The sequence below is a fragment of the Micropterus salmoides genome, unplaced genomic scaffold, assembly GCF_014851395.1.
Source record: "Micropterus salmoides isolate LMB-PRFRI ecotype aquatic unplaced genomic scaffold, ASM1485139v1 Ms_hic_scaffold_17, whole genome shotgun sequence".
In the NCBI taxonomy this organism is placed as follows: Eukaryota; Metazoa; Chordata; class Actinopteri; order Centrarchiformes; family Centrarchidae; genus Micropterus; species Micropterus salmoides.
The window spans coordinates 17272931-17413520 of record NW_024040817.1 but is presented as its reverse complement, the minus strand read 5'-3'; the positions used below and the strand labels follow the sequence as shown (position 1 = coordinate 17413520).

General features: G+C 40.1%; 13 protein-coding genes across 19 annotated transcripts in view; 9 read left to right on the top strand and 4 right to left on the bottom strand.

Moving 5' to 3' along the window:
* The window catches only part of pard6gb (par-6 family cell polarity regulator gamma b), a 33392-nt gene extending 2391 nt beyond the window's left edge, over nt 1-31001 (top strand). Inside the window, exons 2-3 of the mRNA XM_038725151.1 lie at nt 2817-3039; nt 29399-31001. Coding sequence (XP_038581079.1) covers nt 2817-3039; nt 29399-30474 — 1299 coding nt within the window. The 3' untranslated portion in view covers nt 30475-31001. The remainder of the gene's footprint in view (nt 1-2816; nt 3040-29398) is intronic.
* Nucleotides 31002-32874: 1873 nt separating this feature from the next.
* Nucleotides 32875-36933, top strand: bloc1s4 (biogenesis of lysosomal organelles complex-1, subunit 4, cappuccino). Its single transcript, XM_038725900.1, has 5 exons — nt 32875-33244; nt 34304-34375; nt 34481-34582; nt 35436-35570; nt 35844-36933. The coding sequence occupies exons 1-5, from the start codon at nt 32927-32929 to the stop codon at nt 35940-35942; spliced, it is 726 nt and encodes a 241-aa protein (XP_038581828.1). The 5' UTR covers nt 32875-32926; the 3' UTR covers nt 35943-36933.
* Nucleotides 36934-37226: 293 nt separating this feature from the next.
* Nucleotides 37227-42998, top strand: LOC119908146 (nuclear transport factor 2-like). Its single transcript, XM_038725901.1, has 5 exons — nt 37227-37346; nt 38555-38675; nt 38872-38943; nt 39118-39216; nt 42688-42998. The coding sequence occupies exons 2-5, from the start codon at nt 38571-38573 to the stop codon at nt 42802-42804; spliced, it is 393 nt and encodes a 130-aa protein (XP_038581829.1). The 5' UTR covers nt 37227-37346; nt 38555-38570; the 3' UTR covers nt 42805-42998.
* Nucleotides 42999-43238: 240 nt separating this feature from the next.
* rrm2b (ribonucleotide reductase M2 b) lies at nt 43239-47592 on the top strand. The gene is made up of 9 exons (XM_038725899.1): nt 43239-43396; nt 43979-44143; nt 44506-44622; nt 44864-44997; nt 45486-45580; nt 45683-45816; nt 46303-46407; nt 46590-46703; nt 46941-47592. The coding sequence occupies exons 1-9, from the start codon at nt 43355-43357 to the stop codon at nt 47091-47093; spliced, it is 1059 nt and encodes a 352-aa protein (XP_038581827.1). The 5' UTR covers nt 43239-43354; the 3' UTR covers nt 47094-47592.
* A 91-nt stretch (nt 47593-47683) lies between these two features.
* mtdha (metadherin a) lies at nt 47684-58929 on the top strand. 3 transcript variants are annotated; one of them, XM_038725896.1, is made up of 12 exons: nt 47684-48261; nt 48927-49016; nt 49221-49332; nt 49672-49839; nt 50051-50101; nt 50406-50579; nt 51035-51112; nt 51198-51269; nt 52098-52225; nt 52751-52876; nt 52987-53086; nt 56608-58929. In XM_038725896.1, exons 1-12 carry the CDS (start codon nt 47914-47916, stop codon nt 56673-56675), a joined length of 1515 nt encoding a protein of 504 aa, XP_038581824.1. In that variant the 5' UTR covers nt 47684-47913; the 3' UTR covers nt 56676-58929. The 3 variants fall into 3 exon arrangements, with proteins under 3 accessions (XP_038581824.1, XP_038581823.1, XP_038581825.1); XM_038725895.1 differs by having other exon boundaries at nt 47691-48261; nt 51032-51112; XM_038725897.1 differs by having other exon boundaries at nt 47693-48261; nt 51032-51112; nt 52751-52861.
* Nucleotides 58930-62941: 4012 nt separating this feature from the next.
* Nucleotides 62942-76053, top strand: laptm4b (lysosomal protein transmembrane 4 beta). Of its 2 annotated transcripts, XM_038724598.1 has the most exons (8): nt 62942-63211; nt 64333-64450; nt 66535-66608; nt 66705-66827; nt 67131-67229; nt 69031-69126; nt 69413-69443; nt 73902-76053. In XM_038724598.1, exons 1-8 carry the CDS (start codon nt 63119-63121, stop codon nt 74024-74026), a joined length of 759 nt encoding a protein of 252 aa, XP_038580526.1. In that variant the 5' UTR covers nt 62942-63118; the 3' UTR covers nt 74027-76053. The 2 variants fall into 2 exon arrangements, with proteins under 2 accessions (XP_038580526.1, XP_038580527.1); XM_038724599.1 differs by lacking the exon at nt 69413-69443.
* Nucleotides 76054-80778: 4725 nt separating this feature from the next.
* On the bottom strand, nt 80779-82841 carry rpl30 (ribosomal protein L30). The gene is made up of 5 exons (XM_038724600.1): nt 82736-82841; nt 82572-82620; nt 81998-82143; nt 81327-81457; nt 80779-80888 (listed from the first exon to the last, which is right to left on the bottom strand). Exons 2-5 carry the CDS (start codon nt 82590-82592, stop codon nt 80836-80838), a joined length of 351 nt encoding a protein of 116 aa, XP_038580528.1. The 5' UTR covers nt 82593-82620; nt 82736-82841; the 3' UTR covers nt 80779-80835.
* Nucleotides 82842-83965: 1124 nt separating this feature from the next.
* si:dkey-284p5.3 (uncharacterized protein LOC557830 homolog) lies at nt 83966-90928 on the top strand. Its single transcript, XM_038724817.1, has 4 exons — nt 83966-84345; nt 87614-87886; nt 90089-90142; nt 90237-90928. The coding sequence occupies exons 1-4, from the start codon at nt 84255-84257 to the stop codon at nt 90248-90250; spliced, it is 432 nt and encodes a 143-aa protein (XP_038580745.1). The 5' UTR covers nt 83966-84254; the 3' UTR covers nt 90251-90928.
* Nucleotides 90929-91022: 94 nt separating this feature from the next.
* On the bottom strand, nt 91023-97893 carry rida (reactive intermediate imine deaminase A homolog). Of its 2 annotated transcripts, none has more exons than XM_038724814.1 (6): nt 97737-97893; nt 96350-96455; nt 95372-95426; nt 95187-95255; nt 91777-91832; nt 91023-91510 (listed from the first exon to the last, which is right to left on the bottom strand). In XM_038724814.1, the coding sequence occupies exons 1-6, from the start codon at nt 97799-97801 to the stop codon at nt 91454-91456; spliced, it is 408 nt and encodes a 135-aa protein (XP_038580742.1). In that variant the 5' UTR covers nt 97802-97893; the 3' UTR covers nt 91023-91453. The 2 variants fall into 2 exon arrangements, with proteins under 2 accessions (XP_038580742.1, XP_038580743.1); XM_038724815.1 differs by lacking the exon at nt 97737-97893 and adding an exon at nt 97455-97612.
* Nucleotides 97894-98101: 208 nt separating this feature from the next.
* stk3 (serine/threonine kinase 3 (STE20 homolog, yeast)) lies at nt 98102-105672 on the bottom strand. The gene is made up of 11 exons (XM_038724813.1): nt 105493-105672; nt 104205-104285; nt 103882-104010; nt 103528-103642; nt 102846-103010; nt 102532-102699; nt 102208-102345; nt 101673-101798; nt 101355-101559; nt 100962-101155; nt 98102-100760 (listed from the first exon to the last, which is right to left on the bottom strand). The coding sequence occupies exons 1-11, from the start codon at nt 105513-105515 to the stop codon at nt 100602-100604; spliced, it is 1503 nt and encodes a 500-aa protein (XP_038580741.1). The 5' UTR covers nt 105516-105672; the 3' UTR covers nt 98102-100601.
* Nucleotides 105673-105873: 201 nt separating this feature from the next.
* On the top strand, nt 105874-107952 carry polr2k (RNA polymerase II, I and III subunit K). The gene is made up of 4 exons (XM_038724818.1): nt 105874-105955; nt 106207-106275; nt 107283-107375; nt 107710-107952. The coding sequence occupies exons 2-4, from the start codon at nt 106215-106217 to the stop codon at nt 107730-107732; spliced, it is 177 nt and encodes a 58-aa protein (XP_038580746.1). The 5' UTR covers nt 105874-105955; nt 106207-106214; the 3' UTR covers nt 107733-107952.
* A 3274-nt stretch (nt 107953-111226) lies between these two features.
* Nucleotides 111227-122718, top strand: spag1a (sperm associated antigen 1a). Of its 3 annotated transcripts, XR_005445080.1 has the most exons (9): nt 111229-111781; nt 113365-113464; nt 114365-114517; nt 115521-115678; nt 118231-118372; nt 119597-119723; nt 119864-120001; nt 120740-120954; nt 121719-122718. XR_005445080.1 is itself a non-coding variant. In XM_038724811.1 (8 exons), exons 1-8 carry the CDS (start codon nt 111436-111438, stop codon nt 120743-120745), a joined length of 1170 nt encoding a protein of 389 aa, XP_038580739.1. In that variant the 5' UTR covers nt 111229-111435; the 3' UTR covers nt 120746-122718. The 3 variants fall into 3 exon arrangements, 2 of the variants coding, with proteins under 2 accessions (XP_038580740.1, XP_038580739.1); XM_038724811.1 differs by having other exon boundaries at nt 120740-122718; XM_038724812.1 differs by lacking the exon at nt 114365-114517 and having other exon boundaries at nt 111227-111781; nt 120740-122718.
* Nucleotides 122719-123094: 376 nt separating this feature from the next.
* Nucleotides 123095-135357, bottom strand: rnf19a (ring finger protein 19A, RBR E3 ubiquitin protein ligase). Its single transcript, XM_038724810.1, has 9 exons — nt 134514-135357; nt 130257-130465; nt 129945-130089; nt 129120-129282; nt 128841-128955; nt 128366-128524; nt 126847-127066; nt 126479-126622; nt 123095-126168 (listed from the first exon to the last, which is right to left on the bottom strand). Exons 1-9 carry the CDS (start codon nt 135110-135112, stop codon nt 125358-125360), a joined length of 2565 nt encoding a protein of 854 aa, XP_038580738.1. The 5' UTR covers nt 135113-135357; the 3' UTR covers nt 123095-125357.
* Between the last annotated feature and the right edge of the window lie 5233 nt (nt 135358-140590).

Below are 140590 nucleotides of genomic sequence, written 5' to 3'. Positions count from 1 at the left end.
GACCTGGATGACTGAGAATCTTCAGCCATAAGAGCTTGTTAGTTGAGTGAACAGCTCTTCCATATAGCCTTACATGTCCCGTTAACGATTTCTGTATCAAACCCAGATTTTGTAAACATGTTTTGGTCTTAAAGAAAATGTTACCAAACAGTAATTGAAGTTAAGCATAGGGGTGATATTGGTGTGTTTGTAGTCTGTGTAGTTGGTTGGTGCATGGCATGTGCCTTGGTTCTCACTGGTTAGCGTTTGGTTCTTCTCAGGGGAAACTGTTCGAGTGATAAGCTTATCAGAGATAACACTGGAGGTGTCTGGCTGCCTGACACAGAGCCTTGGCCAGGAGCTGGTTTCACTCACTTAAAGCTCTTATCAGAGATGGAGAGAGTGCGTAGGGATAGAGGGGGTTGGGTGGGATTTTGTAATCTGCCGTTACTTTTATTTGTCCTGATTTTAAAAGCTTTTATTTTCAACATCATCAGCATATTCTTAGTTTGAGGCTGGAGTCATTTTGCAGATCATATTGCGTATATATTTATTAATATTCTAAAAATGCCTAGAACTTGAACGCGATTTCTCAGGTGCATTGTCCCTAACTTACTATTATTATTATTATTAGGTGAGGTCAGTGCTGGCGAATGACAGAAGTCAGTTGTCTTCCATTTTCTCCAATGTGTCAGAGTTTAGTGTCTCCAGACATGTTTCAACCTGTTGACATCACTTTGCGCTGATACGCCAGGAGGACAGGTGATGTCACGTTTGTAGTGATGTATTCTTAGGTTTGGGTTTAGTGTTAAGGCCCGTGATTAATCATATCTTGTTCGGACTTGTTTGTACCAGAGGGCCGAGTTCTCCTTGTAAAAACAGATTGTTCCAACTGATCACGAAGCACGGTGCCAAGGGGACGTTCAGATTCAGAGCAGTGACTGGAGCTCACTGACAATTAATTTATGTGTAGGTTTCACTTTCCTAAATGTTAAGGACACCTTCTGAATACTGACAAACCTGTTTTAGTCAACATCTTGTGATGTAGGTTGAGTTTTATTACACGTGTGCCTCTGCACTCATTGAATCTGGTAGCAAACTACACACCCGCCTGGCATCCGCCTAGTCCCCTAACATGCCTCCTCTTAAATTCATAAGTCATCTTCTAATTACAGAGCTGGTTAATGTATCCCCTGCTCTTTTTCTCCCCTCCCAGTCAGAATACTTTTCTTCTATAAGCAGTTTTCCCCTCCCTCCCTCCCTCCATGATCATCTCTCCACTCTTCTGTTCTCCTCTGCTTTTAGCGTCCCTCCGCTGTGAGCTGATGATTATAGTAACAAAAAGCGCCTTAAGTCTACAAATTACCTCTGTGATTCAGACACCAGTGCTACTGCAATTGTCTGTTGTTGTGGTTTATTGAGCTGTGCTTTTGTGCCTCAGTTGTATATCTCCTCTTCAAGTTCATTCTTGTCTATGAGTCACATGATGACCCCATCGTGACCCACAGCTGTGCTCTCATTGGCTGGTTTGGTGACCTAGCCGGCACGATTGTCTGTGCTGTTGTGCATAAACTGTGTGTGGGAGGCGGGCCTGTCTGCCACTGTCATTTATATATGCTGAGTTGGCTCACTCCTCTACCTTATCGTTCTATTGTATTGCATCCCCCTTGCCTTTTCCTGCTGTTTTCTTGTTCAAAGTCACATGTGATGTGCAACTGACTATTGTTGTAATGATATGATCCTGGTGTGTAGTAAAACAAAGCTGCTGGGATTCCACCAGGAAATTGTTAAGCTGAGGTGGTTAGCCATCCAGATCCTGATGCATCTCGTCTTCGTCTGATCATAGTGGATGATTACCTACAACAACAGAATTTTGGGATTGGATTGGCACATTCACTTTCTTTTAAGTAGTTTGATGAAGTGATTGAAAACTGAATCCACTCCAATGTCTGTACACCAAATATGAAGCTGTAGCAGCCAGTTAGCTTAAATACTGAAAAGGGGGGGCTGGCAGCTAGACTGGCTCTATCAGAGGTAACCTCTGAAGATCACTAATTATCTAATGAATTATCTATGGCTGCTTAGCTTAGCATAGCAACAGCTGAATTGGCTTTAGTTTTATACTACTTTAAACCAACAATATATTATGTGTTTTAATTAGTGAGCTTGGAAGTTCTCATTTTGTTAGCTTTGGACAGAGACAGGCTTGCTGTTACCAGTCTTTGTGTCCTACAATTACAGTATAGACAAGAGTGGTACTGAGCTTCTCATCTAACCCCTACGGGGAAAAAGAAAATAAACATGCATCCAAAAAATGTCAAACTATTCCTGTTGATATGTGGCATTTGCCATCTGAAAAGTACGCCTGATCTTTTTCCCTGAAGGTTAATGTTTCATTTCATAATAGCATACAGTTTTTTTTGTTTTGTTTTGTTTTTATTGTTAGCAGTGGTATTTAAGTTGAGGTGGCCCACCTCTGCTATAAAACACTGCAGGAAACACTGATTGAAAAGTCTTTCATATAGAGAGACGGTAATTTAATAAGTTAATGCCTCCTTCAATCTAGTGGTGAGCTGCAATATTAATCATTTTAGCTCTGTTTTTCTGTAAATACATTTTGCTTAGAAACTGCTTCCCCTGCTCCACATTTTACATAAGGTCATGACCACAACTGTGACCGAGCTCAGCAGACGTCCTCTCTGTTCTTTTTATGTGTCCCAGTTAGATGGTTTAGATAAGTGCATGAGGTTGGACATCCTGGTTTCCTCTTCCTGATGTGTGTCTTAGGGACTGTCCTTTTAATGGCTTCTCTCTTTTGATCTTCCTTTTCTCTGCAGTATGGGGCAGAATTTCGTCGGTTCTCGGTGGACCGGGTCAAACCCGGAAAGTTTGAGGAGTTTTACAAGCTCATCCTGCACATTCACCGCATCGCCAATATGGAGGTGATGATCGGCTATGCTGATATCCATGGTGACTTGCTGCCAATCAACAACGACGACAACTTCTGCAAGGCGGTGTCAACAGCTCATCCACTGCTCAGGATCTTCATACAGAGACAAGGTGGGTTGTTTAGAAAGTTTTTTGCTTCCTTTTTCTTACATTTATTACAGTCCTTTTCTCCAAAATCCAAATCCTAAACATTCTCTCTTAAAACTGGTTGCTAATTTAAATCAGCATTGAATGGATAATGGCTTTTCAAATATCCTGCAACTTTTAAACCAATAAAATAATCATCTTTTGCAATAACTGGGTATTGGGCTGCAATTATTGTGCTGATTCAAATTAAGTTCCCCACAGAATATTTCCTCATCCAATTATGTGTTGTCCCGCTTGAGGCCTTTTTGTTTACTCCATGCAAGGCTTTCTGTGTGTGTCTGAATGTGTATTTTTGTGTTTCCTGTCCTCTCATTGGCTGGATCTGTCTCAGTCTGTGTCTGTCTGCCTGGCTAAGTCCTGTGTCTTATCCAGAGGAAGGGCTCGCAGGCAGATGATCTCTCTGTCTCTCACACACACACACACAGATGCACGCGCACACATACACACAGGCTGGTGCCTGGGCAACCCATAGAAATCAGGTCATTGAGCAAAGCCAGTATCCCGGCATGCCAGACATTACTGAGAGACAAAAGATCTGCATGAAAAGAGAGACTCCTTACTGAACGCCCCCCGTTTGTGTGTGCGTGCATGTGAGTGTGTATTTGCTCAAACACAACACCACGGTACCCTGAATGGGAACCAGTCCTAGTCTCTCCTAGTCTCTCTCAATCTCTCTCTCATTGATCCCTACTCTGGAGTGGGTCTTGACTGCCTGCCAACGAGCATACGAATGAATCTATCACGATTCACATCTATTCATACCCACAATCCTTCTTGGAATGTGCCTCTCTCAGTTTTGTAATGAACATGTACACTCCAGGGTATTGTTTTAATTGTTGTCCTGTGGTTCAAATACAAAAGCTAGCCACAGTGCGGTGAATTATCTTGTCAGAGATTTCCAGCAAAAAGTAGGGTTTGGATATTCAAGAGGCCCCACCAGACTCCTCCATTGTGTGATTCACTGTCTTGAGAGCTCAAATTTCTGGAGCTGAATTAACTCATTGTGCTTATAAGACATCCGCCAAAGATGTAAACAGTGAGAGTTTGGATTGTTAATTAGCTTTTTAGGATAGGTTTACTTTTTTATTATCTTTAAACGATTAATTTTTTTTGCCTTGGATAGTGACCGGTAGAGGCAGATAGGGGGAGAGAGACAGGGACATGACATGCAACAAAGGTCACTAGCTGGAATCAAACTAGCAACGGTTACATACCATGTGGCATGTGCTGTAACTATTCGGTTATCAAGGCGCTCCTTATCTGTGAACTTTTTAAAACACTTTCATATTTCTGTGTCTTTTAAATGGCATCATGGCTTTCTGCAAAGACAGCAGGCCTTTTTAAGTTTCTAAAAGGTTTTCTCTGCCCCCTCATAAAAGCAGCCATTTGCTTGTCAGTTCAACAAAAACATCAGATACATGTGATATCTAACATTTTATTTTTTAGGCGTGGTAACTTTGACCTTGCACTCTTAACTAACTTTAGGTCGCTTGCAAGGTTTCCCCGAGAAACTTGCAGAGTTGGTAAGCCACCACAATTGTGTAATCTCGGTTTGTGATATTTTTTCTTAGTACACGATGGCTTTTTTATAATATTTGCAGAGGTTTAGAGATTATTTTAAGTGAGCACCATAAAATATTGCAGGAAACCTTGATCTTGTAATGTCTGTAAACTACAAATTTAGGCATAATTTAACACATTGCTAACTCATGTTAGATAATGGCATAATTCGCTACTGACACATGGTTCACACCCATAGATGCAAGGATTCTGCTTCTGGCCTTTGTCCGATGTCTTTTACATCCAGCTAGGATGTCCCTGTTTCATGAGATGGGTTGTGTACCACGCATGAGTTTGTCTTTACCTTTTGTTACATCCCTTTTCTGCCACAGTTTCCTTCTACTCTCTGGAATACCTGATACAAAATGCCATAAAACACCAGAGAAACAGATCCCTGTTGAAGGACAGTTGTGGCGGCTCTTACAAAGGGCTTATGTTGTGGTGTTGTGGCATAAACACAGCGCTAACATGGTGTCCTGTAGGGGAATGTGTACTGTTGTGACTGATGCTGAACCAGTCTGGGCATCTTAAACCTCACTGCAGTCTATTGTTAGTCACTAGACAAAGAGGTGTGTGTATGACACTGGGTACCTCATGTATCAGAAGATCCATGCACTTGGAATGGTACTTGCTCGAGAAAGTATGTGTGCAGTAATGACTGTATCAGTCAGTGCCAGCCTCTTGGTACAGGTCACCATGTGTCTTCCCCATCCCAGTCAGCGGGACCACCCCAGATGAGAGACTTCACAGACATATAAAGACACTGACTCAGCCCTCAGTTGCAGTAGGTACATTCTGTAAAGTAAGTTAAACTGGACTGGTCTTTCATATGGATATGGGTGTGGAAAGAAAAAGAGAAACTAATTTAATTGGACTGCTTTACTATTTTTGTCTAAAGGCAATAACATTTAAGATGATCTCAAATGGTGGAATAAAATTGTTTCAAAATAAGCTGCCACATAGAACAAGATGTCCAAAAAAACAAGTTCATGGATACATTGTTCAGTACAGGTTGTTAAAGGAGTTTGAGATTAAGGCACAATGAAAGAAGGGAGGGGAAAGGGAGGAAATCAAAGAAACTAGGAGAAGAGGTATCTCAAAGTTTCAATAAGAGTGGGAGGAAGTTGGGGAGAGAGAGAGAGGAAGTGTGCAGTGTTTTACTCTTTTGGGCTGCTTGACTAATACCTTTGGTCTTTTGTATTTAATTTCTCCATAAATAGACCCTCCTTTCCACCCCGTGTGTGTGTGTGTGTCTCTCTCTTTTATCTACCTGACACCCCCTCTTCCGGTCTTAGATTGCCATTGTTGGTGACTTGAGCACGTGCAGCAGTTGTTTGGGGATACAGCAATAATCCTGCTGATGATACGTTGTTACTCTGTGTGGAGAATGGTGGCAGCTTGTTGACTTCACATACAGAATAGAGGCTTACACTCTGTGGTTGATTCCCAACAATAAAGCAAATCCATTGCAGGGCCACACACTCGCACCTATGGATAATTTACCTAGGCCGTCTTTGGACGGTGGGAGTAACCAACGCAGACCCGAAAGGCTGGGGCAATCGGGGTTTGAACCCGCGACAGTCTTGCTGTGAGGCGACGGTGCTACCCACTGTTCTACCCACTGTCCCACCATGTGGCCCTTTTTCTTTCCATTCGTTTTTTAAAATAATTTTAATATCAAAGAGAGAGAGATAAGAGATGATCTTCTAAAGGAGTGCTATTTTCCTGCTACGTAGCAAGTGTTTTGTCAGCAATGTAAATCTTAGTATGTGCAATGAGCTGTAGTATTTGGAGATATTTCATTTTAGCGGCGTACACTCCATTACAATGCACAATGATGATTTGTTGTCTTCAAAAACAGATAAGTGCCCCCAGTAGAAAGGAGCCTTTCTGTTAAATTGTTTACATGATGGGCTGGGCGATATGGCCAAAAATGTTAAAAATTCATACCATTCGATATCGAGAATTGTCAACGACAAATGTTTTCCTCAAATGAAATATCTTGATAGAAAAAAATTTATTGACTATGTATTGAACATTGGTTATATTGTTAAATTATGTTGCTATAATTGGCATTGTTTTATTGCCCAGCCCTATGATGAAGTACAGTCTATTTGTAATGTAATTACACAAAACAAATGGAGAGAAAACTCAACTTGGATCACTCGGAGCTTGGACGCATTAAGAGATTTGCGAGTAAAGAGGAATTGAGTGAACCGGCTCTGTAGGTGGAGGTAGACTCCTTCTCGGGTCGACTGTGTGGGCGTGTGATGTGTAGTGGTTCAGTCATGTGTGGTCAACTGATGATTGAAGTTGGATTGGGGTCACATTGAAATTGCTGTGTAGGTTTCTACATGGTCGTACAGGGGAGGGGGCAATTAGGATGTTATGACTCCAGCACCGTCATGTTGACTCAGCTTTTGGTTTCCTGTTTAACACATTTGGTTCCAAGTTCAGAAGCGTGTTGAATGTACTCAGCTAGACATTTTGTCAAAAGGTTTATTGTATGTTTGATTATCTAGGGGAAGCTACAGGAAGTACTAACTATCCATTCATATCCTGACTCTTGTGCAAAATGATGCAAATTATGACATAGATATGGTCTAGGCAAAGCTCACGGATTTCCACATTTCACCAGGGTCAAATAATGTGTACTATCTTTGTTAGTACTGAAAAACATTAAAGTATATCTTATTTGTTCACACAAATCCATTTTAGAGTAGAGTATGATCTGTGAATGAAGGCTGTTTAATGTGCTGAAAGGCTTTTGGAGCTGGCAGCCTGACACGACCTAGCAGGCGTTGGTGCATACTAATTTCCCACACTACAGTAATGACTGTAGTAATCTTGATAATAGTCTTTATTGATAACTTATGCACAGTGGAGGACAAGTAGGGTTCAAATAAGGATATGTATATTAAATGTTGATTTAAATTTTTACCTGTAATTAAAACTAATGGTAGACCAAAAAAAGAAACATTCTTGAGCCAAGCAAAACACAGGCCTGTTTTTGAAAGCTCTATCTTAGGGGGGAAATGGACTTGTTTTTGCAGACAGTGCCATTGGCCTGCACACAGACTAAACTTTCAACAAAGAGAAGAGACCCCTGTTTGGCAAAGGGCTAAGAGTTTAAATAAATAGAGCAGACGAGGTAGGCCAAGGTCGATTCTGTATGGCTTCATATCTAGCATGCTGAGCACCGGGGTTTACAGCTCCAGCAACGCGACTGCTCTCCACACACCTGTGAAAACTAGAGGGCCAGATATCAACATCAGCCAAACTAAAGAGAGATGTGGCACCACAGCACTAATAAAAATTTTTTTAAAAAGCCAGAATGTAACAGCAGCTGCGCCAGTTAAAGCTGACATCCAGACCAGTGCTGTTTCTCAACAACTTGGACCGCACAGTTGTTTGGAGATCAAAGAAACGCTAGCATTATTTCTATGGCTGCCCTGACTGTCTGCACTTTGCTGGCTTTCCACAAGTCGCTCGTTTTTTCTTTTTTGCATCAGTTAAACAAAAACGGTTGTTTACAGAACAAAGATTGGCAGGCTGTGAATAGAGAGGTGTCATTTACACTCAGAGTACAACAGGAAAACAAATGCAGCATGTTGAAACTGAAAAGTTAATTGATTGATTCAATGTATGAGTTATCACTCTAAGAAGGTGTTTGTTCACTGGAAACTGTTGACAATCAGGCATGACTTTTCATTTCTACTAAGTAGTGACGTTCTTTTATTCTAGAGCAAGGGTTATAAAAGTCATCACAGACCATGTATCTTGGGGTATCAGGTGTGTACAGAGATAAAGGCTTGACCTTAAACAGACCCAACCTGAACCGACCTGACCTTTCCAACTATGGAGTCATACTGGCTAGGAGCAGGAGCTCTGGTCAGGCATCAGTCGCACTCGACCCACTGATAACCTAATCTGCAGTTTTCCATAGAATTTGGTTGTTAATGATTCAGTCTGTTGTTTCATTGTTAAAATTAGAAATAATCAGACTCTTGTCAAAGAGATAAAAAAATAAGGAAATGAACTGTCATGAAAGTCTGTGAAACAAACTCCTGAATGCCTGAAATGGTTACAGTTCAAATGTTGAAATGGAGAGGACATCCGTTGGGCTTGTTTGTTGATTTTGTCTGGTTTTCTGGTTTTGCTTAAATTAAACATCTTATTTCCTCTCTCAAAGAATAAAATTGCAAGCAGACATCTAATTTCTCAAATTCTCATACTAAAAGCTTGAATTCTTAAAGGTACAATCTGTAAGATATGGCCAGAACTTTAAAACACACACAATTAACTAACATGATGGTCTATGTATTGTGTTGTAGAGATCCACTGAAGTTAGCATGCTAACCGGCCAGCCCTGCCCCACTCTGTGTTGTAATACCACTTTGTACCTGGGGTAGCTTTGTAGCTGGGAGCTATGTTACACAACACCTTTTATGAATTAAATTTTCTTTCACATCTGTTAAGACCTAATATGTGATATGCTGCCCCCCATTTTTGACAGTTTTATCATCCCACCATTATTTTTATTTATTTGTTGTATTCCTATTAGGGATGCACCAGTTCAACTTAAACTGATACTCCTGTGGTACCGGGGCTGTCTGTATCTCACTTGAGATCATTTTTATGTAAGGTTACATTTGGCCAGGGAATTTTTGCGGCATTAAAATCAGAGTGTGGAGTCCGCTGTAGCTGAATGAATGTAACTGAAACACTCAATAAATACAGAATTCTTTAATGACAAAGAAACTGGAGTGGTTGCCCAATCTGCTTAATAAGGTGCCACTACCAAATCAATGTATCAGATCGGTGCATCTGCAATTCCTATCCTTCCATAAAGCAGCTTTTTTAGAACCACAGATCCCTGTTGTGTTCCTGTCTCAGTCTGTGTGCTGTTGTAGTGCCCGACTGCAGGGACACTGTCATTACATCAGGCCACTCTCACGCCCTTACCAAAGGGCCTCTGAGAACGCGCATGTGTGTTGTGTGTACTTTTGTCCACAATGCTCTGTCACTAGATGGGATAGTGCGGCAGATGTGTCAGCATGCCAGTGCTCAGTCATGGAAGCTGTAGGTTAAAGCTTTGACCCCACAGTATTTGATCCATGTTGACAAGGGGAAGAGCCACCTCTGTAATTGGCACGGCTCTTTATGCTAGTCAGACTTCCCAGAGCTGATTTAGTCTCCGGACACTGGATTAGAATAGATCTCTTGATTAGGATCTATAATTGAGAATTTATTAATACCGCTATGCAGCCTTTTCCCTTGTTGCTCATTTGCATTATGTGTGCCGTTCGGGTATAAACTTGCATGCCAGCCAGCGATGGGCAGAAAGCATCCTTTTCTGCATTCCAGCAGATCTATTTTGGTCATATAAAGGCACTGCCTTATTGCGTTGCCTTTAGGGTGCTTTTGTGACTCCCTTTACAGAACACCAGAGTCATTAGGAGTGAATCTGAGTTTGGTCTGTTATGCCAGTGCTTCCGCTACATCTAGTCTTTGTGCTTGTTACCAGAGAGCAGCCTCAGGCGGTACACCGAAGAAGCTGTTTGAGTGAAAGGGATCGCTATGAAACAACAGGCCTGCACAGTACCTATGGCTCCTAGAAGGAAAAGAAGACAGCATCTGTCAGTTATGACCCGTCTCTCCTTTTTCCCTCTCCCTTGTGCTTTTGTTTTCTTTGTTACATCCCCACCCTGCTATGATTTCCCTTTTTCCTGAGCTCAGTGGTGGAAGTGTGCATTTCCTGTCAGACGGCTGGTAACAAAACAGTGCAACTCGTCCCTCTGATCATCTTGGTCCACGTTCAGGAATGCTGGATTAGGTAGCTGCTCAGACTGAGCTCAGGCATGATTCAGTTGTCAAGGGCAAAGGGGGAGAAAACCACGGCAGACAATCGGGAGTCAGCCTGACAGTAAGAAAGAGAGACAGGCGGAGGGAGGACTGGACAGGTTGGGTCCACCTCCATCCTGTGGTCTGGCTGTTATGCTCATGTTGCAATCTGAGCCAGCAGAAATCGGGAGTTTTCTGGGGAAGAGGGGAAGCCCGTGCAGGCAGAGGTGGCACATTCAAATGTGATGTATCAGAACAAAAGCCCTTTTTATTAGAGCTTTTTGTAAGCTTTAGAAAGACACTTAGATGACACATCTGGGTCACATTCAGAGAACAGAAGCAAGGGGAAAATGTGCTGCCTTTGAAAATGCCTCATCTCAGGCAAGTGAGGTGTTTAAGGCCTCGTCAGTGTCGGAAATTCTTCCCGCTGTGTGTGTCACCATGCATCTCCACGCCATACCAAATAAATCCCTGTTTCTACAGGGAAAGGTTTCTGTGTCATAAAACCTTTTTAGGTAGTGTGTGTGGGCTTCTCAATAAAACCTGTGTGTGGCCTTTTCTCTGCGTGTCTTCAGACAATGCCAGCCATAGTTAATGTGTGTTGGAGACGCCTGGTGCCTGCCAGGAGCAGGACAGAGCAGCAACAGCCATGTCCGATGGGGAGCTGCCTCTCTTTGTGCCTATAACTGCAAACCAGCTTGGAAGATGCTGTAAATCACGTCAGCCGGCACAAAAAGGGACAAACATGTGCATGAGTGCGCAAAAACACAAATCTACACCCATGCGATAAACATGCAGACCGAGACGAGCCTGCACTCGCATCTAATTTGTACTTGTATTATGTGTTTGTGAGCAAGTTATTTTAGGATTAAAGTGTTTTGCTTTTAGTGTAACAAAGTCTTGCAGAAGATGCACACGTTATTGCTTTCAGACTACCACGTGCACATGTTCATGCGCATCACAAATTGCAGCTGACAAACATAGTCCTCCCTTTTCTCTGTTGTTGAGGCGTAGGAGGGGAGGTCCTGTGTTTTAATTAAACTTGTAAGGGCTGTTGTGTTTGGCAAAACTATATTGGTGTTTGTGTTTCCTAAGTCCCTGCTTTCATTTTGGTTTACGACCCCACTTTGAACTGCGTCCCAGCTCCCCCACAATGGAGTTTCTAGACATTGTGGCACAGAAGTGTCTGTGGCAGGGCACTCCTCCTATCATCCATTGGTCACTTTTGATGAGCATTTCATGGATTGATTTTCACTTTTTTCAAACCCAGAGTCAACAGTGTTCCTCTTTTTGGGTTTGTGTGATCATGAATGATCAAAATTAAATAGAAATAGAAAATTCATCCTCCTTCTAACAAACAAAATTTTCAGCAACTCGGTGGCTGAGCTGAAATTGACCTCATCCTGCATCTAAAAAAGTCCAGGCTGATAGATATAACCGGTCCTTCAGGGACAAACAAACAACTTCCTAAGCCACCACCAAGGCCACTCCTCAGCAGCATGAACTTTCAAAAGAGAGAAAACAAGCTTGAAATACTTCCGTGACTTATTTCTTTCCCTTGGTTTATGGCTTGAAAGTGGAATGAGATCCTGTCACATGTTACTTGAATTTCCAACTATTTGTGGGTTTTTGTTCATTGTTTAAGTGGTTGTTTTGTTTGTCGTCGTAGTAATAATAATGATGATGATGAGGGGCATGGTCTTAACTTGATAGAATAAACCAGTAATTCTAACACAACTGTTGATCTACACAATGTAATAGGATTTTACTTTATTTATTAGCTATTTTATGGAATATTACATTAATGGTAATTAATTCAATGAATCTAAACAGAAAAATCAATTCTAAAACACTACTTTAAAAAGAGCTTTTTGGACCATATTTGTTGTATGATTTGTAAATAATCATTTATTACTGACAAGTCAGCTGCTTCATCATATAACATCAACGTCATCGAATTGATATTTTGGGGAAAACTTTATTTATATGTTTCTGGCCACTGTCATATTTGTCCATTTAGTATAAGGCTACAGCCAGTAGCCCCTTAGCTTAGCATAAAAACTTTAAAACAGGTCAACGGCTAGCTTGAATTGGTTTTTGTACACATTAAACAAATAAGATATAACATGTTAATTAGTGAGCTTAGTAGCTGGTAGGTGGCCTGCAGACAGAGGCAGGCTAGCTGTTTACTCCCTGTTTCAAGTCCTCATGCTAAGCTAAGCTAACCATTCCCTGACCCTACATCTACTGTATAGACATGAGAGCAGTATCAACGTCTGATCAAACGCTCAGCCAGAAAGCATATAAGCATATTTCGTAAAATGTTTAACTATCTTGAAATACAAATACCTTATTTTATTTATTTATTTATTTTTGCGTCTCCAGTAATTCTTGGCCCTTTTTTGTATGGTGGTAAATTTGACTAATTTTCAGATAACAGACCATCCAATATCTCAACTTCAACATCATGTTTTGCTACAGTCCCCCAATAGAAATGATTTTCTGAACCAACATTTTGCATTGAGAAACCAATCGCAGAAGAAGCAGAGAAACCAGTTTTATCATAGTCATCCTAATAAAGTTTAATGTTCTCTTACATCTATGTCTGCTCAAATGCTGTTGGAGCAGCTTAACCTAATTCTGCAAAATGCAATGTTTCTTGACAGAGTTTGGAGTTCAACAAACCCATTTAATCAGAAAAGATCTACTGTAATGCATTAAACATCACAGAAAAATGGTATATAACAATTTTGGGATGGATATTCCTACATAAAAGGACGAGACAATACTGAGTTTGCAGTGGAAAATTCCCAGGCCAAGTTTAGAACCAAGCCATGAGCGAAGTGAGGGAAGAGGGTGAAGATTTGGGGTTAGGGAGAGCGGGGAATGTGGACGCTGGGTGGATGTTAGTGGGTTTTTGAGGGAGGAGTTGCTGGTTTGTGCAGAGACAGCTTGCTGTGAGACTGCTCACTGCAGTTCCTCCTTAATTACAGCTCTACTGGAGGACAAGGCCAGGCATGCTATGTGTGTAACAGAAAAATTCACACATACATATGTAGTCGACACAAGTGCAAGCTTGAGCAAAGGATTTGTGTCCTTTTGAGCAAATCCTAGTTTAACTCACATTATCAAAGCACTGTTTAAACACAGATAACCAGACTGATAAGATATGTACGATCCCACTATCGATCACAGATTTTCCACCATATGAAGTATTTTTGATCTGTGCAAGGGGGACTATCTCCACCTGGGATACAGTTTGAAATCTTTAAGCAGCTCTAATCTTTTGATCAACAGAACTACATCTATTTCCACTCTACGCATGAGAGATGACCTATAGGTTTCTGACCTAAAGCAAGTTGAGAAGTGCTTGGTAGCTAGCACAACATCAACCTTACATTGCTTTTGCAAAGGGTTATTTTGGGAGTCCATAATTACAAAGGAGGGACTGACTTTGGGTCTCAACAGTTCACCCGCAGCAAGCACACTCACCACTGGCAAGGTTAGCTTCAGAGCCACCCAGCTTTACTGTAGGTTAACGGTGCCTTGGCCACAAACAGGTTTGTGCTCTAGCCTAAGGTTTAGTTAACAAACAAATACAGTATCTTACAAAAGTGAGTACACCCCTCACATTTTTGTAAATATTTGATATCTGTTTATGTGACAACACTGAAGAAATTACACTTTGCTACAATGTAAAGTAGTAAGTGTACAGTTTGTATAACAATGTAAATTTGCTCTCCCCTCAAAATAACACATCACACAGCCGTTAATCTCTAAACTGCTGGCAACAAAAGCGAGTACACCCCTAAGTGAAAATGTCCAAATTGGGCCCAAAGTGTCATCATGTTGTGTGACCACCATTATTTTTCAGCACTGCCATAACACTCTTGGGCATGGAGTTCACCAGAGCTTCACAGGTTGCCACTGGAGTCCTCCTTCATGACGACATCACGAGCTAGTGGATGTTAAAGACCTTGCGCTCCTCCACCTTCCGTTTGAGGATGCCCCACAGATGCTCAATAGGGCTTAGGTCTGGAGACATGCTTGGCCAGTCCATCACCTTTTACCCTCAGCTTCTTTAGCAAAGCAGTGGTCGTCTTGGAGGTGTGTTTGGGGTCGTTATCATGTTGGAATACTGCCCTGCGGCCCAGTCTCCAAGGGGAGGGGATCATGCTCTGCTTCAGTATGTCACAGTACATGTTGGCATTCATGATTCCCTCAATGAGCTGTAGTTCCCCAGTGCCGCCAGCACTCAGCACGCAGCCCCAGACCATGAAACTCCCACCGCCATGCTTGACTGTCGGCAAGACACACCTGTCTTTGTACTCCTCACCTGGTTGCTGCCACACATACTTGACACCATCTGAACCAAATAAGTTTATCTTGGTCTCATCAGACCACAGGACATGGTTCCAGTAATTCATGTCCTTAGTCTGCTTGTCTTCAGCTTGTTTGCGGGCTTTCTTGTGCATAATCTTTAGAAGAGACTTCCTTCTGGGACGACAGCCATGCAGACCAATTTGATGCAGTGTGCGGCATGTGGTCTGAGCACTGACAGGCTGACCCCTGACCCCTTCAACCTCTGCAGCAATGCTGGCAGCACTCATACATCTGTTTCCCAAAGACAACCTCTGGATATGATGCTGAGCATGTGCACTCAACTTCTTTGGTCGACCATGGCGAGGCCTGTTCTGAGTGGAACCTGTCCTGTTGAACCACTGCGTGGTCTTGGCCACTTTGCTGCAGCTTAGTTTCAGGGTCTTCTTATATCCTAGGCCATCTTTATGTAGAGCAACAATTCTTTTTTTTTTTTTCATATCCACAGAGAGTTCTTTGCCATAAGGTGCCATGTTGAACTTCCAGTGACCAGTATGAGGGAGTGTGAGAGTGATAACACCAAATGTAACCCACCTGCTCCCCATTCACACCTGAGACCTTGTAACACTAACAAGTCACACGACACCAGGGAGGGAAAACTGCTAATTGGGACTAATTTGAACATTTTCATTTAGGGGTCATTAGGGGTACTCACTTTTGTTGGCTGCGGCTTAGACATTAATGGCTGTGTCATGTGTTAGTTTGAGGGGACAGCATATTTATACAGTTATACAACCTGTAGACTCACTACTTTGTGAAATGTCACTTTTATCACACACACACACACACACACACACACTCACTCTCCTTGTCCCTTGAAACCAGACTGATGTGCAAGACGACGTTGCATGTGATGTCATTTATTTCCGCCATTTCATGACCCTAGTTAGAAGTTCAGTCTCTGAGGCAAAAAGCAGCCAGAAAAAATCCATATAACATGAAAGCCTGTGCAAACATGGCTGTATGGAGTGTGTGCAAGTGCACTGTTACGAACCCTTGTGTCATTTTGCATGTGTGGACACTAGTGCGTCTGTCTAAGTCAAGGTCCATGTTTTATTATTTTTATACGTTTCTTCATATCTGATCCCTAAATTTGGGGAGACTCATATTTATGTGCAAACTACATGTGTGTAACATTCACAAACATGATTACATGAAATGCTGGATGTTGAAGCTCTTTCAGACTGTCTTTCCTTTAGCATGATAAAAGCGTGTTTGTGTCGGTCAGTAGACGGTAGTAAAGTGTTTTTTTTGTTGTTGTTTTAATAGTCTGTTCCGGTCTGCTGAGAGGGAGTTGACTGTTTCTTTAGGATTGTTTACTTTTCTGGTATCCCCTTGTGGCCAAGCCACACTGACTAAATAAGAAGCCATTTTGTTGTTGTTTAAGGAAGACGAGGGGGGTTGTGTGTGTTATTTATAATTTATTCCGTTATTTGCAATACATTTTTTGTCTTTTTTTTTTTTCCAGTATATTTTACTAGTTTATGCTTTATGGCATTATTCATTTTGTGTGGACTTGCACACAAGTGCGTGTGTACGTATATAGGTCATGAGGCTAAAACAATGAGACAAGCTGCCATCCCCATCACCAGTGTGACAATTGTTCAGCCACAATGTGCACTGGAGTGATTTGATTGGCTAGAAAGGAGCCAGAAGTATTTATGATTGGCTATCACAAATCACCAGAGCTGGCAATGAGCTTGACAGTAGTCATTGCAAACATAATTTAACAAAGTAAATCTCTACGAGGATCTGAAGCACACGTCTTATCTATGGTTTGTCCATGGTGTAATTGAGTTTCTGCAAAGACTGTTCAGTCACTGGATATTTGGTTGGATGTTTTGCTTTGTTTTACTCTACCCAGTCAATCAGTTGAATAATTTAAAACAACACTTTTTTGCAGCTGCATTTTTTTCTGATACTCTTGATTAATACAATAGTTTTATATACAGTATGCAAGAGTTATGCATCTTTATGTTTCTCAAAATAGGTGTTGGAGTGAAAAAAGTGAGTAGAACCCCCCTGTTGCATACCTTTTTAGACATAGTCACTTAAAGTTGAGTTGTCTGGTTTACTGTTTTTCAGTGAGCCCAGTTTGCAGCATTTACAGCATTTGTGCATTCAGCATGAAAACATGAACCTTTAAAAAAATAAATAAAAAACCTAAAGCCTTGTTTTACAGCAAAATATGCTATATTGACTCCTGAACCCACTCACAGATGTCTGGCAGGAATAGACACACGATGAGAAGATGCGGCCCCTTCTCCCATCCACCCCCCCCCCCCCCCCCCCCTTCTCCAGGCATGTGGGCCACGAGTTGGTGGTTGAATCAGGCCAACTCAGCAGTTCAGGATGGGAGAGGAAGGAAAAGAATGGAGGAGGGGAGGAATGAGCCCTGACTCCTATCCTGATATGAATTGTGTCCTAGAGACTCCCTGAAACAATGGGCACTGACAGCTCATGTGGAAATACTCCCACAGACAGTTTTGATCTTTTGATCGTGTGTGTGTATGTGTGTGTGTGTGTGTGTGTGAGAGAGAGAGAGAGACAGAGAGAGAGAGACAGAGAGAGATAAGAGAACATAGTGATTTGGCTGCAGAGACTAGATGAAGTACAAACCACAAATTGAGTCAGTGGAGCAAAGCAGGAGCAGGAAGAACCAAGGGGATGTGTCACCACTCACAGGAAGGCTTCTTTTATGCTGCGTGGTTGTGCAAGAGAGGGTGTTGGTGCTTCAGGTGCAGGGGAGGATGGGACTGAGGCTTGTCCAAGCTTGCAGAGGATTTGTCCAATCGCACCCAGATAATGGGTGCCCTCATCTGGCAGCCAGGAAGGGGCTCTTCACTGACTCTTGTTAATGACTGAATAGAGGTCAGCAAGGGGCTTGAGTTTATGGCAGTGTCCAGTACATACCAGAGAAAGTCTCATGCTGAATCCCCTTAAGAATGGTGATGTCCAACTGGATCAACAACATACGTGGACAAGCAGCCAAAACTATCATATTGATTGGTTGAAAAACAAGGCACACTTGACTGCCAAAGCTTCTCAATAGAAAAGGTGTGTGTGTGTGTGTGTGTGTGACTGTGCATTTGTCTGCTTGGATAAGGATATAAAATTATCTATTCAGATAACATTTTCTCTGGCCACTTATGAATCGAGTTGTAACGTGATGTGGATTGTTTTTCTTGCCCACAGTGTGAATGAGATGAATGTCTCTAGAGGCAGCTTCATAACAAAGGATCACTTTTCCTGTAGGTTGATCTAAGACATTATCAGCAAGGCGTCCACTGTGAGACAGCTATCTTGCCCTTTCTCAGTCTCTTTCTGTTTTCCCATAAGCCAGTAGTTTACCAGGACCCAAATCAAAATCGGCTCCGAGGCCATGTGCTGGGTTGTCACTCTTTCCACCTGTTTACAGAAGGAAATTTGTCAATTTTCAAGTCTGCATGTGAGTTTCCTTGCACAATTGTCTCATTTCCTTACCTGTCTGCTTGACCATAATCCTCCCAGTCTGCTTGTTGTCTGTCACCTGCAGCCGATAAAGATTAGAAAGTGACTTAAGATCTGATCTGTGCCAAAGGGTTGAGGTTACAAATTAGGACAGTAGTAGAGGTCTTCCTGAGTTCACTTGTGGTTTTGAGGAACTGAGATCCAATCCACTTATACCAAATTTAATCAGGTCGGGTCTCGTTATATTGCTGCAGGTTTTGGGTCTGTGTGTAATATGTCTAATACCAGAGTGGATCTGAATAGATCAGAGCGTAATCAGTGTCAGATTGGATCACGTGGTATGTAATAATCTCAGCAGGAGAAAATATTTCAGGAGGTCAGTAAGGCTACATTTAAAAATAACACTAAGCAATCACCCTAAATGACAGTTCATTATTGGAATTTAATTCACAGATATTAATGATGGTTAGAAAATTGCCGTCTTCTGGTTTAGAAGGTGAAAACTTTTGCGAATTTAATCTTTGAAGCATATTAGCAAATTCTTTTTGGAATTAGTTAGTTTCTGTGACATTTGTTTTTAGGACATTATCATATAGATTGTTGCTGGTTGATCTTGTCTGTCTAAGTGGGTTAACTGCATTTTGCATTGAGTCTTAATTATTCTCAGCTCTGTCCAGATAGTTTGCTTGTGCTTGGGTAGCCTTTAGAAAAGGTCACGTTTTTTAAAAAAAACATGCATGTTGGGTTCAGGTTACGTTTTCCACAGGACTGGTTAGACAGCAGTTTGGATGGATGGTTGATGGACACAAAACAGGCATCGCATGCAGACCAGAAAACCCCAAAAGTCAACCGATGTGTCGTTTTTAAGTTTATTACTTATGATATTGCCAAAAGTCTAGCAAGTGCAACAACACAATACATAGCAATACAACTTAATAGTCCAACAGAAAGAATGCCAGCTCGGCGTCTGTCATACTTTTTATCTTGCCAACTTCCGGCAGCCTCTTGCTTGGTCACTCTCTTTTTCTCTTCCTGGCATCCTCTGTCAACGTTGTCTTCGGTCTCCTGGCAGCCTCTGTCATGATATGCTGAATACCAAGCTAGCTTCTTCCAAAGAATTTACATTGTATATTATACTTTTTGCTTCTTCTTATAGCTAGCTTGCTGAAGAGTTTTGTTGGTGTGATGTGGTGCTATAAAGCATTAAGTTGTCCTCGCGATAGATTTTCCGTACTGGAGTGGCAATTGCAGAGAAATCAGTGTACCCTCAAAATGATATTGAAGCTGTTCATTTAAAATAAAAGCACTAAATAATTAAGTTAAATACACATACCAAGATATACAGTATGTTATTGCAAGTCTCAGTGGTTTAATTCAATTAAGTTGGGTTATACTGTATAGTTAATGTTATAGTTCACCTACTCCTCTGCAGCAACCACTGCATTGACTTTGACTTTATATGTGGGTTTACTCGAAAATAACACGACTCAACAGTAACATTGGACAGGTTTATTAATTTTTTGGACAGTTAAACTATCTCAACAAGCTGTTGCAAATGAGCCATATTCCCCTTTTCCCACTCCTGAAGTAAGCCCAATATTCACACAGGACTCTTCATTAAGCAATGTGAAGCAAATCCAATTGAAAGCTAATCATTTTTTAGCCTTGGGCTCATTAAACATTATTTAGTGGTCCAAGAGGCTGAAGTCTGCTAAACTTGGTTTTGGTTTGTGAGTGTGGGAGAGGAATTGAGTTTATACAGCAATCTTTACGTCAGTCATAGTATCTCTTTAAATCTATTGTGGTAGAGTATTGGCTGTGTATAAGAGATATAGACAGAAAGATTGGATATTGGGGAAACAGTATCCCATCTTTTCTCTTAGTTTAGAGTAATTCTGTTGTCTCTCTGTCCCTCTCTCTCACACATACACACTCCACTTAATCATGCATGTGGACTCTCACAAACAGAAGGCCAGACAGGTGGCAAGGACACAAATCCAAGTCTGCTGCTGTGACTTGTGTCACCAGAGCACTGCTGGAATCTATTTCCCCTCATAAGTTCTTTGCCAAAAAGCCTGTAAAATATATTATTTGTCACATGGTTGCAGGACTTGCACTTGAGTCTGACTCGTCATTGTTCTCTTTTGAAATGCATAATCTGTCCACTGCGTATAGCTCAGTATATGTTTTTTTAAGTAACAGCTCGAAAGATTTCCATTGACTTTGTATTCCACAGTGACATGTATTTATATCTTCACGTGGGTAGTAAGCAGAGAAGGCAGCCCGGGTACCTGTGGACCAGATGGCAGTGGAGACTTTGCGGCGCTTAAATCAGCAGCATGTGTTTTCTTGGTTGGAAACATGCATATGATCAGCAGAGAGGCAGCTGGATTAATACCAGAAGCAGTAGTTAGTTATATTCAAGAGAAAGAAGGAGGGAGGAAGGAAAAGAAGGTTAGTGAAGCCTCAATAGCACTCTTTTTTTTTCTTTTTTTTTTTTTCCTGAAGGAGGTATTGGAGATCGTACCTTTTTTGAAAGTAACTTGGAGGAATGCAAGACCTGTCTACTCAATCGCTCTCTACCTCCCTCTTTGATGTTCCTCCCTCCCCTTCCCTGCTATATGTCAGCCCCCTGCACACACATACACAAACACAGGTTAATCTCCTTAAGTACGCGCACACACTCTCCCACCCCCTTCTCTTGGTCTTAACCTTTGTTCCCCTTGTGACTTGGCCCAACATCTGCGTACGTATTAATAAAGTTAGGGGGTGTTAGTGTGTGTGTGTTAGTGTGTGTGTGTGTGTGATTTGGTGAGTGATACCTGCAGTGAATCTTAAACCTGTGACTCCCTCCCCACCCCACCACACAGGCCAGGCCAGAATGGAGCAGACAAGGCAGCTCCATTTAACTTGTCCCAGATGTGCAGCCTGGCCCCTGTGTGCCACGATAACTGCTAGTGAAATGAGTGGAGAAATGGAGGGGGGTGCGTGCAAAGTGCTACCCAGCACATATATGCAAGCAAAACTTCTAGTCTGGTTTCATCAGGAGCAAAAACTCCTGTTTACCTTTTTCACCTTATTTTCTGGCAGACCTGATTCTTGTTTGATTGTTCTTTCTTTTTTTCCCCTTCCTTCTTTTATCTACGGGAAGCATGAAACAATACAAATGCACACTCTTTGAAGTGTAATAAGTTAACATGACAGTCCAGACTCGAGGCACTTTTTTGTTACTGTCTGTTTCTGTAACTAGCAAGTTAATGGAGTTTACTTAAAGGTGATTGCAGTCATGCTTGTGTGTATGTACGCACTAGTGTGTGTGCATACTCTCCTGTATGCAGTGGTGGAAGAGGTGTAGAAATCCTATAGGTTGAAGTAGTAATACGACAATGTAAAATATACTCTATTACAGGTGAAAGTTCTGCATTCAAAAATGTATTTAAATAAAACAAAGTAAGGATAATCACCTATTTTATATGACTTTAACAAGTCTAATCTAGAACAATGAATCATATTTTATAAACTGATGTTTTGTATGTAAACTTTATACTTTGTAAGGTAATTAGTTCACAGCTGTCAATAGCTGTCAGATAAATGTAAAGTTGTACTCAAGCAAGTTCCCTAAGTAAATATTCACAGTTACTTTCATTCTTTTCTAAGCACCTAGCATAACACAGCATGCACAAGATCACAGAAACTTCCAGTAAGTTCCTAACCAAACCTTCAGTGCAGCTGTCGATTATAACCATGTAGGTTTATCAAGCTTCTCCAAATTTCCACCCAGGCCAGGCCTCAACCACCCCTGCAAGAATGTGAAATATGTTTGCATGTTTAAAAAAAGTCTTCTTATTCTGTCTGGATTCTTTTTTTCCATGTTAGTGTTAGCTGAACGTCTTGGCAGCAGCCAACCCCAAAACACACAGATAGACTTCCCGGCCCTCTCCAATGAGGAAGAGACAAGATTGTTTTGGTTAATTCCTTACATTTATGGGTATGTAGTAGTAGTAGTAGTAGTAGAGTATTTACATGAGAGATGAATGTGGAAATTTGCTTTACAGCTAATTTCGCTGTATTTGGATGCGTTGTATGAAACCACTGGAGAGTCATGAAAACCAGCTCTTTCTGGCCCCCACGCTGTGAGGAGAAAGCAATTCAAAGCCCTCTCCATTTCATTCAGTCATGTCTTTTTTAATGCAAACACGACAGAAAATGCAAATGTGACTAAAGGAAAATGTTTCAGCGGATGTTACTGTACTGCATTGTACCGGGCTGTCTTGTTTTGTCCTGCATTGCTGTGCTCTGTCATGTGCTGTTTCATCCCGTTCTGCTTTATGCCATTTTCCTGGTGGGTTTGAAAGTGAGGAGCTTCCAGCTGTGTGAGCATGTGCGTGTCTGTCTGTCTGTCTATCTGTGGGGCCCAGGAATGAAGCCCACTGCCACAGCATCCAGTGACCTAATGCAAAAGGCAGCAGGGTCCAGCACTATTCACTATTCTCTCTGTGTGCCTCGTCTCGTCTCTCTGCAGTGATTATAGTCTCTCCTGTCACTAAGCACTTTGTCACGCTTGGCCAAAAACGATGATGGGGGCTGGGGGGTTGTTGGAATGTCCCTTGCATAGATGGACTGTAGCTGGATACGCTATTAACAGAGCAACAGGCTGTTACCAACTGTCGTTTTAGCATATAGTAGTAAACTAATGAATATACTGTATGTCATGGCTGTCCTGTGAAAACTGTCTCCAAAATGTAAACTTTTCATAAGCTAAGCAAAACACGTTTGTGACAATGCATTTTCGTTAAATGTGTTTTTAAGTAGTTTATTAAGCTTAAGAAGTAGGAAAATCATCTCAAACCATAAAGGAAGTCTTAAGACTTTATAAGGAATAGTCGGACATTTTGGGACATTTCCCATTTTTGCTTAGCACAAAGAATGGAAACGGGGAAAGAGCTAGCTAGGCTCTGTCCATAGGTAACAAAGTAGGCCAACCAGCAACTCTGAAGCTGAAAGATTTACTCATTTCAAGTCTTTATGTTAAGCGAAGCTAACTTGGTGCTCGCTGTAAATATGTACCATACAGATTCTCTGCATAAAGGCTAATATACGAATTTGCCAAAATGTCACTGTTCCATCAGAAACATTCTAAATCCCCAAATTTGTAGATAATTGATATTAATTGGATATCGAAAATATTGTACTCTGTACTCAAGATACTAAATCTAGTATGTAGCATTGGAATTTCATGTACCATATATCTCAGTACCCAACTGTAATGTGTTCTTTCTATGGTCTGGTGTTGGCACAGTTGTTGGCTATAATGCTTCTTTTTAAAATAAGAAATGATTAAAAGCCAGTCTTCTTATAAACAATATAGCTATTGAATAGTAATGAAACAAACTACATATTCTTTTGTGAAATTTTCTTACAGCTGCTTTGACAGAGCTGCTGATTGGAGCTTTTTATAAAGATGGACAGTGTTGCTCCATTTACTGCCCACAAAGAAAGCACAAAGATTTCCATTCATACAGACAAACATGTTAATGTGTGGTGACATGCAGGCACTGTGCATTCACACATGCTAACACTGTACACACAACACTGAGAAATCATGAAAAATTATTATAAATTCTGGCTCTGGTTCCAGCGGCATATTGTGTTTTTCTGAGCTTTCTAACGTTCTCTTTGCCAACACATGTATACCAAAAGAACTTTCACAAAGCCCTGTGTGAAATATCACACATGAAGCCAGCCAAAAACACCCCTTCGAACATTATTAGTCTGAACTTCAGCTTAGTCATTGGGGTGCCGCGAGGGGAACCAAAAGCATACCAGTCGTGTTGTGGTGTTGCATATTCACTTGTGTAAAGCCAGGAGCTGATGTTTGCGTTCATATTAGTCTAGCTTTCCACGCCAATGCTTAGAGCAGCATACTCAAACACAATATCCTCCTACCATTTGTGTCGTCTTACCCACATTCCATCACACGTAAAGCAAGCTAAAGCACAAAAAGGATTTTAAAACAAGTCAAATTAGAAGCGTGATTTTGTTTTGGTTCATTTCCATCATCTCTTCAGTCTCTGTTTACAGTTTTGTCGAGTCAGTATTGAGTGTTAGAAGACCTGCCAGGAACAAGTGTGCAGAGAGGCCCTAATGGTTGGTCATAAAACTCTTTAGATTCCTGTCTTTTATGGGAGATGGTGGAAAAGCAGTGGGACTTTAAAGGGCCTTCTCTTCACAGCCTTGGTTAACTAGAGGTGGGCTTCAGTGGAACAAAGACTATTTTTCCTCCTTTTCCTTTGCTTTGAAAGCACAAGAACAGCATGAGGCATTCAATAGCAACTGAGAACCAGATATAAACTAGTTAGCTGGCTTCTAATCGGTCTAGTTTTTCCCCTCCCCAGCAATATTACAAACAAAACGCATATACTTCAGAATTAATGATTGTCAGGTAGTTTTCAGTTTTCATTTAAGTTGGCACTGAGTAATGCTGTGAAAAAGATTAGCAATATCCCAGTGATGGATCATATTACTTAAACAGCATCACGAAAAGCTTGAAAAAGCCAGTTGCTTTGCTTCTAAAGCACACATCTGTCTTGAGAAGTTATGCAGGTCTTCAACCTTTTCGGGGATATCTCCAACTACATTTACCACCACATTCCTTGAGTGTCATGCACACACATGCAGACTCATGCGTACACCCACACACATCAGCAGACTGTAGAAGTCCCCCAAAAGCCATGTTTCCACCTCTGTCCCCTGACATTGTGTGGGTTATGGGTGAGAGCAACGTTAGGTGGTATTGTCTGTCACCATGGGATTTTAGCACCGGTATTCCTAAATGAAACACCTTTTCGGTATCACTTTATGCCAGTGTTCCAATACAGGATTTATGTTCACAATGCTGGAAAACACGGCGATGTGGAAATCCAAATCTTCCTTCTTTATCCACCAAGCTGTGTGGGAGCTCTCATACTGATACTCATTACCACAGATGTTTAATGTTTATTTAAGTAACTGAATGCTTTTTCCACCACTGTCAGCATTTAGCCTTGCTATTAGCTGTATTTCTGGTGGAATTCCCTGACCTTACGTTTGGGACAAACTGTAGTTTAGGGTAAATGCAAACAGCTGGTAGGTGTGTGTGTGTGTGTGTGTGTGTGTGTGTGTGTGTGTGTGTGTGTGTGTGTGTGTGTGTGTGTGTGTGTGTGTGTTCTATATTGTCATTTTATATTCCGTACTCGGATAAGTATACATTTACATTTGATAGTAAATAACATAGTGGACGTTTTGAGTAGAGCTAATTGAAACACCAAGCTTTTCTGATAGACTTTGATCTGAGGTGCTGTTTAGCCTGCAAATGCCTGGCAGTGAACCGATGGTCTTTGATTAACGGGTTCACGTTGGCTTACCCATGATGCTTCAGTATAGCAGGGATTAGGTTTGTCAGGAGTTGTTACGATAACCTCTGTGTGATCGGCTGGAACGTACTCACTTAGATTAGCTCTGCGCCAGAATCTGTGTTGAGTAAGAACTAGAAAAGCTTTGACACCTGATGGTTCATAATTACTTCTCTGAAGTAATCTGTGACCTTTTTATGAAATTGGACTGGTAATTTTCTTGCATTATATTAGACTGCAATTATATGCAACTCCACAGTACAAAGTCAATTTTTTCAGGTTTGATTAAAACGCTGCATAGGAGAATTTGTGTGCGTGTTTTATAGTAGAGTTTTTTTCTCTCACATTAGCAGAGTTAACTTTACAATGGAAAAACCCTTTTTAGGTTTGAACACTGGTCCTGAATATAATACCCCAGGCCTGCAGACCGAGACACAGAGTTTTGCTGCCACAGTCTAGTTCTATGACTCGACATTTTGATTTGTTGGGCTTGTCCAAGTACTGTAATGCTGTGATGCTCCAGCGGTTTTAGTAACCAGGGGAGTATGCTGGGGCTTCAGCGGTGCTTTTGATGGAAGGCATCGTACACTTAATGGCCACAACTAACAATTATTTTCAATCGATTATTTTTTCAGTTAGTTTGGTGAAAAATGCTGTGTTTTGTCCAACCACCAGTCCAAAACCTAAAGAGATTTAACTGACTACCATTAAAGACAAAGCAAAGTAACTAATGTTCATATTTGAGAAACTGGAACCAGAAAATAAGTGGCATCAATGATTGGGGGGGGGGGGGTAGTTGCAGACTAATTTTCTTTTAGCAATTCTTTAAATTTAATATACTTTATTTTCCAGCTCAAGTGCACTTAAAGGTTATACGTGTAGTATTTCTGCTTTCCTGAAACATAAAATTACTTCAGGGTTTGCGGAATGTGAGTGGCAACTCAACCTGCTTCACCTGCGGCGGATTTTGTTCTGGTTTTATGCCATCTTACTTACTTTCATGCGCTGCATCCACATTATCCCACAAACAATGTGACATTACTGGATGTTTGGTAAATAAATAGGTAAGCCTATATGTAGTATGAGACTTTAATGGACTGTTAATGGTAGGTGGACAGGCAGCCATGGTTTGCACTGGGTTTGTGCTAGTTTTCTGTTCACTACCTTTCCACTTGAGTTGCTTGTCTTATTTCTAGAAAGAGAAATGGAAGGGATGTGCATTTTGATTTGTTTTACTTACATTGATGAACAATAAAGGACATCGGTGAATGAATTTTCATCTGTGTAATAAGCAAGTTGTCACGTTTAAACCCTGCTCAGATTAACTTCAATATTCCCTCTTCAGCTATTACCCTTGGACATTTGAAATACACTGATGTCTTTGTAGGTTTCTCTAAACAAATTACACCTACAAGGACTTGTGGCATTTTGCAGAACAGCTGTAAGACGTTACTAATAAAAAGCATAATTATAGTTTTACACACAGGATTTCTGCCCGACTAAATACACTGGTGATGTGGTGTGCCGTTCTTTTCAGACTGAGGTGAGGGTGTGGAGGGAGGAGGGTGTTTCGCCATAGACCTGTAATGAGACTCTGCAGCGATCCCCTCCAACATGGTTCCCATCAGGGAGACTTGCACTTGTGGCAGAAATTCCAGCCCTGTAGCAAATGCCTCGTCTGGATTCAATCAAAATCAGCTTCTGCCACAACATGCACAGAAAACTAAGAATACCATGCACTTTAAGGCTGATGATATTCAGAAGCTTTTGCTAAATAGGCTAATTTTAAACCAGTGAACGTAGGTAAGAGGCATTTTCAAGGCAATCTCTTTCTCTGATATAAAGCACTTTTGGCACAGCAGTTTAGCTTTAGTCTGTGAGCACTTGACAACATTATGTCATGCTGTGCCAAGAGACATCAATCTTCTATTTCACTAACGCTCATTTATCATTCTTATTTTTTCCCAATTTAGTTATCACCAATTCGCCATGTGTATTGTGGTTGGTGTCACTGCTGACACGCACAAAAGCTGCATCTCTTCTCTTGACAGTGAGGGCTTGCACCAACTTAGACTCCATTTTCCCCCCAGAGCCTTCAATTCTGAAGCTGTAGTAAAACATGCTGCGCTTAGTCAACATTCTGCTCAAGAGGAGGAGGTGGAGGGAGAAAACCTATATTAATGAGTCAGCATTGTATAGGGAGTCATATGGCAGATATCCACGCTGGTCTAAGGCTGGAGGGACGACTGGCCAGCTGGCTTTGCTTGGAGTCACTCCATATTTGTTTCAGTGTTCTGTCCTTCCCCGGTGTACTTTGAAGACGGGGCACAAAATTACAGTGTCCTCAGCCACAATAATCTCATAAAGCAGGTGTCCCAAACAGTAGGGCAAAGATGACTCATTGCTGTTGCCATGGAAGTGCAGGAGCTTATGCTCTTGCAGAGGGGCCTTCACTTCCTGTCACATCAGGCTTTGCTGTGTCCAGATTTCCTGTCTTCCTGAGAAGGGAAGATTAGAGAGCTATCCAGTTTGGGGGGTTTGTTTTTTTTGTTATAGAGCACTCTCTGTATCATTATTACTATCTAACACTGTCTTTGTCAGAACCACAACTCAATGAATTCATTTTTTTCACCCCAGAGTATATTTTTCATTCCATTCGTGCAAAGCCTCAATCCTCCCTCCTTTTTTATTTTATCTAAGCCAGTATGTGAGCATGTTTGGCAGTGGCTATGATGTTCTGAAGAAGCAACTCTCATTGTGAGGGTGATCTAGTCCTCTGAGGGTTTTCATTGTTTTATTGATTGCTCTAAATCTCTGGTTGGAAACATCATGCTTTAACTGAGATACCACACCGATCTTCCCTCACAGCTCATTCTTTCCACATTGTATTATATCCTATGCGGTCTCTTACTAGTGCAGGCAGTGGTGGACTCATAACTGTAGTCAAAGCACAATGAGTTCACATTTGAGTTCCATGTTAGTACTGAAGGATAGTACATGTATGTGCCTGTGTATCTGAATGCAGAAATGAATACTGGGAATCCCTGCAGCTGCTGCCTGGTAGCAGAAGGGTGGTTCACCTCTGTCAGCACAGGAATGTTCTGCACACTCAGCACTGTATACAAACATGCACACACACAAATCCAGTTGACATGCTCACATGTCATTTTTAATATATAGGTCGGACTCACTGTAAAAACGTTGGCTTCTTACTCATAGAGTAAACCAGCATGAACTCAGGCCTTGTTTATGGTTTCAGTAATTAGAATTGTGTTGTGTCACATATGGAATCAAATCTGTATAAATGATTAGCAGGTCTGTCAATGGAAAATTTCTTTCAAGCACATCTGCGCATAGTTTGAAAAAAAGTTGTTGAGTTTGTAAGGCAGGTGGTTTGATTTAAAGATGCAGGCAAAGACTGGAGTGTTCATACGAGATTTAAAGTTTTAAACTTTTTGTGTTGTCAGTTTCTTTTAACTTTCCAAATCCTCCTCTGTCAGTCTGTTTTGTGCCCTTTTTTTAGGTATTTTAGTTTTTCCTTTTTCCCTGTAGCTTTTAACCTCTGCGGACAAAGTACACATGCAAGACAGAATGTTTTCAACCGATGTTGCCTAAACATAAACCATGATGAAACCTGAGCACTAAACATAAAATTTCTAACACTTTCTGTTTCTCTGTCTCCCTTTATTCCTTTGCAGAAGAGGTTGACTATGCTAACTTTGGAACCAACACAATAACTCGCAGGAAGAAGGCAGTGGTCGCGCTGCGCAATAATGACGTCAACCGCAAGAGGCCACACATCCGCATAGGCATGCCCCAGGACTTCCGGCCCGTCTCCTCAATCATTGATGTGGATATCCTACCTGAATCTCACCGCCGTGTCCGGCTGTATCGTCACGGCTCAGACAAACCGCTGGGCTTTTACATCCGAGATGGAACCAGCGTGCGTGTGACACCACACGGGCTTGAGAAAGTGCCCGGCATCTTCATATCTCGGCTGGTGCCTGGAGGGTTGGCAGAGAGCACCGGGCTGTTGGCGGTTAACGATGAGGTGCTGGAGGTGAACGGCATTGAAGTGACTGCCAAGTCTTTAGATCAGGTAACTGATATGATGATTGCCAACAGCCACAACCTGATTGTGACAGTCAAGCCAGTGAACCAGCGCAATAATGTGGTCCGCAGCAGCAGGATCTCAGGGAGCTCGGGTCAGTCGTCTGACAGCAGCGGGTCAACTGGTTACCCGAGTTTGTCAGTGACTTCAGTGGGGTTGACATCCTCTGGAGCACACGGGTACCAAGACGACCTGGAGAGTGACGAGGAGACAGATATCGTCATTGAGAGCAGCCTCAAGCGGCCGTCGCAGAGGTCAAACGCTTCCCTGGCGTCCAGTGTGTCTCGCTTACAGCTACAGATACCAACAACGGCTTCAGGCCCAGCAGCACCTCCAAGCCCGCCCACACGTCCCGTGTCGGTGGTCTCCACCGCCTCTTTCCACTCTCAGCCTAGCCTCAACGGAGGGTCCCATCACCACCACCAACACAGCAGCCTCAGCTACCAGCTCCACAGAGACCTGAACCTTCAGCACAACCCGCCCCAACAAGCCCAGCACCGCCATCACCACGTACAGCCTCCGCATCATAGCAGCAACCCAGCCCTCCGCCACAGCAACGGCAGCCTGCACAAAATCCTCAGCTCCATGAAAACGGACCCACGACACAGTCTTGCACTGCCCAGGGGAGGGGTGGAGGAGGATGGCACCGTCATCACCCTATAATACTTATAAACACACACACACAGACAGAAACATCCTAACTGCTCAGAGACTAAAACTGGAACACCAGGCTGGATAAATATGAGCACAAGTATTTTGTTGGATACTAATTTTGTAACTTCTGTTTGTTTTTACCAGATAATTGCTAATGGGATGTTACAAGCGTGGAAACAAGGAAAATGTATTGTGTATATAATTCCTCTATTTTTAAAGTTGTTTTTGTCATACATCAAAAGATTTGTATGTAATAAGCATCAGAACAAATAACTGTTTTTAGGCGAGTCCACTGTATCCTAGAGTTCTGAATGTGCCTGAAGCTTAATATCTTCTGTTAGTGACCACTTTTCATTCTTATTACTGGGACCAACTTGGGGTTGCTTATGGATGTCTTTAAAGAGTAAATCTATATTTCTTATATTCTGATAAATGCTGTGTAGAGTTTGAATTTTTTTTTTATTAGTTCTTTTATGCATTGACGATTGTGATCAAATCCTTGTATCTGTTCCAATAAATTATTCTAAGTCTCACAATTTGTCAAACTAGAAGCTTGATGATGGTTCAGCACTTATGTTTATGGAAAAATAGAATAGTTTTGACTACTACTCTACACTTACAGTAAAGAAAGAGAATGCAACATTCCAAGATATTTCCAGGTCAGCTCGACTGAGTTTAACGGGGAAAACTAAATAAAACAAGTTTTGGTTTCAGCCCCTTGGAACCAAAAGTCAGTAGCTCCTTTCTTGACCCACTGCTGACAGTCAACAAAGCAAACAACCACGGCAGAGGCTGACATTCCAATTTCTTCACAAACGGCACCATCTGTAGACGAGGAATGCATAACCACAACACATGTTGTAAGGGGTGTGACTTTTTCTTGAAATTACTGGTGTTACTACCATTCTGCAGCTACAGTAAACACTGTGAAGATATTTAAACTTCAGTACCTTTAGCAACCACACTAATAACTTTCTATTCACAAATGATGAAGAATTAAGAGCATTTTTCCACGCTTGTTGGAGGCAGTAGTCAGGTTAAGGGGATATGGGTAGGACAAGTTTTATCACAATTATTTGCTCCAGACATCACAAAGTGAAGACATCTCAAGGTTTAATTCTGTTTGTTTTTTTAAGACAACCAGTCAATCATCCTCTGGCTACAGCCGTTACATTCAACATGGACATGGAGCAGAAATGCAGCTGTGTGCTGGGTCAGAGGCCCTCCAGCAGCAGCAAACTCTTTTCATCTCTCTGCTAATAAATATTTGTCTTCTGTGTTTACCTACACTGCTCAAACAGCTAACCGATCATTGACAGCCAACTCGTCTGCCTTGGCTTTAGTCTGCACCAACAAATCAGCAGATTTGAGTGTACTGGCAGACACACAATCAATCTATTCTATCAGTGCCTTCAACACTGACCATCATGGCAACCTGTAGATGAACTATAAAAGATACTATCAACAGAAGACATGCACATACAGGTCCTTCTAATTTGGAATTGTTTTAGTATTAATGTGTGAAAGAACTATGTTCCTCACCTGACAGATTTTCATCTGGCAATTTTGAGATTCAAATGTAGATTGATAAAGTCTTGTTAAAGTTTACTCTCACCCATGGGATTATTTTACCTCATGTCCAATGTATATTTTTTTTATTTAGGGGGATTCATTGCTCCATCAGATCTCAAAATTTGAACAGATAGGCTAATGCATTCTATAAGATAGTGTGTACGTTTATTAAGGTGTGTTAAGGTGTAATATACTTGTTAAACCAATGAGATAGTTTATACCTCTGTATCAGACCTGTGCAGACCACTGAAGTCCATTGCCATGCAGTAATTCAGGTTGCCATCTGCTGGCCGAGATTTCAATGACATGGTATGTCATGAAATGTACAACACAGGCAACGTACATCGGTATCACAAAATACTGACATTTACATTTTAGAATTGATAGGACAATCATTTCTCACGAAGAGTCGTTAGTGTTTGTTTTTTTAATCATCTGACACCACCACATTGCTGTGCCTTTTCTTTCCTTCCTTTAAATGTGTATTGTTTGCAGATTATTTGTTTTGGCATCTCTTTTGATAAGCTATCATGAACCTTCCCGTCTGCTCACAGGGCTTTGCTTCAAGCCATTTTTTGATGATACATCCCAATGAATGTTGAGTGTTGAATGACATGAATCACAGTGGTAGTGATTATCTTTCTGTGTTTTGTTTGCTTTAGGGTTTGGGAAAGGTGTTTTCTTTTCGCTTTGGCTTCAATTATACATTTACTGAACATTTACGGTATAGTAAAGTGACCTAGAGAGTAAAATGGTAAAGTTTTCACAGCTTTATTGAGCGCTACACTGTTTTGGCCCCTACGAGCCACCATCGGCCGTTCAGGACAACACACGTGATCCGGTCAGTTGACAAGGCAAAACACGGCAGTAGACTAGAAAGACAAGCGACATGGACCATCATCGGGTGGATAGGGTGGGCCTCCTGTCTCCCCTGGAGGAGTCCAGCGCTGAGATAAGCAGAGACAGCGGCATTGTCTCCCAGAGTGCGAGCAGTTTGTCCATGGTGAGCGAAATCCTCAGCAGCGGTACCGTGTCGCAGAGCCCCAGTTTTGGCGCAGCAGCTAACGTTATCACTCGAAGCCCGAGCGTCAACGAAGCAGCAGAGCCTGGGACGGCAGACCAGCGCTACCCGGAGCAGGACGACGAAGTCCTGAGACACACCGCCCACAGCTACTCCACCTACATAAGGGCGACAGCTGGAGATGAGGTTTGTGCTGGCGGCTCATAACGTTACACAAGTCATGTAACATACTGGAGCCTACGTAGTAACTAGCAAGGTTAACGTTAAGGTCTTTGTTTATGAAGTAACTTAGCTGCAGCGCAGCACGCACTTGTGTAATGGCTAATAAATTGACTCAACTGACAAGCAATGCAGTTGTTGACCAACGGCTTAGTAAAGTGGTTGCAAGTGATGTGATTGGTTTGAAGTCCCAAGTCAAGTCCTATAGTTTGTATGTTCGAGTCCTAAGCAAGTCACTGGTGCACAGTTGCCAAATTGAATGCCATTTCAAAAAAAAGTATCATAACAGTAAATCTGGAACAATTACATAAATAAAACAAGCCTTTAAAGGGGTACTCCATTATGTTCAGTTTACTACTCATTTAAGTGTAACGTTACTAAGTCTGTGAAAACATGAGTTCTGTAGCTCTGGAAGGAGCTTTTCAACGTTTAAAACGTACTGCCTGTATTGAGTTGGATGTGTTTCATGTTGCCTTCCATTTTTGTCGGCCACGGCCATAGACTGTATATGGCCACGGCAGTCTTCACTTTTTTTTACTTTAATCTGTAGTGTCATCAGTCCCTCCTGTTATTGCAAAATAAAGAGTCTAAAGTCATAAGTTTCATGACTCAATACTGACTTTGTTGGGTCCAAGTCATGTGATAAGACTCCACACCTCTGTTTTCTGGGTCATAAGCCCTACATTCAAATAGAAGTAATTTAAATAAAGTAAAGTATTAAATAAGTATATCTTTAAGATTTAGTTATGACGGCTGACTAACCAGATTGCTGTCATTCCTGAGTTGACACTAAGTGGATGTGCGTGATACCAGGCAATTTCTAAAGAAGCTGAACTAGCTAGCTGGCTCTGTAGGAAAACAAAGGCCCCTGTGTTTTGGCCGTGTGGTCCCTGATGACACAATTTAAAGGCATTTTATTGAATTCCAGCTGTAACTGGTGTGTGACTCCTAGGCTGGCTACACTTGATGTAGCTTTGGTTTAAAAATAGTTTTCACAGCTTTTTCTTTTAATGATTTCCCCTCTAGATCCTGTGCTTGGAGAAGAGTTTGGAAGAAATGCTGACAAGAGTAGATGAATTTGTTGGAATGCTGGATATGGTAAGCGAATGCACTGTAAAAGACCTATGTATGCACTGTCTCATTTTTATTAAATTACAGTACATGCATATTTGTCTCTCACGTCCTTTTGTGTTTTTCCTCTAGATCCGTAATGATACCTCCCAGATAGTTAATGAAAACCTACCTCAAATTCAGCAGAAGTCTGATGAAATGAGACAAATATATAGAAGAATTGATAAGTTAGAGGTAAGTGATCAGTTTAACTTTGCAAGTTTGAAAGGGTTAATGCTACTTTATACAAACTATTTAGTTTGGTGTTTTGTAATGCACTCTTGGAACCAAAGCAGACTGCAAACTACACGAATAATTCTGAAATTACGTAAAACCTATGATGTAATGTAGTGTAAACAGGGTTTGTATGCAGTTTTTATTGATAATGTGAAATATCCTCTTCACAAAAGGAGGAACCAACACTGGTTTAGCAGTGCTGTATGTTCCTGTTTTGAAATTCTAATAATGTTTCACTAATGAGGGTACAATCCAAAAGATAAACATAGGAATCGAATCGTAAGTTATTAAAGCTGTTGCTTTCATACAGAGTACAGAACTTGTTTTTTGTCTTTGTTACATTCACAAAACACTCTGCAGACTGCGATTTAGTATTCAACGGTAGTGTGTATTTATTAATTTCTGTATAATGTGTATGTGTTCATATAAATGTATTTTTGTTTTTAGGGTGTATCTATTATTTCATTATGATTTTTGATTGCCTTTCTTTGCTTTTGTTTTTAGTTTAAAGCTGACTCAGAGAGATATGCACAAAAATTCCTATGTACTTGTACTGTCTTGTGCAAATGGCAAATAAATCTAATCTTATCTAATCTTCAAGCATTTCAAACTGCTTTTCAAGTTCACTCATGTACCTACTTTTTAAAAAAAAAATAAAAAAGTTAAAGTTAAAACCTTACTGACATTGTGAAACATATATTCTTTGCCTGCATGGGCATGTTAAACCTTTAGTAATATGGTAGTGTACTGTCCTAAATGCATTTTCTCAATTTTATTAGCTTATTGCTATATTACTCTTGTGTGCCTCCAGGCCTTTGTAAAAACAGTGGGAGCCAATGTCAACGCCATGGAAGAGCAGGTCACACAGGCAGAGGGAGAACTAGGAACATTACCTGGTGCTTTCAAGAAGATCCTCCGCACAATGAGTGTCCCAGGCTTCTTAAATGTGAGAGCTCCTCTAAGTGCTTATGCATCTGTAGTTTTACATGTGCTTGGTCAGTACCTAATTATTGTGTGTTCCTATAATAACAATCATGAAATAACCAGTGAATTGTGGTGTTAAACTGTGTGTAAGTGCTGCTGAGTTCTGAGTTTAACAGAGACCCTTTTTTTTTTTTTCAAATAAACATTTAAACTCCTGCACAGCAGTTTGTTGTAATTCTACTCCAAGCAATGCTATTGGATAATTGGGATTCATTTTGTGTACGTTCACTCGCAGAAACCGGCCAGCCCGAGAAGACCAGCACCACATCAGCATCAAGAGATCCCTAGTGTGTTCCGGACAGATGATTATTTCACATCACAGCCAGAGCAGTGACATGCTGGAACATTTAACACATAACTTGGTTCTAACCTCAGAGGCCTGTTGGGTGACACTGTAGAGACAACTTGTACTGCCATCCATTGCAGGAGGATCTGTTGGTGCAGTGGCCTCAACAAAGCAATAGTAGCCTTTCTGAACAAGTCACTGGAAGTCAAGTGCAAGACATTCTGCGTTTTTGAGTGTGACTCTCCTGGCAGCAACAAGCACTGAACTGTAGCAAAATGATTTTAAAAGTGCCTAAATGGGTCTTATTTCTGTCCGTCTTGTTTTCACTAGTTAGAAAGCAATGTCAGATGTTGGGTTTGTGACAAGTCAGGAGGACAAAGTCATCACACTTGCCAATAGGACACTGTAAAGAAGGTACAGTAGGAGGACCTGTAAAGATCTTCAGATGTATTACATGAAAAATTAACCCTGCTTTTTTATAAATAACGTTCTTGTTACTGTTGTTTGTAAAGACCTGCACGCTGTTATGCATTTATCTGTATTTCTAATATTTCATCACTCTCCCCAAGCAATACTGATTTCCTCCAGTTAAGCATATAATGTCTTCCATTTCAAAATATTCACATTATTGCTAGCCTGACGTTATTGGCTATGGATTGCAGTTCCCTCGTTAATGTGGGGTTACATCTAAGATGGCATATTTTCAATAAAAGAACAGTATCGATGAGTTGTGATAGTTTCACAAGTCAGATTATCTGGTGAATCAAAGTTTGAGCCAGGGATAGAGCCGTGATTGAATTTTGTAACAATAACTGGAGGAACCTTATATCTCGTCCTTGGGAGATAACTGTACCTAGAGATGTGATGTGGCCCTTATATTACCCATCCAACAAGGTCTAATCAACAATGGTCACAGCTATGTTTCATTATTTGATCAATTATTTGCCAACGTTGTTAGAAATAAAGACGTATCATTTACATTACAATATATTTGGTTTACGTTTTTAAAATAATTATTAAAGATTTGTTTGAGACAATATTATTGCTGTATGTACGTACCATTATTATTTTTTCCCGCACTGGTTGTTAAGTTTCAGTGTACCTCCAATGAGACGATTAGTCCTGAGTTTTGTTTGTCAGGCAGCCGTTCCCTTTAGTCTGCGTACAAATCCCGCTTCCTTAACTAGGATCTGCTTTTATACTCTTTGCTAGGTTTGAGAGGCCTGAATTGTAAACCATCTTTATCGGGGAATTGCTCCTGTTGGAGATAGTCGCGGAGGAAGAACCCCTGACAGGCTTAACTCTGGGATGATTAGTATGCGGTAGTTAGCCTTCATTGGTCAGCTTGCAAGAGACGTCATAATTTCGTCACGACTCGGAGGAAGCGGGAACCCCATCAGCCTCTGATTGACTGAACTTGTCTCCACGCTGGATTCCTTGGTGATTGAAAAAGTAAGATAAAACTTACGGACACGGTAAAGTACTGTTTTGGAGTTAAGTGCTTCTCACCAATAACCTACCCAGTTGTAGTAATGCACTTTTGCCGAGATGAGTACGGTGAAAATAAAGTAGAGACAGAGATTTTAAAGCGTTTCCGGGAAAAGACATTGTGTGTGCTAACGTTAACGTTAGCCATAAATTACGTTATTGGATAACTTATGGCGGCTGTCGATGTTGGGATTAGATATCTGTTTAACCCTGGCTGAAGTAGCGAATCCCCACAAGCCCAGACTCCCTCTCTTGTAACTTCTGATGGACCTCAATCTGTTTGTAATCTCATTCGAGCCTCTTAACATTAAAATTAATGTGATTTGGGCCAGACTTACAGAAACCTTAAGTTACACCTGCGAAATGTCAAGTCACTGCTGTAATCTTTCTTATCATTGCAAACGATGGAAAACATGGACATTAGCAGCAATGAAATCCTAACTTGCTTAAAGGAGGTCAAAAGTTTTCTAGCTGTATATCCACAGAAATATCCCTTAGACTGCTGATGTTAACAGGATTAATTTGTAGTATCTGTCAAACGACCGTTTTGTTGAAGTTGTGAGTGGTCTGAATAAATCTTAAATCAGAGGGCCGCCTTCACAGAGCTCAGATCTCTTCTAGTGTTCCCATATACACGTATTTAGGAAGAGTTTCCATAGTTTTGTATTTGCTTCTTGTGTAATGGCTGTGTAAAAACTAAATTTTCCGTAAAAATGCCTTAATTTGAGTGGTTTTGCTCTTATATTTCATCCAGAAATGAAACACACAGTCGTCTTCCTGCCTTGTAAACATTAACTTTAGTAGATGTAGGGTCAGAAGAGACTGTGGGTGTTGGTGGATTATCGTTAAGTTAACCTGCAGCAGAATAGACTTGTAAATAGCTTTCAATTAAGAAATGTTTTTGTAGCTTCATCTACAGTTTTTCAGTGAAGCTGTTATAATTGTGCAATGTATAGAATGATTGGCACCTTTTTACTTAATATAAGTATTGATCTCCTTCCATTCATCCAGATACAGTCTTATAAATTATCTTTCTGGAGTTTCTTTAATTTTAAATATGTGGTGTGTGTTTAAATTACTGGGATCAGCAGAAATATGTTATGTTGGAGAATGTGTTCAGTGTACTGTAACTCTGACTGACTGCTAATGATGAGACTCTTCTCTTTTAACAGATCCAAAGGTTCACGCATGGCTTGCGAGAAAGAAATATGGCAAAAGATTGGCGAGGGCTTTGTCCAAGAATATTACAACCAGTTTGACAATACGAACAGGACGGGACTGGGTAACCTATATGTACGTTTGTTCAGTGTCCATTTAATTATTGTCTGCTTTGATAAAGTACGTAACATCAACATGTGGTGTAGACACTGACAAACCAAATTCCATCACACTTGTTTACTGTAAATACTACTGTAAATACTATGATGCGTAGCACACAAAAAAGTGCATGCATTTGATGTAAACAGACTTTTTTTTTTTTTTTTCTTAGTCCGCTGACGCCTGTTTGACATGGGAAGGATCACCTTTTCAAGGGAGAGAAGCCATTGCTGGCAAATTAGTCGTATGTATCTCTTCTTAATCAGTTTGTATTAAAAATCTATTCAGAAAATAATGTGAAAAAAGTAGGCTTTCTGAACAAAAAAGGGGCAAAGCCTTTAACTGGCAGCTTCCGGTCCAAGTGTCTTTTTTGTGTGTTATTGTACATTACATTAATACTATTGTTTCCAATCCACAGAACTTGCCTTTCAAGCGCATTAAGCACATCATCACAGAACAAGACTTCCAACCCACGATAGATAGTTGTATCCTCATCATGGTGTTCGGACAGTTACAGGTAAGCTGGTACATTTTTATTGATAGCCTTGGTTCTGCACCTGCGGCCTGTATCACAAAGCAAGTTCACCGTAGTCTGGCTCTCTTTTTAGATACCTGGCTTTGCTGAGCTTAACGTTGGCCATCGTGGATAACTGGTGTCTGGCTCTGTTAACTCTGGGTTTTGCAATCCAGCTATGAGCGTGTTCACGCGAAAGAGGCAAAGTTGTTTATTATAAGCAACATCGTCAGAACTATGAATGAAGTACTTCATACTTTCATACAACAAGTATGAAATTTGGTTAAAGGGATAGCAAAAAGTGATATTCAACAAGTTGAAATGCATACGATCACATTACTAGAATGGAGTAAGATGCTGTAGAAACACTAGCACTAATTTCCAAACATTAAAAGCAAGGTTAAGGCTATAAATGAGTATGGTAATTACATGTCTTCAGTATAGAGTGATTACATTTTGTTTTTCGTCTTGATGATGTACAAACTATTGAATCAAAAAAGGTGATGCACATAAAACAGTAAATAAAACAGTTAAAAGTAATGTAAGGCTGTCTGTGCTACCAAAGCACAGAGGAGAAGAAAATACGTTGATGTCGTAACCATCTAAGGTGGACTTACCATGAGCTATGAGATTTTAAACGATGGTATATGTTCCTGTAGAAGAAGAACACAGCTGTAAGATATCAATCCTGTTTTAAGAAACACGTTTCATTCGCAATGTAATGGAAAAGTACTACACTACCCACAATCCTAAAGTACAGTAATGTTATAAAAAACAACGTGACGTTTCTGATTGGTGGGACTCGCTATTACAATTGAAATGTTCACTGCACCCACTAATGTGCCAGCAGCTAGTGAGTTACTGCTCCCACTGAACTCGACTACGAGTGTGTTTATGGGCCAGCTTGTGGATTCTGTCAGGGCCAGTATGAAAAACAAGACATAGGGATTGTGGTGAGTTTTGCAGGCTGGCTAGTTAGGTAGCTAACATGAGTCTTCAAGAAACTACAATATGCCGGTGTGAGATTTGTCAGTGGTCAGGCTGTTTACAGGTTTTGAGTAGTGACGGCCAAATGAAGCTTTTGCAAAGCACTGAACCACTTGAGCCAATTGTTTTAAAAATGGATTGAGCTGGTTTCTTTTTTTTTTTCACAACCTCTCCACACTTGGAAAACACTCACTCACAAGGAACAGATGATACTGGCGAGCATAAAAATTGTTTTGCTAGATTACACAGATGAGGGTACACATTTTGATGATTTCGCCAGTACAGTAGTGGGTCTTCTGATCTTTGCAGCGGTGGGTCATGTACCGCTGCACCTCCACTGTAGCATCCGCTGTGGCATTCCTTGCCCTCCTTGCTTCAGAAGCATCTCTGTCCAGAGTTTCCCAAAGGTTAACATCTGAAAGACTAACATGATAATCATCAGTACATCAGTGAAAGGTTTCAATTAACTATTTATAACTTTACCTGTGGATGATGGATTTTCAACATTCTTCACTGGACGATTCATCTGCTCCTGTACTTCTCTGAGCTTCTCTTTTGCTGTTGTGCTGGTTTGTAGAATGTGACTACTTTACGTGCCTTTTGTGCGTAGGTTTTCTAGGCCAGGAGTTGCATCAAGACTTTTTCACCACTAAATTTTTAGGGAATGAGCAAAGCAAAGTGCGTGTCTGAGATTTAAACTTCTGACAGAGGCAACCATATTAGCTCCTGCATCTGTCACAATTGAGGTCATTTTGCCTTCAATGCCCCATTCCTCCTTGAGAGACCTCATTGCAGCAGTGATGTTAACAGCTGTATGAGCTTCAGGGAAAGGCAGCACTCCCAAAAGGACTGTGGCCAGCTTCACAGAGTCATTCACATAATGGCACATTACTGCTACATATGCGTCCATATTAATGGAGGTCCACATATCAGCTCACAGCCTCCACCCTCTGCATGACGGCCTTGGCCTTGGTCTTCTCCTCCTCGTATTTCTAGACCACCATGTTCTTTTGGAGCCTGTCTGGATGGAAGAGTGTATGTGGGATCAAGCAATGCCACAAACTCCTTGAAGCCACAGTGATCCACGATGGAAAAGGGCTGCGAGTCCATCACCACCATATTCACAAGAGTCTCATCTAGCTCTCGCTTCCGGTCCACTAAGACAAATTAAGACATAAAGAAATTAAAATTACTTTAATAAAAGAAAATAAGGATTTATGTGAAACTGCATATAAATTAAGTAGGCATGGCATACGGTCATATCATATTGTGTAAATGTGTCTAGGTAATAGTAATATAATAAATATATAGCCTACCTTGATTTGTGTTCCCATGGTTTTTAGCAGCTCCATGCTTGGCAGTGAAGTGCCTAATCATGGAGGAAGTATTCCCATGATACTTCAGCTTGGTTGAACAAACCAAGCACTGGACCTGTAAAGAAAACAATTTGTAAATAAAAATGCAATTTGAGTCTATAATGATATAGGCTAATGGCTACCCTAATCCTTTACATCATTTTACTGTTATGCTACTTAATATAGACCCATAGCTATAGAAGGCTACTGTACTGACAGTTACTGTTGTATAAACTTTACTTTTCATATATATTAAACAGCCAGAACACCCACCTTATCAGCAGCAATCAGATTGATTGTTCCCACATGTCAGAACGACCTCGCTTCCTGGCTGGTTCCATAATGATCCAATACAAACAACTCGACAGCACTACGACAACTCCACAAATCGTGCATTGTTTAGAGCGGTTATAAAGACTTAAGGCGCTCAAACTCAAAACTGTCTCAACCTATCACCTGTCAGAATCGACACGAGGCAGTTCCAGTTAATCACCTGATTGGACCGCCAACCAGCCAGATTATTCATTCAGGCAATGAAGCACTTGCTGCTTCGGACGTCATATGTCAAGTGATTTTTTTCGCACCAAAGCAAGCTCTGAAGCAGTGGTTCTATAGGATTATAGTTCAGGGTTTCAAAGCACTTATCGAAGCTTCAGCGTCGCACTGCCATCACTAGTTTTGAGCTGATCTTCTTAAATTAGCCCATTCATGGAGCAGGTTAAGTGAGCCAGCTTTGTGATACAGGAAAACCCAAAAGTTAAGCCCAAAGATGGCTAGCTAACTCACTAATGTAATTTGTGGTACAGGCCCCAGATACACAGATGTAAAAACATTTTTGTTTTAATCCAGTCAAACCTGGCTGTGTTTTTTTTATTTTATATTTCCTAATTTGACTCACTATTTATCAAACGTCCTGACCTGTACACCTGCTCCATCTGACTGTCATTGCTGTGTTTTCTTATACATCAAACTTCCTTGTCTCCTTAATGGTCTGACTGTCTTTGTTTTATCATGATTATTGCATGATATGGTAAAAGTGTGATATACTATGTATAGTACATTTATTTTTTTAACATTTTGTTTTCTTATCATTGTGCTCACAAATGCTTCCAAAACTTTTCTTTTGCAACAGGTAGATGATGATCCACCAATGGCCTTTCATCAAGTGTTTATGCTCAAGTCCCAAAACTGTGCATGGGCCTGCACAAATGATGTGTTCCGGTTGGGGATACACAACATACCAGTGTAGTGATCCGGATTTGTTGGCTCTCACACGTTGACATCATCCAGCTCTAAATTCTTACCATGGTCAAGCTGTCATTGAAAACACAAGGGATTTTATTACAGAGTTCCTCAATGTTTACAATACACCTATAAGCGTAGTGTTTGTAATAAATATGTCAAATTACATTGCTCTCCAATAAAAGAATTTATTAGTCTGAACTGTGTTTGTGTTCCCTTTCTTTCCCAAGTGGCTGTATTTTTTTTGTATTATTGTTTTATTTTCTCCCATGACAAACCCTGCGGTCTGATGACTGACACTGAAATGAGTAAGTATCAGCAGAGAGTGAGAGTCTCGTCATATCATAGTCATTTTCAGGAATGTGGTATTACTTTGACGTGAATGCGATTTTATAATGCTGCGTGTTGTGTGAGCAGCACTAGAGGCGCTACATCCGTCTGTGTGCTAGTTTAAATGGCTCAGCCAACAAAGCTGCATCCACAAGGTTATGGCACAGAGTACAAGCTAGATGAACCAAACTCCATGACGCCAACGGTGAATAAGGTCTTCTCAGGAAATGGATCTAATTAATCAGCAATCTGGTGTTTTTAAAGAGTCGGTAAGCAGTTTAAATACAGCTAATGTGTGAATTATATGTAACGTTAGGCGGGATGGAACGTAATGATAAAATAACCAATGTGCATTCATGGTAATGTTAGTGTGTCAACCAACCGAAAAGACAGGTGGGTGTAGATGTCAGAGCTTCGCTTTGTAAAGGCAAATTCGTAACTGTAAGTGAGGGGTTTCGTCAAACAATGTTAAATGTTACAAACTGGCCTTGTCTCATCGTGTTACGTTAATGTTTTAGCTAACTCAATTTTGGACTACGGTGTAACGTTAGACGTTTGTCGGACAGAGCACCACCGTCGACAAAATGTAGTTTAAATTGTAGAAGGAACGTGAGGAGAAAATTGCTAGGAATGGATACAACTACTATAAATAACAAAAAAAAGCTATATATTGGACATTTAAATGCAATATGTCCTTTGTTTTGGATGTTACGAGTCAATGCGCAAGCGCAGTGGGCTGTTTTGTAGTTAAAGGTACAAGACATTTGTGGACATTAGTCCAAAGCCGTAGTAAAGTACCGTACTAAATGTGAGGTGAAAATGTGTTTATTTGCCTCCTGGGCTCTTTGTAGAATGGCTTTAAAGATAAAGACCCAGACTGCCAGCATGGTTCAGAGACAGAGGAAGAACCTTTGCTCCGGGAAAACCCCAGACGGTTTGTCATCTTCCCCATTCAGTACCCCGACATCTGGAAGATGTACAAGCAGGCACAGGCATCTTTCTGGACAGTGGAGGAGGTATGTTTCAATTTTACTGTACTGAATAATTATTGTAATTTTTAGTGTTTTACCAGCTGGAAAAAAACAATAATTTCGAATATGTACATAATGTAATTTATATGTACTTTTTATAAAATGTATTTAATTGACCAGATGTATTTAGCTGAGAACACAAACTTTACAGTATCAGTCTATTTAAAGTAAATGAAATACTATTGAAGTAATACAAATGCCACACATTAAAGAAGTGATACTGATTCCTTTTCAGGTTGTTTCCCACAAAAATACCAAAGAAAACTAAACTTAAAATAAAATAAATATTCAGTGGAAAAACCCTGAACAATTTAGGAGACAGGTGTACTGTTGATGTGTCTTTTCAGGTTGATCTATCCAAAGACTTGGCACACTGGGACCGTTTGAAACCTGAGGAGAAACACTTCATCTCCCATGTTCTAGCCTTCTTTGCCGCAAGTGATGGCATCGTCAACGAGAACCTGGTGAGAGGAACCTTTCTAGCAATTGCAACAACATATTGTTTTGAGAATAAACTAACATGCATGGTGTGTTTTGAGATCATACAAAAATGGCAGCCTCACTTAAACTTCAGTCCTAGCTTTACCCTGTGTGAGTAAACGGTTTCATATTAAAGTCAGATATAGTTTCAATTTTGTTATGCTGAAGATAATACCTTTCTAAAAAAGTTGTTTTTTGTATTTGTGCAACTGTCATATCTAACAGGTGCAGAGGTTCTGCCAGGAGGTGCAGGTCCCTGAAGCACGCTCCTTCTACAGCTTCCAGATCCTTATAGAGACCGTTCATTCAGAGATGTACAGCATGCTCATCAACACTTACATCAGGGACCTGAGGGAGAGGTAATTTTTGTAAATGTATTGCAGTTTAGATGAGCTCAGTTATGTTGCATCCAATTATAAATAACTGCTACAGATTGTAATGGTTAGATGGTAAAGATTATGTGGTGCAGCCTTAGTGCCTTTGGAGCCAACGCATAACCATATACAGACAAATTCTCCCCATGTATCAAAGATTCAACAACAAACTGTAAGACTTGCACCTGTTCATCACAGGCTAAGTCGTCTACACCACTTGTCGTTATTTCTGTTGTATTCCCAGCTGCAGCAGCTTTGATGCATCTTCAGGCTAGGAAGACAACAATGTCATGGCCTCTGCATTAAGAGGTTATTAACAAAAAGTACTGGTGCATTCACTTTACTCTCTACCTACACAAGCCTTCCATTATTTTGCATCTTATGTTTGTACTTAATTTAGATATATTTGTTTGCTGAGGCTATATGTTTAGAGTTAGTAATACAAGTCATTTTTTATTCATTGTGTGTTTCAGAGACTACTTATTTAATGCCACTCAGACCATGCCTTGTGTGAAACGAAAAGCAGACTGGGCCCTCCAGTGGATAAATGACAGCAAATCCACATTTGGTAATGAGACAACACTCAGAACATCATACTGTCAATCACTCACCAAGAGGAACTTCCCATTTATAAGTGGTTAATAGGAGTTTTGACATGTTTTGCCCTTAGGGGAGCGAATTGTGGCGTTTGCAGCAGTGGAGGGCATCTTTTTCTCCGGCTCATTCGCTGCCATCTATTGGCTCAAGAAGAGAGGACTAATGCCTGGCCTTACCTACTCCAATGAGCTGATTAGCAGGGATGAGGTGAGAGGAATTAAAAAACAAAAAGACGTTGGTAACCTGTCAAAAGGACCTCAAACTTTGAGTGCAGCTGGAATAAATTACAATGATGTACAACAGGTGTGAAGTTTAGGTTAATTCAACTTGAAATGATTACTTTCTGTGACATCTTGCAGCACATGAAATAATACAACATACTGTATAAATCATTGCTCTTGCATAATACTGTTGGGAAGCTTCTATCTTGAATAATTTTTTTGTCACACCTGCATAGAGGTTTGATTGTGCAAATCATTCATATAACTCTGATGTTACTGTACTATCTTACTGTCTGCATTTGCAAATCCTCTGATGTGACGGCTGTCTTGTTCAGCTCTTCCATCCACACCTTGCTGTTTAAAAAATGTCAGATTAGCTATGGTGCTCTTCAGTCAGTTTGGGTAGTAAATATGGTCACAATGACTGAGGACTCTGTTTTTACGGTTTCATGTATATTTGTGTGTTCCTTAGGGCCTTCACTGTAACTTTGCCTGCCTGCTGTACAGCTACCTGGTGAAGAAACCATCAGAGGACCGGGTTAAAGACATAATCACCAAAGCTGTTAGCATTGAGCAGGTCAGCTACTGTTGGGGGGGGAATATGCTCAGCCCAGACTACACGTTAATTCAATCTATCTCTGCTTTTTTTTCTTACTGTTTACTTTGTCTATACTGACTCCCGCGGCAATAAATCAGTAGTACCTTGACAGGCTATTCTCTTTTGAAAGACCTTTTGTTTTATTATTTTTGGTGTCGCAGGAGTTTTTGACAGAGGCCTTGCCGGTGGATCTCATTGGAATAAACTGTTGTCTGATGAAGCAGTACATTGAGTTTGTGGCCGACCGGCTTCTCGCTGAACTCGGACTGGCCAAGGTAATTCTATTTAAATGGTCATAAAATCGATTAAAACGAAAGCCAAATTGTCATAATACATTGAACCCCTTTTAAGTGGTAGCTATTGTGTTAAAGCAGAGGACCTCTGGATTGAGGAGAATGGAAGTCTCACTATAAAAGTCACAGTCTTTGCAAAAATGATGAAAAAAAAAAAACGTGTTAATGTTAGTGTGACATTTTGGTGCTGTAACTTTTTCTCTTTCCTTTTAATCCAAGGTATACCAAGCTGAGAATCCATTTGACTTCATGGAGTCCATTTCACTAGAGGGGAAAACCAACTTCTTTGAGAAACGTGTAGCAGAGTATCAGAGATTTGGGGTTATGTCAAGCATGATGGACTGTGAATTCACTCTGGATGCAGACTTCTGACACTGAGATGACACCATGTTACATATTTGTTACATTTCACCTGTTTTATTAACAGTATAAAGTCTTGTTTCAAAGCTATTTGAGTATTACAAAGGACAAATTAATGGTTGACAGGTTAAAGCTGCACTCTTCCAGTAGACATGTCCAGCCTTTTGGCAATAGGGATTGAGAATTACACCTTGAGTTATTTAGCAGCCAATATATTGCAGTTTGCAAAGCAGAATAGGATGAACGAATGGACCTGTCAAGCCGTGCTTATAGCGATTTTTGACCTTGACATGCTACAGGGCACACATAAGACCTAAGGTTTGGTGAAAAATAAATAATTAGTCAGGTTATTATTGTAAATTATTGTTCTGTACCTCATTGGACATTAGAAGATGGTTAATATCTAGAATATATTTTATTGAGTCTGCAGTCCTGGCTGCTGGCTTATATGGTGAATTGTTTTCACATTTTATAAAGTTTTCATGTACAATAAAATGTTTCTTAAAAAATCTTTATTGTAACGTTATTTAAATTGTATTTGTCATGCATCGTACAGCCATCAGAGAGCCAACATCATTCAGCAGCCTTATTTCCAAATGTGGGAGCTTAGCTGTAAACGTGGTTTAACTTCATGATTTAGGTATGGCCAAATCCCTGAATCTAGCTAGTATTGTTGCCTGCCAAACGGTCAGGATAAAGAAGAATTTACGTACTGCGAAATGTAGTTTTACTGATATTTCTCCCAACGGTCAGATTAGATTAGCCACTCCTCCGTTAGCATACGGATGCTGGTAATGCTAGCTAACAGCTAGTCTTTTAGCGATTTGGAAAGATGGCTGGGGACTTTCAAGGTTTTGCGCTGGAAAAAGCAGAACTGCTTTCCAGCCATCTGAAGGATGTCCTGTCTTCAGGACAAGGATATGTTCAGGCTCAGTTCGGGGTGGATTTGGGTCTGAAGCCCGAGCTGTACCCGACGTGGGTTATCCTGTTTACGGCCGCGGTGGCTCTGCTGCTTTTACTCTGTCTGTCCTGGGCCGCCGTCTGTGGCGGACTGCTCGTCGGGAAAAAGCGGGGTTCCCCGGCCACCAAAGGCAGCTGTGAGCCTGATAAGGCCAATTTAACTAAAACTGCCAAACCAGAAGAACAGAAGAAGAGGAACAAAAAGAAAACGCTTGAAAAGGTACCGTAGCCAGCGTTTATGAGCTGTTGAATCACGGCGGGTCAACAAGTGCGTCTAACGTCAACGTTACTCACTGGTGTGTCTAGAAACAATGCTAAACGACAGTGTTCACTCAGTTAGCGTTAGCTACCTTTAGACGTGTCCTTTTATCAAACAAATCTGTTAAATTTAACGTTAGTTAGCTAACTAACACCTAGTCCTACACCACGGACTATCTAAATATTGGTAGCTTTACAGCTTGCTTTGTTTACACAACGCAAATTGTGTTATTTAGGGACAATTATGTGCCCCACTTAACGTTAGAAAATGACAAAAATAAACCAGTTAGCTGAATATACACTGAATCATGATGTCTTGTATAGAAAGCGATGCTAACTAGCTAACTTAGTTGTATACCAACTGACAAGCAATTAATGACAGTGCCAGCTAGCTAAAGTATTATCGTTAGCCAGATGTTGCGATAACACCTGAAGCATAAGAAACGTGTGTGCATGTAGCAATTTGATTATACATTTGTGATGTTTGCTGGGAATCTAGGTATAACGTTATTGTATTTTAAAGATTCACCTTGGGTGATCAGACTTTAGGTAAGTTTAATGTTTTCTGTACTACTGGATCATCAACGTCAAGTTGTTTATCTGATGTCTTTCTTACTCCCCCGGAAGACTCAGTCCAATGGACAACCAGTGGCTGTAGCTCAGGAGGATGTTAAAGTGACTGTCGCCAAGCTAGCCTCACAGATTAAAACCGATAAGGTATGTTTGAGAAGCCACACAAGTATTATTATGAGACAGTTTTGTTAGTGGTGAAATATTTCTAAAACCCCACTGTCTCTCCTTTTCAAACATTGCCAGAGTGGCATGTCTTCAGAAGACAGAGTTACATGATTTCCATTAGTATAACCTTTTTGTAACCTCATACATTACTTCAATATAGCTTTTATTTCTCTTTATCCACAGGTGCATGAGGTACAGGCCCCAGTGCAGGTGAAAAAGAACAAGAAGAAAACCAAAACGGATCTGAAACCAGTCCAGCATGTGTCGACAAATGATGGGAAAGAACCTGATGATGGTAAGACTCAACTGTGGTAGGGGGAAATTTCAAACTTCTGTTTTACTAAAACAACTAAAAAATCCATTTTACCCAGTACCTGGCCCTCATATTTTACAACAACTACAATACTTGATTGCTACATCAACACAGTTGATAAGAATTTGCCTCAGCACTGTATTTATTATAACCTACTTGAAATCTCTTGTTTTGATTGGTTTTGATTTTCCTGTTGTAGACCGCCTCTCGGTTAAATAATCAACCCAATTTCATCTGCAGTCAATCATCTAAAATACTTATTTTTATTGCCTTGCACACAAAAAGTCCCCTAAACATTTGATGTTGTTTTTCTGTGATTAGGTGCATGGGAGACCAAAGTCAGTAACCGAGAGAAGAAGCAGCAACGTCGGAAGGAGAAGGGCTCTGGGGACTCTGGTAGCCCAGCGGGGGGGGGGGCGCCAAAGACCAATGTGGAAGCACCTGTAGCCACAGCTCCTACCAACACCAAGAAGAAAAGAGGAAACCATGGTATTCATCCAGGAAATGTGGGGATTGGGTGTGACACTCAAAGATAGAGAAGTAATCGAAGGCTTGTGCCCAAACATTTATTTAACATTCAGTGTTTACAGGGCTCAGCATATATGTAGCACCTTGATGTTAACAGTTCACTCGTTTTAACAATTATTAGCTAGTTGTAATGCATGTTATTTAAGCATACTTTCTCCCCACATTGTTTCAGAGTCCCTGCATTCAAGATCCAGTGGGAAGGGGGATGCAGCCAGTGGAGCTGGTAAAGACAAAGCTAAATTATTATTTTGTGTGACTGAGATGGGGAAACTATTTAATAGCTTGCTTTTTCCTTTTTTCTTTATCTTTATTGTCCTGAGTGAAGTCTGCTCTGGTATCGAGATAAGATGGAGGGTAGACATAAAGGTGTCTGCCTGGGTGTAGTAACTGAACAGGCCTGTAAACGATGGTTTTGTAATCAACGATTTTAGTCTTAACTCTAAAATACAGAATTTGCTAGACTGAAGGTTGTCACTGACTGACAAAATGGCGAATCTGATTCCCTGCCTTCCCTAATATCTCCACAGTGTCCTGCAGCTGGAGAGAGGAGCCTTCAGTCAATGGTGGAGGTTGGACAGATACTACTTTGAAGATCTCAGGTGCGATGGATGCTATGGAGGGAACCAAGTGGAGTGCCATTACCACGGCTACACATTACAGAGCCCCACCTAAACGTCAGTCCTGGGCACAGGAGACACAAGGTACCACCTTGACCTGCATAGACCTTTAAATAATATTGATAGTGGAGTATAACACGGCAGAATCTACAACTCAATATGTAAACAGTGGGACAGTGAGGTTTTTTTAATGTCTTGACTCCACTCAGCACGTTGCATTTGAAATGAAACAACAATTTTGAGGGTAGCTACAGTAAAATTATATAATAATTAAAATATAATTTTATATTGCAACATACCCTGAAGGTTACAACACCCTTGTCCTCCTTGTGAAATGTCAACTGTGGAAGGTATTTCTATACTGTAACTGGGTGACAGCACACTGGTTTTAGGAAGATATGAAGGTAGTCCTTGATGACTGCATTTAGTGCCGACTCCAGTAGAACATGTGCGATGTTGACAAATCTGAGCTCCACTGTCTGTTTGCCAGAGCAACATTCCAGCCATATAATCTGTGTTTTTGTTACTCTCTCCAGCAGCATGGAGTGGCATTGATAGCCGGATAAAGGCTGACCTCAACCCTGTGTCCTTCTCCATGCTGGGACGAAACACCACAGGTTGGTTGTTGTGATTAAGTGCCAGCTTTTATGACCCACTCACTTTTTTTTTTTACCTCACTTTCCCACTACCTGTCTCTCTTAGATCCAATATCAAATTCAATTGAATTGCGGTGGCAGAGCCACCCTGATGTTGAGGATGAATGGTCTGGACTCAGTGAGTATTTCAGCACCCCATTTCATGTAACACAACCTTCTTAATAATTCTGGATCATTAAAGAGGTGGTATTATGCTCATATTTAGGTTAAAAATCCTATTTAGGGGTTGTACCAGAATAGGTTTATATGGTTTAATTTTCAAAAAACAACATTTTTTTTTCATACTGCACATTGCTGCAGCTCCTCTTTTCACTCTGTGTGTGAAGCCTTTGTTTTAGCTCTGGAGTGATGCATCTTGTCTCTAAATGATCTTTGTTGGGAGTTGCACCTGCACAGTTCCTAGTTAAGGACTACTAGCCAATCAGAAGCAGAGAAGGGCGGGTCAGCCAAAAGAAGGTAAACAGCTTCAGTTCAGCTGTAGGCTACATGGACTGGAGCAAGAGTGGTGAGTTATTAATCTGTAACAAAAGTATTTTTCATCCATAAACTTATAACTGAGCTCTGTCTCTACATCACAGTAACAACTTTATGCCCATTGACTGCCTGGAGGGTAGCTAGTGTTTGGAAGGGAGAGGAGTTGGTGTGCTGCAGCTCAGTGTTTTTCCACCGGTGTTATATGGGAACTCCACTCCACTTGGCAAACCTATTACATGCACAAAAAAGATATATAACTCAATAAAGGAGAGGGGAAAAGCCAAAAAGCATAATACCACCTCTTTAAAAAAATGTAAAAGCTGCCAGTGGTTTTGTGAGATAAAGCCTAATCGCAATCTTAAAATTAAATGCGTTTTGATTTTGTGGGATGCGAAAGTATCCATACCTCGACATGCATATCCGTTTGAATTTGTAATAATCTAACTGTGATCCTGTCTGTGAATTCTTTTAGATGGGATGGCAGCAGCGGACCCCACTTCAGACTGGAATGCCCCAGCAGAGCACTGGGGAAACTACGAAGAGCCCCCTGTGTTGGTGACACCAGCACTTCCACCAAAGGAACAGCCCATCCCCAACAAGGTTTCACCAAGTGTTTCATGCTCGGGCCATAAAAATTGTGTCCAACTCAGCCATCTGCTGGGCAGAGGTGGTATTGCTAGAAGGGAAAAAAGCAGGAGTGGCAGTGTTCAAACTTGAGCTTAAATGTTGAGTGGCTATTTTAGCAGGTGGTGACATAAATGAAAGTCTAAATTTAATAAACTGATGGTTAATTTTATATGGCAACATACCCTGAGGGTTACAACACCCTTGTCCTCCACCTCCTAATTACACCTATTGTACATTTCTAAATTATCGCTATGCAAGTCCCAAAAGTCTTTACAACATTTAAAGAAGGCTTGTTGTATACTGGAGTTTATTGCCTTGGGGGTTTTTTTTCGGCACATCATTGAGGAAGCAACACAACATTTGCCAAATCAGAAGCATCAACAACAGAACATCTTTGTTGATTCATATATTGAGGTGGTGTCCATCCCACAATGTACCTCCTGATTTCTTTCTGCCTAATTTTCAAATGATATGAATGTTTTGTGTTTGTAATGGCAGGTATCAGAGGAAGAGAAGGGCACTGAGGATCCCTCTGGTGGAGCAGCCAAATCAAAGAAGAAGAGGAAAAAGAAGAAGAAAACTGAAGAGGAAGATGCATCTGAGGCTCAGGCAAGGAGTATAAAAGTATAAAACCGTTCTATATAAAATGTTCTATTTATGTGTACATATTCACATCAGATGAATGTCTGCATTTCTCCTGTTTTGGTAATGTTATTGCATTTGTTTGATTGTAGATGACGAACACAGCTCCCCTGGTTAATACAGAACCCAAACCCCAAGAGCCTCCTGTGCTGGCTTCCAAAAAGCAGATTCCAAGCATATCCTCCACTCAAAGTAGGTTTCAACAGCTCAGATTATGAATTTGTATTCACTCACAGAGAGCAAATACATGGCCAAACAGTATAGCAGAGGTGTGGACTTTATTCACATGACTTGGACTCGAGTCAGACTCAAGTTATAAATATCATGACTTTAAACTCGACATGACAAAATCAAAGAGCAGTGTATATCGTATTTGTATTGACTGTAGGTCATTCTCCATTTTTTAGTGTTATCTGCGAGTACTACGTGAATCTGCTCCTCTTCTCTTCTCCCCACACTAGCGCACATACCTTCCCTGCACCTCTGGTCTCTCACGGCCTCTTTCTGTCTCTCTCTCCCTGTATGTGTCTCTGCTGACTTTCTCCATCAGCAGTACGTTTCATAAAGTCGCCGTGTTTAATAAACTCACCAGTGATTCAGTTTTCAAGTGCAGCACATGTGGATCAATACCGAAACTAACACCACAAAAAAAGTTATGAACAGCAGTGTTTCCCCTATATGCATTCAGCCACTACTAAAATTTCCCACGATCATTAAACTATGCGCTACAAATGTTTTCACTGCAGCACTCAGTGCTCGGCTCGCTTCCTCTCCTCGTTCTATGCAGAACATACGTGACAGATGGTTTTATAAGAGCAGCATAACTCTGAATCGAGAGGTGCTTAGCGAGTTTGATTGTCCAAGTGGCAGAAAGTGACGGTGAACACGAGCGGAGGAAAATATTCTGGCAGTAAATGTACGGTGTCTGTTACAGTGTATCAGCTTCTCAAGACCAAGAAAAGTCTGTTGTTTCCCACCTGCTGGAAAAGTGAAGCCGGTTAGCGCTAAGTTAGCTAACATCTCCCCTCCCCTTCAGACTGCGCTGCTGAGCAGGAAAGCTTCTACAGCAGCTACAGAGCTGCTATGTAACTTAACATTAGTTCAATTTGTATAAAGTAACTGTAAGCTGCATTTTATTACTGCGTGCTTGTCCAATGTTGAGAACATCAGGTACAAACTTAGACTAAACTGACGTAGCCTGCTGCTCTGTCCTGTACAGACTGATTAAATTATTTTTTGGTTTTCAGTCTGAAAAAGTGGTTTTGGACAAGAAAGGACGGAGGAGCTGAGGTTAGTAAAGCTAATTAGTGATGCAAACTAGTCCTTTTAAGCTAATGAGTAGACGTTTCTTTTTGGATTTTAATGTGCAAATAAAATGCACCTCAGAAGTGAGGAGGTTTCTCATGTTGCCTATTTTTTATGTTAATGTATACAGATAAATGTCAGAAGCTGTAAAATGAAGACACAAGGCAAACATGAACAGTCGTATATATAATGATTCTGAGGTCATATTAACAGGGCTTTCCTGCCGTTAAGGCTTAGGGGTTATGTCCAAAACATGCTATGCCATTACTGTAAAATCACTGTGGAGCAACAAATTACTTTCTCCAGATCTAAAGGTTGTAGTTCCTCCAGTAGACTGATCTTTGGGTGTTGTTTGTTTATTATCTGCTCTAACTTTTTCAACTATTTGTTCAGCGATATGGTGAAAATAATGGCCCAATATGATGTGAAATTACATATTTTTCATTGGAAAACATCAAATTTTCTTGGGGAGCACCTCCAAACCCCCGACCAACACCAAAACATTCATCTAAAGCTCACATTAAACTGGGAAAACACTGTAGTTTTAAGCTATGCTACGGTGCATCGCATGCTCATGGACACAAGAGCAATGTTGCTGAGACATGTTGTGTTGGGGTTTTATATTCAGACAAACATTTTGTTTCACCTCCGCTGCTACAACTCCATCCTAGGGGAAACACTGAAGTTTACTTGTTTTGTGAAGTGTGAGTATTTTCTCAGGGGAGGGGGTGCTGTTTGTCCTGCCCCGCTGCTGAAAAAAATCCTAGAGGAAACACTGAACAGAACCGTGGATTGGGTGAATTGTCACACCCCTAGTTTTGTCACTGTTGTTTTATGTAACTGTGTCTCCCAACAGAACACAACTGTTGTATTTCAGCACTATGTAATGTAGCTAGTTGTCATCAACTCAACTCAAGTGTTTCACCTGTCACCTGCTCTGCATCAGTTCATGTGTACACACTAGAGCCCGCCCGATATTATCAGTCGATATGAGCTAATTGCATTTAATCGTCATCGGCCGCTTATAACAGCAGATATGACTATTAAAAAAGAAACCTAGAGTAAGATCCTTCACTCATGTCATGGATGTTGGATAGTTTGCCAACCAGAGGGCGACCAGCTGCAGCTCCCCTGTTAACTACACTGTCTCACCACAAAAACCACAGAAGAAAACAATCAGCTGCCCGGAGTTTAGGTGTTGTGCCAAATTCTGCCTGCCTGCCAAGAATTGCATGCACCTCGCGGGTTATAACGGTCCGTTATGTAAAGAGGTGGATGCAAATCTCGGCAGGTAGCCAAAAACATCTGTTCTACCGAATTATGCATCCACCTCTTTAAGTCCTTTTCAGACACTTTGCTGTGCTCATTGATCAAACATGGTTATCCCCACATATATTTACTGAATGTCAAGGAATGGCACTTCTGCTAAGTGTATTAAAATATAAAAGACTGTAAACGTTCATAAAATATATACTTCGAATCATTTATCACCATTGATGAACCCCACAAAGAATATTATAGCGTTTAAAAGCAGTATTTAAAGGTGCAAGCAATTCTCGGTAGACAGGCAAAACTCAGCGTAACACCGGAACTTACACACAGCATTTAGAAACACGCAGAGTGCTGTGTGAGTGGTGAGTCAGTCTTTTGTAAAGTTAATTTCATGACTTTAATAATTACAATAAAAACAGACCCAGTCACTTCTCCTCTCCTGAAAGCATCCATGACTTGCCGTTTTTCATTGCCATCTCCCGGCTTCCTACCAGCTCACAGCAGTTTAATGTTACGGTAGTTGGGTGTTGAAAGCTAACGTACGCTGCTGGACAAACGTAACTGTACATTTATTTCAAATAGTGTGGCTGTTCTAGTGAACGGTCCACATTTGTCCCTAGTTCATCACTTCTAAATATTCTCTAAAATCATGTAACATTACAGCAGCTCACGCTGCCCGTTGCTAAATTAGCCACAAAGTTAATGCCGTGTTTATCAGTGGAGGAGCGCTAACATTAATGAGCCGCTAAACTATAGTTTCTGATGTATTCTAAATATATCTGCGAATATTTGAGTATATTTTCTGTACAGGTTAACGCTTTATTCATTAAGGTTGTGTTATGCTTTTTTTTTCACTTTTAACGCTTTTTAAAAATATGAAATGGCATTTAATTTGGTAAAGAGCACATTATGAGTTTATTAGGACTCAAAACTCATAGTTTAGGACTTGAGACTTGACTTGGGACTTGAGTCCTTAGACTTATTTGCAACTTGTAAAACAATAACTTGGTCGCACCTCTGCAGGATAGCAAACTGTTTGTTCAATCTCACTACCACTACTTCATAATTTTCTTTAAAGCACATACCATATTTTATGTTACAATTTTTTTTATTTTACCTCCTTAATCTACTTGCAGAGATATCTGAGCAGATTGCGGAGCCTCCAAAGCCCTCCCAGAAGAAAAAGGTCCGAAGGGAAACATGAAGTCACATCACAGGTCCACACACAGCATATGCAAATGATTGTTAAATGTGTCACATGCAATAATTGCCAGGTACAGAGTTTCAACGGTTTATCAGTCACACGCAGACAAAAAAAACAAGCAGTGGATATCACCTGCTTGTCTAAATATAGTGATGAAATGTGGTCCTATGGACTGGAATCTTAACTAGTTTGCACTATTTGCTACACTGCAACCAGTCTGGAGTTTCAGGGCAGGTGGACTTGGTGACAGTGCAGGTACATGTTTATGTAATTATTTTTTATGGCATCAAAAGTGTTGGGTGTTTTACCCCCTCCAAGAGTGTATGTTTATAATTGTTAACCCAAAAATACAAAACAGATTGTAGTTTTATCTTATGTAATATGAAAATTTAATTTACAAGAGAAACATACTTTTTTGCTTCCCCAGAATGGACTTTTTTTTATTGCTGCTTGTGAGGGCTGGTCTCAGATTGGGCTACATTCAGATTTGTTTCAAGTCTGACTCAGTGCAACACGCACATGCCCATAAGTACATTGAAACAGTTAAAAGGGTTTCTGTAATCTCACACACACACACCCTCCCTCCATACTGGCCATGAAGCTATCCCTCATGGAGCAACTACAGTGTAAGAAATGGGGGTACAAAAAGCCACGCTCCTCGTTTGTGCAAAAATGCATTCAGTTAAAGCAAATATGAGGCTTTAGCTAGTTTTGGCCAAATTGATGGGTATTTTCCCAAGTAATGACCTTTTTAGTAAAAACTTACCTCTTTGTGTTTCAGTGTTTTCTTGTTGAGGGTAGAGGGATACATCGTGGCAGTCACAAACCTTGACAATAAACCCTGACAATAAACCTACACATGACTGTCAGAACGAAGGTACCCATTGATTTGGCTATTCTCAGACTGGTGAAGCCTCCTATTAGTTAAGACTGCACTTTTGCACATTAAAATGCATTTTGTACCCCATTTCTTACAGTGTAGTCATTCTGTGAAGGTATCACTGCACAGTCAGTAGGACAGGAGAAATTATTACAACAACCTATAACTCTTTCAACGCACAAATTACATGTCAGTGTTGTGGTAAGATAGGTTTGGCTATATATATTTGGAGTAGCTGAAAAGTCACCTATTCATCATTTATGGATGAGATCAGATAATTTTTTTTCAAAGATGATGCTAAATTTGAAATGTGAACGGTGTAAACCGATTCTGGATTCCCACTGGGGACTCTTGGTGACAGTAGAGATACAAACCACCAGGAGGCACTGTAATGTGAAGGAAAGGAGTAGAGGCATTAGTGCTGTCAAGTGTTCTCCCTCTACTTATCATTCTGAGTGTGTCTATCTTTATTTGACTAGACTGTGTGTAGATTTTTCTACAGACTTCATTGTTGCTCCTGCACTCTATATGATTTAAAAAAAAACAACTTTTTCTTCCAGTTTCTGTGCTAGAAAAAGCCATGCCATATGTACAGATTGTAAGGGCTTTTTCCAGCTCTGTGATTGCACTGTGCAAAAGGCTGTATTAAGTTCCTTTTGATGTTGATGAATCGTTTTTTACTACCTTTTTGCAGAATATGAAATGTGTGTGGTTTGCACCTTCCAGGATTTATGAAGACAGACATAGAAATATGATATGGAGCAGCTTTAAATCCACGCAAATCCAATCGAACTTGTTTTTAACAAGACACACATACACACAATTACACATATATAAAAGGAATTAAATTCCATTGCCTTAACCTGTAGTTGTATAGAAAGTGCATTTTTTATAATTCCTATCCAATTGTAAGTTTTGATGTCAGAAATTAATTTCATCTTGCATGACTTTGATAATAGTACTTGTGTACATGAAATAAAATGAACCATCTCTTGTTTTAACTGTTAGTACTTGGTCCTGGCTTTTGAATAGCTTTTTTTAATGAGATGTTGCAGCTGTTTTGTGGGCATCCAATTTAGTGGTCAGTCTGTTTGTTGATAGACAAAGGGCCTTTAGAACACCAAGGTGTTGATCAGCTGATGTTGGTACATAGTTGTTGGTAGACCTGATAAAACTAAATGATCGGTCGCTGTGGCTTCAGTCGCCCCTTTTTCTTTGTTTAATTTTTACTGATGATTAAAGTGGAAACAATGTATTTATATACATGTCTCGCAAATCTTTATGTGAATGATTTTGTTTAATGAGGAGATACAAATGATATTTCTATGTTTGTTTGGTAAAAATTTAAAAATAAATGAGAATTGCTTGATATCACATTGGGTTTTTTGTTTGTTTCTTTCTAAGGATGACCTACTAAAACTATGGTTGGCAAAAGTGTAAAAGTAACAGCAAGGTCACTTATGTTGTCTTGAAGAACACTGTGGAGCCATTCTACCCATACAAAACAGTAAAAGTGTTGTGACTGTTTTCAGAGTGATATTATGACATATGTGGAGGTTTCTTTTCAGGCTCATCAGCTTTTCCAGTGTCTGTAGATCTTGTGCATGTCCCCCACAAGAATGAAAATAACTAAAAGACAAATATTATAGTGGGGCTTAATGATAAAATGTTTATATTTTTAAAGATGGCATTGACATTATTAGGTTTGTGTTCACAGATGCTTTGAAGCTACAGTACTTATTCTGTACAGACATGCTCCCCTCTGACTGGCTGACGAAGTCAGAGACAATTTAGAGTCACAGGAAAAAGTATGTGAACCCTTTGGAAGTACCTGGATTTCTGCATAAATTGGTCATAAAATGTGATCTGATATTTATAAATTACAACAATAGACAAACACAGTATGCTTAAACTAATACTACACAAACAATTATGTTTTCAGACAAGATTGGAGCAGCCCTGCCCTGTAAAAAAAACAAAAAAAAAAAACACCAATTTTAATTTTGCTTTTCTCATGAAGCATTGTCTGACGTGAACCATGCCTCAAACAAAAGAGCTCTCAGAAGACCTAAGAGTAAGAATTGTTGACTTGCATGAAGCTGGAAAGGGTTACAAAAGTATCTTTAAAAGCTTTGATGTTCATTAGTCCACGGTAAGAAAAATTGCCTTTAAATGGAGAAAGTTTATCGAGAAATTTTGCAGGAGAATGTAAGGCCATCTGTCTGCCAAATGAAGTTCAGCAGAAGATGGGTGATGCAACAGGACAACAACCCAAAGCACAGAAGCAAATCAACAACAGAATGGCTTCAGCAGAAGAAAATACACCGTCTGGAGTGGCCCAGTCAGAGTCCTGACCTCAACCCGATTGAGATGCTGTGGCATGACCTCAAGAGAACGATTCATACCAGACATCCCAAGAATACTGCTGAACTGAAACAGTTTCGTAAAGAGGAATGGTCCAATATTCCTCCTGACCTTTGTTCAGGTCTGATCTGCAACTGCAGGAAATGTTTGGTTGAGGTTATTGATGCGAAAGGAGGTTCAACCAGTTATTAAATCCAAGGGTTCACATACTTTTTCCCCTCTGCACTCTGAATGTTTACACAGTGTAGTATTTTTGTGACTTAGATAAAGATCACATCACATTTTATGACCAATGTATGCAGAAATCCAGGTAATTCCAAAGGGTTCACATACTTGCGACTGACTAAATGACAAAGTTAATTAATAAGTAACTAAACAGATAATAGCCAAGTATGTAAATAAATACATAAAGTTGCATAATTACTTAATTATGTTTATTATATATCTGACTAAGAAAATAATAAATAAAGGTTTTTGGTAACTAACAAATTTTGCTTTGGTTTGCGAAAAAAACAATTCGCGATTGTCTCAATTAAAATATTGAGATTACAGCTGTTATTACTAGTGGGGGGTTTTTTCAAATTTGAATGATGACATATTAAGCAGGTTCACCAGGAACTTATGAGAATCCAAAACTACACCTTCTCTAAACTGTTCAAAAATGTACTGCGTTTTCTACACATTATACTTAACCACCAGAGCCCCTTGGGTTATGAAACAAGTTATGTTTCATTGAATCACTTGTTATCCTGAAGAAACACTGGTGATTTTGTCACTTGTTACTTGTGTTTTCATGCCAAAATAACCTTAAAGTATGAATTACAGGCATATTTTGTCAGCAGAACATCACACAGCAATACTCATGGTAAATGGAGCTTTCTCCCTGTCCACTGGCATCTTGTTTTCATGTTTTCTGTCAAACTAATCCCCAATCTGTGATTAATACAATGCAGATTCACTATTTGCCATGGTGCAGATCTGTGTCAGCCGAGCCTATGGTGACTCTCCTGAGGCCAAAGCGCAGCAGCCCAGTCAATGTGGAGAGGAAATCGCATGGCACGCGTACATAGCCTAACGACCTTCGCATCATCAGTCTCTGTGTCCTTTATCTGTCAGTTCATTTAGGATTTACCATCTTTTAATCCCTCTCAAATTCTGGCTCGCTTTCCACTGACCTTCCCTTCAGAGGGGAATCACGTTTTTTTCCATTCTTCCCCACCACAGGATTGTTTTTGTGTACGTGTGCTTGTGTGAAAGGCAGATATATTAATAGTGAAGGTCACTCTCTAATGGATGGTGCTGCTGTTGCTCTAAGCCCTGCTATGGAAATCACTCGCTAATGCTGTTTTAAAAAAAGATCCATCCCAAGTCCCCGTGTCTGAAACCCACAGGCTTTACATTGTGCTATCCTGAAACAAGTCAGACGGAGTGTGACAACATTATATGACCAAACTAACAGAATTCACCCTGACGCCGGCTTTGGGATTGCATTGTTCTCCAGCAGGTCTAAGAAAAAAGATTATAAGGCTTTGTATTTCCCGGTCATTATGTCGGAGCTTTCTCTGCGCGTATATGAATACTTGTGTTTAATATTTCAAACACTCTCTGTGACTGTTAAATCTTTATGGTTGGAAAAGAAATGGACATTCAGCTTGAGATTTCCTCTTCAAATTACATTCCAGCATTTAAAGAGGTGGAAGTTTGGTCAGTATTAAGTCATGGCAGTAGAGGAAAATCCCCTAATGTGACATGATGCGGTCCACCCACCAGGGCTTAGAGCTGTGGTCACTGGCCCATCTGTCAGGCTTGATCCAGGGTGATGCGTAGGCGGAGAGACAAAGTGACATGAAATGAAGACTTGTTGCAACACTGCAATAAAACGCAGTTTAGTCTCTCCATAAATTTATTACAAGAATGGATCTATCCATATTAACTTGATGTTTGAAGAGGATGTCACTTGCTTCATTGAAAGTGTTCAAACATCTACACAGGAACCCTAGGAACCAAAAATGAGGGGCTGGGCCCCTATTAAACCCACCCATTGCTTTAGTACAGTATTCCTATTTTGGAACAATATATGACTCTGGAAGCTGGGGCCCCATGGGAGTTGCCCACTTTGCCTGGTTCATAAAGGATTGAGGTAAAATGACTGCTTCCACTTGCAGAGTTCTTAATGTTTTAAGTGCTAGTTCTATAGTGACACGCGGCTTTAACATCTGCTTTAGTTTAATCACCGGAAACGACCAAAGAAAATGTCAGGTAATGTTTTCAGGGCAGGTTCAACATTTTTCAACATTTTGCCAAAACTGTGATTTTCATGACATATGTCAAACTTGTTCTTCTTGCGGCTGTTTTGAAAAGGAGAGTCAACAACTGCACCAGAAGCTACGACTAGTTTTTTTTATTTATTGTTATGACACATTAACATACAACACTCTCGTATGGGGAACAAAAATTAGATCACTTGGTACAAATCAAAAACCAGTCTTACAAACACAGGAAATAAATGAAAATAAATGAATAAACAGAAAGGAGAATGGGGGTACCAGTTAGTAAAAAGGCTATAGAAAACAAAATAAGGTCTTATTTCGGTGCAGCAATATGGGGAGTTAAAACAATAATTGCTTGGATATATCTCTATACATCTTTCTTGCAATTATACTAGATTTGAAGCTATGACTAGTGGCTCTCAGCTAGTTTTCTTGTGACTCTTTAAAAATTGAGTGATGTCTACCTCTGACCCTGAGCCTACATTTTAGCTCAGATACATCCTAATGTATGTAGGCTATCCTTGTGAGCAGTCTGGGGCTACTTAATCTAAATCAGTAAAGTAACCATAATCATTCAGTTGCTCCCACTAATAAACTATTTGAGTTAAAGAAAGCGTCACGTAAGACTTCAAGTGGAATGTTTTGTGTGATTGTGTAAAGCATTTTGCATCCAACCCACAGCTCTTGGTCAAACGGTCAAACCTCCCCATGTCACGTGACTCCGGGATGAGCCAGATTAACCGCTCTCTGTTCGCCAGAAGTCCACTTGGCAGAAACAGGCGCACATCGTTCCAAACATACGCTGGCGGGTCTAGCACAGAGGACTTCAATTTAGTTACATATTCTATTTTTTAAGGACATTGTAGCCTCTAATAATTCAGTGTGCGCAGCATTCATGAAATAGCTTGGAATTCATAGCAGGATAAACAATGATTTCGCCGTGGGACCGGTGGTACTCGACGAGCTGCTGCCTTTGCTGCCATGTACGGACTGGCACCATTATTCTGGGAGTATGGTATATGGTAAGTCAGATTTTTCATTCGATCTCAGGCCCAAATGTCTACAAATATGGCTAAATGTGTGCACTATTAACTGATAAACACAACGTGCCATTGAGTTCTTACAGCAGCATCTGAGTTAGCCCGTGCTGTTTTTCGTTTTTTTTGTACACTCATTTTTAGATTTGCCATTTTTGAGGATGTCCTCGGGTTATAGAATAATGTTACACACTTTAAACTACATTTTTGGCTTGTTAATCGCCACCATTTATCCACAAGGCTTATATCTTGACTATATAGACGTCTATTAATCAAATATAAGCATATATAACAATATGTTTGCACAGTTTGCTGCCGTGCATGGATAATCCTTCCAAGATAATGTTGCACTTTTTTTGTTGTGCTGAAATTATAACCTCACCAGCCCAGCCCATTTGATTTGACCTACATTTGTACCGGTTAAATATAGAGTTTGCTTCTGTTTTTACCCAAGGGGTAACCTACAGTTTTAAACATAGTTCAGTAATCCTGGTAAATCCCTGACTTTTAGTAAGCGTTATCTAGATACTGACCCTACTACTAACCAAGTCGTCAAATCGAGCCAAGGCCAGAAAAAGCAACGGATTAGGTTACCTATACATAAGGTGTTACCCCAAAAGTGAAAACATACAGGAGTCAAAAACATTTGAAGATGTTGTCTTGGGGTCTAGGAACTTTTGATTGGTATTTGACTGATTATTTCCTGCCATTTTATAGATGGTTATTTTGAAAAAGAATCAATGGAGTACTTAATAATAAAAATAATAATAATTACTATTAATACTAATTAATAAATTGTGGCCCTAATTGACCTTTCATGAGGCTTCATTAGGGGTTTTGTCCAGTAGATCTATCCACACCCAGCATTTGGCCTGCATCATATCTTAAAGAATAACTAAATTCAAAAACCTTATCTTATAAGTTATCTAATCCTTTACCTCACTTATAGTCACTTTTCCATTTGAATAACTTTTGTCCCAAATCTGAGAAAAAACTCTGACCCATCTGATCACCAAACTCTGAAGGTTAATCCAAGAATGTAAAAATGGATAACTCCACTATGAAATGTAATATTAACATTGAGCTTCTTCCCCCATCCCCCACAGCTGATCAATGCAGTGGTCCTACTCATCTTGTTGTCGGCTCTCAATGACCCAGTTCAATACCGATACCACCTTACCAGCACTGAGCTGGGAACTGACATTGATGTCATGGACGATGCAAGTGAGTGCAACTAGCCCCCTCATTGTTACATATCTGACATGGTACATATTGAATTAGATGTCTTCAATGATACATGCCTGTTCTACATAAAAAAGTACAAGTTTAGACTTTTCACAGCACTGTACACATCAGACAACAACATACAATGACGGACATATATACACACTGGCCAGTTCAGCGAGGCCTATTTTTTAAGGCGGTTATGGCTGCGGGGATTAGACTTTTCCCCAAGAGGGCCCTTCTGCGCCTCAGTGCTGTTTGTACCTGCACACAGAGGGCAGTAGGGTAAGATGATGATTGAGTAGGTGTGTGATGTAGCTGGTGATAAAGAGGGCAGTGCAATAAGAGGGGGTGAATAATTCTCTGGTACAAGAAGAGGAGGAGGTGGTAGGTCTTAAAGCTTGTGGATGACTGACTGTCTTTGTTGGCTCCTTTTCTTGATGTCATGAGTGTACTGGTTGTCCAGGTTCACTCCAAGGTATTTGAAACTGTAGTTCACGATCATTTTAATATGATTTGAGTGTAAGATTTCATATAGGAGGTGTATACACAAAGCAGTTGTCTAAATTCAGAGAGAGAAATCTAATTTTCCTCCCCTCTCAGTGTTAATAATGCACTACTTTTAAAATGTAATTTAATAATTTAACATCTAATTATCTGTGTGGAGTTTGCATGTTCTCCCTGTGTCTGCGTGGGTTCTCTCTGGGTGCTCCGGCTTCCTCCCACCATCCAAAGACATGCGGCCTAAGTTGATTGGTGACCCTAAATTGTCCTTAGGTGTGCGTGTGTGCATGGTTGTTTGTCAATGTGTGGCCCTGCAATGGACTGGCGATCTGTCCAGGGTGTACCCCGCCTTTCACACGATGTCAGCTGGGATTGGCTCCAGCCCCCGCGACCCTTTTTTTTTTTCAAGTTTAACAGAAAAAATTAGACATAAAAAATAAGAAATAGAGACTAAACACCTCTCCTTTCTGCCTACCGCTTCATTCCCCAGAATGCTGCTCTCAGCATAGACATGGCTGAGTGGGCTCAGCTCCATAGAGAACAAATCAGAGTGCATGTGTATTTTCAGTGCTTCCCCCTCCAGCAGCTATCATCATCACAGTCGCCTCTGGAACACCACAGACCCTGTCGCTGGCTACTCTGATTAAAAACGACTGCTCTAATTCTCTGCCGGATTAGAGCGGCCATCTTTGACTAGCTTACCCCTCAGAGAGCGGCGTTGCTTGTGTAGCATCGGTCAAAGATTGTGAAACAGTGTCTGCATGGGTTCCATAAGAGGCACGTGTCAGTAGTGTGATCATGTGCAACAAAATCATGAAATTGAAAGTCAGATGTGTGGATGGCGTGTGTTATGAGTTGGCAATGTGTTTATATATGCATGTATTGTTTATATATATATGTGGTATGTGTGTGGCAAGGGTTATTAAGATGGAAGGGTATCATCATTTCCTGGGTCTTAACATAGTGTTAGTACAGTACTGATCAATGCTGCTGAGTGGAAGGGCACACCAACAGTCATAATGATATACAGAAGTTGCATTCAGTTTTTCAGGAGTTTATATTGTGGAAAGTCATGGAAATTGCTATGTTTCCATGCCAATAATTCGGACTACCAGCAGTGCATTGATTCCACTGTTTCACAGCCAGTACCGTTCATGAATACCAAGTTCAATAACTGTCAGTACTGCTTAGTAATCTGGGATCCTTTTTACTAAACTGCACATATGCAGATGTCCCATCTTAACTTTGTGTCAGTGGATCTCTGTTAGTTACTACGCTACACTGACAAGTGTCTCATCCGTCTGTTTTCACAGCTGTGATGTGAATGTGTGAGGGGTGTTACTTTTCAGTCAAATTTAGCACCTCTTGTGTAACAATTACCCACGTGCTGTGTTTTGTCCAAGGTAGATTGGGTGCTAAAAATAGTGAGGTTACTTAAGGTGCTTTTGTTTTGTAAAATCCATGTCCCTATAAAGACTTTTGGATTACGTCAGTGGATTCAGGGAATGTTTGCTGCTTCACTGGTAATCTAGATTATCTGTTCTCACATTGTTCTGTGCGTTTGTGCTTTCTTTCTGCAGATATCTGCATAGCCACTGCAATATCCCTACTCATGATTCTAATATGTGGGATGGCAACATATGGTGCTTACAAGGTAAATAAACAAACAATACAAATGAGATTCAAATAAGACAGCCGAACTTTTGTTCTTCCTGAGTTTCTTCATCTGTTCTCCATCTCTCCCACATAGCAACATGCCGCTTGGATCATTCCATTTTTCTGCTACCAAATCTTTGACTTTGCCCTTAACACACTGGTAGCCATTAGTGTGGTGGTCTATCCCAACACGGTGCAGGACTACCTTCAGCAGCTGGTAAGAACCATTTTTGTTCTTTAAATAATGTCAAATGGTGCAATACAAAAAGCTTGAAATCAAGGAATAGTTTGCCGCTTTTAAACAAATTTTGTGATAACAAGACAGATTCACAACTAAAGAAGCTGTGAACACAGGTCTTAGTTAGGTAGATTGGGTATCCATTTTAGACACCTTGGTTGTTTTAGAAAAGGTCAAGTTTTGTCAAATGCTGCTGTGGAAAAAAGACACTTTTCTTTCTGTGTTACATTTCTATCTATTGATTTTTGTTTCAATCTCTCTACCTCTCTCCCTCCCTTCCAGCCGGGGACATTCCCTTACAAAGAGGACATCATGTCCACCAACAACATGTGCCTAGTATTTGCAGTCCTCATCTTCATTGGCTGCATCCTCTCCTTCAAGGTAAGCCCACAGAGTCTCTGTATCACTGCAGATTCTCCCAATCTGCCTTGCTTTAGCCTTTTTGGGGCTTTGGTGATTGAATCTCCAGCATCCATTTGTATGATGTTTAAAACTGTACAACTCCATAGAAAAGGGAAGTGTCAAACACATCGCTACAGATTACACAAATTTACTGAACGTTTGTTCCCTCTAGAACTGCCTTTTTATAGATATTGCCATGTGATTAAGGCAATTAAGTCTCAAATGGTGCACATCTCATGCAGCATGAACCATATGGCATGTATAATGAATCCGCCAGTGTGAACATTCCCATTATCAATGCTCTTCGTGAGATTATCACACAGTCAGAGAGCAGCGGGTCAGGGACAACAGGAAACCAACTCCTGTCAAGCTAATTTCCCCTTAATGCATGGATGATTCTACGGGCGCAGCAATGCTCTGGGGCTCTGGGACGAGATGGGACATGAAGTTGCAGTCATCTGTACAATCAAATCAAGTTGTTTCTCCTCTAAGGTCAGACTGGCAGATATCCAAAGCCGGAGCGTAAGCCAGGGCATATAGCATAGGAAGCAGCCACCGGAAGATACACTGCTGGACTAACGGAGAGAAGAGTTATAAATGTCATATCGCCGACAGAAAGCTTTGTTGCACAAATTGAGGACGTTGAACTGTTTAAATTTCAGCATTTAAGGTCAAATATAGATGTGAGCTTGAGATCTGAACCTTGAAATGTGAAAAGCAAAATTAATAGAAGTCTATTTTTATTGATGGGCTGCATGTATTGACGATAGTTGAGTCAGTTCCCTGGAAAAGGAGCATGTCTGAAACCTCAAGGACCCATTCAGCTCTCAGCACAGAGGCAACACCTGCTAAAGTTCCTGCTGAAGCCAACATCCTCCTCTTGACTGCACTTGGCATAAATGACAGATACAACCGGGCAGGAAGAAGGGAAGCTGGGGAGAGAAGAGAGGGATGCGGCAGATGGAAAGCGAGATGTAGATGGTTGGATAAGTAAAGAGATGGACACAGTATGACATAGAAAGTATATGGGCAATATGGGAAAAACTCAGACTAAATTGGTGTTTTGAAGCCAAAGACAAAACAAACCTTAAAAAGACAAAGAAAATAAAATGCACTATTTTGTATGGTTAAAAACAATGATTTGAAGTGTTTCTGTACCACTGCTGTATTATCATCATTACTAGCATCTTGTTTTAAGGGTACAATTGTGCATACAATACAATCCTGTGGTGCCTAGTTTGGTTTAGAGTTGGTATCACAGTGAGGAGGTCAACTCAGCAGACGGTAAAGTGATTGGCTAGCAGGCAGCCTGATTTCCTTGTTGGTCGGTTGTGCTTACTGCTGGCAGAGGTACCAACTCAGCAGGCTACTCACACACATACACAATGAACCTCCTGTTCTTCTGCCAAGTCAGACAAACCTAAACCCCAGTGCTAACGTAGCCTTACTGAGGGTCAGAGATGCCGGAAGAGATGTCTTGACTAAAATGTTGTGGATGACCAAGAAGGGCGACATTGTTCAAAATGCCCACTCATAAAAGTGTCTTATATTTGTACAACTGAATTGAAGTACGGGGTATCCTGACCTGTCTCGTTGCAAAGGTAGCTGATATATCTGTCGGTATCAAGTAAAGATCTGATGCATCTCTGCCGTCATCGCCCTTAACCTTGATGAATGGGTGAGATCATAGCAAGCTGCATCAGTGATCAATGATAAAAAGTGGAGGCAATGTATGCTAAAGGTCATTCTGTGTTCTTTGTGTTCACCTCCCCTGGGACAGGCCTACCTGATTGGCTGTGTGTGGAACTGCTACAGATATGTGAGCGGCAGGGGCACCACGGAGGTCCTGGTTTATGTCACCACCAATGACACCACGGTGAGTTCTCACATCCGCCCTCAAGGACAGACTGAAAATCCTCCTCACTCTGATTATAATGTAATTGTATTTGCTCTAAATTTATTTATTTATTTTTAGGGTTTGGGCTTATAAGTTTACAGTTCATTATATTAGATGAAGATAAAGGCTATGAAAAGTTGATTTTATTACGATGGTTAGCACATTAAATTGAATACAGTGTATCAAATGCTAGATTCAACATCTGTGAGGTTTTATTGAGCTATACTGAAATATAGACTATATTTACTTTTTTATCCTATTGCAGTTCAATGAGTTGATGCCTCTAAATGTAAAAGGTAAGGATTATATATGTGTATATATATATATATATATATGAGCATGACTTGGGATTGTACAGTGGTAATATAGCTTGAATTGTGCTTGGAACAGCAGTTTAGAGCCTGAAAAATTAATAGTAATTCATTTTTAAATATAATAACCTCATCAACCTCAACCTCAGACTCGAGAAGTTAAAAGAATCTATGTAACGCAGGATGACAGGGATTTTCTCTTCAGTGTGGGACATTATTTGTCCAGTAAGAAAAATCTCATACACTGGACTTTCTACAATTACAGAAAAGTACCATGTTCACCTCATAGATTGATAAAATGTTATTGACTGTTTTATTTTAAGAAAAGAAGATCAGAGTGTTTGTATAACTTAAAACTTAAGTCTACATAAATATTTTATTTTCATATACAACAAATTCTAATAGTAAAATTTCTAATATAAAATGGGGAAATGGTCAAATGTCTTCCATTTCTAAGAGGTTCAGGTTAGTGAGGTCCTGTTAGCTATTCTGTTACTTCATAAATTATGGTAAATGTATGTCATGTAACAGTCCTTACACACGTACAGGTAAAGATGCTATGTGTAGTATTTTAACCATTCATTAATTATTGCCAAATTAGAAATGACACAAGAAAGAGAGAAATGAGAACCTGCAGTTAGTCATGTACAGGATTTGCTGAATATTAAGATAAGGAAGGCATTTATAAAAATATGTTAATTATTTGTCTTGTATTAAAATCCTACACATATCACTTTAGCGGTTGCAGATTATCAGTAGAACAGAACTGTGAAGTAAGTAATAATAATTCATAGACCCCATAGAATAGTTTACTGTGTAGTATCGTACACAGTACAATGAAAATGTCTAGGTTTAGAGTCCATGTTATCACCGTGCAGTTTACTGTATCTGGGTTGTCTGACAGTCGGTGAGGTGACATTGGTACTGTGGGTGGCAGTACATTATTAGATGCTATAGCTCATCCTGAGGTGTGACTGGCTGGCTGTGCAGAGCGTTGTCCTCCTCGGTGTTGACTCTGGGAGGGTTTCTGAGAGGCTTTAAGCATGGTCATGGTTTCCATTTGTCTGTCTGTCTGTAATCCTCCACAGTGATACATAAGACATTAATCTGTCTCACACCCGCTGTCGTCTCAATACGTAGCACTTCATCTGTCACTTTGTCCTTGTTGTTGTCGCGGCCCTGGTCCGCACCACACTGACGTTATTCAACAGACTACATGCAGGAGCTAATCCGTTAGGGTCCGATATCATACTGTCTATCATATGGCCTTTCAGCAAATATTGGATATGTGCCATTGCAGATATGATGGAGGCAATAAGTAGTTGTTGAACTTGTTATTTTTAGCACCAATAAAAATCCATAGCTGGTGTTATTCTTTATTTTAACAAATTCAGTTTTAAATTTAAATTTCAGTCTTGAGTCAATTGATTCCAACTAAAGACACAAAACAAGTCACAAATGTATAAGCAATTGTTTTTTAAAAGGCTAAATAATATTAAAAGGTGTGGTACTACAAACTGAAAAAGATAGTCAATATGCCCAGTAATATTGTATATGGAGATGACCTGTGAGTATTGATTGGTGAGGAAAGGGCAGGCAATTATCAGAGATGTATCAAATCCCCTATTTAGTGTATATGAGCTGTTACCATCAGGCAGAGAGTATAGGGTGCAAACCGGGCTTGCACATATTTGTGCTACCAGTAGCTCTGCGTGTGAGGATGCTGCTCCACCTTATTATATAATATGTAGATCACTCATGGTGATGTTGTTGTTGGTATCATAGTTGTTTGTTGGTTTGACAATTGCTGTACGGCACACGATGATTTTCCAAAAGTACTAGTTTTCACGTGACGTCACACTCCAATGAAAACGCTCCCTCCCTTGGAGGGCAAAAATACGTTAATTTCCGTTGCCTGCCAACCAGTAGGCCTATGCAAGTGATACACTGTTTGAGTTTGTTACTTTTTGCGTTGCCAAAATGCTGGATGGTTGTAATGTTATACGGATCCGATATGCCCAAAACTTGCACTTTCTTTTTCTTAAGTTCAAAGGTGATCCAAATAAAATTTGACTGCTTTGGCGGCGTCTCTACGGGGGAGTCGCGGTGTGAGCCGCTATGTTGGTCCGTTGTTTTGCCCTCCATTGTCACCGCGCATGTCATGTGACTGAAAACTATGAATACATATCTTTTTGTCAAATTCCACAAATATCTCCTCACGGTCCGCAAGCTGTCCATTCTGTGTGTGCGCTGCAGTAAAAATCTGGTGTATGTACACAGCCCTGGCTCTTTCTAAAGGTGAAATAAACACAACGCCACACAACAGTAACGTTAATCAACCCATTCCAGCCATGATTTGGTCATGATTTGGTCAGGTAACGTTAAATTTGCCCTCGGAGATTCAGCTTACTTTCTTGTTTGGCAAGACACACTGTTGTTGTGATGTTGGCTATAGTAGCAGGAGAGTGGTGAGTATTTGGTATCACTGTCTGGCCTGCTGGCCCTGGGTCCTGTCTACATGTTAGCGTCACAGTAGCAACTGAAGCAACAGTTTGCTAACCCACAACCTAGCTAACGTTAGTTGCGTTACTTGCTGTGTTGTTGTTCGCCTGATATCATGGCATTTGTCATTTCTCCAGAATCGCTCACTCCACAAGTAAACCTCTGGTCACTTTTTAGCTTAGTTGCTAAAACAGGTTTAAATTGGGATTTGTCAGAGACCCCTTTCAGCTTTATACACATTTGGTGCTTTAATAGGTTTGTACAGCACCACGACAGTGTAAGTGGGATTGACACATAATAAACTGTGCCCTCCCTCACTGATGTATTTTTAAGAGTGGAAGTCTATGGGACAGAGGAAACAGCTATATGAGACTTTAGTAACACAGGCAATACTTGTTAGCAGGATCACTTCATTGTTGTTTTTGGTCTTCTTATGGGATTTGTTAATAATAAGAAAAATATAAAATACTCTTATTGGTAAGACACAAAAATAAGCTCTATTATTTTAGCTCTATTATTTTATTCTATTATATTAGTTTAAAAATGTGTATATATTTAAAAAAAAAAAACTATATCTATATAAATCTAATATTTATTCAAATTAATTAGGAAACCAAGAATACACAAAACATGAGGCAAACACCTGAGGCAACTAGGTCAAAGTGAAGGCCACAGCACAAGTTGTGTGAATTTTAATTAGAGAAGTATTTAAATGCAACAAATATCTGTGGCACATGGTTTACACAGGTTAAAAGGACCAAATAGTAACAACATGGTCACATCACTGCATTCCCTCTCTCCACCCACTGCGCTGAATGAATAGAGTGCTCCATCTATTTTTACTATTAGAAAGCCGGCACTGTGTCTAAATGGCTTTTCACTGCCTCGAACATCAAGTACCCAGCTGCTTATCTGCCGTGCTTTTATATGAATGCCATTTAAAAAGTACAAGGGTCCCCCTCTCCTCTATTTATTGCTGTCCATCCTCCTCTCTTCTTCTGGACATGTTACATAATTGTCTGCTTGTCCGCTTCATTTCAAATCCTCCCTGTGATGTGTTCGCCGGGCCTCCCTGGCTGTTTCACTGTTTTATTCCCTCGGAGCACATTTTCTCTCTCACTCTCTCTCACTGAATTAGCGGCAGTCCTGGTTTTATAACACCATATACAGAGAAAGAGCACTGATGAGAGCGAGAGAGAAGGCAGTCTGACCTCTGAAATCAGTTGAATGAAAAAAGCAGTGTCCATGGCATGTACACTACTTTCTGCGCTACATTTTAGAGATGCAAAATCTCATATACTGCTCACTATAGAGTGAACTGCTTTATTTGTTTTCCCCACCAGATTTTCAACAGCTCTGCCTCTGATTGGCTAGTACTTGCTGCCTCCACAGGTTAAGGTCATGGTGTCTGGTTTATTAAATAATAGTGAATAAACATGCCAGTATTTTGGACACAGCTTAAAGTGAGACTTTGAAACTTGGAATAATAACTAAAACGTTGTGTGATTTTGTCATCAATTTGTATGTGAAGTTTGCTAAAATTGGCTAATATTAGCCACCGTAAGCTGGTGGTCATACCAGACAAAGCAAGGGTGCATCAGCACCTGAATATATTGAATTGAGCTATGGTGCATTTTATTGCTTATAAGTTAAACTTTTCATTTGTAAAAGGAAGAATATGTTTTTATCTTGTTTGAAAAGTTATATAGTTTCTGTAGGAGCCACCTGTAAGTCTCCCATGTGTTCTATGTTTATGATCTCATTCACATTATTCACTGCACTCGGATTGTAGGTGGTGGGCTGAAGAAAACTGAGATGCAGCTGAAAGCGCCGAAAACGTTTTATGACACATGACTCTTACAAGGCTATCGGAGTGGATTAAGATAAATCTGAGGTATGCATTTAGACTGAGCCATTTTTTGGTTTTCTGTTACATTTCAGGTGCTGCTGCCACCGTACGAGGAGGCCATTTCCATACCACCGAAGGAGCCCCCTCCCCAGTATATGGAGGCATGAGAGACGTCCTTGCTGCTGGATCCTATACCCCAAGCATCCCCCAACACTAACTGGAACATGTTGAAAAACAAGAAAAAACAAAGGCTGGTCTCAGTTTGGATTCCTGCCAACCCTAGATTACATTACCCCCCCTTCCCTGTGACGTATTTTCGTCCCCTCTCTCGTCTCCTCTGTCCTCCCCCAAGGACAGTATCGAAGCAACTTCATCCACTCCCAGCCGCCGCCACCACCAACCCTCCCCCTTGGCAAGCTGCGGTCCCCTGGCAGCGTCTAAACTCTTGCACACCCTGAACACTCTGTCCCAACATAATTTGCACTTTTCTTTGAGTGAAACGTGCATCGGTCTGGCCACCAACTGTTAACCCCCAATACTGTGAATCTCCCTCGTGGTCTTTGTCTAGAAACAAACTACCTGAAGAGAGAGCGGGACAGAGAGTGAGAAGGAGAACGACATGCACGATCAGTTATGCAAGAGCACTTTTTTTCAGAAATTGACGAAGTCCTTCATTGAATGTAAAGTCAAGGTATTTTTGTATGACTTTTTGTATAACAGTTGAAAACTGAGAGAAAATGAAGTGAATATTGAAAGGCTGTCCTGTTGTGATAAAATATAATCTGTGTGCTGACGTAGCTTGTCCTGCAGGAAATCATATTGGAAAAAGGTTCCTTGACCAATAACAACTACATCCTCCTTTTGTATCCAAGTAACACACTGTCTGTAAACCTGTAATCCATTGACTGCCAGTGAAAACCTTCACCCATTGATTTTAACCACAGTATTCCAATTTGCCCTCCTTTCCCTTTTCTGTCTATTCCAAGATCGCAAAAGTTAAGGAAGGCTGGCATTAATGTAATTATCCAGTGAAGCCCTTATCACAAACAAAAATGTTTTACACATTCTCACACTACTGATTCACCAAAAAGGCAAAACACATGCTGTAAAATCTAAAATGGGTGAGCATTAGTGTGTTTATTTCCATCGTGTGTCAGCTGCAACAGCATCGTCTATGTCTTATATTGTCTAGTTGTTTTTTTACATGGATCATGGTGTATAATCTGATCTTTTAATTAAGTTGAGCTAACTTAGCTGGACTGAGGGCATTTTCCTATAAAGATGGCATGACATGCTGTACGTGCAAGACTACAGCATGTACAAGACTGTGAGTGTGAGTGTGTGTGTGTGTGTGTGTGTGTGCGTGCGTGCGTGGGTTTGCCTGGACGTTATGATGTAACTCCTCGGTCCTTTCTATGTTGTGACATTTCATTTGCACATGCAGTGATATCATGTTGAGATATGTACTGTGCTGGTGACCTTTTTTTTTTTTTTATGAACAATGGATGGGAATCTAAAGCACTGATTTTGCTTAGCATAGTAGCACAAAATCAAGACACAGCATATAAAGCTAGTCTTTTGCCTGGAAGTATTTAGGCAAAATTTTGAGACATAATAATGAAACAAATAATATTAGATATACCTAATCCCATTTTTTTCCCAATAATTCTTAAGTAGTATTTGCTTTCAGAAGAAAAACATTAAATCAGAGTTATTATTCAGACTATGAAATAGTGCATTCTACAACTTGTTAGACGTAGAAATACATGTACCATGAAGTAGTTTTCCATTTGATACTAATACTGTAGTCGATAATGTAGTTATTTGTTGGCCCCTTCATCATTGTCCCTGTGTGAATTATACCCACTGCTTTTGCAAATCCAACAAAGCTAAAAATGAAATTGCACTTTAAAGTCAGCGTGAGCTCACTGATGTGTTTGTGTTTTATTCATCTTTACCACGGTATGCCGTAGCTAAGTGGTTCTAATAAGAGCAGCCACCTCTGGACGATACAGGCATGACACAAACAAATCCATATTTGAGATGTGTGATGTGACTGAAAAGCTGTAAGATTCTCATGTGATCGAAGGAGAAAATCAGCTGAGGACCAGACCATGGCTGACGTCTCATTTTATTAGAATCACTTCAAGACTGTTCTCCATGGCTTCCCATTCAGACACGTCCTCTTGTTGGATCTGCATGGGCTCATGTCTTCAATTCTGAATAATAAAAAGCAAAAATGAGTCCATGTCTGCTGCTGGATTTATTTATTGGGTCATTAAGCAGTTCTTTTCAGAGTACAATTTATTTGAAATTAGTATTATAGTAAGTATTTGCGAGTACACAGAATGTTGTAACTGACTTTTATGTGTATTACTGGATGTTTTTTATGTTTGATGAAAGCCCTGTCTTTAAATCACGTGGGTTGGTCCAAATGTTTGCCATAACACAGGAATGAAAATTAACTGATAATACAAGTAATCTCAAAGATAACACTTGATACAAACAGAAATATTACAATTCAAAAGCACAGATAAGACAAAATATAAAAAGAGCAATAAAATCTACTTCCTAAAATATGGTATTTTTACCTATTAGACCAATTTCCTTCTTCTTCCTTTTTCTGTTAAGTAATCCAAACTACATAATATATAATAATCTACAACCTGGACCTTTTTCTCAACTTGACATTTTGACACAGGTGTTACTAATAACCTAAATGGCTCAAGAACCCACTATACCAGGACTCTACAACTGAAGCAGCTAAATGGAATTCAGCCATCACTCATTTTATTATTTGCACTTCAGGCTTTCCAATATTAAGATGTCCTCTGTGAGAAGAGCCTATTTGGAGATATGGACCTGAGGGAAAAAACATCTTCGCGGTCAGTTAGTGTGAATAGTTTGACATTCATTATCTAAGCTGGGATTTAGGATGGTCCATATGGAGTTATGTGATTATTAGAGCAGACAGAAGTTAACATCATGCTCATCTTGTTCAAATTACAGTGTGTCTGTGTCTTGATAGCGGAGAAACACCACTCAACAAGTGAAATGCATCATAGGCTAAAGTTGAGCACAGTGGCACACCGATGGCTGACTGGATTGACTCAATGCCAAGATATTCATTCAGAAATGAGCACCTAACTTTGAATTTAGTCATAGTATGGATCACATTCTCTCTTATTCAAAGGAAATGACAAGTAGGTCTAGCGCACAGTCCAAACTAATTGTGCATTTTCTCTTCGCATACAACAGCCAGTCATTCATGACCAGATCTGACCAGGTTGTTCTAAGATTAAATTATCATAAAGTCGTCACGTTTTTAAGAATATGACTATTCAAGAAATGGGTGTCTTGCTGATGTGTGTGCGCCCTGCTGCCCTCAGGAATTCAGTATCCCTCAGTGGGGACAAACCAGCTGGCAGATCAGCAAGGACTTACGTGCCTGCCTCAAAATGGAGTTGGGCATTACAGTATGGGCTACCAGACAGACACGCTCACCTACTTTCTGCCACTGGGACAGGGCGGAGGCGGAGGCGGAGGGGGAGGGGGAGGGGGGGTGCGGAACAAACAAGTGGGTCACGTTCTGTCTCTTTTCTTACTGAAATGCTTGTTGGATGCAGATAGAGAGCTGCACAAAGACATTGGCTTAAAAAAAAAGGGGAGATATATTTGTACAAGGACACGAGCCAAAGGGAGGTTTTGCGAAATCTGTCAGCAGACTTTGTATGACCTGGGTAGCATTGAAATTCTCCTCTTAATAAATTAAAACATTTTACCCTAAAGCAGACAGGATGTGAGTAGAGTTATAGATACTTTAGAGTGATTACCCAGTAATACATCTACTAAATGGGTTCCTTAAGTATATAATACTGTTTGATGTATGTACTTTTCTGTCTGCTTATGACACTCCCCTGAGACCATGAGAGATGAGTGTATGATCAATAATGTGTGTGAGAAGCACACAGCACTCAGTAAACGACCTCTGAGGGCGCATACCACTCAGCACTTCAGTTTATGTTGCTATATTGAGAAAGGTTCAATACTGAATTTACTCTATTGACCAACATGGCCTGATAATCTATTGCCTTTTGTTTGGGATTTTTGATTGACTTGGACTTTGTTCTACATAACTGGAAATAAATTAAAGAAAGAAAGAAATCAGTCAACATAGATAAAAATAGTAAAGAAATGGACAGTAGTCCAAAATATGTAGAGTGCTGGAGGATGCTGTAAGGTCCCTCACAGGTTTGTTAATTCAAATCTTAATCTGCAACCTCTTTTGAGTATGTCCTCATTTGGTGTAGGGCAGCTCCCTGCACGTGAGCAGATCATCTGGGATGATTTCATTCAATTTAATTGAGAATGAAGAAAACGGCTTAGGGAAGCAGTGAGTTGAAAAACTGGGACAAACCACTTGATGGATGATGAACAGTTTAAATCTCTGGGTGGACTCACCGGCCCGCCTGTAAGGTCAGAGTTTCAAACTTAGACCCAAAATAGTGACATCTGATCTCGACATTTGTGGGATTAAGATATGGTATAATATCACACCTTGCCAGTTTATGATTACCTTTCAGTGATGGCATTCAGGTTTTCAGGCATTGTCGTTCTTCCTAATCATTTGATTTAGTATAAACAAACACACATATTAACCCATTATAAATGACAACATTTGATGTATTGTCAAAGGAATTTAAATCTTTTGGTGCAAAGGTAAATATCTACATTAGATGAATATGGGGCAAGATCCAAAGTTAAATGTTTTTATGTGATACTAACTCCAGTAGATTAAGCATTTGGGTTTGACAAATTGATAAGGGTACGAAAAGACGGTGCGATTTTGACACAAATTTCTTCAACTGGGTACAAAAAGTCAAATAGGTACTCCAACAATTTAGTACTGAACTCCCATGAATTTGCAAGAGACAAATTAAAGAGATGACTGAAACTGAAACAGCAGACACTGAGATTTGTTGATTTATAATCCTTATTGTGGGTCAAGCTACAAACAAATACTGGATCCTACATTACCTATGTTATAATGTGTATTGCGGTTTGATATGATATTTTCATTAGATCCCTGCCTGGTAAATACCACACCAAAACCAAACTGCTTTTCTCAGAAATGAAAACCTTTTCACCAACTGCACAGTACAGTTCATGACCAATAAATGGTGTTGATGTAAAAAAAAACAGAAAACAGTTGAGTACCCCTTTAACACCATTTTGTTTTTTCAGTTTCAGTAGAATAAGCTGCCAGTTTTGTTTCCAGTTCATTCTAGGCCTTGGAAGAACCACTTAACTCACTTGTTTTGGACCAGCTGACACAATCCCAATAAGCAGATGACTTTGTCAATTGTCATGGAACTGTTAGTATTAACTCTTTACAGTATTCTGAGCCGCATTAGGACACTCTTTTGGCTTTGAAGTTGACCATATCATTATCAAAACCTCCAGAGAAACCTTGAGTGGACCTTGAACAGATCCCGTTTTCTCAACTACAATTCAGTTATTTTTGTGGAATAAAAGTTTTCCCCTTGCTGAAAAAAACAGAGCTGCATCAGCCCCGGTTTGATATCTACACGTACTTACAGAAGAAAGGCTTAATCGGTTTTATCCACCTATGCAAGAAAACTGCCCTTCAGGAAGGCACTCAAGTCTTAAGCTGCAGCAGAGCAGATTATAGCAGCACTGTGACTTCTGTGGAAATGCACTACAACCTGTAATAAGTAATGTTTCCAATTATCCCCTTCTAAAGTTATATATGTAACAAGTCACTCAGCTCAAACATGGCTTTCAACCCATAAACGTAATGTGAACCCAGAAATGATTTCACAAACAAGAAACACTCCCAACACTGATATTTTCATAGCTGCAGTGGTTGTAACATAACTTATGCAGCCCCATATCCAAGCGTAGTACTGCATTTGAAAGATAAAACTGAAGTGAAGAATATTTGCTTGCTAAACCAGCTCCCAAAAAATATTTGAAACAAACCTTACATTCTATTACAAAGTAGTGTACAGATGGGTGCCATCATTTTCTCAAAAATATCCACATCTGTAACAAATAGTTTAACTCACTCAACTTGATGGATTTTAAAACTGACCAATAACCATTACTGGGAGAAACAAATTTGAGTCACAATTTTGACTTATAAGCCTATATTAAGTCAACTTGGCTCAAACTAAAACTACTATTGGGATTGTGACTAGTATTTTGGTTGTAGCCGTTTTTTTCCAGACCGATTAATTTGATCCAACATTATGAATTCAGATTTTGAAATTACTCAAATTGCAAATTACACCCGTTTCAAAGGTTGAACTGTACAGTAATTACATAAGCATCTGAAACAATATACAAGTTGAGACAACTCAGGTCATCGGTTTGTTTTTGATGGCTTCAAAAGGTAAACTAAATTTTAAGTCATTTTCTTTAATCTGTCGCTAAAAAACCCCAACAAAACTGCAAACCACTTTTTTTGAACACTTAACTCTCAAACACACACACGCGCGTCAGGACTTCAACATGTATTATAGATGCTGCCATTACCCTCTAAAGCCTTTAATACCTCTGAGTACTTGATTACAGTAAACAGGCTGCAGCTAATACGGTCGATGTCATCCCCAAGGTTTATGTAAATGAGAAAAAATACCACCATTACCAAAGAAACAGTAGTGCAATTTTAACATCAACACATTCTGTGTCTGTTGGGTGGGGAGTTCTTTACACAAAACCGATCCTTCGTTACACAAGCTTCTAAAGAAAAATAAGCTGCGTTTACCCAGTTATTTTTTTGCTGACATAGCATAAACTACTCTGCAGAGAAAGAGGGAAGACCTTGACACTGAAAATGTTAAATGAGGGGGTAACCTTATTTGAGTAAACTAAAGAGCACACTGGTGCTCTCTGGTGGACACTTTGCATCAACCCAAAGTCTGGAAAGGAATCCCATCAGAAATTGAATGACCAGGATGTTGACACCGATTTTATTTATAACAACAGGGTGGGGGGACAGCTCTACTGAGGTGGCTGCTGTTGATCTGGCATGCTCCTGATGATGTCAGAATCACCTGAAGAGGAAAACAATAAGTTAGTTACACAAATTACTGAACTAAAAACAGCCAATTATATCCCCTGCATAAGACAGCAACATTTAATAACCCTACAAATATATTCATAAATTAAACATTGAGAGAGTTAACAAAAGAGCGTTCATGTACTGGCTGTTCAACTAACAGCTTTCATCTAGTAAACTACAAGCCCTGAATTTGACTACTTGATGAGCAGGTCCAACAGGCACAAAAATTGCCAGGGCCAATATGCCTGCATCAATTTTTCCACCAGACTACAGTGCCTCAAGCATGTGTTGGAAACATCCCATTACCCCATTAAATATTCTGGCATGGGCCCACTCCATCATTAATCTGAATTAGCGCCAAAGAACAGGCTCAATATTTGTGAGTAGAAGACTCAATCAATTGCACCGAATACAAAAAGGTAGTACTCACCAGGGTCAATAATCGCCAGTGTGCACACCCTGTAGTATTTGCCACAGGCTGTGCCGAGCTCAATGTTGTTTCCACTGTAGTGGTGGACACCAGTCTTGGCCAGCATGGCATAGTACTCAATCTCAGATTTCCTGGACAGGGCAGAGACAGGAAAATGTGAATCAAAGCAGCAGATACAAATACAGTAAGATGGACAAGGGATCCAAAATAAAGAATACACAATCAGTTTAACCACTAGATATACTTTGGCGTAACCCACCTTGTGAACACAGTACTGATAAAACGGTTTAAAATATAGTTTTAAGTTGGTGAAAAACATCTAGATGATTTTTCCCCCAGAATCCCAAAGTTATGGGGCTAGCCAACTGAATAAGTAGTCCCAGGTATAATGAAATTTGCTGATAAAGCATCAATATTATTGGTATCATACTTTGAGGTCCTCCAACAGTAGTTGATGCCATATTCTCAATATTCCACTCTTATTAGTGGGGATGTCTGGTTGGCCCTGTTAATGGCACTGTTGTTACACAGAAGCCATATCCATATTTTTAACTCCCGACGTAACGACTTGCTTAAAACAACTGAACTTGAATGAAAAATAACTAACGTTATAATAACTAACGTTATGTTATTTCACATAAGTATAAAATGGGTTAATTCGCTTTGTATACCTGAGCGCAGGGCAGTTGTTGGCCAAGATAACGAGCTTAGCTTTTCCCTGACGGATCATCTTCTGGGACTGTTTGTAGCCCAGCACGTACTTTCCACTCTTCATCACCAGCTGGAGACGGGAGTTGATGGACTCCATGGACTTTTTCTGAACAAACATAGATGCACATACTTAAAGTTAGTGACAACAACACCAAACCGCAAAACAACAATGGGAATAATAACGTTCAGAACATCAAATATGCTGGTAAATTGGTATAAATTGTTGGCACATTTTTCTTATCACATTTACGTTGACAAACTAGCATTGACGTTAGCTGCACTGCCGGTGTTAACATTACTCATACTAGCCGACAAACAGACGAATGGGCGGCAATGAATCGAGCGACAGTCGAAACATGCGCTTTGAAATATATACAGCCGCAATAATTCAACGCAGAACTATACATGTTAAGTGCACATCATGTTTATACGGATATCTACAGTGCTGGCTAGCAGGCCCCGACAGAAACACGTGAAGCACTAGCCTCGCGCTACAGCAGCGTGTGAACTCCGGGCCGAGCCGACGCCACTCACCGTCTTCTTTGCAGCCACCATTTTTGCAGTTTAGTCCGTACCGGCCAACCTGCGGGCGAGAAGGGGGCAGGAGAAGACTGTCGTTAAGGTCTGGATAATATCAAAATGTTAAAATGAACAAATATCGGTGTTCTTTTTATGTGAAAACTCAGAGCTCGTCTTACTGTGAGTTAACTCCAATATGGCCTCGGAGAGAAAGGAAGTCCCATCGTGCACTGCGCCGCTATCTGTCGGGTGGCCTGCGCAAACGACTACTGCGCAGAATACTCACTGCTGATGGTAGAAATCTTTAAATCAACACACTAGGCGACATGGAAATATATGTAAATTACAACAAATTAACTGTAGTGTACAGCAAGCATTAACAAAACACAATATGGACAACATAGGCAAGGAAATGTTGTTTATTTAACAAATTTCACCACAACAAAACTGCATACAAGTAACATCTACAGAAGAATAAAATTAAGTAAAATACATACACATTAAGGTCCGTGTAAGTTGGCGTAGCCATTAGCCCACATTTCTCTAATAACAAGGATTTAGCTTTTTTATATCTACACATTTTACCGTTTTACACACAAAACATGCGGTTTCCTATAGGCTACAAAATAACTGATTAAACTTTACCCATGTGTTTTTAAAAGTAGTTCCCTCCAAACCAGCTACAACATTAAAATGCTGCCTATATATTATCAAAAATAACAATCTAATAAAACTCTGGTAGGCGCAGTGCTGTAGCTACCACTGTGGACGTCCTATACCTTTTTTTCTAAGGTGCAGTTTACGTTTTATAATGAAATGTCACACATAGTGGGGCTTTCTTTTCTTTAGGGAGAGGCTACATAATTATAACCTCCACTGTTCCTGGCAGAGTAGCAAAGACCATGTAGAGAAACCATATAGAGAAAGTTGGACATAGGCCTACAGTTGTTTTTTTTAAATTTAAATAAAGGAAGTATAAAAATAATTATAAATTAATAGAAAGTTATGCAGATTGGGGTGGAGGAGCTACTTGGCCTCAGTATTTCTAAACTCTATGATGCATAATGGGTCATTTTTACTTTTGATTTTTTAAGTGAATTTTGCTGTTGAGAATTTTGTTCACGTCTTTTGTGTGTACTTATGTAAGAGCAACAGCAGTACTTTCTATTGAAAAATAGTATTTCTATTGTCACTTTGGATCCCAATGCTTCTTCCACTGAACAGATTTGTTACACATTTTGTCATACTTCCCCTGGACATTACGCTGATCCAGTAGATTAACAATGAATTTAGATCTTTGCTTAAGGGAACAGTGACGGTGGAGAGGATAATGCAACGGTTCACTTCCCCCGCCCCAAGTGGTGGCCACTGCACACTGACTGAATAATGTATTTTTGTTCCTGCGCCACCCTCCAGGAAACCTAAGTTACAGTACACAACAAAAGCCCACATTTCACCTGGGGTCCCGACTGCAGAGGCTTTACTATGTTATTTTTGGATGAAGAACAGTGATGCGCAATTACGCACGGGACTAAAGGAAGACCGGCCTGTCTTTTTGTTCCGCTGTCCATAGTGTTGAGTCCTCTTCATGCAAGAGACGATATCGATGCGATACGTCATCAGTGCAGTAGTACAGCCTCTCCTCACCTCTTCTTTCTCTGAAGTTCGCCATCCAGTCCTCTATGTGCTCAGGGCAGGATGGGATGCTCCACCAGTTCCCAAACTTCAGCGGTAGACACAACGCGACCCAGTGCTAAGCCCGAGGAGAGCAACGGGGCCAGCACAACAGGTGATTTCACAAAGCTTTACACTAAGCCTATATGTTGTGTAATAAATACATTTATGAAATATGTGGAAAACACAAATAACACACGTGTTGTATATGCAGCTAAGTAGCTTTTAATGCAAGCTTAAGCTTATTTAACAAAATAATGCTGTCATGTTAATGCGATGTTGTCAACAGGGAATTGAAAGCAACGATTTCCTATCTGAAAATAAGTTTGACATGCTGTAGTTTAATCATTTCCATGTCAAATAACAGTAATATGTTTGTTGTTGTATAGTGTGAAAGCAGCAAGGCACAGAACAAGCACTGCTGGCTTTACTTTAGAGATGTTAATGGCTGTAACATATCAGCTTGCTAATGACACCACTCAGATTATGTCTATAAATGATAATTGAAATCAAATGTATGAAAGTACTTTTAATAGTTATTTTATCACAGTAGATACTATGAAAAGCCGGGGAACCTCATAGAAGGTCACATCATCCATTTAATTATACTCTAGTGAACACTGCTCTGATAAGGAGGACAGTCTACATGGAAATGGTCATCATTGTATTTCTGTGGCTACAGGATCTGATGTCTTAGGTTTTAGTGAGCCAAAGCTCCACAGTGACAGGATGGGAAAGTTTATTGTGATTATTTAACAGTGGTTTCTGTCCTCCCTGAGAGAGATAGTGAAAGCAGATTTGGTGACAGGCTACGGTTTCAATAGGAAATGGAGAAGCCACCGTGGACACTCCTTTGTTGTAGTGGGGCAGAGATGGCCCAACTGTGGTGTAAACTAGCACACGTTTCAAGGTAAAACACCAACACTAGATCTTGTGTTTGCATTTAGCAGTGTTAAGTAAGAGCAGGAACTTATAACTATGTGCTAACAGAATTAATAATTTACCTTCAGAGGCTGTCAAATGTGTACTTTTGCCAAATCTATGATGTGTACGATTACAACAAATGTGACTTTGTTTGCAGTTCTGCCTGCTTAAACATTATTTGACATGAGCTCAAAGAATATGTAGGTGAAAAACTGGTAAAATATTCACTAAGTGGGACCACCTCAGAGCAATTGTCTCTTGCTCTTTGCATTCCTAATAGGATTATATGCACACACGCTCACATAAGTGATTGTGATGAAATGTATAGACTAATATAGTGTGCTGAGAAACTGCCACTGACCCTGCAAAAGTGTGTTTAAGCTCATGACCTGCAGCTGATTTTGACCCCCCTGATCTCCCTGTAGAGGTGCAAAGCAAAAAAGAGAGTTTAAGCTAGGACTTTCCATAAAGTATATCATCATTGACAGTCATTCTCCAGGTTTATCAGCTGAATGACATTGACCAGCGAGGTGTTCCGGTTATTGTCGTCTTAGAGGTCAGATGGAAATTTTAGACTAAAGATGTTTTCTTATTTTTGCATGTGGCTTTGTCTGATGCAACTTCCCAAGAAAAAAGGAATGGTTCATTCACTTCTTATAACTTGTTGGCTGACAACTCAAAGAGTATCACTCTTAAGTCAGAATCCTTTATCTGACAAATGGGATGGGATACAAAACAGCAAGTATCTAGAAAAGATAAGATAGAACATTTATCCCAATCTTTTTTATTTTATTCTGTGTTGTATGCCATCCCATACCTAAGTAATATTGTAGAATTAACTATTGGCAGGCCTAAGAACAATGTTAACCAAGAAACATCTTGGTGCAATCTTTTTATCATGCCAAATGTTCCCATTTTGGGAAAGTCATCTCATTTATACAAATATAGAAGGTCAATGGTTAAGACTTCTCTGGTCCATGCAAATACCTGCGATGCAAATCCTTCCAGGAAAAAAAGATCTACAAAGAAGTGATAGTCACCGGTTCATGGGGCAGGGAATTGTGTGAGGTATGAGGTTGTTAATGTTTATTAACAATAATCCACACAATCATTAACCATTTGTGCTTCCAATTATGTGTCAGTGGAGGTCTCTTTTTGAGTAAAGTGAATGATATGTGGCGAGCATGATTCTTTTCACAGTTATTTCAAGGGGGAGTAGTTGAACAGGTATAATTCTGTTTCTAGTGAAGCACACACAGTCTTATTGCTTTTTTCCATTTCGGTGAAAGTGGTAGCTTTGCATGGGCCAGTCAGAGACTGGAGTTTAATCCTTGGATTTTAAGAGTCATTTTGCCTACATAAGACTCTTGTTCTTATTCTCTTAGTTTTAATAGCTCCATTCTCAAAGTATGAAAAATGGTGGCTTTAAGTACAAGATAAAACATATCTATTATTTAAAAAAATGTCTATTCCTCTCAAGACCTATGAAATGTAGCTACATGTTTTGCCACAGATACGGTACATCCTCACAGGTTACTCCACTCATGCTGTCTGAGCAAATAGAGTCTCAATTTTAAAAGGTGTCTGAAAAGTGTACAACTAATTGTTTTCAGTGGTGCATGGCACACATAATGATTTGTTACTTATTAACTCTCTGGCTTTGGATTGAGTCAGCTCTGTATCCATCACATAGGCAACACAAACATAAAGCCAATTAAAACAATGGAAACCTGAGAGCACAGTAGTGTCGCCCAAAGTGTCTCACATATGAATAATAATACTCTCCTGTGTTGCCATGATGTGAAGTGTAAAGAGGTTTTTCCAAGTATTTTGTAGGGCATTTTTATCACAGACAGTAGAGGGGTACAACAAAGGACCTGGCCGGACTCGAAACCAGGGACATGGTTGGCGTCTAAGCCACGGAGGCACCCGTGAAGTGGGAAACTTTAACATAACATAATGGACACATGTGAGGAAAGTTTTTACCCAAAGCAGACTATATCATTAGAAGCATGTTTAGCATAGGTCACCCAGTGAAAACAAAACCACCTTGCCCCTGGTGTCATACTGTGTGCCACTGTGTTATGAAGGACCTGTGCTTCACAAGGTGAATTGTGACTGTGGGACAAGAAGTTATATAAAAGTGATAATGTTTCTCATCTTGATTACATTCAATTACATTTTGCTTTCTCAATCGTAATAATATGAACAGCAACAATATGGAACATGCACTTTTATTCAAATATACTGCGACATATTAAAACAGGTGTGCTTGACTTAACAGTCTTAACGCTCAATCAAATTGTAAAGAAAAATACATGATTGAGGGATTCATGAATTCTGTAGATTTGACTTCAGATCTACAGTAGTATAGTAAATTTGATCTAGTTTAATAGCTTTGTAGTTCTATCTTCTGATGTCTGGATCACATGCTGTGTTAATACATGTGTTCCTGACAGGGGCAGCCGATGAGAATGGCAAAGTAGCTGAGGACAGTGAGACTATTCCAGACCAGACACCTGCTGACGGTGACGATGCTAAGCCTGCAGATGAACCTGCTGTAGCTGCAACATCTGCCGACAGTACTGCTGCAGCTCCAACTGCAGAGGAGGACCCTCAGCCTGCTGCAGCCAATCCACCTGCAGAGGCAGCAGCACCTGAGGAAGCTGCCCACAGCACCGCAGAGACAGCAGCCAATGCCTCAGAGCCTGCAGCTGCAGCTCCTGAGCAAGGTAGGTTGGAGTCAAGAACAGCACTGCGACAGATTAATGACAATTGTTTCATTTCTTTAAAACAACTTAGCCACTTGGTAAAATTTTGTTCATTAATAGAATTTCATTCACAAACTAAGTTTAGAGCCCCATAAGGCCCATTTCTACGTACATGTAGCTTCACTACCAATATTTTGGCGAGTGAAGCTGCAGAGAAACATACTGGACTCTGGCATGTATTCTTTCATTTTCATACTGAGCTTTTATATGCAAATGACACTTTTCTATATATGCACTATCTACTACTACAATGCTTCACCAGCTTGCTGTTTTCTATCATGGAAAGTATTTTAGGGGCATTTTAACCTTCAGAACATCCAAAGATATATTATATCTTCAACTGCTTTCTATGTTCAAAGATTAACACACTGAGATTGGGGGGGGGGGGGGGGGGGGGTTCACTAGGTATCATCTGTAACAATACAATAGGTAGAAAAGTATACACAATATGAATGTGTCCCATAGAGGGTGGGGTTACGTATTAGGGACAAAAAGTACAATTGTACTTGACCAGCAGTAACTAACCTGAGCACAGCTCGCCTCTGGCATAGTGACCCAATGAACACTGCCACTATGCCCTTTCCCTAGACCCTCCATAGTCCCACTGTAATGGTGGTAACCAGGCGGTATCCAACAACACATAGACATGACTTTGGCCTTTAATGAACACACCGGGGTGGCCACAGGGATGTGTTTAGACGTCACACATCTGATTATTTAGTTAGTATTTAGGGATCCATCTCACTACCTATGTTTACCACGAATGAATCAATTAAAAGAAATTTCAGATAACTTGCAAGCGTGATTCATGGATCCCAGAATCAGCTCCTGATTTCTGTAAGTTGTCAGCACAGACACAAAATGGTGGGAGGCCATTGCATGTTGCAATTTGTTTATCCAAGACAGCTCTTTTGTTAGAGACGGAAGGAGCATTTCCTCTCACATTAAACACATAATGCAAAGTGTCCACAACTGTAATGCAGGACAGCAAAGCCAACACACTGTACAGTTATGCAACGGGAGTAATACAATACTTAGCATCCATAGATTACTGCATATTGCCTCTAAAGGTGAGGCAGGGCTGTTTCAGAGACCAGCTGGTTACGGTCTAATACAGCAAAATCATCCATAACTCCTGCTGAAAGTAAGCATAATAGTTTTCTTAAGAGTTTGGCATTGATTGAGTATGCTAAATTGATTTAAAATACAGATTTTTTTATTTTTATCCACAGTATTTACCTTATATAGTCAAAAATAGACAGTACTCTCTTTGACCTTTGTCTTCCTTTGATCTTGACCCTTTGGTGTCCAGCCTGACTGGCCCCTCAGTTCAAGCTTGACCACAGGTCTGTTTGGAGAGCCCTGCATGTAGTGTTTGTGTGTTGCCAACACTTTGTTGTCACCGTTGTCTCATTAAGGTGAAATCTGAGTCCACAGAGAAACTAGAGCATGCCAACACATATAGGGCTTCCACTGACCACAAAGCCTCCTTGCCTCAGTTTAACAGCCAATGGCGAGAGAGAGAGAGGGGGGATCGTGTGTCAGGGGTTTAGGGGAGCAGACATGGCAGCTCATCCACTTCTTGATCTGTTAGTGGTCAGGGTTGAGATGGGTTTGGTGTAAATATTCTGCAATCACAGGTCTTTAATAGAAAAGTCATGACAAATGTGGTTGAATGTCAATGTGTTTCTCCTTGGGATTGATGGGATATCACACCTGTGGATTTAAAGGTATTGAAGGTTCAATAATTATCATTTGAATTTTCAGTGCAGACTCCGTCTAAATCTGCAGCACTGGTCTTACAGGGTCAATTTCCCAAATTACAAACCTCTAGCTCTATCTAGCCATGCAGGTAGTTTCTGGTTTGATTCGCCCAGGTTTTGAGATATTGCTCCAAGATTTCTGCTCGACAGCAAGATGTCTTTGCAGAAACAATGTCTCTGTTTATCGGGATTATGCACGTTTTGCTGTGAGCAGTTTTCATTGGAACAACTGGAAGAAATAGTCTTAAGGAAAGCCGTGGATTATCCAGAATAACAAGTAACACGTTGTACATTTTGCACAAATTAAATTTACCTCCTAAGTACCCCAGTTGAACTGAACCTTTAAATAAGATTGTTTGTAGTTGCACATGTACAAATTGTGTCTTTCTTTTTAAAACAGAAAATGCAGAGGCCACAGTGACTGATCCAGAGCCCGGAACGGGGGAGGCACCAGGTGAGCGGTGCTGTAAGACCAGCACAGTGTCACATAATCTATATTAAAGTGTCTATGCCACCCCTAACATGCTTTCCCCTCTTTTTGTTTTCAGCTCCCAGCGAGTGAAGTGCAACACGAATGACCACACATATGAATTTGTTGGAAGTGTCCTTCCTTGTTTGTATGCATGAGTGAAAGTATGTGCAGGGGTGTGTGTGTGTGTGTGTTTGTATGTGAAAGACATCGCCTTGTTGCCAAGATGCAGACCCTGTGGTAACCACTTGTCAGTCAGGGTTCCTCCGTCGACACCATGCCTTCTTCCCCTCAGGATGGTGTACAGCTGCAATTTCTGCTCGCAAACTGTATATAGAGAAGAGTTCTACAGCACTTAGTGGGTGTGTTTATTTTCAGAGGATGTCTGAATAACTTGAAATTCTATTTATTATTCATATAGAAATGTATAATAGCAGATTTTCTGAAAAATCATACATATGTTTAAGCTTAGACTCCATTCTGTACTTTTCTACAAAATTATAATTCTAAGAAAACCAAAGCCAAAGTATATTTGATTTATGAAATGGTAGCTGGCTTCGATTTTAAGACCATGTTTGCAATCAAAATGAAGAGCTGGTACTTTTATTTATTTTAAAACATTATTATAAGACGAATGAGATAGGAGAACATGTGAGGCCTTTTTTTTGTTGTTCTTTCTGATGTGTCATGATTTCTCTTTGGGAAAGCGACCTGAAATCTTTAACAAGCTATGAACTGTCAAAAATGTAATTAAAAAGACCACCATAAGAAGGACATCTAAAACACGTACTTTCTTTCATATCTTAATGCAGGATGAATACATAATGTTGAATGTGACATTTTAGGGTGATTAACCATTCTAGGATCAGAGGTTTTACTTTTTATTAGTGAGAGCTGCACTTTTAAAATGTGTGTGTCCATTTCTCTGAATCGCAACATAAGATGAGATCCCAAAGGAAGTTGATTTGACCCTGAATCTGGCCCCTTTGACCAGGGAATGTTGGATTGGTTGTAGAGATACTGACTTTATCATTACATTTGGATTTTTTGCACAGTATGTTAGGTGTGAAATGACCATAAACCACATATTCTGTTGAATTAAGTGCTGCTCTGTTGTTAAAGGTTTTAATCTCAAGTGGTATAATATGGAAGATAGTTCAACTAGCCACAGTTGTCAGAGGGGAAACAAATTTATGCAAAAATCTGACTATATGGAAGAAGTAAGTCAATATGATCCTCGTGTCATCTGGTCACTTAATGGTTACACTACAGCTTGTTTGTAATTTGGCCGGCTAGTCAGGAGTCTGAGAGAGGACCCAGAACAGCAATCGCCTCAATTTCCACAAGTCCACCCTGAAGAGAAAAAGACAGAGTCAGAGACACCGAGGACATGGGAAAGGAAGCAATGTGGGTAACAAAAAATACTACAATACATCGTCCAGCGAGACTGAGAGTCTGTACAGCCATAAGGGGTTAACCCAAGAGTGAGAGATGAATGAACATGCACCTAGTAACACACGAACTACCCCATGTGTATTGATGCACGTGAATGTACCACAGGGTACTGCAGTAATCTGTAATATACGCTACACTGCCGTAAAAGTTTTGTTTGTACTTACTCTGGGGAGAGCAGCAACTTGGTAGGCCGCTCTGGCAGGGAAGTTACTGCTGAAAACTGGAGAAAAACATTTATGTTATCTTTACATATTATATTTACAATATAACAAAAGCATTATTGGATTTTTATTATGGTTTATTAGAAAGAGGTAACACTTTATTTTAACTCCTATATTAAGCATTTAAGTAGTATATAATTATTTAATTTTTTTATAACACTATGTCATACACAGATATGTTTTGTGTTTATTGATGTACAGTATTTCAACTTCTATGAATCTGCTTATAAACCAGCCCACAGGAGAAGCTTTGACAAATTAACTTATATATCTGCTTACAACAACATTACAGTATGTTATAAACATTTTATTAAATATATATGCTGTTTATAAATGCTAAATGGGGGTTGGGGGGATGTCAGTTAAAAGATAAAGGGGTAACCAAATTATGGTCATAAATCTTTGGATCCCAGTGGACACATGTCCTCTCCATCCTCTTATCAGGGTCAGGGAAAGTTCTCTGACTGCGTTTTAGGGTTGAGTAGCGTCAGGATGGAGGTGGGAGCGCGGGCCTATACCCGGGTCTGGGGGGGTTAGGGTTACGTCTGTGTGCCAGCACGGTGGTGTCCATTTACAGCTCACTGGGCACGTCAGCTTCCATTACACCCAGACCGAGCAGCCTGCGAGAGGAAGGGCTGAGTGACTGCTACACCTTTTCTGAGAGATGTCACTGAAATGTGAGCAGTGGTGGAATGTAACTTAGCACATTTACTCAAGTTCTGTACTTAAGTAGAAATCTGATGTAATGTACTCTGTCCTTCTGTCACTTTCAGCAGGTATTTCTGCTTCTGGAGCTGTACAGTCTGGATTTATCTACTGCCTCCATGTTCCTGCTCGACACCCAATGCTACAATTATTATTAGTATTATTTTTATTAGTCGTATAATTATTGCTTATTATTATTGCTATAATTACAATTATGATTTATTGGTATTTGTATTATTACTGCTACCATTGCACCTTGTTACCTTGCATTGTGCTACGGTGTGTTATCTTTCCTCCTTGTGTCTGTGAAGGAATTTTTCTTCTTTAAAGGGTTTTCCCAGCTCACATTAGGGTGACTTGCAAAGCTAAAGTAAGCTAAATGCCGCAGTCTGGGACTCTCCAAAACAGTTAAACTCTGTCTCTTATATGTCTAGACTGACGCAGCTGCCTTGATAAGGCTGAACTCTGTGGGCCATCTCCTAAGCAACTCAAGGTCAAGATTAGCTTTATTTTGTTTCAGAGAGATAGACTGACTGGCGCTCTTTAGAAGGTGCTGTGTGTGACCTGAAGTGTCGTGTTTAGGCCTATGTAGGTAAGCAATATCCAATCTTTATACATGTATGGATGGGTGAAGAACAGCCTTATTTGGACACATTGTGCAACTCAGCAGGTCTAGGTATGTTGAATACTCCCTGCCAGAAACTTTCAGATTTGGTTTTGGCACTCCGCTGTTTCCTCACTTTGTACGGCTGTTGCCGATTCTCTCTACCAACTCCTCACATATGGACGCTTGTTCAAGACCCCTAACTGCAGACCTCCCCATTGGCTCACAGAGCTAGGTGTCTCAGGATGGGCCCCATTGTTTTTGAACGTGTAGGGCAATGTCCAGTTAGCCATTCTAAAATAAAACATGTGGTTAACTTTGTGAAACTTTCACAGTTTTGTTTTGTTTATGGGTTTAGGCAGCAAAACTACTTGGCTAGGTTAGTCCTCCCTATGTGGACTTGTGGACTAGGCCCACCTGTAGCGCTGAACAACGCGTTGAGCCCACTGCGTTCAAAAATAAGTTAACGCCAACGGGTCTTGACCAAGCATCCATATGTGATGATTTGGGAGTGAGACCATCACTCACTCTCTCAACCCAACCGGTTGAGGGAGTTTGCCACCCACCCTGATTTTCAATTCTGCTTGAGGTTTCTCCTTTTAAAATAGAGTTTTTCCTTGCCACTGTCGCCGAGTGCTTGCTCACAGTGGGAATTGCTGGGTCTCTGTAAATAAAACTACAAAGAGATTGGTCTACACTGGCTCTATATGAATCTCTCTTTTCATGCTACTTCTACTCCACAGGGAAATATTGGGCTTTTTACTGTGCTACAATTTTTTGACGTTTTATTTACTAGTTACTTAACAAATTAAGATTTCTGCACACAAAACACGTGAAGAGCTCATAAAATATGATGCATTGTTATAAATTATATACAAGGCAACTAGTTTGATCATTGTTGTATTTTCAATCATTTTTCATGCGGAAACGTTTCATGATTCCAGCTCCACAGGATTTGCTTGGATTAATAATTCTGGTGCCATACTCCAGCGCCCACATACTGTACAAGGGCATGTAAATGTGACCATCAGTAAAGACAATGTTATTAGAGTATTTAGATCATATTTACTCTGAAACTTAAGAGATGCCCTAGACAATCAGGTGTTTGCTCAAGGTCACTGCAGCAGACTACGAACCCCCTGACATGCAGGCTTAAATCCGCATCCTCCACTTAAAGAATAACCTCCTTCATCACAACCCCACTTCCCAAGGGTGTCATTTTTGTTGAAAAGTGGTGGGGACATTTAAGGGCTCAGATAAGGGGTTTGACACTTCAGCCATGAAAGGTGATGATGCACAATTTTAAGGGTCACGAGAAAAAGACACGAATATATTTTAATACTATTTAGAAAAAATATTCATTGATGAAAAATACGATGGGGGATCCCTCAGAAGATTTTGAGCATTAAACACTTAATTTCCTGCTTTCTGGAGAAATTTTCTGCACCAATTTATGGTGGAAATGTCTTTATTTATATTGAGGTGGCAGGTGGCAATTAAAAATATAAAAATATGCTGGAATATAATGCAGTAATCAGTAACTTGTTTTTTTAGCTTAGGTAACTTTTTTTAGACAACGCAGATCTGTTTCTTCTATATTTACATTGCATTGCAAATCTTATTAAATTCTTGTTGTGCAAATAAACCTTTCTTATAGCATTTTCATTTGTTATTTAACATTTCCAGTAGCAAGCTATTTTTCAGATTTTTAAAATTTTTTTTACAAATGCTTTTAAAAAGTGATGGGATTAGCATCAGCCATTTCAAAAAGGGGTGGGGACATGTCCCCAGCATGCCACTCCAAATCAAAAACACTCCATACTAGGAAGAAAATGATGATGAGGAAACTAACGACTGATTTATCTTCCAATCTTGGAGAAAGGCTGCCACTGAGTGGCTGCTTTTACATATTTAGAAGAATATAAATATGAGAGAAAAACATTCAGTACATTTTAACAATTCCATTACAAGAAGCAATAAAATATGCATCTCTTATTTTCCATTATAATCTGCTTTTCATCATGAAATTGAAATAGTGTCTTACATGTTTTGTAGACCTCATTGACGCTGTTAAAGTCATTTATATCGGCGAGCAGCACGGTCGTCTTCACCACTGGAATCAAAGAGTTTACTCTGTCAGAGAGTTTGTTATGTTTGAACATTGAAATCGTATAAAACACATGAGCAGCAGCGGAGGTACTGAATAACCTGATAGTACTGAGGTCTCACCATTGGTGTAGTCACAGCCAGCAGCTTTAAGGATCTCGCCCATATTGATGAGAGCCTGAGGGATGAGAGACAATGTAATACACAATCAGTGTTTTAATATCACCTTTCAAATTATATTTTCTTCATATATGTTTCAGGATGGATGGATGTTTTTGATTTTCAGATTGAAGAGCCATTCAGTTGAGGCCTAGGAAACATGTTCTTATTTTGATTCATTAAGGTCAGCATATTGATTTTGTCTTTGTTGCTTTGTCTGTTTAAACTTGTGTTTTTATTTTTTTATTTTGTGGGTTTTTACGCCAGTAGCACCTTATCACCACAGCAAATTCCTCGCATGTGTAAAACACTACTTGGCAATAAAGCTCCTTCTTTTTCTTCTTCTAAATTTAAAAGGGAAGTGTTTTGTCAGAAACAAGCTTACTGAACATTTTGAGCATTGTTTACAAAATATTAAGACACATAGCGCTCTAACAAGTAGCACTGCTCTACACCCTATGCCTTATAATAATGTATTAATCTTTATTTTAGGAAAGAAAAAACTTGTTACAAAGTGCCTTCAGAAGTCCAAAGACAATAAAACACACATGATACAAGCAAGAAAACACTTAAGAAATTAAAATATAGTTAAAAGAAAAGAAAAAATAAATAAAATCAGCTAAAATCAGGATAGGCTCTGCTACAACGTTCCAGAGACTGCAAACGCCCTATATCCCTTCCTTTTCCTTCTGCTCCATATAATTAAAATAGTCATTCACTGAGGAATTTATTTCTCTGTGGAGGTCAAAATCATGTGGCACACAAATGTGCTTCTTGATGAACTTAAATGTAAATTACTTGTGTAGAGGAAAAAAAGTCACAGTGATCACTGCGATGGAGTAAAGGTGAGGGACAGTAGTTCTGTCTCTGGCACTCTCTCAGCCAATAGAAATAACTGGCAGATGCCATACAAACATCATCACCTGTCCCCGCAAGCCTCACCTGCTTAGCCTGGGCCTGCACTCCTCCATCTACCAGCTGACCAGAGGCCACGTCCAGCCCTAGCTGACCCGAGATGTACATTGTTCGGTCCACAACCACCGACTGGCTGAGGATGAGACAGAGGACGCACACAAACATACAGTTCTTAGACCTGAACACTTCATTTTATGTGAGAGAAACACTTCATGGTGTGTATTTGTTCTGTCTATTGCTTGTGTTTTCGTTGTAATCTATTGTTTTGTGAATTGACTGTGTACGTTCTTGTAATGTGTTATTTTGTGCATTGATTGTGTAGTGTGTTTTCATTCTTGTTAAGTGCAAAGGAGGAGTAGCTGATGCTTTAATGGGGATCCTAATAAATCAAATCACACCAAATAAAACAGTCAAAAGAGCCAAGACAAAATCTAAAATACATTGCAAAAGCCTGCTGAATCTTTTTGAAAGGAATAATGAGTCTGCTTTATATATTTATGTATCAATCAATGATTTCCTATTTTTCTCACTTATGAATGAACATTCAGTATGTAGATGTTTATGAAGATTGAATGAAAGAAATTCTCTCTAAAAGACAGTTGAACATTATTAAAAAGGGATGAGCATATAAAAAGCTGTTCCTGCAACCAAATTATAATGCATAAAATATCTCAATGACACTAATGTATCACCAGTCTTGTGATCCTGAACCCTGAAATTGGTTGATTATCAAGTCAAATGGTACAAATGCAAGATAAGAAACATTTACTACCAGACACCAAAATGGCAAAAAAAGAAATACAAAAAGAGAGCCAACTTTAACAAGGTGTGATGAACCTTGTTGAGTGAATTAAAGTGAACATTTTCAAATAGCACGCAGTTTGAAGTAACTCCACCCACTGCCAGCCAATTGGCCAGAGCAGGAACACCCCTCAACATGTGAAACTGGACCGATTTACTTAAACACGAAAAAAACTTCTGTATTTCTGTCAGGTTATTTCATTATGTATGTAATATCATTTTAATCAAGTACTCGAAACGGTGCCTTTTTTTTTTTTTTTTTTTTTTAATTCTAAAGGTTTTGGCCTATCTGAAGTCCAGATCCAGCCTTTCACAGGACTTTATTCCTTACCTGTATATGCCCTGTCTGACTGGGGCTTTTGGTGTGTACGGGATTTGTCGACGGATAGTTGCCATTGCAAGTCTGCTGTCTGTGATTTCTTCTTCTGCTGTGCCAAACGTTTAGCTTTGGCACTTTTTTTATTGGGGTCAAGTAGGTGAGTTCATTGGGCACTAAGACCCGCCCCTGATCAAATACTGGACTGTCCTTCCCATTCAAATATTTTATGCAATAGTTTCTACGCCTCACGTGTCGTTACAAATAGAAACTGGTACGTTTTTAAAGTATCCTCACCTGTATGGACCGATGGCAGCCGGGGCTGATTTAGTGTTGACGATCCTTCTGCTGGGTGCAGACATGATTTCCTGATTGTCCCCTCCAACTTTTCTATACCCAGAGTGGCTGTGAATTAAGGACGTGGTTGTGCAAGAACTTATGGAGAGAGGAACAGTTGGTGCCGTATTAACATCTTTCAACAAGCGCACACGGCATTTATGGGCGCGCTTCCTAGGAAATAGCGTGCAAACGAAGAACAGTGGCGTCCATACTACAATAGTTACGGTATGGCCGGGGTTCTGTCTCGTGATCATTCATGATGGTTTCTACTGAAACAAAATCCAACTCAGAGATAACATAAAAGCATTCCACTGCAGTTACGGTTAACTATAAGTAACTTTTATTATTTCTTGCTCTTTTTTCCCCCAAAACTTTATAAAGTATTACAAACAAAAAATAAATTAAGTGGTTCAAACATAAATGCTTACATTCCACTCTACACCCTTAAGTCTTTATATAAGAGTGAAATAAATGACAACAAAACCATATAGCTATATATCAAAAAACTGATTTCAGATTTTAGATAACTATACATATTATGGTAGATTCTCCATACTGTCATATTTAAACTGGGGCTTTTTAATTGTACAGAGCAAAGCTTTGTTAAAGCTGAAAACCCAGCTTCCATATTAAACAGTACTCTGATCTGTGCAGTTAATACAACAGCATTCCTCTAAATTGCAAACATAATTATAAACATGCATAGTCTAAAACACACTGAAATGAAGCCACATATATTTGACAAAGGGCAAAAATATTAACAGCCAAATAAGCTTCCATATTTAAACCAGTGTCACCAAAACACAATTAATAAATAAAATCTGAATGCTCGAATGTAAGTTGCCAATGCACTGCAGAATTAATTTATGACAACAATTCATGGCAAGAATGTTAATGATTTCTGTGACAGAACTGGTTCACCTGCACGCAGAAAAACAAAAGATAAACAAACAACAAAACCCCACAAAAAACATACAGAGGTGAGTATTCAAAAGACTGTACTGATTGACATTTGGATTCAGGTGTTCAAAGCGGCATGGCCACGTGGTCCATCGGACTAGACAGAAAACAGTGTAACAGGTATTATTAAAAAGATTAACACGCAGTAAGTGTGGCTGAACCACACCATCAAGACTGCATATTAACATTCATGTAACAGTAAACTGCAGCCATTATAGTACATTGCAGACATTATTAGCACGTGTAAATTCAATGTGTGAGAAATAAAGAACCACCAAGACAGAGCGATTTGTTTCCTTCATAAAGACACCAAACAGGTTGTTTGCTTGTTAGTTAAACTTCCAAAATTGTGAAACTGGATTATTGAGCTGGACAGTTTTGTGTAAATAACGTTTTTAGCTATTAAAAACACAGCATGAACTCAGTGTGTCCTCATTCCTTCATTAATAACATCACACCTACATGTCCGAAAACAGCACATTCTCAAGCATAGTTGTGGAAACATAGATATAAGCTACATGAAAATTTGCTATGAATATTGTCCAAAATTCAGACATTAGACGTGTGGCTGATGCCACGGCTCTGTATTTCTTAAGTATACAGTATGAGTGAGTCACTTTTGTGTTTTATCTCAACCTGACGTGGTTTTTTTCTTGAACGATAGAACTGTTTGTGACTAGTTGGTTCTACGGCGAGTCATATTGTAATTTGAAGTTAATCAATCATAGTGTGGAACAATTACAGAAAACATTGTCAGAACCGTCTTAGGGGTTTTAAAGACTTCACTTCATACAGTATTTTGGAATGCTTTTGCTTGTATGGAAATCTTATATTTTTTCTAACTCAGGAATGAATATTGGTGCTGATTTTAAATTCACTAAGAGAAGTGGTTAGGTGTGCGTTCAGAAAGCCATCTAGAAAAGAGGAATGAAGCCCTCAGATGCATGGAGTTTGTCAGTATAGACAGAGCACTGGATGTTTAAAGAAGCCCAGAATATCATACTTGAAAACAACAAAATGAAAGAAATTATGAAGACCAAATGAAGAAGTTTAGAATTTTCTGTTCCACCGACGATTGAAAACATGCACAATCCATTCACCATCCACACGATTTCCGTCCATTCTTTCTGTCCATTCTTGCAGCTTTCCACAGTCCACCCCCAACTCATATCGAAGTGAGGAAACAGATTGAACCATCTGACAACTTGGCTGTTTTCTTACACCGCTTATTCTGAAAACCAGGTTTCAAATATTTTAAGGCATTCTCAACTTAATCAATGTAATCTTGATTGTCTTTGGTCATGGACAAGCCTCCACAGCTTTTTTGTTGCAGGTATTTCCAAACTAAGCTCTATAATATATTTACACAGGAAAAAAAGACCCCTTGTCATAGACCTGGTTATTATGCTGCTGCCACTGCCAGATGATAGGCTTCCTTATGTGTTAATGGGGATTCCCAGAGGGTTTTTTGTGTCTATAATTTCATTTGGAAAAAGGGGAAATTCATTGTGACTTTTTAAGACGTATAATTGCCAAACCTTCTCTCTCTTTTGCCACAGTCCTGAGCATCATTCACGGGAAACCAACTTCACAGGAACTGTAGAAACAAACATATGGAGGAACAGCATCTAGACATCATGTAGAAACAAGGCAGACGAGTGTAGATTCCAGGAGCCAAAATGGATGTTACCCAGTAAAAGAAGCATCTAACTTCATTTACAGGCCAGTTAGCAGGCAGTCGGCACGGCAGTGGGCTTCCAACAAAGACATCTTAGTTCCTCTGAGTCAATGGGACATAAGTTTCGTGGTGATGGTGGCTTTGGGAAGCAGAGACAAGAGGGAAAAGGCGACAGGGAGGAGCACTTAGAAGTTCTGTTGTCGTCTTTTCTTGGCATCCATGGCGTCCAGGATGGGCTGCCTTTTGGCAGTGTAGCGCTGCCTGAGCTCTTCAATCTCCCGCTCCATCATGGGATCCAAGGCACTCAGGCGCAACTGCAGCTCCTCAAAGTCCAGGTTCTTCAGCTGGGTGACAGCCCACAAATAGAAGCACAGACAGAACAACAAAGGAGAAGGGGTGAGTCACATTCAGTGCTTCTGTTTTGCTGTTTTTTACCACTGTAGCCCTGGTGTGTATTCATTCAGGTCAACATTAACAATTTCCACTATGAATAACCCCATTAATTTCAGCAGTGCCATCACATGTTCATGGAAGAGGTTACTCACAAAGTCAAAGTCTCCATCCTGAGGCACCTTCCAGTTGTCAGGAAAGACGTTCTTGGATTGGATGTGGTAGCCGGGCTGCTCCTGCGGCTGGTTGTGGTTGTAGTTCTCCTGCTGCTGGGCTGCCTTGTTGGAGTCCTGTTTGTCAAAATAGTCCATGAAGGACGGACGCATCGGCTGCTGTGGGGCGGCGTGCCCTGTGGAGGAGGAAGAGGGTTGTGTTCCAACTTCACAAAATGTGAAACTACATACATTTGCTAAAATCTTGAGAGAAGCACAAAAAAAATCCTAACATTACTTTAATTTAATTATTTTGGAGACTCCTTAACTAGCACCCTGTTTTGGCAGTTTTCTCCCTTTTCTCCACAGTACTGATTTAAAATTGTGTGCGCTCACTCCGCATGGATCCCTGGTCTTCCTCCTCCTCTTCGTCGTCATCACTGTTGATGACCATGGTGCCAAGGTCTGACTCGAGCATGGTGCTGCCGTGTTCGATCATGGTCTGTGCCCCATCACTCATGGTGCTGGTGGCCCGCATGGTTCCTGCGCCCTCTGAGCCCGACTTCACCATAGTGTGAGAGTCGACCTCCGTTTCCTCCTCCTGGAGGAGACATTAAGTCATATAGCCTCAACATATGGCCGTCTCATCATGTCAAGTCAAATCTAGTGGTAGCTTTAACGCAAACGCTATTGTTGGCATCTTAGCATACGTACAGAGTTGTCATCCTCCTCCTCCAGCTCTCTCTGTTGCTCCTGCTGCCTCTTGGCTTTCATCTCCATGGCCTCAGTTATTAGGTCTCTCAGGATTGTGACCGGCTTGGCCTGGTTTATAAATGGGTGCTGGACATTCACAAGAGCAAAAACAAACAAAACATTTAGTGCCTCAATGGCTCTCTGCCACAAAACACAAACAGAGCATCCACGTTACTTAGTTAAATTTTTCTACATCAGTTTCCCTGAGTGCATACATTTACATTTATTCATTTAGCTGACGCTTTTATCCAAAGCGACTTATAATTGCTATACATGTCAGAGGTCACACGCCTCTGGAGCAACTAGGGGTTAAGTGTCTTGCTCAGGGACACAATGGTGGATGGGTCACAGTAGGGAATTGAACCCGGGTCTCTCACACCGAAGGCATAGTCTTATCCATTGCGCCATCGCCACCCCACATACACCCAGGTATTTATGTTCTGCCCTTATAAGTTAATATCTGTATGTGCGTGTTTGTGTCCTTCCTTCCTCCAACCTGTAGGAGCTGTGTGGCAGTCGCTCTCTGCTCTGGATTCTTGACAAGACACTTCTTGACAAAGTCTGTGAATTCGTCTGACCAAAGCTCCGGCTTCCTGAATGTTGGAGGAGGGTTGGTTGGGATCATGAAGATAGCCTGAAGGAACACAAAGTGGTTTCAAAACATCAGGTGGGATAATAAAGAGAAAGGAGGGGAAAAAACACAGAGACATTATGCCAAGTCAAGTGTTTGTTCTTTAGGCACCTAAAATCCTTTGTACTAACCCTTGCTTTAGGGCTATGTGGTTGGGTCTGAGCACCCACAAACCATGTTTACACTCACTCTCATGGGATGGATGTCAGCATAGGGAGGTTTGCCCTCTGCCATCTCTATGGACGTGATGCCCAGGGACCAGATGTCAGCCACACAGTTGTAGCCGATCTCCTGGATCACCTCTGGGGCCATCCAGAACGGAGTTCCAATCACAGTGTTTCTCTTGGCCATGGTGTCCTTTTTGAGGAAAAACAAGGCTGGTATCAACATTATGAAGTCTTCAAAATCAGAGAAAGATTTTACTTTCCAAGCGGACATTTGATGAGAACATTCATTTAGCCGTCAGTAGTACAAACCCTCCACACAAACCGCTATAACATTACCGTTAGTTGTCCAGCAACTCCAAAGTCTGCCAGTTTGGCGTGTCCCTCAGTGTTGAGGAGGATGTTTCCTGCCTTGATGTCCCGATGGATCTTCCTCATGAAGTGAAGGTATTCAAGACCCTTCAGTGTTGACTTCAGGATAGTGGCGATCTCATCCTCCGTCAACTGATGTGAGAAGCAAAAACAACACAGGGATTAAGTAAGATCCAAGAGTAAATGAAGAAATGTGTAACGCAGGTATGTAACACAAACTTATTTTAGTCAGTGGTTTGGCAAGTTAATTCACAAACACAGCCAACCAGGACTTTCCCCCCCTACTCCACAGCTAAATGAGCGTTTGTTTTGTCCATGTCGACAGCTGAGGACCTACTCTGTAATCCATCCCTTTAGGTTTTTATGTCCACTACTGTTCAAAAAAAAAAAAAAATGGGACAGTAGATAGATTTTTGTAGGAACTGTATAAAAGCCCAGAGAGTCATCACTGAGGCTTTATCACCATCATAAACATTAAAAAGAAATACGTAGTTAATGTCAATGTCTTCGTCAAACTGCAATGTTGTATGTTTGGTATGTACATTATAAACAAGTTTAATATATCACAGGAAACACTGATAATTTGTGAATGACTAACATTTTAGTACTGTCTCACACACCACAACAGTAATTCTCTGACAGCACCCACCGTCTTGTTGCGCAGTCTGATGATGTCAGAGACGGAGCCGGCTCCACAGTACTCCATGACAATCCACAGGTCTGTGTTCTTAAAGTAGCTCCCATAGTACTTCACTACGTATGGGCTAGGAGGAAAAACAAAACAGAGCGGTTATCAAAAGAGAAGACAAAGTTTGTTTCATTTACAACAAAAACAACAAAAGGGAGAAAAGTCTTGTTGGTCAGGACATCAGAGCACTAGTGAAACCATTGCTGTTAAATCAAAATGCAAAGCAAAAATGGAAGCGAGTATGATGCTTTGAGGGAAATAGGGATGTTTAAATCCAATCTATGTCGGTTGGGAAAAGCTGTGTTCTCTTCTAACCTGTCACACTGCTGCATGATTGAAATCTCCTTGATGATCTCCTGCAGATCAGATTCAACAGGAACCTGCTTGATGGCCACCACCTGGCCTGACTCCTTATGGATGGCTTTGAACACGCTGCCATAGGAGCTAAACACATACACAAACATTAGGTCACAATATGTCCAGAGTGTATTATATAACTGAAAGTATTAACAAATATACGCATTACACAACACAAGAGGTGCATCTTAAAAATAGGACAGACTACTGTGTGTGATGGACTTAAAATATTTTCAGTCAACAAGTGGAATTGGATGTTAGTCATGAATAAAACATCTTACCCTTCACCGAGTTTCTCTAGAACATCAAACACTTCCTCTGGTTGTTTGGTCAAACTGTCTTCACTCAGCTTTTTCAGCTTGCTGTAAAAATGGAACCGTGTAGTGTAAATAAAAACAAGAAGTGAAACCTAACTAAAACACTACACCACAGGAGCATCTCAAAAGCACGGTGTTTTCCAGCAACTAGCATTAACTTATACACATAAATCAATAAAGTTGGGAATAATGTACTCAGAAACAAAATAAAGTGAAATATAAACAACCCAGATGTTTGTGCATTTATTCATTTCAACAAACACTACAGCAAGGGATTTAATTAAATTGTCTAGAGCTGGAGGATATTTAGCAAAATCAAATCACTCTAATGCCACATTAATATTTGTTATACTATTTATTAGCATAGTAGATATCGTGATGGAAGCTTGAAGACTACGGATAAATGGCAAACGCAGAGACATTATTTTCACTAATTTCAATCTGATAAGTCCAACATTTTTGATAAGTCCAACATTTTTGTATCTTACACTGTGCTGAGATTTATCATTTGTCGTTAATTGTTTAGGCAATTGATGGAAAACTTGTAAACTAAACTTGTAAACTAATTAAACAAGCACAATTGCTTAAATGTGTGAGAATGTGCTACTTTCCTGTGTTTGATATGATTGGGTTTTAGACAAAATATGCACACCTTAGGCTCTGGGAAATTGTGATAGGTTATGTTTTAAAACTTAAACCTTACAATGAACTGTAATGAGTTACAGTTCAGTAATATTACACCTTACTAACTATACAGGTAAGTATAACGTTATGATGTAACATTAAGAAAAGACAACTTTAAAGATATATCATGTCTTTGATACCATCTTGCCCAGCTCTTTCTCATGCTGAACATGCTCCTCAGAGAAACAACTACTAGTACACCTAAATCACCGTATACTCAATTTGTTTTACATGGAAATGTGAGATTGTTTCAATTAACACACAATTCATTAATTTGTATTTCATGTCCAAGGAATAATGTATTAGCTCAAAATGCTCCCTAAGAAGGCACAAACGAAATTAACGGTTACCCCAAAACAAACCAGGCTAGAGTGTCATTAGAAGCACAGGGCTTGTGATTTAAGCGGCCTCTTAAATCGTTAACTCATCTAACTGAATGGAAAGACAGAAACCAGTAAAGCTAACTAAGTTAGCATCAGCTTGCTGAGCTACCGCCTACGTTAGCCGTTCAGCTAGCTAGTTCATGGCTTTGAGAAGCACGTTTTAAACCACTCGGATTTACACAAACCTTTTGGGCGCAGTCGGCTCCATGATGCAAAACGTAAACAAAAAAGGCAAAAGACTAATAGTAAGTTATGGCAGTTTTGGCAGTCAAGGTGTGAACATTGTCGACAGAGTCGTTGTTGTGAAGTAGTGTAGAGGGCCAGCTGAGTGTCCGTCAGATGATGGACCGTTTGGGGAGACGGTTTTCCACAGCGCCCCCTGTGGGACCGGAGGTAGAAACAAAAACGTATCTATTTCTATCCTTGAATCATGAACAACCCCAACACAAATAAACCACAAACACTACTGCATACCGTGTAACGTTAGTCTGTCATATATTCATATTCATTAGCGTTGTCTGGTAAAAACAAAAAACAAAAGCCACATGTGACGGAGTGTCTTCTGGCCAATCACAAACTACTTTGCTCAGAGGTGGACGACGGTTGTGCGCATGTGCCCCGGCGGCCGTGTGTGATATGAAAAGAGAGGTAACGTAAACAGCAAATAGTTAGCATGTTAAAACGGTCTTTTTAAAAGCTGTCCCTTATGTTTAATGCATATGTACTATGTTCATAGTGAATTATGATATTTCTTAAAGGCCTTTGTTGTTCGCTACGCCTACCGGTTGTTGACGGTTTAGGTTAATCTTGTCGGTACCACCATGCTGTTTCTGTGTTAGCATGCTGTTATGATACAGATGTGATTGTGTCAACATTGTTTCTCTTGTCTTCTTTTATAGAAACAAAAATGGATCCACAGAAAGAAGTACAACCGCCCAAACAGCAGCCTATGATCTACATATGTGGAGGTAAATTACAGCTTTTGCTGAATAGTTCAGTGAGCTACATACTTACAGCCGTTACTACTGCTAACGATGCTAACAGACCTAATCTTACTTTACGCTGCTACTGCTGCTGCTTTCACACCTTATATATTAGTACTAGTGATAGGTGTGTGTAGTACTATCGTAAATACCATTACTACATTTTAGTATTGTATAATTATAATGTTACACCTTTCTAGTAGAACTGACTGAATAGTAGTAACATCAAAGCATTATAATGTATTTCCTAAGTTCCTAAGGGCAAATTGACCAATTAGGATGGTTGAATGACTCAATGAAGTTTATTATTGTCTCATGCATATAGTTCTGCCCACACCCCGTTGGATTACAAAACCACAAAATTCATATAAACCACATGCATATGAGTGCAGTTTCTAGAGTATACTTTATTATTCAAAGAGTGAAAAGATATAGGTCTATCTATAGGTTTATTTAGTCTACAGCAAAACTAAGAATTCATGGACACTACAGATAATAGGGTTATAAAAATAGAGATTAATTAACTAGTTATTCTTCCCTCCTTTTTCACTTTTTTAGGACAAAGTTAGGGCACACAAAACTTAAACTGTCATTGCATTTTTTTTAACATCTATACACTAGAATATTTCAGGATTTTAATATTTTTTGCTATTTTGTGACAAATTGACAAACTCACACAACTGGTTTTCCACTTTAAGATTTGCGAATCTGCCAATGTAACTAGCTGGAGGAACAATATAAATTCTTAACTACAAGTAAGATAATTAACTTCTAGATAAGTTAAATGTATTAGTATTATTCAAAAATGTTTTAAAATATATACTATTAATTAAGTTTGAATGAGCATCCATTGGATTCTATTGTGCATATAAACTAACCTCCAACAACCAACCTATACAAACAAAACTTCTGCAGAAAGTTACATCGTAACCTGGGTATCAGTCTTTAATTAACTGTATTTTCTGTATTATTCTCTCTCTATTTACTTATAGAATGTCACACTGAAAATGAAATTAAGGCCCGTGATCCAATCCGATGCAGAGAGTGCGGTTACAGGATCATGTACAAGAAGAGAACAAAGAGATGTATCCTTTAATGAGGTTTTGTGTGTGTGAGGAAGTCTTGTATGTGTAATGGGTAACTGCAGGAAACATGATGTGTATTTTTTTTTTAACATTTTGCGGTAAATTCATAATTAGTTTTATTTCTTATCTTATTACTCCTGAAAATATATTTCTGTTTTACTTCCAATATTTACAGACCCCTGAAACTAACGACTGCTAGTTGATGTTAAATTCTAGTCCTCGTGTGGAAGAATGGTGAAATATTATGTGACTGCAAAAGGCTTTTTATTATAAACCGTATGTATGATATGAGTACTAACATACCTGTACATTTCCTTGACATCCTTGATTTCAGTGGTTGTTTTTGATGCCCGATGAAGAAGAGGAGAGCACTGATTTTGATAATTATTGTTCTGGATCTTCGTAGTGTATTACCATGTAAATAAACAGACTTCCAGGCCTTGCTCCAGATTTTTTAATTATACTTAGAACATAGCATTTTCATATTGTCACAAACATTACTGTTTTTTGGGGGTGTTAGTCCGAAAATGATGGATTAAAGTTTGGTTTATTAAAAAATTATTTTCATGGACCATGACCCTGACCTTTTTTCTTATTCATTGTCAACTTTAAATGGTAATGTTTTAGATAAATACAGGAGCAAGAATTGTGAGATTTTGTTTTTTAAAGCTAATTTCTCAGTGCTTTTACGTTTTACTTACTTATTCTCAGAAAATGAACCACTATTTATTTCTCAGTTGCTATAAGATGTTCATGGTCCGTTCCAGTGGGTTTTTTTCGGCTTGTGACCCCTTCTTCTTTGTATGAATAATAATAAAATGCCTTAAAAGGCAAGAATTATCCTGTGATTTGGATAAGATGGGAGGAAAGTGAAAATGCAATGCATGAAAAGGTTTTTTTTCTGACCGCTCAGAATCAATTTGTGACCTCTTGTCCACTTGGAAAGTTTAAACTCTTCACCTATCGGCAAAATTCGCCGTTTTGAAACCAAATTGGGTGAGTAAAATTTGGGTGGGGGGGGAGTCGGGCGTTGCTAAAACATCATTTAGGTCTACTCGTTAAATTTACAAAGTCCACTCCTCTCTAGCAATAGCTTTGCAACTTTACAGGGCTCTGCCTAACCAATCGTCACTCCTAACGCCTCAACCCAACAGCCAATCAGATACAGCATAGGGCGGGTCTTTTTTCTATTCCGCGACACTGCCAAGCTGACAGCTGACCACGTGAGGACGGTAAGCAAGCCTGATGTAAGTCAGAAGTAAGCTAGCTTACAATGTTAACTGTCCTGTGAGATACAGCAATGTTGCTGAGTTTAGAACTTCTCCCGCTCTTATTAACCAGTAATGTTAGCAAAGCTTATTGTTCAGAGCAGTGGCAGCAACCTGGATGTAATGTGTTATTTACACTGGGGACATGTCCCCGTCACTTTTTGAAAGCGTTTGTGAAAAATAGCATGCAACACGAAATGGCAAAGAACCAATGAAAGTGCTTTAAGAAAGGTTTATTTGCATTTTTAAGTAAGAATAAACCACTTATAAAACTTATAAAATGACCCCAAAACGTGCAGCACCAATCAGTAACTTTAACAACTTCTTGTCTTCTTTGGCCAAATTTTAAGTTCTCTCCCTGTGAACATGACAAAAGAGGAGGGAAGACTAAATCATGCCCGCATGTGTGCTAATTCAGCAGGGATGACATTACATGAGAAAAGTGGAATTCATAGGTGTCATTTACACTGGAGATGCTGGGGACATGTCCCCACCACTTGAAATGGCTGATTTTTTTTGAAAGCATTTGCTAAAGGTTTTCTGAAAATTAGCTTGCAACAAGAAATGTTAAATAAAAAAAATTATATGAGAAAGGTTTACTTGCACAATAGGAAAACTTGAAATGCAATGTTAATATAGAAGGAACAGATCTGCCTGCCAAAAAAAGTAACTTGGGCTTAAACAACAAGCTGCTGATTACTGCATTATATTCGAATTGTCACAGCCACATGAATTTGTTTCCCTTCATATAAATTAAGACATTTCCACCATAAATTGGTGCAGAAAATGTCTCTTGAATGCATGTCCCCACCACTTTTCAACACAAAGTGACGCCCTTGGTTGATCTACAGGAGAAACGTGAAACAAGACAGACTGAGAGCTGCACTGCAACTCATATATTTCAGCTTTGATGATTTCTATACTTTTCATTTAAATACTGTTAATTTATCTTCACATCTCGTTCTTGTGACACCAGTATGGCGCATCGCCACATCTCGTAAGCCAAGTGTATCGTCACACCCCTAATCTGAGCCCTTTTGTCCCACTACTTTTCAACACAAAGTGACGCCCTTGCGTGTCTGTATCTTTCTCTTGTTGCTGTTAGATGAATGCACGTTATCTATACAACATGTAAGCTTAAAGAAAGACCCCTCTTACACTGTCTCTGTATGTTTCTTGGCTTTAGCATCATTCTCACCTTTTTTTACCCCTGACAAGTTTGCATGCCTGAATTTTTTTCTTCTCCAGTCAACAACTTGAAACAGAAGTATGTGTTCGCTTCACATACTTTGATGTGCAATGTGAAGGTGTACAGCTTTAAAGACTTTGTTTGATATTTTGGGAAATCAGCTCAACAGCTTTTTATTGGTCAAACTTTAGATGAGAAAACTGATACCACTCATATCATGTAAATATAAAGCTTCAGCCAGCAGCCAGTTAGTTTAACATCAAGGCTGGAAACAGGGCAACATCTAGCCTGCCTCCATCCAAAGGTAACACACTCCTACCAGCCTCTCAGACACTTTAGCATGTAGTAATTAGAAAATCACAAGTGTTATTGATAATATTAAAAGGGTGAGATAGTTGTGCATGTTGCCTCACTGGTTTATAGAGAGACTTAAAGGAATTGAGCCATCGGTAATAACATTTATATCACATTTATATTATATTGTTACTTTTGGGCAGAGCCAGGCCAGCTGTTTCCAGTCTTTATGCTAAGCTAAGCTAGCAGGCTGCTGATTCCAACTACATATTTACCACAAAGACATGAAAATAGTCAATCTTCTCATCTAATTCTCAGTAAGATAGAAAATAAGATATATAATATTTTCAAAAATGTCAAAGTGTCACTTAAGTTCTTTTAAGTGACAAACAGGACTTCATTTGCATTTAATTATAATTTTAGTTAATTATTTTTTGACTAATCTAAAAAACCTTTATAACTATAAAGTGCTAAAACTATGCTCAAATGCTCATCATCAAGAACAAGTCCAAATTAATTTCCTCACATTGCTGTCTAATTCTGTAGGTTTACACCATAGACTGGTTTACACTTACAAGGAATTTGCTTTGGTGACTTGGTGCACAACAATAAACACATTATATAAATTAAAAAATATGAAATTGTCAAGATATACAAATATAAGATAATAATAAAGACTGTGCAATATGGCAGTTATATTTCATCAGATTGGAAAAAAAAACCAAAGTACTCAAAGTTTCTAATGAAATGAAAAATAGAAAAGAAGCATCTCTGAACCTGGCACATTGCACATATTTGTTCATAATTGTTAGTCGTATTGTTATTTTTATTTCTTTATAATGTCAATTTATATATTTATGCACACAACATCCTCTTCCATTGCAATACGTCTGCACAACATAAACCAGAGTAATGCACATGTAAATATCTGCCACGTTGTTCTTTCCCTGCAAATAGTTGTATTATTTTTCTCTATTCTTCTTATATAAATGGCATTTGTTTATTCCATATTTATATATTTCTGTATATATATATTGCCATCTGCAGTCCTGCATTTTCTGCCTCAGTCCAGCCACCAGAGCCCTTTGCACTTAAGTCTAATCTGAGGCTCTCCCCTCAGAGCTGTCCTCCTGCAGCACTGCATCGCTGTTGCACTTCCCCCCTCACTGACGTCACACCTGACATCTCATGCAGGGGGCGTGTCCTACAGAAATCCCAAGCCAGGCTCAGACTTAGCTGCAGCTCTGCGAGAGGGGAGAGGCAGGGAGGGAGGAAGAGTTTGAACGCACACTGCAGAGGGAGTGCAGCTATGGGGAATGTGCAAGAGAAACCCCCGGGCAGCGGAGGAGGAGGGGGTGGTAGATCGGATCAGGCCACAGCAGGGAGCGGGACAAGAAGCCGTGAAAAGCCACCGACTCACGGAGCTCCACAGAGGGAGGTGGCCAATGGCACTCAGAGAGACAACAACACTACTGGTGGACAAGAGGAGCGCGGCAGCCCTGCAGTGGACACAAGTTACCTGGACGCCCCTGCTGGGGCCCTTCCTCCTCACCTGGCCCGGCTCAAGAATGAAGGGAACCACCTCTTCAAACATGGCCAGTTTGGTGATGCCATAGAGAAGTACACACAGGCCATTGATGGATGTGCTGAAGCAGGTGAGGGAGACATGAACAGTTTGTGTGTTTTTATGGAGAATTCGGTGGTCAGTATTTCATCCGAGGAGAAACACCTGTGGTGACTAGACAAATTTTGATTGCAAGATATATTCTACTCTTACACAATTCTAGGTTGTTAAACTTGACACACATAATAAACAGTTGCATAGCACACTAGAGCTTATGTCAAAGTAAATTACACTAAGGAGTAGGGCTTATTTTCGCAATTACTTTTTTAATTGTTTGGTCTTTAAAATATCAGAATATAGTGAAATGCTAAGGCACAAGCTGACACATGCAAATAGCTTATTTTTTCTGACCAACAGCCCAACACCCAAATAAATTAAGTTTACTATTAGAGAAATTGCAGAAATTCACCTTTGAGGCGATCTGAATCTGAATTTTTTGCTTAAAAAAATTTGACAAATTATTTTAACTCTAGTAAGGAGGCACACGGTCAAAACTTGAACGATAATGTTGCACTCACTGTGCTTTTTTGATGAAGGCGAGTCTTCAAAAGCAACTTCTGATCGACAAGTCACTAATGTAGAAAGAGCAACAGATCGGTGGCACAGAGATACACAGAAAGCGTATTTTAGCATCTGTGTACTCACCCTTGTCACGATATCAGATACAAGTTGACTCAAGAGTGCCATTTGGCTCCACAGAGTATCCCGTTTCAATTTTGAATGCATTATACTCATGCTTGTGATGCAGCACAATTTCCTCTATTTACTTACTTAATAACCATATATATTATTTAAATTCGCGTAGAGTATGAGTGCAGGTCGGTTTTCAAATCTGTCGCCTGTGTGGATTAGTGAACGAGAAATTGCAAGTTTTTTAGTTTTAACACCCAGAAACTGCAGCTAAGATGTGAGGCGTCATTGGTGATTTGTGAATGCAGTGCAGTGTTGGCGCAAGACAACACCACTGACCGTAGTTGTGTGCTAGTGTGTGGGGCTTTTAGGTGAGATTGAATGTCATGCTGCACCTCAAAGAGCACTCCGCCAACTTTTACTCACGTAGCTGGCAAGAGGGATTGCTTTTTCTGCAGCACTGGAGACAGGCTCAAAAATATTAGACTAGACTTCAAATCATAGCAGACTTAACAGAGAAACTCTCATAGGGAAGCTCTGAAAACGAAGTATGACTGTGCCTTATTTTAAAATTGTTTTAAATCACAAATGCAGAGGAGTTTTAGACAATTGATTCAGTGATGGGCACTGAAGCAGCAAATAATGACTGATGCTGTGCTGGCGGTTGTAAAACTGCAGGGGAGGCACAGAGGAGAAAAGACAGAGTAGAAAATGACCCTACCAGAGGGACACAACAATTTGTCTACAATTCACCCCCTCAGCATCTCTGGACAGTCTGCACATGATTCATTGAGCTGTGTCTGTCATCCCTGTTTCTCTTTGGTCTGCACCTCTCCAGACAAAGGCCACAAAGGCCGTTAAGTTCTTGATATGAAGCACTAGCCTGTCCACAAACCTGTGTGTCATACTGAGATCAAAGATGATTGGAGTGTCCTTCCAGTGTCTGGTCTTTCAGATAAGTGTGTTGTGGTTGTTGCCCTGCAGGCATCGATAGCGCAGAAGACCTGTGTATTCTCTACTCCAACAGAGCGGCCTGTAACCTGAAGGTTGGAAACAGCACGGACTGCATTCAGGACTGCACCAAGTACGTTAACATTAAGTGTCAGCTCTGAGCATGTGTGTTTTCTGGCTGCGTGTGATCATTTGTGCTCATTTATGTGTCCATTTCAGTGTAGCTTCTGTCAGATTTAAAAGAGTACTCCACCGATGTAGGATTGCACTCCTGTAACATTGTCAGGTTCACGATGGACAGTTGAAAAAAACACAGAACCAGATTGTCTTTTTTTTAATTTCACAAATTCTTCTTCCTTGACAAAACCTGGCGCCTACAATACCCACATTGCAAATACAGTTATGTGGGAGATTTGGGTGTGTTATGCCATTATCGGCTAATGTAGCCTCGATCTTGGGGCTGGCACTCAAGTGGAGACAAGGATTGGGCTACAGACTTCTGGTAAGCTCACTTCTTTCTAATTCCACACTCCCAGGTGTGTTTCATTTTCAAACTTGCAGTCTTCAGACCCAACTGATGCCGACCCAAGTGGCATTACTTCAGGGAATTTGTTAGATTTCGTGCAGCTCCCTTTGCAGCCACTAGAGTATAATTGGTAATAGTTTCCAGCACTTGTAAACAGACTTTGATGTCTAATATCGGTGGAGTTGCCCTTTTAAGATGGTATTTTGTTGCTAAGTTACATTTATAATATTTCTTGTATGAGGTGAAGTTAAACTGGCAGTGAGTGTCTTGGTTTGCTGCTTTTGGTGGCAGATATTATGTCATGTCAGCTTCTCCATCAGCCTTGTTGTTTTTATTCATTTTTGATTTTAATTTTAGTAAAAAGAAGAGTGTTTGTAGTGTCAGGAGGCTGCAGGAATCTCTTTGTCTAATATTCATGCGTTTATGAATGGAGTGCTACAGATCAGTCCAGTTGGGCAGGTGTGGACAGTTTGATCCTCTGTCTCTGCATCTCTCTGATCCTCTTAGGGCTTTGGAGCTGCAGCCCTACTCCTTGAAACCCCTGTTGAGCAGAGCTATGGCCTATGAGTCACTGGAGCGCTACAGGAAGGCCTACGTGGATTATAAGACCGTCCTGCAGATAGACACCGGGGTGCAGGCAGCTCACGATAGGGTCCACAGGTCAGCTGACATAAGAAACTGTAGCTACTTTATGTGGCTTCATTTTAATGATATTTGTGTTTAAACATTAGACACCATTCCTTTTATGGCTTCATAGCATCAAATAGAAACACTCAGGTGTTCCCCCGGAGTATATTTGGTATCTTTGGCTCTGTGGGTTTAAACAACGCCTTCATTTAATGAGGGTTGAACAGCTAAGTACTCATGTGCCATCAAGGCCTGAGAGTTTGGACATTTTCATCAAACACTGAATAGTCCACTGACTAGCTCCTCTTGAAATCAGCTGCTGTAGTATTTGGTTGGGATGACAGGTCATGTTAGAGAACCACTGGTCCATATGACAGACTGAAAGCAGACAGGTCTGAAGGCCATGTGTAACTGGCCTAGTGTAGTTAAGGCAACACATTTCAGCACCACAGAGAGTTCCTATTCTGTCAGTGTTGAAGGGAGACAAGCAGAGTGTCCCAAATCCATACTATATACTAACTACATACAGTTAGTATACAAGAAGTCAACATACTTCCCATTTTATTCTAAATTAGACTACAATTACCTGTTCTTTTCCAAGTCAAAATGTCTGTTGTGGGGGGGGGGCTTATTGACATGTAATTGAATCCCTTGATAGGTTTGTTGCACTGCAAAAACAGGACAACTGTGGATTATGGGGACCTCAGCAAACTCTCAACAAAGCTTTTGAACCTGTAATGAGGTCTAATGAGTCAGACTGAAAACACCTGTGTGGGTGTGCAATGTCTTTGACATTAAACAAGAAGACATTGGATTATTTTCAGTGAATGTAACGGGTAAATGTTATGTTTTTATCTTTTGGAGAAAAATAATTGGTATTAAACTGTCCCAACTATTAGTTCCTCTACGGTTTAGTCTCCTGTTAGCATCGTAGAGGAGCCCATGAACCCTGTAGTGTTCGCAGGATCAATCTAGCTATTTACAAAACACTTTTTGTGCTCGTACTGCACGTTGTACTCTCCGTGTCTCCTGCTAGGATCACCAAGATGCTTATTGAGCAGGACGGACCTGGCTGGAGGGAGAACCTCCCAGAGATTCCCAACGTCCCTCAGTCTATCCAGCAGCAACACCGAGAGAAACCAGTCAGCGTCGAAGTGGCTCAAGCCCGAGCTGCCAGGGCTGCACAGGAAGAAGGTCAGTGAAGTCACTTCCTCTTAGCTTAGTGAGCGTGTTAAGTTAACTACATTTGTACAAATGTGCTAAGGGTTTATAACCACCTTTTCTTTTTTTGACAAAATTGTTTATGGTCTCTTATGGCCTAATGACTTGTGGCTGGTTATGGTGGGTTTGAAATTATTCATGGTAGCGTAAGGCAGCAGCAGAAGTCGGACAGTGAGAATCAGTGTGTCAATGCTGAGCTGTGGTGAAGGCACTCCTGCTGAGAGAGTGTGTGTGTGTGTGTGTGTGTGTGTGTGTGTGTGTGTGTGTGCGTGTGTCTGGTTGGGTGGGTCATCAATAATGCAGAGATGAAGGCGATCTACAGAGTGTAGTGCTGCTGTAATGGAACAATCCAGGTCAGGTTTCCTGTAGGCTGCTTCAGCTCCACACAGACCAGAAGGCTCCACATGTATCATATATTCAAATATATTTCAGTACACGCTGTGTAGTAAATACAGTATTAAAAGACATGCATGCACTAGCAAATAAATTGCTTTATTTGTATGCACTGCATAAAATTTCCATATGCAGGATTTACAGATACAGATAAAGCATCCGACCTGTACGGACATTCACATACATAAACACTGAATGACTATAGCACCTAAACAGAACGGAGCTAATCTCAGAATAGCACATTGCTGTTGCTGGGGAAACTGATGGAAGTAGTTCAGCTTGTTGTCAGTGTTTAACACCTCTTGTATTAGTAAATTCCTGTTTTGTCACAGAAATGTGCAACATGTTATAATTTTAAAAGGTAAAACACCATTGACATACCAACTACTGTAGTTCTGACCAAGGACTCCAAGTCAGTAGTTTGATGATCAGCCATTTTGTTTCACTACACTATAAAGAAATGTGGGCAATGATTCAGTGTGGATCCAGCAACCAATAAGTCAGTACATGTTGTGTTTTAATTAAGACACACAAACGATTGCACATCCTCAGCTGGAGACTCTTACGGTTACATTTTTATTACCATCACTTTCCTCCAACTGTACAGCTAACCAGTTGTCTAAATACAGTGAAGTTGTGCCTGTTCAAGAGGGAATATTGACAATCATTCTGGAAAAGTGGGATTCATCACTAAATGAGTCCTGGAATGTGTTGAACACAGACATAAGGCTTCTGTTCAGAAGATTTAAAAACAATAAATAAAATAGATATGTTTGCATTTTGTTTTGTTTTTCAGTTTGTTTGAAATTCCAATTCCAATGAAGAAAATCCACTTACTGGAGATGTGTTCATTTATTAACTCAACATTTAAGCTTGAAATTACAACCTGGAGCTTTTTTTTTTTTTTCATTTTTATAAAATGACACCAAAGGAAGGACCTGCGTTTGTTTGCGCATCCCACTCTGCTGTGAAAAGCTCATTTGTATTGTAATGTGACTGTGCTTTCAATAGCCACAGGACAAGTTAATTAGGTACTATACTGTGGTTAAGCTGTTGCTGATGTTGATATTAAAAATGCTCTTATTCTCCTGGCGCTTGCGAGTATTCTTCTTCTCCCATTGGAGAAAAAGAGCTTAAGCTGCCTGCAGATGATTAAACAGGCTCATTAGCATTACAGATTAATAACAGATATGTTACTTTTGTTAGTATTAAATGACATTACCAACACCAGGATGTACAACTATTTCTGGTTTTATTTTATTATAGAATTTTTTTTATTTATGTATTTATTTTTAATTCTGAGTTAAAGGAAATACATACATACTGAGTAAGTGTTATTATTATTATTATTATTATTATTAAATTTGCAGGATCCAGAAACCGGGGTTCCCTTGTACTTGTGGGGTCCGACAGCTTTGTGGGGACCAAAATGCTGGACCCCACAAGTTTAAAGGGCTGTTAGAGGGTTAAGATTTGGTTTTAGGGGGTAGGGGTGGAGTTAAGCTGATGATACAGGGGGCAACTTTTTGAGCAATGTTGCTGGGCAATCTTGCCAGTGGCAAGTCCGACTATGTTTTGAACAGATAGCGGCGGTGCGGGGCGGGTGGCGGAGTGGTGGGGGAAGGGGATTACGGTAGTAATCTTTACTCATTACCATTGACGGCAACGTTGCCCTGCACGATTGCTCTAAAAGTTGCTCCGTGTATCATCAGCTTTAAGGTTAGGCGTGTAGTTGTGATGGTTAGGGTAAGGAATAGGGTATGCATTATGTCAGTAATGTCTGTGTGTGTATGTCTGCGGGTATGTTTAAGTGCCTGTGTGTGTGGCTTCCTCAGCACAACAGAGAGCTCAGTAAGCAGGAGCTGGTCCATTCAGACTGCTGCTGACGGGCTGATGGATTTATTGAGCGCCCCAGAAAATGTTTGTGTGCTAAACTGATGGTAAAAGCTTCTTGAAGGACAAACAGTATTCAATATGGTCTCTCGTGACATGTGGAACATATCCATAACCTCAGTTGACACTTAAGTCATTTTTAAGGTCGTTTTGTTTTCTTGCTTTCGATACTAACAGTTTTTTCTTTCACGTGTTCCAGTGTTGAATTGTTTTGCTAAATTGCATATTTCTATCAACAGTGAGAAGAAAAGAGGCCCGCTTTACTTTACTGAAACGAGAAGGCAACGATCTGGTCAAGAAAGGCCTCTTCCAGGAGGCTCTGGAGAAGTACAGTGAATGTCTGACCCTCAAACCTGACGAATGTGCTCTCTACACGAACAGGTGGGCATGAAACTGAATCATGTGTTTTAGATGCACAGGTAGACACTGTGCTGTACATACAACATGGAGAAAAGCTGTATATTATTATTATTATTTTTAAAAGCACTTATTCGATAGTATAGACACAGGGACTGTACCAGAGCTTAGGATGTAACAATGCTGATTTTAACATTGGCTGATGATCTCCTTTTAAGGACAGTATAATAGGAAAAACAGTAGAGGGCACTACATGATCATCTGCAGGCCAACTGCAGTCTATTAGATCTTTTATCATTGTCAAAAACAAACACATTCTTGCTTATGAGAATGAAGGAAGCCACATTCAATTTTGAAACGGACAGTATCATTGGCTGACTTCTAGACTGGAGACTTTGTGTGTAGTTGAGATCTGGATGTAGTTTAAGATTTATCAGCTGTAGGCTCAGGAGGCTAAGGAGTAGATCTTGCTAACATTAACATCTAAACTGAGGGAGAATTTGACACTAGGTAAATTTATTTATTTGTAATGGACTATATACATTATTAAACATAAATGTTGAACTTTGCCAGTGTTAGCTTAATGCTAATTTCTCTCCTGCAGTCCCTGCAAAATAAAAAGAAGCTGACAGCCTTGTCATTGTATGCAAATCAATATCAAGATTTAATGAACAAATGATAGGCCATGAGCTATGTCCGCCGCAGCCTGAAGTAGCGAGTTGAATAATGAATGGGATGTGAGATAAGTTCAGAGGGGCAGTGCACCTCCTGCAGCTTGTATGTTATAGTCACTATCCTGTGGTGGATGTGGTGGCACTGAGGGACTACACTCAGGGTTGTAAATAATTGTTGTAATGAGCCTGCTAACACGGTGCAGCAAACTGTAATTGTTATGGTTAATTCATTTTAGATACAGGCTGATACTATGTAACCAGCGCATTCATTTGGTGAACAGACTGAGACTACTTAGTAGGTGTCCATTATCAGGAATTAATGGACACTAAGAATCAATTATTCACCAAGACCATGGTATAAATAACCATATACCCTAAAACATGCGTCAAATACAGATGAGACAGGCAGATGAGATGCCCTGATACTGGTAGTGTTTGTTTTATTTATTGGGCCATACCAGGCTAACCTCCAATCCCTAACTTTCATTACCAGTATCATTACCATTACCTGTAGCAGTATCCTGAATGGCAGAAATGGAAATGCTGTTTTCTCTGACTCCTATCTTCTTTTTAGAGCCATTTGCCTCCTGAAACTGAATTACTTTGAAGAGGCCAAACAGGACTGTGACTCTGCACTGCAGATGGAGCCGGGAAACAAGAAAGCCTTCTACAGACGAGCTCTGGCTTACAAGGGTTTACAGGTGCCATAAACACACACATTCATTCTATTGAAGCAGTTAGATTAAAAGGGTTTGTGCATCTATTTACTGATAATACTTTCCCCCCGTGGTATTTTTTGTTACAATGTGTGTGAATATCTGTGTATGACCCCCAAATGTAGGACTACCTGTCGGCCAGCAGTGACCTCCAGGAAGTCCTCCAGCTGGACCCGAATGTACGCGAGGCCGAGCAAGAGCTTGAGGTGGTGACGGGCTTGCTGAGACAGAGCCTGATGGACAGCAATGTACACACTCCAAGGGTAAAATATTGTGTAGATGCACACAAGCAAACCTCTTCAAGAAGTAATTCAGTTATTCTTGAAAACAGGGAACTGGTTTGAAATTTGAAAAAGATAAAACTTAATTTCTTTCAAAAACTAAATACATACTTTTGAAAAGCTCTTTTTGTTGTTGAAACAACCTCTCAGTGTAATTTTGCGTAGCAAATATGTATTTTTCAGATTGGTATTAGTTTTTTTCCACACCAAAGATTGTGTACTATTTATAATTAGTTCAGCAGATATGTCATGCACCTAAACTGTTTTTCCTATTTAATAAGTCTTAAAACAAATGTATGTATGTCTGTATAGATAATATAATGTGAACTACATATTGAATTTATTGAACACCTGTTTTAGAAACCAAGATCAACGCGTTTTGTTTACTTAGCCAAAAAACTGACTGTGTTGATGTTACATATAAGGAAAAGAAAAAAATACAAATGTGGTTATTTAAAATGACCATTGAACAAGTCAAAATTTAAACCCATAAGATACAAGAAACATGTATATTAAGGATTTAGCATATAAGAGAATTTTAAGGAGAAAATGCTAAATTGCTAAAAGCACAAAGTCACTTATTTACATATCAACTTATTTGTGTGTTGTTTGAAAATCAAACGCTAAAGAGAAACAATAATATCACTGATAATATAGTGGAAGGCACTTACACAAAAACAAAAAACCACAGAGAGGCTGACTTTTGCTCATTTCCTCCAGGTTTGATGTTTGTTTGTGGTGCAATGTGGAGGCCGAGGAATGAAACGGGCACATACTGTACTATAGCCGTGATGGACGAAAAGGACTTTTAAAGCCATCAACTGTTGTGAGGAAGACCTGTAAAAAAAAGAAAGAAAAGAAATGACTGGCATTAACTCCTGGGACGGGCTTCCTTGGACGACCAGCTCTCTTTCAGCTCTGCACCATCCCGCAACGTGAGCAAAACCACACCTTAACTCCTGAGTACACAACCTTACATAATGGGCAGCTTTATTTAAAAAGGCTAATGTAAAGGTACTCATGACCTGCTTGCACTAGAAATCATTCACATTATGAGGTAACATACTGTTTATACAGATGTGTAACAGGCGTAACATGGGGAAAGCAAGAGTGAATTATGTGTGCCTTATTGAGAATTTTCTACCATAGTTAAGATGAAATACGCCAAGATTATACAATTAAACTGTAGTGTACGTGGAGGTAAGGAGTTTAAAAAGGTCCAGATGTTATTATGGGGGACAATCTTTATGTATACAGGATTTCAGCTTTTTTTTCAGCTCATTGTTTACATGTATTATCATTACAGCTGCTACGTATTAAAAAACACAAGCCAACAACTTACTATAAAACATTTCTACAGCTAAAGACCCAGCTATAGAAATGAGGTGTTATGACCTTAAATTATGCTATAATTTAAGATTGTCAAGATGATTTTCCAGTTACACTTTCCCTAATACTCCTGACCTTAGTATTTCAGTCATTTTTAATTAGAGATTGTCACATCAGTGGTTTAGTAAACATTCAGCTACAGGATTCATAATCATGTACTGTAGGCTTATTATAGGTCTCAGGTTCAATCTTGAATGTAACCAAGGTGACTGTGTGTGTGAATAGGTGTACAGTATTTATGTTTGGAAAGTCTTATCAAAATACTAAACAGTTTTATTAATGCATCCTTGGTGACTTTTTCCATAATTAGGAACCCTTCCTGCTGCAACAAGGAGCTAGGCGAGGACGTCCGTTTTCACCCTTTGTATGTGTTCTGTTCATAGAAACCTCTCAAAGCCTCTATTCAACAAAAATTTAATATACTAAACAGACTTAAACAGACAGTCAGAGCACAAGAAAAGTTATCAGCAGGGTGACAGTTTATATGACCCCAAGCAGTCCGGGCAGATCAACTAATACAGTTCAGTGTCTGGCTTAAGTATCTTAACAAATAAAATATTTGGATGCTGAAAGTTTGAAAACTTAATGTTAAAGTTTTACCCACATTTTCTCACAGTCAATGACAACTTTAAAGGTTGAACAAACTCATCTCATTATTTTCCGGAATATTAGCCCACTCTCAGACTGGTTTAACTTCATAAGATCTTGAAGTGTATATGAAGACTTTTGGCCCATATTTTTAAAGCCCTACAGCTATCTTCCACAGGTTTTCTCCCCTAATTTGCCTAATTAGAGCTCTCCTCAGGTCTGTGTGGATGTGTCATTAAAAGCCACCTGACTGGGACGGACAAATTGAGACTTATGTCATTCTTAGTAGTAGGCTGAGTTTTGTGACTTCAGTTAACTTTAACAGGAGCAGAGGTCTAATTACCCAAAATAATATCTGGCAACACCTGTGTGGGTTGTGCAGGGCATTTAAATCTCTTTCTTTTCAATCTCCCATACCTATGCTTTTTAAATATCCCACATTAGCCCTATAGCACACAAAAATTGTAAATCTTTGTATAGCACAATGTGCCACGACTTTTATTTCTTTCATACTTTGAGGTAATAATGTCTTAATAAACTTTGTCTAATCTTATTTAACCTATCACCCCACCTCCTGTATTGTCTAATTAAAAGCATAAATATCTCAACTAAATGAAAACACTTGATAGGAGGCTTGAAGTGTTGCTTCATGGAATGTAAGCGCATGTACTGTATGTAAATAGTTTGAATGTAAATAATAAACTGCTATGTGGATGCTTTAATGAGCCTTTGTTTCTGCATAAACACGATTACAAGTGTGAACTGAATGTGAAACGAGGAAATCAACAAAAATGCTGGATTATTAAAACTGGACTGTTGATTTGCAGGCGTCCAGTCACTTGGCATGTTATTAAAAACTTATGCCGCACCTGTTAACAGTTAAAGTGCAAACCACCGCACTGCAGAAAACCATCATTTACAGGTCAAACCAGAGACAATAAGCTTGATAAAGAATTTTATTGTTTGAGGATATGCATTTACATACACATTATAAAGCAAATAAGTAGGGTGTGTGTGTATATATACACATATATATATATATATATACATATATATACATATATACATATACATATACACACACACACACACACACACACACACACACACACACACACACTTTTTCAAAATAGCATACGCTTCTTTTCACCAAGTTAGAAAATAGACCTGTCTTCAAATAATAATATAAAACTCACAGGAATTTAACAGGCATTTTTAACAGAAGGAGCATCAGCAGGGTGGGAATATCCTGCAGCTGGAGGCTTTTGAGGTGCATCAAAACTCTTTTTGTCGACACTACAGCTTCTCTGATGAGACTCTTCACTCCCAGACAGCTCATTCTGAGATTAGCTGGTTGACATCCCAGCAGAGGAATCTGTGGTCCGACTGAAAACTCACAGCAGCTGCTGAACACAGCATTTGATACTCAAAATGCTGAATGCTTCGGATAAAGAGGGTTTTTATTGCCAACAGGAGCAGGCCGACCACACAGGTGAACTGACTTTGGCTACTTTAAGGAAACGGATTTAAACCACCTCCCCAAAATCAAGTTTAAGCCAATGTTGTATTGTCATGGCTTTTCTGATCGACTTTCTAGCATTAGCACTCAGGGGAGGGCGAGAAACGTTATTTACAATCAGGTTCCGTGCATTTCACAAGGCAAATATAACTGCTTCGTGGTTTTTATGTTTATCATTTGAAGACCTACAGAAAGAGGAAATGAAAATAAAATAAAAACACTATACAAAAGGATTCCCCCCTCCAAAAAGGCACTGTGGGTCCAACAAATATAAAATTATTTGCATTATTTGCAAGGATTTAAGAAAACAACTTAAAACACATAGTTAAAGTACACCTAAAGCTCTGAATCAAAACTTATATTTTGATGTGGATATTACTGAGGATCAAAAATGTAACACTATTATCATCGTACATTCACTACTGAATATTTAAAATCAGTGAAAGATGAAGCAGTTTCTCATCACACCTTTAAGTATATCAGAGCTTTTTGGCTTATGTTCAATAATTATTCAAAAGATTCATTTTCTTATTGCAAATATATTGTTTGGTTGACTTCTAGTTTTAGTGACTGATTACTAAAACAAGCCCCATCATAGTAAGAGATGCTACGGTTTCAAATGAAAAACATGGGCTTTTCTGCTACGTTTACAAGTAATAACTTACAATTCCCTTTCTTTAACATCTCTCTCTTAATTCCATGATATACTAAAAACTGCAATGTAACCACAAACTGTTTTTTTAAACAGTGCAGACAGGTGCTTGTGGAGATTAATTCAAGATGGCAACAGTCTTAAATGCAAAATAAAATACAAAAAAGCAGGAGAATGGTTTCAGTCGCTATCAACACAGTTACCGCCAGATTATACTAAAAACTTGGACCCAACACAGGGTTTCAACATTAAAACAAACTTTCCCAAAATGGAAAATAAAAATAAGCAAAGACAAAGAACAAAAAACATTTTAAACAAATGCAATAATAATCATTTTACTTATAGATGATTATGGAAAAATAAAATTTGCTACAGTATGGACTGGCCCCTCTTAGGTTCAACAATCCTTAAGCGGTGGTGTTTCTCATGCCATTTTAAGAAGTGACAGAATTAACTGGTGGCACAGCGGTGGACCACAGTGATCCCTGATTCATGCAAACCCAGAAGAAAACGAGATTTTTGCCAGATGTCAGGAAGGAGAATAGGTTCAGGCTTTTGAATAGCAGCTCAATATACTACTGAAAAGAATACCGGACATTTTACTTGCCCCTATCCAGCTTCATCAGTTCTGCTTTTTGCAAGGATCAGGAAAAGGGTGTAAGAACTGCTTCGAACTTGGATTCAGAAAATCATTCAGGGGGCAGACTTTGCAGATCATCATAATAGCTGGATGGGCCTTCTGCAGTTATCTCAGCACCCTGATAACATACTTTACACCTGTCCATATACATCGACCTCTACCTACTATAGGCCTTGCTGCCTCCATTGACGCTTCAACAGGCTGAAACATCTGCTTCACACGTCTGCTTGTTCTTTCACTGAACAACAGAAACCACCAATCTGCTCAGACTGTACTGTGCCCCTCTTTACTTTATTCACCAATCTCTCTCCAACTGGGACGTCAACCCTCTCTCAACTGTATAGCCTGACATTCGCATAATATTCCTGCCTCTGCAGCAGATAGAAATATAATTAGACTTACACTTGACCACCAGCAAGATGTGTGGGGGGGGAGCAGCTTCCCAAGGGTGTGTGTGTGTGTGTGTGTGTGTGTGTGTGTGTGTGTGTTATAAGGCTAACTGAGCTAGCAGTGGTAACACCACCAACACCCGAAGAACAGGAGAGTTCTTTTAGATATCGGTTTGTATACAGCGTATCCTCGTTGGGCTTACAGGCTGTGCGGCAGTGTTTTTGCTGGTCTCTTTAATTTTCTCATCTTTCTCCGCCTGCGTGTCTGCGACATCACCTCCACTCTCCTCGTTGATGTATAGAAATGTCCCACTACTTCTACGTTCTTTTGGCGAAGCAGGTGGTGATGACGATAGCAGGCGGTGGGTGAAGGCTGCGTGGCTACTCTGAGGTGGATGATGCTCCAGGCGGTCGTTCTCCACCTCGGGCATGGGTGTGATGGTGACGTCATTGAAGATGGCGGCTGGACGATGAGATTCCATGGGTGTGGTGCAGGATGGATACACTGGTCGTGACGTTTCAGGGTCGGAGCAGCTGAGCTCTGAGGAAAAGTGGCTATAGTGTGAGTCGGCCACTGAGGGCAGGCTGCCGCTCAGAGATGGCGACTCAAACTCAGAGGAGTTAGTGCTGCGCTGCTCCAGGAGCTGGGCATCCATATCTCCCCGTGTCTCGTTAATCTGGGTTTCTCCTTTGCTGCTGCTGCTGCTGCTCGCTCTTTTCCAAAGCTTACCTTTGCTCTTCTTTCCCCCTGAAGTGGAGGGTTCTTTTGACCAGGGGGACGGGGGGCAGCAGTGGTCATCGTGCTGAGCACAGCAGCAAGTGGAGGGGCATGAGCATGGACCACCGCTAGCACCTTTAAGGCCGGCAGTGCTACTGCTACAGCTGGCTTCATCCAGGCTGCTGCTGGCACTGTAGTGCCTCATCTTCTCCGGTTTGGACTCCATGTCCGCCTGAACTTCCAGACTATTGTCTCTGTAAAAGAAGAACTCATTTTAGTCTATTTTTAGCATCCATCATGCATTTTCACTTTAATATTTATTAACTCCTACTTTTGACTACAGAACAAAAAAAAAATACCTCAAGTAACCAAATGATGAGATTACAACCAATTTGTTTTCATGTGCTTCCAGCATTATTTTCCAATGAAGCAGAAAGCATGCAGTACAAAATACTGACAAAAACAGCAAAGCAAAATGACTTTCCTTCAAACATTTGTACAAGAAAAACTAGGACAGAGATTTTTTTAAAGAAACGTTCTGCAGAGCATGCTCTGACTACTGACCTTTCCAAAGGCATGTAGGCATTAAGGATGGATCCTGCCATAGCTTTTGTGCTCGCATTGTCACTAATAGTCCCGAGACTGACGGTGGCTGATTCTCCGCTCAGACTGCAGCGCTCCTTTTGGACATCAGCCTGCACTTCCATCCTGTAAATAACAATTGACAGGAAATATAAAATAATCCACGTCTTGATGAGTCACTGCATGTTTCTTTATCCAAAATAGAAGAACACAATGGCAGACTAAGAAAAGTGTGCAACTTCAGAAACACACCTGGATAAAATGAGCACTCTTCGCTGGTCAAATTGTGCATTCAGTCTTCTTAATAAAACATTTACAGCAATGGAGAGATCATCCAGGTCGTTTATTACCTGTTGTAGCAGCTTCCAGAGAGGCTGCCGGTGATGCTGGTCCCAGCAAGGGCTGTGGTGCTGGCGTTGTCGCTCATGTTGTCCCGCTGGGCGGAGCTCATGCCGCAGCGCTCCATGTGGCTCCCGCTGACACTGAGGCTCAGGCCCGTCAGGCCACCGACACTCGCTCCATCTCCGAGGCTGGGATTGTTGAGCCGAGTCTCTGCCACCGAGGTTGTGTCTGTGGAGAAAAGGAGAAGCAGGAAATGTAATTTTTATTAATTTACAAAAGGTTTTCACTGACAGAGAAGAGCACATGAGGGCACGTAGTTTTTGTAAAGCAAAGAACTGTTTGGCTTAGAGAAATCAAGGAGGGGGAGGGAAATACAGATTGAGCCATGAAGAACAACTGGGGCAGGGGACCTCAGATAACAGCAGCAAACAAAAGAGAAATTGAGGTCAAGTTTATTCCTCTTAAAGTTATATCAATGACTTTACTGACTTTTATAGGCTTTACAGTCAACAGATTGATGAAGTCCTAGGTGTGAAAACATGTCATTAAGTCTCACACCTTATGTTCCTGGAAAGGTCAAAGTCCCTGCTCTCATTTGGATCCATAATTAGCATTCACAGTGTTGACAGAAGCTTTGAGAAACACAATCCATCTCCCAAAACAACTCCTGAGAGAGCAAGACGGACTCTACCTCTCGGGGCTGTCAGTTCGACAGTGACAAATGCATGCTGACAGGAAAAACTACTGACACTGCGGCAGTCATTTCACATTATAACACATCTCAAACACTTGTCTCCCATTAACCGTTTTGGCTCTTCAAGGACTATAAATAATCTAGATGCACACAAAAAAGCACTGACAGATGTGGCAGAGGTGTACTTATGCAAACCAAATGTTATGGTTGCTATAAAGCTGCTGGTATTTTCCATATATTAAAAAGGTGCTGTGCTGATTGTACCAATAATAATAATGACATTATCCAGTCTACAGTGACCGTGTGACAGGAGAGTAAATGTTTATTTTTATATATATGAACATCTGGGTCATTCTGATTATCATAACTAACTTACATTAATTGACAAAAGGTAATAAGAATGTGAAAGCAAAGCAGCGTGAGACTGGAATATAAGCAAGGAAGGGAGACTAATTAAACCGGTTTATTAATAATTTAGTGATTTGTCTTTTAGTCTGGTATGTTTCATGGGGTCTTGAGCTTCTATAGAAGATGCCTAGATGTACTCCATGTTTTTATTTTACACTGTCACCTGATGTACATTGTGTAATGTTGAGTTTGTGTGGGAGGTTTAACATATTTTTGTTATATAATTCATGTATTTTAAGTCTGTGTTTCACCTGACTGCAAGACAAATGGTCTGCTTGGGGGCAATAAAGCGGTTCAAGCTAAAGCTTAAGTTTTAATGCCTCTTCTATTTGTATATTCTGAACACTCCTGAGATCACGTAGGAGACCAGTTGTATTGCTTTCCTGTGTTGTTTGTCTTTCTTTCCATCAGTTAAAGACGCTCACCTGTGGCTGCTGCCCCACTACCTATGTTGTCATTTTCGTCATCAAACTCGATGCGCACCCCTTTGCCATTGCCAGCAGACACTCCACAGCCTCCACCCCGGCACAGTGAGATGGGGACAACTCCGTAGACGTAAGCCAGCATGATGGGGACACCGATGCCTGCGCGACACAATGTAAACACAAACTTACAGAGTGGAAATGTTAGAGGTTTGACTACATAGCTTTCTCCTTTCTAAACACTGAAAAATATCCCAGCATATCCACCTTTTTAGACAGCTCAAAGCAGAAAGACAAGAATGCATTGTGACAAATGTTTTGTCCCAATTTCCAAACCCCGTTTGATTTTATACATTACTCCCTTTATACTTTATATGACCCATCAAAAGGAAACTCTTAAGTCATTTAAATGTTGTTGAGAAACAGATGAAGGAGAAAAGGCCAAGAGGGAAAAGAGAGAAAAGGCTTTCTTTCTTACCAACAGTGACAGCTGCGACCACAGGCGACACGATCACAGACAGCGTCACACCACCAGCTATTACCAAGTTCCTCTTGTGTTTAGAGATGTCCTTGCCTTCATAGCGATTATGGATCTGAGGAAGAAAAACGTTATTTGATACTTTAAAAAATACTTTAAAAAGCTTTACCACTGCCAGCTGTCTTGTGTTCACCGTCTCCCTCTATGGTTTCCATCTATCTGAACAAACTGTTGGTTTTGACCATTATCATTCCTCAGCTGTCTGGCGTGAGCTCCCACCTTTCTGCCAACATAGACCGGGATGCCAATGATCATTGCAGGGATAGCGATGCCAGCTATGAGAGCAATGCCCACGGGCGCGCCCACCAACGTGCCGAGCTGCCACAGAATCTTCTTCTTTCTGCTCCAGGGCTTCTTCCCCCAGAAGGTGCAGCCTGACGGACTGAGAGGATTGGAGGGAGAGAGGAAAGTGGGTTGTCAGGATGTGTATCATGGTTACAATCACTAATAAAACTAAGGCTGAAACATCAGTAAATGGATTTCCATTTTAGTAAAATCATTCAGATGTACGTGCATCACAAAAACAACAAATACATACACATACTCAGATCTAGTTTTTTTATGCTCTGCTGAAACACATCCTATCATCACAATGCTCAATGAGCCCTAACTCTACTAAACAAGCCAACAAAAAATTAAAAATTAAAAAAACGTCTAAAGTGAAATAAAAAAAACAAACAACTTCACAGCTCTGGAATCAGCTTGTAATTGGACCTTGAGTTAAGATTTACTACTATTTGCAAAGTCAAACATGAACTGTCACACTCAGACAAAACTGAAATTAAATTCAAGATCAAAACACAGCTACCCCACTAGCAGTAAACGTTTAGAGATATGGTTTGATTCCCGCTGGGGACCTTTCTTGCATGTCAAACCCCTCTCTCCCCCCATGTCTCTTTATACTGTTGGCTCTCAAACAAAGGTAAAATGCCAAAAAATGTTCTTTTAAAAACAAAACAGGAAAACAAAACAGATGTGTAGATGTGCAGGGTTTTTTTTTGTTTGTTTGTTTGTTTTTTTCTATCTGGCGTACGTGTGGCTCACCTTAAATAGTGCAGGTCAGAGATCTCCTTCATGCAGAGCCAGCAAAACTCGCAGCCGCAGACAGCACAAGTCATGTGATTACAGCTCCCATCATTCATCTTGATGATATAGGCAGCACAACGAGGGCACGGCTTGATGTCATCACCTTGTGGAGATAGGCGGGTGATTGAGGGAAAGCATGAGAAGCATTTTGGTGAATATTTATAGTGCATGTACTGTGAACTTCTCTGTGCATGAGTGCGAGGCTGAAAAAATGTGATGGGTGTGTTAAAATGTACAGACAGGTGTGTGAGGTATTTATTTGTGTGTTACCTGCAGCTCCGCTCTCTTGACTGTAGCTGAGGGAGGAGGACCTGAAATTCCTCAGCCGGAAAGTTTGGGCCCTTTGTTGCCGTGCCGTGTCACATGTCTGGTTGGGATGCCACAGCTGTTTGCAGTGGTAGCAGAACTCGGTCCCACAACCCTCACGCCCACAGGTGATCTTTGGGCAGCTGGCACAGCCAAATGCAATGACTGCATAACTAAGAGAGAGAGAAAAAAATTAAAAATCTGCCAAAATGGTGGTTAGTATGGATGTAGTAGTTTAGCGCAACACTAGGGGTCAGCTGGGCTAAAAAAGACAGAGGTAGAGGCAGAGCCAGAGTGTAAAACCAAGGAGACAAACTTGCTGTGTTTAAATACAAAAATCAAATACACTTTCACAGTGTACACTGCTGCCATTTACATCTTCAAGAAGCCGAGACTTTGAGAAGCGTTTGTTATATAAACACATGAAATTAGCTGACTTTCCACAACGATTTCACCAATGAGCTCTGTTACAATAAATCAGTACTGGCACAATCAGTTCTGCATGACTGCCATGTCACCATAGTGTCCCCCATCAATCATTACAATAATCAATTTGAAAGCTATTGAACAGTACATGGCACGGCTGAGGCAAAGTCCAAAGACTATTTCGTCATAAACATGAAAATCTACTACAACTTGAGAAACTGGTATTATAAAAATAAATTGTTGCAGCAGATATGTGTATCCCAACATAATTACTGCTGCAGATAAATAGCTTTATCATCTGTGAAAGTAATAAAATAATTGTGAGCAACTGTTTCCCTTGCTTGCTGACTCACAAATCCACTTGTGTCCTTCTGGTATGAACAGGCTGAGAATTATGACAATTATGTTGAAAGGAACACCGTAGACATGGTAGAAAGGAGTGCAAAGCACATGGCTTATTAATACAATAAGTATATGTATAAGAAATTCAGCTAAAACCTGAGATTGTTGCAGCAATTCAACAGCATCCCATAGAAGGGTTATCAGGGGAGCAGTAGAGACGATCAGGACAAACAAACACTGGACATTGTGTAACAGCTATATTGGATTTCTCAACAGTCCAGTGTAAATGACCAAAATAAGAGTCTGCAGGTTGCATGAAACCCTCAGCTGATCAGCTCAAACACTTTGCACATGCACTAATAATATCTTATTTTTTAGGAATGTAGCACGACAGAATATTTCTGCACAAATTCCCTGAAAATTATTAAAGCTAATTAAGTGGCAGTTGTGGCATCAACTGACGTACACACCACTGCTGTTGGTTGATGAACACAGCTGTTAACTTAGCCAAGATTGTGGTTAAAAATAGATAAGTATTTAATCCAATAGACATGCGAACATCAGCTGATACCAGAGAACAGAGGCAACAGTTGTGAAGAAGGTGGTGGTTACGTAAAATAACTATATTACTCATAATTAAAAAAAAATTGTTATCAAAAGTGAAATAACAATACTTTATTTTTGGCAAAAAAACAAAAACAAACAAAAAACACGAATTAAGAGTAATTCTGGTAAAGCAAACCCTGGCCCTTATACCCTGGCCGTTATATGCATCATTTTCATATACACAGGCCTCTAATAATAACTAAATTACTTAGAAATTAGAGAGTAGCGTTGCAATGATCAGTCGATTAATCTGCCATCATACTGATAATCGATTATTCGTTTAAGTCGTGTAATGGTGCTTGCATTTATGTAAACTGAATATTTTATGGCTTTAGACTGTTGGATTGACAAAACAATACACTTATAGGCATCACCTTAGACACTGACAATTATGATGGGCATTTTTCTCACAGTTTTTTGATGTTTTAAAAACCACACAATCGATTTGGGGGATTTATCAACAATAAAAATAATCTGTAACCGCAGCTCATGCACTGAAATCCAAGAACCTTTAGGTTGTCTGGAAGATGGAAAAAGGGGATGAAATGGACAGAAGGAAAACAAAAACAAACTTCAGGCAAGAGTAGGCTTAGAGTAGAGCAGGGAGATGAGGTTTATGAAAAGCCTTTCTTTGCATTGACTTTTCTGGGGCAACATTAATAAAAATATTAAAGTTAAAAATGAGTGTAAGGGTGGACTATGATCACAGATACAGAATTTACATAATGCTTTAAATATGTTATAGTGGTTTTCTGTTCTATGGTGTCAGATGAAGGAAACAAAAACAAAAGTACCGGTAAATTACATTACTTAAGGTTTTCCGTAGAAACTGACACACTTTGGAGGAGTAGGAGTAGTAGTAGGGCATGTGAGCACTATATACACCTACAGAGCATTCAGTCTAGACAGTTTCCAGTCAGTCTTCACTGACGCCTCAGTGTGGTAACATGATGGAAAATGGTGGGAGAACTTCCAGACGGACCTTTTGGTATTATTGCCATTCTGTGTTTTCCCACATTGATTTCAATATATAAATCATAATCAATGTAACAACTGCATTCCTGTTCAACGTCATTTGCACAAAAATACAAAAACTGATCAAATAAGGTTTAGACATGGCAACCCCAAAATGTGCACTGAACTTTGTATGACACCCCTGTAAAGCCAAGACTCTACCCTGCATAAAGATGAATGATTTATCTCTTTATGGCAAATGTTCATGCAGAGGATTCTTTTAATTTGACCAACCTACCTGCGACCAGCACAGCCTGATAACTTTTTGAGCATAATTATACAACAATAAAAAGCGACAGCATTAACCAGTGGAGATGGTGACAGTGAGCCAGAGCTTAACAGATTAGATGACAAGAGCAAGAAGAGCTGAAACAAGCTCATGAAAGAGCCATTATTCTAACAGACAAGGTCAGCAGTGTTGATGCAACAAAGCCACGAGAGAGAGTGAAGGGTAAAGCTATTACTGAACTCAGCAATCACTCAAAACTAAGCTAACAATGATAACTGAATGCAGGGAATGTGGACTTGTAACCGCTCCAAAACCTTTAAAAACACTACACATGAAACATTTTCTTTAAAAAAGCAACTGCATCAGCAAACAAAAACCAAAAAAACCAGACAGTCACAGATGCAGATGAGCAGTTCATGCTGTGCGCACAGCAGTAGTCATAGAGTCAACAGGTACAACAAGGTGACCAAGTGAGCACAGAGAGCATAATGTTGGCCTCAACTTTTTTTTAAACTTGAAGATATTATGATGATTATTAACAGACAAATCAGTTTTATTCAAAAACAATTAACATTTCTAGCCCTATCTTTAAAGAAAAAAAAAAGGGCTAAAGAAATACACATAACCTGACTTAAACATTTACATAACAGAAATGCATTTAGTTGTAACATCATGTATACTTCTTATTGTTTAATATGCTCCTATATTTAAACATACTGTAGTCCATTATGTGATTACAAACATGACAGGTCCAGTCTGACAACAATGAGCATAATCATCACTTGCTGCTCACGTCTTTCTTGGCTGACTCATCGGGTTGACAGAAAAAAATTAAAAATAGGTCCATTACGGTTACGAGATATTTATAACTCGGGCATAAACGCAGAAGCTGGGGTGAACTTCAAAAGGCCAGATTACAGCCTTGAAGTTTCCTTGATGTAGCTCCTTACGATGTTATTTTGGGACTTCAGATGTACAAAGTATCTAGAACCGAAATAGAGATTTTTAAATATTAAATAAAGGTTGTGGTCTATGTGGAAATAATCTTACATGCTTGAGACTTTTATGGCTACCTGGCTGAATCAGAACTTGTAAATTTGAGAATGTTTTGTTGCCACAAATGTGGACGACACTTATGTGCCAAGACCTTTCAAGATCCCTACACAGAGTGGCTCTAAGCTTCTGCCTCTCTCTTATTATTTATTTTCTCGTGTCTGTGCTACACTGCCCTGTTTGCACCCCATTGTGCCTGTACTATTTCTCACCTCTGCCTTCTGCATGTTTTTGCCTCGTTTGTCCCTCAGTATTGAATGTTTTGTCTGTGTACATTTGTCTCCCCACCCCCAAGAGGCTAATCCCCTCTTGCCAGACCATCCTCGTAAATAAAAAGTTGTTCTTAAATGTCCTGTCTGGTTAAAATAAAGGTTGAATAAGAAATAAAATCTGAAAAATTTTAAAATTCATTCACACCTTTAAGTTACACCTAAATCAAATAAGCTTTCGCCTCGATTCAGCTGGTGAATCATACTTTATGTAAAGAGCAGGTTGTGCTATTATGTTATTCTCTGAGTCTCCAATTGAATCCCTCAGGTTCTCATTCTTACCCACAGTCAGGGGCGGGGCACCAGCGGCAGTCAGGTTCAGACACCAGCCATCTCCTCAGCATGAACTCCTCGTACTTCTCCATGAGGGCTCGGTCCCCCAGGATCATCTGGATGTCGTGGGGATTGAAGCGCTCTGAGCACTCAGGACAGCAGATGTTGACACGAGACTCTGAGATCTCGATGCGCAGATACTGCCGCAGGCACTCTGCACACGAGCGGTGGTGACAGGTCATGATGTCTGGGAAGCGCTCGCGTGTATGTCGCAGTAGGCACAGAGGACATTCCAGCAGCTCTGATAAAGAACCCGACACTGAGGAAGTCGATGCTGCAGCCAGTGCGGAGTGGGAAGAAGTTTTATCATGCAAAGTCTCTGGCTGGACACTTTCGGTGGCGTCCACTCCAGCTCCAGCTTGCAGAGGCCTGGACTTGCGCTTTGGGTCACGGTCAGGCCGGCGTCGCCGACCAAAGAACGAGTGAAGGGACAGACGGCGCTTCTTGGGGGTCTTTCTAATTGAAGGGAGGCTAACAGAGGAGGCAGCAGATTGAAGGTCTCGCTCTGAGCCTGAGCTGCCATGATGATGCTGGTGCAGGCTGCTCATCACGCCAGAAGGGGCGCCGCTGGTGCTACGACCAGAAATCACCACATCAGGAGAGGAGATGAGGGATGGGGAAAGGGAGGGAGATGGAGAGAGGGACAGGATGGTTAGGGGAGGGGGCTGGGTCGCTGTTAGCTAGGACATAGTGGCTGGAAGCTGGTAAATGAGGTCTGGAAGTCTGTGGTGTGGTTTGTCCCTGGTTTAAATCACAGTGATGAGATGTAGATGTTCAGATGTAGGACACCAACCTGAGAGATAGGAAAAAAAGATCAGGTACAGAACCAAAGCTGAATGCAATAACTTTTAATGTTCTGTGGAAAAAACAGAAGCATTTGGAAGCACAATTTAGTGGTCCCTCAGGATGCCTCAATTGGAGACATGACGTTAAAAATCTGACAAAAATCTAGACAAGACAACAATCACTGAGGCGTTTCACTGATCCCAGTGTTAAGGAAAGACTTCTTGCAGGATTTCAGGCGTGTCTTCTGCGTAAGTGTGTTTGTGCATGTGAGACTGCTTACATAAAAAGACGGCAGGCTTTCCCTCGAGTGCGTATTAGTCATGTATAGGCAAAACAAGACAAAATGTGTGTTTTTCCCATAGTAGATCTCCGGTGTGCCCACAGCTGTGTCAATGGATGTGGATGGGTAGCTGTTTGACGACAATGCTACACAAAACCAAACGTAGTGCAAGTAGTTCTAATTCATTCTAATGGTTCTGTCCTGCTGACATATACCTACACAAAAGACATACTAGAGACCGTCAAGTAATGACAAGCGCATTTCCTGCTGAAAAAACAGTTTTTGGGTGTGGTGCTATGCTGGCTTCCATAGAGCTGGCAGATCTCTCTCTAAACATGGTGGTGATGGTGCAGTGGATAAGACACATGCCTTTGGTGTAAGAGACCTGGGTTCAATCCCCCACTGCGACACATCCACCAATGTGTCCCTAAGCAAGACACCTAACCCCTAGTTGCTCCAGAGGCGTGCGACCTCTGACATGTATAGCAATTGTAAGTCGCTATGGATAAAAGTGACTTACAATTGCAATTAATAAATGGAACATAAACCTCTCTGGCGCCTTGGACTGATTCCCAAAAAAATAAAAAAAATAAAACACACACACACACACACACACACCCACCCCAACTAGTCGAAAGATGTCACACAATTTGCAATTTGCCAAACTTCAACATGGACACCTGATTCTTTGCTGCATCCACCTTCCAGCGTCCAAGAGATTTTAATGCTAAACCTTTTCACTTTAAAAGGTTACCTGTTTTTTTTCCCCTTGCTTTTTTTTGCAGTCCAAAATCCACAACAGACCTTTCAAATCAATAACCATTGCCAAATCAGGCTATAACACAGCTTTAAAATCACGTGGCGTGTTCCCATCTTAACTGACGAAATCCCCCGTTTTATTTATGTCCTCAAATTTGTCCAACCCATCTCTCATTGGAAAACAACTAAACACAGCAATGCAGAAAAAAAACTGACATCAGCAAAAGGTGCTGCAGCTGAGGGCTATGGCCAATGTTATTTAAAAACCCTTTTATCTCCTTGGAATACACTGTCTCACATACCATGTTGGTTTATTAGTGGTCAGAGAAAGTAAAGGTTTGCCATGCCATCTGTTTCCATTACCATTCTCAACTTCCATCACAGTTAGTTTTAAGATTTGGTCATTTTGAGAAAAGTCTGATATGTCGTTGCTCCTGCATTGCTCTGTGTATAATGACACAGCAAAAAGTGCAGTGATACGACTGAAAAAGTCTGAGTTGAGAAGCTTTGCCTTTGCTGGTCCTGAAATGTCCTCAAAACTACTGCTGCAGATTCAACTTTCCAAATATTCAACTGTCAAAATCCTAAAGCATAATACCAGGCAGGCAGAGTGGAGAAAACAGAATGATTTCCCTCTGCTTCAGTATGCCCTTGTGTTTGTGTCATTAGAGAATAATTTCAGGAAAATTCCAGTGGGAGCCAAAAGGTGACTAATTAACAAGCCCAACTGCAAATCTCAACTGGGACAGCAATCCTGCAAACACTCGCGCTAAAAACCTAGAAACCTCAGTCTGACTGGCTCCAGTTTTTCTCCCCTCATGACATGCATGCAACAGTTACTACATTAGTGTTGAAGCTAGATTCAGTCTGGTGCCTAGACTGCACATGCCTCCTTCCTCCTCCACATCAACCAAATACTACAAGTTGAATTAATTCTGAATGAACAACTAGCACAGAAATGTATTTCTGATTTGATCACAACTCTGAATGCACCCAAAACACATTTTTGTGTGCCAAATAACTCAGACAAAGTTTCAAAGCTGAGGTACCAAATTCAATCTTTTTCTCCAACTGAATATAGACTCCATCACTGACTGAAAACTGAAGGCCAAGGTCATTTTGACAGATTAAGACTTCACACTACTCCATTTTTGTTTAAAAATGGCATTTTAAAAACCTCCACACCAGCGTTTTAGCTGCGTATCAGAGTTGGTCTCTGAAAACCACAGCTAGTAGCCGTTCACATACACAGAGCATGTGCGTCCCTGTGTAAACATGAAGCAGATGGTCTCTCTCTACCCCGTAGTTACCGAAGATTTGGCAAAATAATAAAGTACTTCAGACAAAGAACCGCACCAGATATTTTTTTTTGTAACGGACTAATAACGAGCTGGGACTGTTTCTGAATTTAACACGGGAGTTAAAAGCAACTGTGGCGGCGGAAAACAGGGAGTTGTTGCAAAGTAAATAAACAGCAACATATACAAGTGTAGGCTAAGTGTTATTTGCATGGTACATAATATTTTAATAAAAAGACTAAATCAAAAACTCTGTCAGTAGCACTGTGTTTCTACTTTGCATGCCTTATAAGACCCAATCAGTGAGCCATACGTGAGCGTCTGCGTCATCATTTCTAAAGTCCTCCATTTTTCCCCGTCCCCACTAAAACGCTCTCCGGAGTTTTAAAACGAGAAGTGGGGTCGGCAGCGTTTTCAGACTTCTCCGTTTTAGGTCTTCATTTTCGCCATTTTTGTCTGCAAATGTAGCAAAAGGTCTCCGTTTTAAAACAAAAACGCAGTAGTTTGGATGGGGCCTAAGGGCTATCTACCGTGATGTTAAGTAATTCATGTGCAACACTGTCAATAACCCCATGTATAACATCTGTATTAGACCCCCTGTCCAGTTGGTGGTGAGTGTGCATATTAATTAGCTGTTGTCTACTAGTCTTGTCTTTGATCTCACTTGTTTGACCTCGTTGTCTAACTGGCATTGGTAGTGTATATCACAACATAACTTAGCTGTAGCACAATGTCACGGCAGCTGAGAGTCTGAAGTTTCTTTAGAAAGCTCAATAATTGTATTGGGGTTGATACACCAGATGAAAAAGAGGGATTGATGCGGTGGAGGTTGAAGGACATGCAAGTAATACTGATAACATTTATCAGCCAGCAGCAATGCTAATGTTATGGTGAAGCAAGTGGCAGCAAGGAGATAAAAATCATTCATCTGCTTCGCGTGGGGACATGAAGAGGGTAATCTTTTCTCTCCAGGACCTCATAAATACATAATCTGTAAGTTCTGTATATTAAATGTTATTGTGATCAAGTTGGTTTTGAAAAAGAAAATGCAATTTAATATGCTATGTCCCAACTTCTGGTGTGTTTTTCCTGTTAAGCAGCAGTCAGTTTTATGGAAAGCAGAATCTCATCAAGTGGCCACTCGGATTTTGAGAGGACTTTTGATACCCAGGTTAAACTGCGATCCATCTTCACACACATATTGACAATACGACATGGCCTACACGCTGCAGGGAAGCTCCACTACCCCACCTTTCTGATCACCTCTGCTACATAAAGACTCCTACCGTTTGTTAGGATTGGCATACTGTAACACAGTAAATATGAGCTGGAAGATGTATAAGGCTTATGGTTTAAACCAGCAGTGGTCTCACTAACAACTACGGTCTGCCCCCGACAAAAGATTTTCCTGGCTGTCGCAAGTTTATGATATTAATTAAATTATTTCAATATATAATTTTGGGGCATCAGAAAATGGTTTTAGTTCCAGGACTGAGAAAGAAGTAGTAACATCTGCATTACAGAGAAATACAAAACCACAACACTGAGCATTTAAGAGGTAACATTTTATAAAGGGGCATGATGTGAGCGGGCTGTTCACGCCAAGTGGTAATGACTCTGAACGTGTCGGAACAACCAGCAAGGAGACTTAACATTTTCTTCATTTATTTCAACACAGTATCAGACAAGTCTCTTTGTTTAAAACACGGGAATAAATAACTTCCAACTTCACAAGAATAAATACTCAAAGATATAACATGATGGATACTGTAACGTCACGTAAAAATTAACTCGCCACAGAACTTTTCTCCTGCTTGACACCTCTTCTGTCCCTGCCTGAACCCGCCATGTTACACACACGTGATTTGACCCACTTTAGAGCCGCTTGATGCTTTGAAAATTTAGATTAAATTGCTAATTGCAGACCTTTTTCATAACTAACAAATGCTAACTAGCAATCAACCCAGTATGATGAGCCACTTTTATTTTATTATAACGTTTAAGTTCTGTTCCTTGAGTGTTTATATGAGGTCTACGCCACACACCTTGATCATAACAAGAATAACAGCGCTATAAAATATGGGCAGTGTAAACATCTAGTCCTTTAATCTCTTTTAAAAGGTCACGTTCAGAGCATCAAACTACAAGTACTAGAGCTGCTCGTCAGACGGCAGCATGACAAGAAAAAAAATAACTGCAGTTTGAATGGCAGGTGGGCTACCATGCTCACAAGACGACATCTTAGATAGGAGGAAAGTAGAAGTATCCGCTACTAAAGTCCCTTTTCCACGAGATGGTACCAGCTCAGTTCACCCTAATTCTACTCACCTTGTTGGTTTTCCAATGGGCAAATCTGGTACCTGGTAGGTATGTTGTTATCACCTTACTCAAGGATTAAAGCGAGCTAAAGCGATACCAAAAGGTGAGGTGAAAACACTGCAGACTGCTGATTAGTCAGGGAGAATCAGATACTATTTGGTGAATCATCATTGCACCCATCATTTTTTATTATTATTATGACATATCAAATGAGGATATGCAGAGAGGGGTGTGTGGCATGTTGAAGATTACATCACAGCAGTTTCATGTGGAGTTGCTATGATGACCAGCTTCATTAAAGGGGTACTATGTCTGCAATGGAAAACAAGAGGATGGGGCACCAAAAGCGAATCGAATAGAGGCGTGTCGAGGCAGGCACCGTAACAGACTGCACAGGCAAGTAAATATTTGGAGCACTCACACTGTTTGTAGCAATACACACTGGCTTAAAGCAAATAGTGTGGGGTTGTAACATTATCATAACCTCCAGAATTGCAAAACTAGGGTAAAAGATCTTCGGTTTTTACTTAAAATAGTAACATGTTTTTTGAGTGTGTGATCAATCGTCACTTGCTGGGCTGGCT

Coding starts and splice junctions, on each gene's coding strand:
- rrm2b (XM_038725899.1), top strand. CDS start 43,355: ATGGATCTAATTAATCAGCAATCTGGTGTTTTTAAAGAGTCG. Junction 44,144..44,505: donor CTTTCTGGACAGTGGAGGAG/GTATGTTTCAAT, acceptor GTGTCTTTTCAG/GTTGATCTATCCAAAGACTT. Junction 45,817..46,302: donor AGCTGATTAGCAGGGATGAG/GTGAGAGGAATT, acceptor TGTGTTCCTTAG/GGCCTTCACTGTAACTTTGC.
- laptm4b (XM_038724598.1), top strand. CDS start 63,119: ATGATTTCGCCGTGGGACCGGTGGTACTCGACGAGCTGCTGCCTTTGC. Junction 69,127..69,412: donor TCACCACCAATGACACCACG/GTGAGTTCTCAC, acceptor ATCCTATTGCAG/TTCAATGAGTTGATGCCTCT. Junction 69,444..73,901: donor GATGCCTCTAAATGTAAAAG/GTAAGGATTATA, acceptor GTTACATTTCAG/GTGCTGCTGCCACCGTACGA.
- spag1a (XM_038724811.1), top strand. CDS start 111,436: ATGGGGAATGTGCAAGAGAAACCCCCGGGCAGCGGAGGAGGAGGGGGT. Junction 113,465..114,364: donor TGCATTCAGGACTGCACCAA/GTACGTTAACAT, acceptor TGATCCTCTTAG/GGCTTTGGAGCTGCAGCCCT. Junction 118,373..119,596: donor TGTGCTCTCTACACGAACAG/GTGGGCATGAAA, acceptor TCTTCTTTTTAG/AGCCATTTGCCTCCTGAAAC.
- LOC119908146 (XM_038725901.1), top strand. CDS start 38,571: ATGGCTTGCGAGAAAGAAATATGGCAAAAGATTGGCGAGGGCTTTGTC. Junction 38,944..39,117: donor CCATTGCTGGCAAATTAGTC/GTATGTATCTCT, acceptor TCCAATCCACAG/AACTTGCCTTTCAAGCGCAT. Junction 39,217..42,687: donor TGGTGTTCGGACAGTTACAG/GTAAGCTGGTAC, acceptor CTTTTGCAACAG/GTAGATGATGATCCACCAAT.
- rnf19a (XM_038724810.1), bottom strand. CDS start 135,112: ATGAGCAGCCTGCACCAGCATCATCATGGCAGCTCAGGCTCAGAGCGA. Junction 129,283..129,944: donor TCTGACCTGCACTATTTAAG/GTGAGCCACACG, acceptor CAATCCTCTCAG/TCCGTCAGGCTGCACCTTCT. Junction 128,525..128,840: donor GGTCGCAGCTGTCACTGTTG/GTAAGAAAGAAA, acceptor TGTGTCGCGCAG/GCATCGGTGTCCCCATCATG.
- polr2k (XM_038724818.1), top strand. CDS start 106,215: ATGGATCCACAGAAAGAAGTACAACCGCCCAAACAGCAGCCTATGATC. Junction 106,276..107,282: donor TATGATCTACATATGTGGAG/GTAAATTACAGC, acceptor ATTTACTTATAG/AATGTCACACTGAAAATGAA. Junction 107,376..107,709: donor CAAGAAGAGAACAAAGAGAT/GTATCCTTTAAT, acceptor CCTTGATTTCAG/TGGTTGTTTTTGATGCCCGA.
- mtdha (XM_038725895.1), top strand. CDS start 47,914: ATGGCTGGGGACTTTCAAGGTTTTGCGCTGGAAAAAGCAGAACTGCTT. Junction 49,017..49,220: donor CACAGATTAAAACCGATAAG/GTATGTTTGAGA, acceptor CTTTATCCACAG/GTGCATGAGGTACAGGCCCC. Junction 49,333..49,671: donor TGGGAAAGAACCTGATGATG/GTAAGACTCAAC, acceptor TTCTGTGATTAG/GTGCATGGGAGACCAAAGTC.
- si:dkey-284p5.3 (XM_038724817.1), top strand. CDS start 84,255: ATGGGATGCTCCACCAGTTCCCAAACTTCAGCGGTAGACACAACGCGA. Junction 84,346..87,613: donor CAACGGGGCCAGCACAACAG/GTGATTTCACAA, acceptor TGTTCCTGACAG/GGGCAGCCGATGAGAATGGC. Junction 87,887..90,088: donor AGCTGCAGCTCCTGAGCAAG/GTAGGTTGGAGT, acceptor TTTTTAAAACAG/AAAATGCAGAGGCCACAGTG.
- stk3 (XM_038724813.1), bottom strand. CDS start 105,515: ATGGAGCCGACTGCGCCCAAAAG. Junction 103,643..103,881: donor ATCATGCAGCAGTGTGACAG/GTTAGAAGAGAA, acceptor TTTTCCTCCTAG/CCCATACGTAGTGAAGTACT. Junction 102,700..102,845: donor GAGTTGCTGGACAACTAACG/GTAATGTTATAG, acceptor TTCCTCAAAAAG/GACACCATGGCCAAGAGAAA.
- rida (XM_038724814.1), bottom strand. CDS start 97,801: ATGTCTGCACCCAGCAGAAGGATCGTCAACACTAAATCAGCCCCGGCT. Junction 96,456..97,736: donor GCTGCCATCGGTCCATACAG/GTGAGGATACTT, acceptor TCTCATCCTCAG/CCAGTCGGTGGTTGTGGACC. Junction 91,511..91,776: donor AAGTTGCTGCTCTCCCCAGA/GTAAGTACAAAC, acceptor TTTTCTCTTCAG/GGTGGACTTGTGGAAATTGA.
- bloc1s4 (XM_038725900.1), top strand. CDS start 32,927: ATGGACCATCATCGGGTGGATAGGGTGGGCCTCCTGTCTCCCCTGGAG. Junction 34,376..34,480: donor TTGTTGGAATGCTGGATATG/GTAAGCGAATGC, acceptor TTTTTCCTCTAG/ATCCGTAATGATACCTCCCA. Junction 34,583..35,435: donor GAAGAATTGATAAGTTAGAG/GTAAGTGATCAG, acceptor GTGTGCCTCCAG/GCCTTTGTAAAAACAGTGGG.
- rpl30 (XM_038724600.1), bottom strand. CDS start 82,592: ATGGTGGCTGCAAAGAAGACG. Junction 82,144..82,571: donor TGGTGGCTGCAAAGAAGACG/GTGAGTGGCGTC, acceptor ATGTTTGTTCAG/AAAAAGTCCATGGAGTCCAT. Junction 81,458..81,997: donor AACAACTGCCCTGCGCTCAG/GTATACAAAGCG, acceptor TGCCCTGTCCAG/GAAATCTGAGATTGAGTACT.